The sequence below is a fragment of the Medicago truncatula genome, chromosome 7, assembly GCF_003473485.1.
Source record: "Medicago truncatula cultivar Jemalong A17 chromosome 7, MtrunA17r5.0-ANR, whole genome shotgun sequence".
Lineage (NCBI taxonomy): Eukaryota > Viridiplantae > Streptophyta > Magnoliopsida > Fabales > Fabaceae > Medicago > Medicago truncatula.
The window spans coordinates 18,119,640-18,263,818 of NC_053048.1; the positions used below are offsets into that span (position 1 = coordinate 18,119,640).

Sequence of the window (144,179 nt, forward strand, 5' to 3'; positions counted from 1 at the left end):
CAAGGTTCCAAAGTGAAGTGAATAATCTCATTCCACCTCCAAAGGACTTGGAGGTCTTTCTAACCGTTCATGAAGTCGAAGGGGATTCGCTTACCTGACGTAGCATCGAAGGCTCGAGTGAAGAGTTCGAAGATTCAAGGAGCACAAAATTCAAAGGATATTTGAAGTTTGGGGGAGTGTTTTCATAGGGGTTGAAGAATTAGGTTTAATTTCAAGGAACTCTTGTAAACACATTGTAATCAACATTTGTTACTTAGTGGATGACCTTGGTGAAGGCGTACTTCATCAAGAAGAGTAGACATAGCTCTAGCGAGGACAAGAAAGAGAGAACTACTATAAAAATATTGGAATTATTTCTCTTCTCTATCCTTTTTACCTTTTACTATTGCATATGATTAATTGAATAATTGTTAGAATAATTGCTAGTGTTGATCTAAGTTGTTCTTCATCAAAAGATAATCTAATTCATTGAATTAGGTTTCAAATAATTTTCTTAGATCAATTGATTGCAAAATCTATTCAATTCTTCAATTTCATATGCTTTGTGTAACACCCCGTTACCCAAAAGCAATTAAATAACATTTATACATCAGAGTAATCCACAAACGGCATGTTACACGTCAATTCAAAAATTCTTAAATAGAAAATGAAACTATTTAATTAAACCACTTGATAAAATATGAAAACATAGCAACGGAATAGTTTTCAATCCAACAACAGCCTACGACATTAAAGGCCTTAGCATAAGTCAACAATATTGTTCAAGAGACAATAAAAGGCTCCACACCACAATTCCAAAATTTGATACATGGAAGGAAATAAACAATAAAATAAATAATAGTTCCCATCCCACGTATCAGAGCCCTAGACACGACATTGAGCCACCACCAACTACTCAGGATCACCTGCAAGTTACCCATAGGAAGGGCAACATTTTCAAGCAGAAGGGGTGAGATTCACAACAATAATTATAGATATTAAATCTTCAATGGAATCTAACACCCTATAACATCAAATACATCATCTTGCAAATATATATAATTGATTCACAAGCAACACAACATCCTCATAACCCACTTAACAAGTATGTATACAATGTACATATTCACCAACAACATTATCTAATCAAGTAACAACCACAATTAACAATTAAGACTCATGCAAATGACATGACAACACTGCTAAGACAACACCTTAGACTTCTCAATGGATGCAAATATGCATGTGGTACCAAACAGGACCGAAGCCCTCACCGCTTTTGAATGGTTAAAGCATTCATCAGGACCGAAGCCCTCACCACTGTTGAGCAACTAGTACTCCAGGACCGAAGCCCTCACCGCTGTTTTATGCATATGCAATGGACCTACTTGTGTATATCTACATACAACTGACCATGCAATGCAACTCCATGTGACTCCACTTAAACAACATGTATGATCAAAAAGTATCATATATTTCAATCATCATCAATAATAATCAATTCAGCAATCCAATCAACCAAAATAATGCATAATTACATGAAACTATGCTCAACACATCAACATTAACTCACTACCATTCATGCACGAAATTCAACATTCATGTACTGCACAGCTCGCCTCGCGAGCACATCTGCTCGCCATGGCGAGTTCACAAAACCACTAGCTCGCCATGGCGAGTTCAAGGCGAACTCGAGGCGAGTGAATATTAGGTGCTCTCGGGAAAAAATGACATTTTCTCACTCAAATCCAAATTCTAAGTTCCCTATTTATCTTTTTAACCTAAAACTTTCACCATTCATCATTAATATCATCTAGGTACCTTAAACCATCCCCAAAACATCTTATAACAACTTTTCAAAAATCAAGTTTTGATATGGGTTACTCGCCATGGCGAGTTGGACTGCTCGTGAGGCGAGCTATGAAGTTGCTCACTCGCCATGGCGAGCACAGCTACTCGCGAGGCGAGCGATGAACTTCTGTACGGGCAGAAAACTGGTTTTACCCAAAAATCCCATTTTTCTTCCAATCACTCCCCAAATCAGTTTACAGATACATAATTAAGTGTTCTATGCAACCAGAAACCAATTCTAACATCAAAAACATGCTTACAACTTCAAAATCCTCATTCTATCATAAAACCCCAAATTCCCAATTCCTCACCAAAACCTGTTAAATACAAAATCAGAATTTAATAACTACATTCTTGAAGTAAACCTCACCCTTACCTTAATTCAGAATGAAAAATGCACAACAAAAAGGGTTCCTCTGGTTCTAAGTTGCTCTTCTCTCCTTCTTCTCCCAAAGTTGGTTTTTACGTGAAACTGGTTTTCTGACATCCATCCTTTTCTTAACTTCCCATTAATTGTAACTCCCTACTATTTTCATTTAACTCCCCATAATTTCTATTAACTCCTATTAATTCCCCCAAACACCAAAATAATTATTATTTCATACTTATTCTAATTATTATTAAATAAACCATATAATAAAATAATACACCACATAAATCATCCAAAATCACACACACACACACACACACATATATATATATATATATATATATATAAATATATGCATATACTCCACATAAATTAAAATAATTAACTATAACAACTAGGGCGTTACACTTTGTGTTTTCAATTGATAGTGTGATATTATTGTTTATATAGGTTTGGTTTGGAATTGTCTAAAAGTTTTTGTAAGTTTGATTGTATATAAGATTTGTATCGTGAATCTTTCAATTTTAGATTATATCTCATTGCACATAGATTTATCTTTTTGTATATTGTTGTGATTGATCGCGCATGATTTCAATAGTGATTGTTCACGTCAGTGGTATTATTTTAGAGGTATAAGACGAGAATTTCTATATCTTATTCAAAGAAATTTTTTCTTATTGTAATTTTAACGTACCCAATGCCAAGTTTAACACACCATGCTAGATATTCTAGGTAATTTCTAGTAGGGGTGTTTCATTTTACACCATCAGTGGCATACATCCTCATTTGCAAAAGCCTTAAGTAAATCACCTCAAAATGTACAAAGAGATAGCGTAGTCTAATCAATAGAAATTAAAATCTCAATAGAATTATTCAAATTTAATCAAATTCATTGACATTTATACGTAAATTATTTGAGTTTATTCTGATTCATTTTTAAAGGCATTCAAAACTATTTTGTTTAATTATGATTTATAATCCGCATACAAATGGAAAAGTCTTCGAAATTAGATTTTGTTGAATTTTTTCTTCAAATTTAATCTTATTAATTAGGATTTTTCTAATCAAGAAGTGAGTACTTTTTTCTTTTGGGTGAAAAAGTGCGTACCTTCATACGGTTAAACATAAACTTTTTTGAAAAGGAAGGTTAAACATAAACTTGTAACTCTTAAATTAAGAATAGCGAAATAGAATACCAATCATAATTAAATATAAGTTATGCTCTTGATGTAGTATAATATAGGAGAATGAGAATTGAGCTACATTAACTAATTTCATCAATATAATTTACGCCCTTTTGTTTCATTCGAATGCATATAGGCATAATCATAGCAAAAAAATTACACAATCCTCGTTAATATAATAGATATAATAGAGTGACTCATTGCAATAAAATATCTATAATAAAGTGGCTCATTGCAATAAAAGATTTATCTAGATTCTTATCTAAGAATGATTAAGTTAGCGACTCATCCGTTTTGGATATCTGAAAATCTGTTGGAAGAAAGTAGCATTAGCAATTAGATTCAAATGAAAAGGTGTATCAACCTCATAATCCATCAAGCCATTAAAATTCCATTCTTTTTAAAATCTAGAAAATGCTTTTTTATGTCTTTTTTAAGGGAGGAAGAGGTAGATGAAAATAATGAAAAACAAATTGTGTATATATAGGAAAAAAAACCATTTCATGATAAATTTTGATTGGCTAATGAAAAATAAATGAGTTATGATCCATTTTGATTTGCTAATAAAAAATAAATGAGTCATGATCCATTTTAATTGGTTGATAAAAAAACATTAGATCATGAGATGGAAAATTTGAGATGCCATGTATACTTTTGATTTTTATGAAGACATTTGTATTATATAAAAATAAAGATTAAAAAAAATGTACGAGAGAGAAATGTTTTAGTTTCCATATCAAATATTTGTGCATTCACGATTTTAATAAATGCAAAGTAAACTGAAATGATGCAATTATACTAATAAATAATACAATTAAAAAATATAATTAATATTAAATTGAAAAAGTGAAATAAATACATTTATTCACAAATGAAAAGAGAATAAAGACAGTTAATATATATTTTTTTAGAATCTTGTTAACGAATATCCTCAGACACTCTTTAAGCATTTCTAATGAAGAAATTATTCTTTAAAAAATGTAAAGATTTTAATTTCCAAAACAATAAATACACAAACTTTCATAAAATATTACTCCATCCGTTTCAAAATACATGTCTAAGTCAACCACTTCACATATGCCAATGCACAATTTTGACCGTTAATATCTTTAATTATCAAAGTAAAAATTTATAAAAATTCAATATTTTAAAAATATTTGTCGAGACAAATCAAACAACATCTTACATGTTAATATTTGTATTTATACATTAGTTAAAAAGTATGGTCAAAGTAAGTCAAATGAATAGTGCACATTTCAAAAATTGGACATGTATTTTGAAACGTAGGGAATACCACTTTAGATGCTTAAAGATTGTCGGAGACGGTCGTTAACATTCTTGTTTTCTTTTTTATTTTTATAAATGAGTTGCCCATTTTAGAATCGTGCGTCCCACTTGAAAAATGAAGACGGTGGGTGGGCGTGGATTGTAATTAAAGTAACAGAAAATCTAAAACCATTGGCGCCCAACCATTTTTTCCTTTCCTCCTCTTTTCCAAAAACCAACAAAACCTTTTTCATTCTCAAATCTCAATTCTCACACACAACACATCCATCTTCCCCCTAAATAAAAATGGCAAACGCATTTACTTCACACCCTAGAAACCAAATTCAATGGCCACCACAACAACAAGGTTTCACCAAAAACACACCTCCTCAACCAAAATCATCATCATCTTCTTCCTCTCTCTTTCAACATTCATTGCCATTGTTTTCATTGCCAACACCATCTTCCATTCTTATTCTTCTACTTCTCTTTCAATCGCTTCCAATTGGATCGTCGATAACCCCAACACCACCACTATAACACCACCACAACCTCCTCTTGAGGTGAAAAGGTTTCTTTCTGCTACCTTTGCAGATTTACCTGCTCCTCAATGGAATTGGGAACAGATGCCATCTGCTCCTGTGCCTCGTTTAGATGGTTACGCTATTCAGATTCTAAATTTGTTTTATGTCTTTTCCGGATATGCCAATCTTGATCATGTTAGTTGGTTCTTATTTCGTTGAATACAACAACAACCGTAATTGTGTGACGAAAGTGCTTAATTGATGATTTTGGTTTCTAACATTGCAGGTTCACTCTCATGTTGATGTGTATGATTTCACGAGTAATAAATGGGTAGAGAGGTTTGATACACCAAAAGAAATGGCAAATTCACATTTGGGAATTGCAACTGATGGGAAAAGGTACATATATATTGTCTCTGGACAATATGGTCCACAATGCAGAGGACCTACTGCTATTGTGTTTGTGTTAGACACCAAAACAACGACATGGAATAATTTGCCTCCATTGCCATTCCCCAGGTACATGTTTATGTTATGTGTTAAGTTAGAATAAGTTATCAGTTATGTTTATTATAGGAAGGAATGGGAACCCAGGAAATTATTAGTTAGTTTTTTTTCTGTTAGAACTTTTAAGGTGCGTTTGGATGGAGGGTTTCTTTTTTTTGAACCGAGCTAAGCTGACGAGGATGGATGGAGGGTTTAGAAGGGAAATGGAGGGGAGAGCTTATTTTTATATTTTAAAATACGAACATTATAAAATCTTTTTAAAAAGAATTGAAATAACAAGATGATAAATGATCATATAATACTTCTGTCACCCTTAATTTATTTTAAAAAAACATTTTATATAATTGTAAATAGGACTATCTTGGCGTAGGCACAATTAGGACATTATTTTCTGTTGAAGCTGTTAGAATATTTTTTTTATTAGTTAGTTTGGTGAAGTGATGACAATGGTATAGTTGGTAAAGAGAGATTAAAAATGGAATGGAGGAACTATAATTGAAATTCCTGTTAAAATGCTCTGTTCAGTACATTAATGATTGATCCTGTTTTATTTACCAGCAGCTGAACTTGAACTAGTTGGGCTATGTTTTAGGTCAAATGAATAGTTTTTTAATATTGGAATTGTTAGGTATGCTCCTGCAACTCAGCTGTGGAGGGGAAGACTCCATGTGATGGGTGGTAGCAAGGAGAATCGTCATACACCTGGGTTAGATCATTGGAGTCTGGCTGTGAAGGAAGGGAAAGCTTTGGAGAAACAATGGCGGACCGAAATTCCTATTCCACGCGGTGGACCGCATAGGTGAGCGCACTACCCACATTCTTGTAGTTAGACCTTTGGAAATTGATAGATGCAGCGAGAAAATTATCACGAAAAATATCCCGATGGTATAATTCCTCAACACCTTTCCTTACCTTTCCTTAATTACACCCCATTATCTCCCTTGATTTCCGGCCAATAACAAATTTAATTGGCTGAAACCTTTTCTTGATCAATTTTAGATAAAAACTCTCTAGATAAATAACATTGTTCTAGACCTTTATACCTATTAATGTTGTTTGATTAATGTAGATGTCTTCAAATCATGAATCAGAAGACCTACTTTCCGAATTGTGAATTAAATCTTGTTATGATTTGTAAGATGCATTACCAATACATATATTGGCTACTATATCATCTACTAATCTCAAAATAATTCAAGATTCAAATCATAAATAAAATTTCCAAGAGAAGTGCATGGTTAGCATGAATCTGGATTGATCATAGTGAATCAAGATTCATTATCGCGTATAGGAACCCAAGATGAAATTCATGTTCAAGATAGACACACACTAGATATTCATGTCGATATGATTGAGTTTTGTCTTTGAAAGGAATTGGTTGGCTTCATCTAACCTTACCTTGTTTTGTATAGAGCTTGCATTGTGGTCAATGATCGCCTTTATGTTATCGGTGGACAAGAAGGTGATTTCATGCCCAAACCTGGTTCACCTATATTCAAGTGTTCGCGCAGACTTGAGGTATAATCTTCTTTGGTTATTAGTTGTATAATAAGTTCTCTGATGCATTATATTTTCTTAACATTATATTTTCTTGCACATGGCCTTCAATTTTGTTACATTTCAGGTAGTCTATGGAGATGTTTACATGCTGGATGAAGAAATGAAATGGAAAGTACTGCCACCTATGCCAAAGCCAAACTCCCATATAGAGTGTGCATGGGTAATCGTCAACAATTCTATTATTATTACAGGAGGTACAACAGAAAAGCACCCGGTGACGAAAAGGATGATGCTGGTTGGAGAGGTCTTCCAGTTTAATTTAGATACTATGGTACTCTTTTGCTCTTCGCAAATTAGCTATATTATATGCATTTCTTTTTATACATTAATACCTCTTACTGTTAATAACTATTCTAATTCTAATTTTTGAAACTTTTTAATATAAATTCGTTGTTTATGTAATGCACGTACGTATCAACTTATTCTTTAACTGATTTAGGGATTAAATATACTTTTAGTTCCTACAAAATACATCTCATTTGTGTTTAGTCTCGACTAAACTTTTTTCTTCAAAGTTTGGTCCTCATTTATACCATGTTTTCAGAATTGGTTCATGTAGTTTTTTTTTTTTTTTTACACTAGAGACAAAATATAGGTTAGGCAGACTTCGGAAAAAGTCATTTGATGGACGCTATATGTAATGAGTTGATCTGCATTTCTGATTATTCGGTTAGCAAAAAAAAGCGGTAGATGCCATTTCTAAAAATGTGGAATAAGTGAAAAATGAAATCAGTAGGGACTAAACTGAAACAAAGGTTTTCTGTAAGGACTCGAGACTTATACAAGTACAATGAACTTCATAAAACCATTTTCTGATAATTAGGCCATTCTATCACAAATATTCTTGCGTGTGTGCTTGCTCTTGTACTTTATTATAACACTCTTGTACATGTGAGTTGTTTTTTTCATGGTTAAAAATGATAATGGTTGAGAATTTCAAGTCATATGAAATAGTTTTTATCGTTGATTTCAGAAATGGTCAGTGATTGGAAAGCTTCCTTATCGAGTTAAAACAACATTAGCTGGATTTTGGGATGGATGGCTATACTTTACATCAGGACAAAGGGATAGAGGACCAGATAATCCACAACCCAGAAAGGTTGTTGGTGAAACATGGAGAACAAACTTAAGTTTGTCATAGTTTGAAATCATCAAGGTGCTAATATCAATTTGCCTTGGCTCACCATACAAATTGTTTATTTGTTTTCCTTTTCTATTGCTTCAGTACTTTTTTATTTTTGAAGAAAATTGCTTCAGCACCCTAGTTGGGCAACTTTGTGTACAGAGTATAGGTATGATTTAATAGTTGGGAGATTAGTGACTTTAGTCCTGAGTAGGATAGGGGTCGTCACTTTAATCCCTGAATGCAGATAAATTGCAAAATAGTCCCTGAATATAGATAAATTGCAAAATAGTCAATTTAGTCCCTGAATGCAAACTTTGTTAGTCAATTTAGTCCCTGAAATTGACCATCAAAATCTACATTCAGGGACTGTTTTGCAATTTCTGCACATTCAGGGACTGTTTTGCAATTTCTGCACATTCAGGGACTAAAGTGACTACTTCTTTCCCATTCAGGGACTAAAGTGACTAATTCTCCTTTAATAGTTATTGGAATTTTGAAAGAATGTTACTATGATGAGTACATTAATATCTTATATGTATATATCTTTAATTTTCATAAGTCTTCAAGTTGGTATGTTGACAATTTACACATGTGAGGAAATTCATTAAGATTTTATTTTTAACAAGTAAATGAATCGTTAATTAGGTTCCTGAATTACCACTATTCAACTATGGAAACTAAACAGTCCTTAAACTATTCACTAATTCATCTCTTGAGTGATGTTAATTGCCACATTAACACTATTTATCGCCTATGTGTAACCAATATTTTAGATCTACAGGTTATATATGTTTGTTCTTTACATCAACCTTAAAAAATAGATTGATAAATACATCAATTTCATCCTTTGATCCTCAATCTCTTCTGTATTTAAAGTGCAAAACCAGATGTAAAGAAAAAACCAAAATCCGATGCCATTAGAAGTGCACGAACCTGAAGCATAAGTAGAGATGCAAATGACATGAAAAATAGATGTTAAATGAAGTAAAACATTAGTCAACTAGTAGCATAAGGAGATACAAAACCAATAGGAAACTAATAGCACACCAAAATCAAAACAAATGCAAATCAGTAGAACAGCCTGGAGCAAGTCAGTAGCCCCACCGGATACAAAACCAGTTGCAAACTAATAATAAGAAAATGGCAAAGGGCAACCTGGTGCACTAAAGCTCCCGCATACGCAGGTTCCGGGAAGGGGTACTACCATTTGGTGTATTGTAGGCAGCCTTACCGTGTTTTTTACACAAGAGACTTGTTTCTAGGACTTGAACCCGTGACACACATGACAACAACTTTACCAGTTGCGCCAAGGTCAACAACTTTATCAGTTGCAAACTAATAATAGCATGACAAAAATAAAACAAATGCAAATCAATAGCAAAACAATGGCTTAAATATGCTTTTCATCCCTGTAATTATGGGCCATTTGACTTTTCATCCCTGAGCTTACTAATCCTCCCATTTTGCCCCTGTAATTACTAATCATTTGAAAATTTGTCCTAATTACAAAAATTTGCTGAGGTGGAGGGTAATTAGCTACGTGGCACTTGGTGAATGGGATTTTGTCAGGACACATCAGCAGATGGCGAGGGAAATGACCATTTTGCCCTTAATGAGTCTGGTTTTGCACGCAATGACCGTTTTACCCCTGCCTCCATCTTTCCTTCTTCACGTCTTCTTCTTCTCTTCTCAATCGTACTTCTTGCTTTTTGAAACCCTAAAACATCAAATCTTCTTCTCCATTGAACCTTCACTCTCATTCCCTCATCTCAGATTTACTTTCTCCAGGTCGAAAATGTCAACTGGAAACAGCAGTACAGGGTACACGTATGGTTCTTTATTGTACGGTGAATTCGAAACTTCCCGTGGAATGCTTCCAATGTGTCGTTGTGAGTTGCCCATGGTCATCTACATTGCTAACACAAGAGCGAATCAAGGACGTCGATTTTGGAAGTGTCGCAATTGGATGAAAAAAATACATGTCAGTTGTTGATCTGGGATGATGAGCTTGCTGCAGGTACAAGGCCAATGGTTGAAGTGACATCTAGGATGGCAGTGACAGAAGAGAAGGTGAAGGTTGAGGAAGAAGTGGAGTCTAAAGAAAAAAAGTGTAATTGTGTTGAAGCTATGGAAGGAATTTATGACTTGAAGAAAGATAAGTGGAAGAAGAAGATGTTAGCTGAGAAAAAGAAAGTGGCATGGCTGAAGTGGAGTCTGGTGGCAAGTTGGGTTCTCTTTTGTGTGTTTTATGCAAGAAAGTAATGGCTGAAGTTGCATCTGGTGCCAAGTTGGATTCAGATTGCAGTGTTAGTTTGTTTAAGTTAGGGTTGTAGTTGGTTGTTATGTAATGAAGTGGATTCTGGTGGCAAGTTGGATCCATTGGTAGTGTGTTTATGTTTAGGCTTTATGTTTAGTTTGTTAAGTGTTTGTGTGTTAAGTGTTGTAATTCAATATAAATGAATGTGTGTTGTATTTCAATCTAAATGAATTGTAATGTGATTGCAAGAAAGTGTTTAAGTTTGTGTTTTTACAGAAGCATCAATCACTTTGTGCAACAAAGATGGTGTATCCTATGATTGTAATCAAATAGCATAACATTTAGTCAAATAACATAACATAACATTTAAATAGAAGCATTAAGGTCTAAGCCGTACATTGTCATCAAAAGAAGAAACATTTAAGGTCTAAGCCAATATGTACATTAACATCAAAAGATGGTTAAGCTAAACATTTAAGGTCTAAGCCAATAGGTACATTAACATCAAAAGATGGCTAAGCTAAATAATTAGCAGATAACTTGGTCCAAGCCACATATTACACCAAAAAAGACAACATCGAAACATTGCTAGCCCAATTAAACATATTTAATTGTGTCAATTTTTTTCAACAGGCCTAAACAGGATCCATCTTTAGCATCACCAGCAGCTTTTGAAGTATCACCAGCAGTTTTTGTAGCAGGTTGTGTCTCAGCATGGTTATCATCATCTGCCACTTCAATTGGATCATCTATTGCTTTTCCAGGCCCTTTGAAGTTAGCATTTTTTTCCAAGCAGTCCTACGACTTCTCCTTACCTTAGTTGCTGGATTTGGTGGACGTTTCTTTAAGACAGGTTGGATAATTGTTTTGACAATGGTGTATGGCTTGACAAATATTTTAGAAGTAAATGTTTGAGAAGTTGGTGTAGTGTTGACTGTTGTGTTGACAGTTGCAGATGGGTTAATGATGTTGTGTGTGTTTTGGGCAATCTTGACATTTGTGGAAACTATTGTAGTTGGTTTCACAATAGTTTTGGAGGTTGGAGCAGAATGAACATTGGTATGAACCTGTGCAGTGGGGTTGACAGCTGTGGATGAATTTGGTTTCATGTAGGTTGACATAAATGCAACTGTAGGTTTGGTGACTGGAGCTTTAACTGGTCTGGAAGGAAGAGAATGTGCAGGTGGCTTGAATTTACCTATGCACATAGCAGATTTCACCAGCTTCCTTTTCTTATTCCCATTTACCCCCACTTCAGTGTTTGTTGATCCAGTACCAACACTAAAACTGCCTTCAGTAACTTCTGTTTGATTTCCTTGAGTTGATGTTTTTCTCTGTCAAAGTGAACATACATCAGCATATAGTGCTCAAGCAATTTAGTTAGCATATAATAAACAAATTAGTAGCATATAATAAACAATTTACCTTCCTTTGATTAGTTCCTCCACTTTGACTTGTTTGAGTCTGAACTGGATTGACCCCCCCACTTTGACTTGCTTCAGTTTGAACTGGATTGGTCTCCCCACTTTGACTTGCTTGAGCACTTTGTGTTTCATGTTGAGCAGACTGTTCTTGAGAGACTTGAGCACTTTGTTGTTATGTTTGATTTTGCTTCTTTGGTTGTTTCTTCTGTTTGCAAATTATAAATCAATATAGTTAGAGATAAACTGACAAGAAATATGATCAATATTTTGACAGAAGTAAAATACCTTTCTCTTTTGTGCTTCAGGGTTCACTGTCTGACTTTTGCAACCTCTGGCATTGTGACCACAACTCCCACATGTTGTGCACTTGTACTTACTAGCACCTCTGCTAAATTTCCCACATGATTTTGCTGGCTCATCAGGCTCTCTCCTCCTTAGTTTCTTAGGTCTTCCTGGTCCTTTCTTGTACAAAGGAGGAAGCATCTCCTCACATTTAACTTCAGGCCACATATCTTGACCATTTATAGCACTCACATTAAAGTTATAACATGCTTCATACTTGCTCCTAGTATACCATTCAGAAACATACCTGTCTGACTTTTGCAACCTCTGCCATTGTGACCACAGCTCCCACATGTTGTGCACTTGTACTTACTAGCACCTCTGCTAAATTTCCCACATGATTTTGCTGGCTCATCAGGCTCTCTCCTCCTTAGTTTCTTAGGTCTTCCTGGTCCTTTCTTGTACAAAGGAGGAAGCATCTCCTCACATTTAACTTCAGGCCACATATCTTGACCATTTATAGCACTCACATTAAAGTTATAACATGCTTTATACTTGCTCCTAGTATACCATTCAGAAACATAGCCCTCTGGGTTTTGGTCTGTCTTAGACATTGCAACAATAGCATGTCTGCAAGGTATACCTACTAGCTCCCAAAAATTACAACTACAAGTTCTTTTCCCCATGTCCACAGTAAATCTCTACCCACCACCAAACATTTCAACCTCAAACTCCTCACCATTTCCCCAAGTTGCAATCCAATTACCAGCCTTTTGTATCTCAGTATTCAGTCTTTTCTTAGGCATAGGCATGATATTTTGTTCCCATTTACTAAGTTTCTCTCTAAGGCTTGATATCCTATTCATAATATAAGTTCTAATCCACTCAGCCGTTATTAGTATTGGTTTGTCCCTAGCTAACAAGATTGTTGCATTAAAAGACTCAGATATATTATTCATCAGCACATCACACTTGGGATAGTAGGAGAAGGCATGCTTACACCATAATTTTGGGTTGTGACCTCTCAGCCATTCCCATGCAGCATGATCAACCTTCTTGAGCTCATTCATCTTTGCATCCCAAGCTTTATTCAGGAATAGAAAAATACAAATTAAAACTCATCATCATTATGAATATTATGAATACCAATAAGAATATTATCAAGATACCTTGGAAATATGTTGCCTTTGCTGCTCCCATCATCAAGTCTCTAATCAAGCTCCCTCCTCCAAACTTCTTCTTGAAGTTAGCATATAAATGTCTCAAACATAGCCTATGTTCAAGCCTGTCAGACCATTTTTCTAAAACTGGAATCAATCCCTAGAGTACACATAGCAAAACAAAACATAAGTACAAATTAGTCTCAAAACATAAACTATTTACCTTTTGTTGGTCTGATATAAAGACCCATCTCCTGTCAGTGCCAATATCATTAAGTAGCAATGTCAAGAACCATCTCCAAGCATCATTAGTCTCATTCTCAACCACTCCAAAAGCCAATGGGTAATACTGATCATTTGCATCTCTTCCAACAGTAACCAGCAGTATTCCTCCATACATTGTTTTCAGATGGCATCCATCCACTCCAATGAAAGGCCTACATCCACTCAAAAATCCTTTTTTACAACCTTCAAAGCAGAAATAAAACTTGTTGAACCTTGGTTGATTTGTTAACAGTGTTCTCTCCACATTAATTTTGAGGGTATTTTCCAATGAAACTCTGTGCAACTCAGCAGCATACCTCCAAAGCAGAGTATATTGTTTCTTAGCATCACTGTTATCATGGTTTTTGGGTGCCAAGCCATTAATTGGACTTGAACCTTTCGACCGTTGATATCTCTCTTTTTCTTGGGAAGGGTAAAAGGAGAAAAACCCTTAAAAAGTTCTAGATTCGGGGGTCGTTTTCGCTACGGGAAGGTGTTAGGCACCCGGAGCGATTATGGTATTCCATAAGAACCGCTCTCCTAAGTTTATTTCTACGCTTTAATTTTATTGTTTATTTGTAAAAAAAGGGGAGGTGTGATTAGTCAAGAATGGGGGTGAGAAGAAATGGAATTTGATTTTTACTTCGGCTTGGATGAGTTTTGACTCATTGCCTACGTACCCTTTTAAGGGATCAAAACCGTTCGTAGTTCATTCTCAAAAAGGTTTTGTTTTTGTTGGTTGATTTTAAGTTTGAAAAGAGATTTTGAAGAATAGAGATGAGAGGCCTCAAGGGCATAAGGTTTGGAAAGTGTGAGGTGGAATTAGTCATTTTGCTAAATGAAGTCTAAGTATGGTTAAAGTTCATTAAAGGTTTTACTTAAGAAAAATAAAAGGGAAAAGTTATTGGAGTTTTGACTCCATTTTTTATGAAAATATTTGAAGTGAATTTATTTGCATATTTTTGGAAAAAATTGGATTTTCTCTAAGTGTTCGAAACTAAGCGTTCATCTAATCATGCAATCCTAGCCATACATCTATGCATACAATCCTAAGCATACATCTAGGGTGAGTGTGTGCGTGCCGGTGCGTCATAGTGTCCATAGTCCATATTACAAAAATTGCCTAAATACATTCTATGGCCCCTTTGCCAAGCTACAAACCAATGATAACAAATTACACCACCAAATGAATTAAAACTTGCAAAAGTAAATGCTAAGCTAAAGAAGGTGGAGGAGGTGGTGAAATGCTATGAAATGTATGGCACATGAGATGAAATAGTTAGTAAAACAAAGCATAGAGTAAAGGAAATGCACAAGACAAAATAATATTGAAAAGGGAGGAAATGAAAAGAAATTAATAAAGTGTCAAAAGTACGCATGAAAGTGGTTATAGAATTCTAGTACATACATGACCCCTAATTCCTTCATTATGACAAATTTTAGAGGTCTTGTTTGGTGTCGAAATGAGGGAAAATAGGACACGTTTTATGCTAGAATTTATAGCACACTTTCACAATATTTTAGCACTTCACTAACTAGTAAAAGTGCATGTTAATTGCAAAGCAAAGAGGGAAGTAAAAACACTATACACAAGCAGCAACTTGCACCCATAACCAGTGATAAATTCATCACAAAAATTGCATCTTAAGAACTCATATCACATGTCAACGTTTTCATGAGGAATATACTACTAAAATGCGCAAAATTATGCCTAAGCACTCTAATTAACCAAGAAATATCACATACTCTCTTTTATCATTTTAAAACCATTGAGAAGTATCAAAAAGGCATGAAAATTCATCAAGAAATATGTGATAATTTTTGGAGATTTTTTAGAGCAAATTTAAGCATGCAGAGGTCCAAACAGCAAAGAAACATGGTGCAAATAGCAAAAAAAACAGCAAAAATTGAAAATAATAGGCCCAAACCAAAATCAGAAAGCCTGGAAGCACAGGAAGCGTTAGATTGATCTGAAGGCTGAGAATGAGAGAGTAAAACCGAAAATAAAACCGGACCGGTTTAAATCTCTATATATATCTGTGAGATCCGGTTTTTTTCATTTGTTACTCCTCTTTCTCTTTCTTCTCTCTTTTAGAGAGAGAAGCTCCACCTTCTCTCTAACTTTCCGGTCATCTTCTCCGGTTGGCATGGCTTTTCCGGCGCGGCGGACGGCGGTGGCGCCTCCGCGCCGGAGTTCGAAACTGCTCCGATTCAAATTTTTTTTACGTTTTTAAACATCCTTTTTTACGTATTACTCGAATCCGAGTTTAGATTTTTCAAAAGAGCTTTGAATCGGAGTAGATCTAAACTTGAACCTTGATGAAAAAACTTAAGAAAACGGAAAGGAAAAGGGGGAGAACGACGGCGGTTACCTCGCGATTGCGGTGACTCTTGGCTTGGCGTTGTTGCTTCGTGTTCTTTGCGTTCTTCACGTTCTTCACGTTCTTGTGGCTCCGCGTGTTTGCTTGCTGGTTGCTTGCTTGCGTGCGTGCTGCTTGCTTGCGTGTTGCTTGCTTGCGTGCGCGATTGCTTGCTGTTTCTTTGGTTCTGTCTTCTTCTCCTTCCTCTGTGCAGATTCGGTTTGCCTTCTTCTTCTCCCACCGTGATCGGTGCTTGAGTTCTTCACTTCCGGTGAGGAATTCGCACCTTGTATTGCGGTGGAATCGATTCGATGATGAAGATTCGTACACGAATCTCTGAGAATTTCTGATGAATTTTCGGTTTTGGTTCTTGTGTTCTTGGTGGATCTGTTTTTTGATCTAACAGAATGGAGAGAGAAAGTTTGGATCTGTTTGTGATGTGGCACTGTGTGAATGGAATCCCTGAAAAAATCTGACACTGTTTCCCTTTTATATGCTGCCATGTGTACCTGAACCAATAAAAAAGTGACATCTGGACTGGACTAAAATTTGTGCGAAAATTTGGACCAAAATGCCCTTTGGGGCGTTTCTGCAAAAAAAATGATAATAAAAGGACTGAAATGCAATTTTTAGAAACTTTTGGACTTAAATGTAATTTTTAAAAATAAAATTGGACTAAAAAACAAATTTGATAAAACGTAAAGTGAAACAAAAATAAAATTGACAAAACGGACTAAAACGAACCAATGGCCTAAATGAGGTACTTCAAAGTAACCTCTCTATGCCAAAATTTTGTGTGAAATGACCAAAATGCCCCTAGGGCTAAAAATGACCTAAACAGATTCAAATTGGCTTGACACTGACTCAGATGCAAACTTGAGATGAAATGTTAAAAATGAATTTGAAACGACTCAGGGACAGTCACAAGGATGAAAATGGGTCCCACTGCAGGAAATGACCAAAATACCCTTCTGTATGACTTTTTTGCAAATTTTGAAATAAACTGAGGTAAAAACAATGTAATGATTCAGAGACACTTTTGAATGACTTACAAGACAAGTAAAGACATTTCAAAAGGTTTTATGCAAGAAAAACACAGGTAAAATTGTGATTGAAAATACTGCGAGGCAGAGACAATTTGAACTATGCAGTTGAAATTTGATAATTGACAAAGTTTGAAATGAAATTGGGCCCAGTATTTTTAGGTCCAAAAACAGGGTATAACAGCTGCCCCTATTTAAGTTTCTTTGTCTGGAGAGTCAAGAGACGGAGTCTTTGGCTTGACAGGACGAAGATACTTAAATATTAGCATTTGCACTGTGTTTGGACGTAAAAATACGCCTACCCATTTTCAAATAATATGCATGCCATGCATCATTTGGATTATGAATGCAAGACCTCATGGGGATTGGAATTAACAAAATATGTCGTATCCATTGCGGGATTGGTAGACATTGACAAAGATAGTGAATAGCAGAGTAACGGGAAACTGGAAACAAGTTGGACAGGTACAAGCTGCTCTTGGATTCGAACTAGCCACTTGACCGGGGATGAAACAAACAGACAACTGCGAGTTGTTCTTATGGATTCGAACTGGTCACTTCACAGGGGATAGAGGTTACTGGACAAACATGAGTTGTTCTTATGGATTCGAACTGGTAACTCACTTGGGGATATTGGAAAGTGCGAGTTGTTCTTATGGATTCGAACTGGTGACCCGACTGGAAAAAGAGAAAATTGGCAAGTACGAGTTGTTCTTATGGATTCGAACTGGTGACTCGACTGAAAGCAAGGCAAATAGACAGGTGCGAGCTTGCTCTTGGATGCGAACTAGTTACTCCACCGGAGAGAAACGGATAGACAGGTACAAGCTGCTCTTGGATTGAGCTAGTCACTTGACCAAACGGAAACATATTGACAGGTACAAGCTGCTCTTGGATTGAGCTGGGCACTCGACCGATAACATAAGCAAATTGATAGGTACAAGCTGTTCTTGGACTTGAACTAGCCACTCGACCAAACAGAAACATATTCACTGGGGATTAGTTTGTTTGACAAAATATAGATTGAGATTGACTTGACGTCGATTTGATTTGAAAGGTAGAAATTGACCGATATTATTGGCTCATAAGGTTTTGACAGAGAACCTGACATGAGTATTGAATTGAGACTGATGTTGATATTGGAAATGCGATATGCATGGATGATATAACAGTTTCATTAAATGCATGGGCACGTAATATGCATGATTATGCATGTATGAATGCTTGTAATGCATGACTGTTGGTATTTTGTAGGCACGACTTCACGGGGAAGACAAGACATTAGAGTATTGGGCACGTAGTGGCTCGTGCTATATTACACATTCTTGGAAATCCTCTTTGGAGATGACGTCGTTGGGAGACGTGTCGGAACCATAGCTGAGGGCAGGTAGATATGCAACTTGCTGGAGATAGAATCTTGGAAGACCTGACTGGGGAAAATGCCGTTGTGCTGGGCATTTCAGTGCTGGGTATGTTGTAGACATTGCATCTGTGGTCAATGCTTTTTGCATGTTATATTCTCAATTTCATTTATTCATTTTTTGCATCCCATTTTTGCCTGGATCGCCCTTTCGGGTTTTCGATCCACCGGGGAAATAAGTTCTTTTCAATGCCCCATTTTTGCCTGAACTGCCCTTTCGGGTTTTCAATCCAGCGGGGTGCTCATTCTTGCCTAAGCCGCCCTTCCGGGTTTTCAACTTAGCGAGCCTTTTCATTTTCATGCATTTTCATTCTGTTTTTTCATTCTTGCCATTGACCACAGACTATCCTGGAGGAGAACCTGCTTGTAACACACATTGAAATAGACATCAACATACTCTCACTCATGCATGTTTCATTTGAATGTACCCTGTTGCTCAGGTTTGCTTTTCAAAATAGACAAAAAGTTTTCAATTTTCAAAATGTTTGTTTCAAGCATTGTCATTATCAAAATAGAAAGAAAATGTTTTGTATATAACTTTGAAAGTAGAAGAAAATAGAGTTTTCAAACAAAAGCAAAGGCTCAAATTGATGTATAAGAGTGGTGGTCAACCAAAGGCATGACTCCACGGATTCACAAAGCTTGGAAAATGGTAATTTTATTGGTTGGTGGTACATTGAACACAGTAACCACTACAGTTCTTAGAAACTTTGAATTCACAAGTACAGAAGCTTCAGATGAAAATGGTCATTAACAGCTGCAGATACCCCAAGGGGGACGGTGGTTGGTCAGATATAGTTACTTGCCTTTTGTTTCAATCTCATTTTTGCATGAACCGCCCTTTCGGGTTTTCGGCTCATCGAGACGCTTATTCTTGCCTGATTTGCGTACAATCTCAGCGAGCTTTTCATATCTGTTTTTTTTTGTCCCTTATTTTTGCCTGGACCGCCCTTTCGGGTTTTCGATCCACCGGGAAGCGCATTTTTGCCTAGGCCGCCCTTTCGGGTTTTCGACCTACCACGCTGTTCTTTTCATATTTCTAGGCAAAGTATTTCTTGACTATATCGGCATTCACTGGATTTGGAAGTTCTACACCATCCATGTGTGTAAGGATTAAAGCACCACCGGAGAAGGCCTTCTTGACAACATAAGGACCTTCATAGTTAGGCGTCCACTTGCCCCTTGGGTCGGGTTGCTGGCTTATCCTCCTTTTCAATACAAGTTCCCCTACCTTGAATTCTCGAGGATGGACTTTCTTGTCAAAGGCAGTCTTCATTCTTGCTTGATATGACTGTCCACGAGCCATGGCATCCATACGTTTTTCCTCAATCAAATTCAACTGATCATACCGGCTTTGGCACCATTCAGCCTCGGATAACTTTGCTTCCATGATCACACGGAGAGATGGGATCTCCACTTCCAAAGGAAGAACTGCTTCCATACCATATACAAGAGAGAAAGGGGTTGCCCCTGTTGAACTGCGCACAGTAGTACGGTAGCCATGCAGAGCATAGGGTAACATCTCATGCCAGTCCTTGTAAGTGGTTACCATCTTCTGGACAATTCTCTTGATATTCTTGTTGGCGGCCTCAACTGCACCATTCATCTGAGGTCTATAGGGAGAAGAGTTATGATGCTCAATTTTGAATTCTTCACAAAGAGCTTGCACCACATTGTTGTTCAGGTTGGTACCATTGTCAGTAATAATCTTGCTGGGAACACCATATCGACAGATGATGTTATTCTTGATGAACTTAGCTACCACTTGCTTGGTCACATTGGTATAAGATGCTGCTTCAACCCACTTGGTGAAGTAGTCAATTGCCACTAAGATGAAATGATGACCATTCGAAGCCTTTGGTTCAATCCTTCCAATCATATCGATGCCCCACATTGAGAACGGCCATGGGGATGAAATAACATTGAGAGCGTGCGGAGGCACATGAATCTTATCAGCATAGATTTGACATTTGTGGCATTTTCTGGCGTATTGGTAGCAATCATGCTCCATGGCCATCCAGTAGTAACCTGCTCGTAACAACTTCCTTGACATAGTATGCCCTGTGGCATGGGTCCCGAAGGTACCGTCATGTACATCATGCATTAACTGCTCCGCTTCATGTTCATCAACACATCTTAACAGTACCATGTCATAATTTCTCTTGTATAGAACCTCTCCATCTAATAGGAATCTACTGGCCAATCTTCTCAGGGTCTTCTTGTCTTGTTTGGAAGCACCCGGCGGATACTCACGGCTTAGCAAGAACTGCTGGATGTCGTAGTACCAGGGTCTATAGTCAACCACGTTTTCACCAGCCTGATCGATCACATCTCCAATAGCAAACACATGTGACGGTCTTTCAAGGCGTTGCACTTTGATTAATGGCACATCATTCCAATGGTTCACTCGAAACATGGAAGATAGAGTAGCAAGAGCATCAGCCATTTGGTTCTCATCACGAGGGATATGGTGCAGCTCAACCTTTGTAAAATATGTCAGAAGACGTCTCGCATAATCACGATAAGGAATCAACTTAGCATGGTGGGTTTCCCATTCACCCTTTATCTGATTGATGACGAGCGCCGAATCTCCATAGATGTCGAGGTGTTTGATTCTCATGTCAATTGCTTCCTCGATCCCAAAGATGCATGCTTCATACTCAGCCATATTGTTGGTACATTCGAACAAAATTCGGGCGGTAAAAGGAATGTGATGCCCCTGTGGGGATACAATGACTGCCCCAATTCCTTTACCATAAGCATTGACAGCACCATCAAAGACTAAACCCCACTTGCTATTGGGATCTGGACCTTCCTCAATCAACGGTTCTTCGCAGTCTTTTGATTTCAAATACATGATCTCTTCATCGGGGAAATCGAACTCAATTGGTTGGTAATCATCAAGAGGTTGGTAAGCAAGATGATCGGCAAGAATGCTACCTTTGATTGCTTTTTGAGTTTTGAACACAATATCATATTCAGACAAAAGCATCTGCCAACGTGCAATCTTCCCAGTAACAGCAGCTTTCTCAAAGATATACTTTATCGGATCCATTCTGGATATCAACCAAGTTGTATGATTCACCAAATAATGACGCAGGCGTTTGGCAGCCCAAGCTAGAGCACAACAAGTCTTCTCAAGCATTGTATACCGAGTTTCACCATCGGTGAACTTCTTGCTTAGATAGTAGATAGCATGCTCTTTCTTTCCGGTTTCATCTTGTTGACCAAGTACGCATCCCATGGATTCATCAAATACTGCCAAATACATAATCAAAGGCCTTCCTTCCACGGGTGGGACAAGGATAGGTGGTTCCAGCAGGTAATTCTTGATGCTATCAAAAGCTTCTTGGCATTCATCATTCCATACAATAGGCTGATTCTTTCTGAGTAGCTTGAAGATCGGCCCGCAGGTTGCGGTCATGTGAGATATGAATCGGGAGATGTAATTCAAACGTCCGAGGAAACCTCTGACTTGCTTCTCTGTCCGTGGAGCTGGCATTTCTCGGATGGCCCGGACTTTATCAGGATCGACTTCAATGCCCTTTTGGCTGACAATGAAGCCTAATAACTTCCCGGACCTGACACCGAATGTACATTTGTTGGGATTCAATCGCAGCTTGTATTTTCTCAACCTTTCAAACATCTTTGTTAAATATTCAACATGCTGCTCCTCATGTGTTGACTTCACAATCATGTCGTCCACATATACTTCGACTTCTTTGTGAATCATGTCATGAAACAGAGTAGTCATTCCCCTTTGGTAGGTAGCACCAGCATTAATTAGACCGAATGGCATCACTTTGTAGCAGAAAGTACCCCATGGAGTGATAAAAGATGTCTTTTCTCTATCTTCAGGAGATATTTTGATCTGATTATAACCGGAGAAACCGTCCATGAAGGAGAACACCTTAGACTGAGCAGTATTATCAACAAGCACATCAATATGAGGTAACGGAAAGTTGTCTTTTGGACTGGCTTTGTTCAGGTCTCTGAAGTCAACACACATCCGGACTTTACCATCCTTTTTGGGCACAGGTACAATATTGGCAACCCATTCGGGGTACTCAACTGTCATGAGGAAACCCGCATCAATCTGCTTTTGAACCTCGCTCTTAATCTTGAGAGCCATATCAGGATGAGTCCTTCTCAATTTCTGCCTGACGGGAGGACATTCAGGCTTGGTAGGGATCCGATGCTCCACAATCATAGGGTCTAGACCTGGCATATCTTCATAGGACCATGCAAAAATATCCGGATATTCCCGGAGGAGCTGGATGATCTTCTGTTTAACCCCTTCCTCTAGAGTAGCACCAATCTTGATTTCTCGCTTGTTTTCCTCGGTACCTATGTTGATAAGCTCAATCTCTTCCTGGTGAGGCTGAATGGCTTTCTTTTCCTGCTCAAGTAGCCGAGTGATCTCATATGGTATGTCATCACCTTCCTCATCTTCGGCTTCATACACAGGGAATTCAAAATTTGGAGGAACCGTAGGATTACTGTGTTCAACGGGTTTATTATGGTTCAACCTGCATATAATGATTGGATGATTTTAGAAAGAGTTTTTTTTTTCATGCAGATTTTTGAAATTAATAAGAAAATACAGACGTTTTGGTTTTTTCTGGCATTACCATTGTTTCCAAGGGAAAAAAGCACTAAAAAAGGTAGTCGTGGAAGAAACGACAAAATTTTATTAATCAACGGCAATGCCGAAACAAACATGCCCTTACAGAAAATATCACTCTCGCTTTGGGCAGAGCGAGAGGATTATTATTTTGAAAACAAAGCACTAAAGCAACAAGACACATTACTCAGAAACATGCATGATTGAAGGAATGTCAATGGCATGCCAATCTGTCGCAATGCCTCCTGGTGTAACAAATACAGGCCTGAGACCAGATCCAGCGGCTTCTTCAGAGATAGCATTAACAAACCCTGCACTGTGGAAGACTCCCGAGGAAACCCTTGATGACGGGGAGAACCCGAGACCTTCTTTACGCTTGTTCTCACAGAGCTGTATCACCTTGCCCCAGCCGGCAGTCTGACCTTCTTGGATGGCTCTCTGAGCATCCTTCAATGAAGCCATAGCAGCCCCAGCTTTCTTAGGCTCTGCACCTTCAATGGTTAAACCTTGGAAAGCAGTCCCTTCAGCAGACCCTGCTTCAATACAAGAGAAAGAAGTCAGCTGGCTGACTAAGTATGCTTCTTCACCATGAACGGTAACAAGCTTTCCATTCCTTATGAACTTCAACTTCTGATGTAAGGTGGAGGTTACCGCACCCGCATCGTGTATCCACGGTCTTCCCAGCAGACAACTGTAGGATGCATTAATGTCCATCACTTGGAAGGTAATCAAGAAATTCTCAGGGCCAATGGTTATTGGCAAGTCTATCTCCCCCAGCACATTCTTTCGAGATCCATCAAAAGCTTTGACCAAGAAAGTACTTCTCCTCAAAGGGGTCCCACGGTAGCTCAACTGATCTAGAGTTGTCTTGGGCATTACATTGAGAGAGGAACCGGTATCCACCAACACATTTGATATCAAGTCTGATTTACAATTCACCGAGATGTGCAAAGCCAGATTGTGACTCTTTCCCACTTCCGGCAGCTCTTCTTCACTGAACCAGAGGTTGTTACAAGCCGTAATATTTCCCACTATGCCACCGAAACGATCTACCGTAACTTCGTGGTCAACATACGCCTGCTCCAGCACTTTCAACAAGGTATTCCTGTGAGCCTCAGAGCTCAAGAGTAATGACAAAACGGATATCTTCGAAGGAGTCTGCAGCAATTGATCAACGATCTTGTAGTCGCTCCTCTTTATTATTCTCAGAATCTCATCTAAGTTCGAATCCTCTATAGATTTGCCGGACTGGTTCACATCTGTAGCAATGGGCGAAACAACGGTTGGAGTTGCTTCTTCAACTGGTGGAGTGATTGGCGTAGCTACCTTCTTCTGAAATAACGGCGGACGAACCTTCCCGCTTCTTAGCGCTGCAGAAGTCCCTTCGGCAATATTGCTTACTGTGGCAAAGGAGGCTAGAGGCACCTCTACTCCATTTTCTACCATAGTAGCATTGTATTTGTATGGAACTGCCTTGTCCGAAACATACGGAATTGGTCCTGGCAACCTTATCACCAAAGGCTCAGCATTCTTCTTCAAAGGTACACTCTTGACAGGCGGATCGTGAAAAACTGGCACAATCACGCAAACATCGCTGACAGTCAGAAGATTATCATTCATCAAGCTTTGGATGTCGTCTTGAACAGTATGGCAACCCAAAGGATCACGGAGGCATCCTAGACACTTGGCATGATCATGGCTGAACAGGGAGGCTTTGCACAGCTTGATGTGTAGAGGTACCAGAGGAGTTGCGACGTTGCGGACATCAAGTCTAGGAACTTCCTCACACACTTCGATCATATTCACAGCGGCATGATTTGGAAGAGGATTGTCAAGGACATGTGGAACATTATTCTCAAAAGTCAGCTTTCCCTGATCAACGAGCTTCTTCACGATATACTTCAAAGCATAACACCCCTCGACATCATGACCTAAGGCACCTTGATGAAAATCACATTTGAGATCAGACCTGAACCTTGGAGGCAACGGATCAGGTGGGGGCTTACCCTGTCTAGTCGTACAATGCCCTCTCTGGAGTAGAGTTGGAAGAAGTTCTGCATACAACATTGGTATAGGAGGAAAAGTTGGTCTGGTATATTGCTGATTTTGTTGTTGTTGTTGAACCGGCATCTGTTGTTTCATCTGTTGGGCAATTGCATTGACGGGCACTTGAGGTTGACCCGGTGGCAGAGGGTACTGATGATAAAACGGTGGGAAGAAAGGATGCTGAGAATACGGCATGTATGGGTATGACGGAGGCATTTGAGTTGCATTGATAGGAGCAACAGTAGCCATTGATTGACCGGCTCCCGCTGACACCATCCCCACTTCCGTTTCTTTCTTCTTGTGGTGTCCATTACCATATCTCTTCGATGCATTCACAGAGGATTCAGCTTTCTCAAACACAATGATTCCATCCCTGACGGCTTCCTCAAGACGGGTTCCCATGGTGACCATCTTCGAAAAGTTGTTCGGGGCAGCGATGATCATCCTCTCAACATAATCTTTCTTCAAGGTCTTTAAGAATGTCTGGGTCATTTCTTCTTCGTCTAAAGCAGGAGTGATACGGGCAGCTGCCCCTCTCCACCTTTGCGCATATTCACGGAAACTTTCCTCCTTTTTCTGAGATAGGGACCTGAGAAACTCCCTATTCGGCTTCAATCGAGTGTTAAACCCGTAGTGGCTCTTGAAAGCAGTGGCTAGCTTATCAAAAGTATGGACATCGTCTTTGCTCAGACTAGTATACCACTCCGCGGCGTCTTCCATCAGACTGTCTTGGAAGTAATGGATCATAAGGGAATCATTGTCCTTGTAGTTGCCCATCTTCCGGACATATTTGACAATATGATTTTGAGGACAAGTCAGCCCATTATACTTGTCGAACTCCGGGACTTTGAACTTTTTAGGAACATCCACTTTCGATACTAAGCAGAGATCCTGGGTTTTAATGGAGTCTCCATTTCCCCTGTTGGCCTTTATTTCCCGTCGGAGCTCTTTGGCAAGTTCTGCCATTCTCTCTTCCATAGTTCCGGTTGTGGCAACACTCCCATGGTGTGCATTAGCATGGACAAATAGAGGCACCGTATTCACAATGGGCTCGGTAACAGTTGTTGCAGCTTGAGTCAAGGCGGTACTAACAGGAGTTAAGTTTGCCCCTGAGATTGGGCCACTGTTGGTAGTACCAGAGGTCCCTGCCCCTGTATTAGCAGTATAGTACAGCGGAAGTCCGTAAGGATACCCGGATGGCATGATGAAGCGGGGATCAGTTGTTACGGTAGGAGTCACATTTGCAGCTGTAGAAACTACAGGAACTGGTTGTTCCTGAGCAGCCAACAGAGCAGTCATAGCATCATGAGCTTTGGCCAATTCCTCCTTTAAAGATGCCAATTCGGTACGAAGCTGCGTGTTCTCTTCTTCCATAGCCCTTTTCTTTCTTCTGTATTCTCTGGTTCGATCAGTTCTATCAGGTTCGTAAATCCTCTGAGCACGAGCCACTTTTCACACTGAGGCAGAGAAACCAGGAGATAGTGAGCACTTGGAAGCCTTTGTGACCAATGCATGATGCATATGATGCATGATATGCAAATGCAAATGCAAAAGACTTATTTTTTTCATCGAAGGATTTTTAAACAAATTAGAAATCTTGCAAATAATCAAAACTACATAGCATTTTCAAAAGGAAGACTTTGAAATTTCAACAAGATAAACAAATGAAGCCCTCAAGCATAGGAAGTAGTCGGAGGATCATCGGACTCGGAATCTGAATCACAGTATCTGGCAAAGAAGTCTCGTCGTCCTCTGGCTCTCTTGGAATCCCTCATAAGCAGCTCGTCTTTCTCTTCCAATTCCCTCCGGGCTTTAGCTAGTTCTTTCTTCAACATCAGATTCTCATGAGTCTTCCGCTCATCTCTACCATCCAAAGTCATGATTAGATTCTCAGCTTGATTGTACCGAGCTTTCCACACTTGCTTCTCACGACTCTCCATAGCTAGATGCTCCTGATACATATCCTGAGTCGCGGGGAGTAGAGGTAGAGGCATAGATGGAGTGGATGAAGACACGTATCTCATAGCTGGATAAGGCATACCAATCTCCTCAGCTCGATCTATCACCCACTGAGTATAGGCCTCATGAGCAACACCGGATCTCACACCTAGATGCTTCACACTCTTCCTTCGAACCTTGGACCAAGCATCCATGAAAGCTTTCCTTTGTCCGGTAGGAGCATTCGTGTAGAAGAAGAACTCTGGAGATGTAGCAAGATTGATGGGTTTCGACTTCATAGGGAAACCAAACTGTCTCATAGCAAGCTCGGGATTGTAGTTGATTCCTCCACGGGTACCAAGAAGAGGTACATTGAGAAAGTCTCCATAACCCATAATGATTTCCTTCACTTGAGCGGCGGGAGTGAGCCAGACGACCTCATTAGGAGTGAGGGCCATAATCCGCTGCGAGTAGGACCAGTTCTCCGAGTTATCATGGAAGGAACTCGGAAGGTGCGAAATAAACCACCTATACAAAAGAGATATGCAGCAAAGAATATACCCTCGGCCCTTGAGAGTCCTGTCATGAATGGCGTGGTAGGTATCTGCTAGCAAAGTAGGAACCGGGTTCTTGGAATGGAAGACCTCGATAGCATTCATGTCCACGAAGTTGTCGAGGTTCGGAAAGAGAATGAGCCCGTAGATAAGCAAAGCAAGAATAGCCTCGAGTGTATCCTGACGAGTAGTACCGAGATTAGCCTGATCAAGAAGATACTTCGAAGTGAACCCCCGGATGTGAGACTTGGTAATAAGATGGTTGGAGACGTCAGAAGTCTTGAGGTAGAGATCCTTAGCAATAACCAGAGGAGTAAGAGAAGTCCCGGGACCGGCGAAAGGTGTCTTCTCGGCTATAGGTAAACCCACTAGATCGGAGTAAGCCTCGAGAGTAGGAACCAACTGGAAGTCCGGGAAAGTGAAGCAACGGAAGCTTGGATCATAAAATTGCACTAGAGTGTGCACTAGCTTCTCGTCCACATCGGTTCGGAGCAAAGTAAGCAATCCCCCATATCGGAGTCGGAACCCTGTTTGACTCTTGACCTTGAGTGCCAACTCTCTCAAACTAACCAAATCCACCTCCTTGAACTTGTAGCACTTAGTCTTCTTCATACCTGTGATTATTTACAAAAATTTCCATTTGTTTAAACCCTTCGATGAATGCATGAAAAATGTTTATGCATGAATGCATGTATGCATGATTGTGTTGTTAAAGAACAAAGTGGGTTGAGTTTCAAAGTAACGGGGTCACGGATGGACACGGCGTCCGGTGAACTAAGGCTTTGGATAGTAGTAACCAAGGTTCTAACACAGTTCCCAAACTGCAACCTCTCTCACATATATCATGGTAGTACAGGACGACACCCGTTCCATGATTATTTGTGAGAAGGTCTAGTTTGAGTGTAGTATCGCGTGACGACTAAAGTTTGAGACAACACTCAATTTAGCCACCGCACTACGTCCTAAAAAGGCTAGGATGGGTTTGGTAACTACGGTTCATAGCTTCGTCGAACAATTGAAAGTGAAGTGCCTAAGCATGACAACACACGCCGACAATATCACCTTCAAAATGCCTCAGCTATGTGAGATTGATCGCATAATCCAATACACGAGGCAACCCCCGGATCGAATTGTCGATTATATCTCTACCTAAACATAAGTTCACTCAGCCCGGGTATAGGACTTTTGATATTCTCACCCCACACGTCAAATGAAAATAAACAAGTATTCATATGCAAGTAATAAAACAAAGCGTAAGTATAAACTAAGGAAAACTAGGCGCGACCCGCTAAAAAGAATCCCCAGTGAAGTCGCCATTTCTGTTATCATGGTTTTTGGGTGCCAAGCCATTAATTGGACTTGAACCTTTCGACCGTTGATATCTCTCTTTTTCTTGGGAAGGGTAAAAGGAGAAAAACCCTTAAAAAGTTCTAGATTCGGGGGTCGTTTTCGCTACGGGAAGGTGTTAGGCACCCGGAGCGATTATGGTATTCCATAAGAACCGCTCTCCTAAGTTTATTTCTACGCTTTAATTTTATTGTTTATTTGTAAAAAAAGGGGAGGTGTGATTAGTCAAGAATGGGGGTGAGAAGAAATGGAATTTGATTTTTACTTCGGCTTGGATGAGTTTTGACTCATTGCCTACGTACCCTTTTAAGGGATCAAAACCGTTCGTAGTTCATTCTCAAAAAGGTTTTGTTTTTGTTGGTTGATTTTAAGTTTGAAAAGAGATTTTGAAGAATAGAGATGAGAGGCCTCAAGGGCATAAGGTTTGGAAAGTGTGAGGTGGAATTAGTCATTTTGCTAAATGAAGTCTAAGTATGGTTAAAGTTCATTAAAGGTTTTACTTAAGAAAAATAAAAGGGAAAAGTTATTGGAGTTTTGACTCCATTTTTTATGAAAATATTTGAAGTGAATTTATTTGCATATTTTTGGAAAAAATTGGATTTTCTCTAAGTGTTCGAAACTAAGCGTTCATCTAATCATGCAATCCTAGCCATACATCTATGCATACAATCCTAAGCATACATCTAGGGTGAGTGTGTGCGTGCCGGTGCGTCATAGTGTCCATAGTCCATATTACAAAAATTGCCTAAATACATTCTATGGCCCCTTTGCCAAGCTACAAACCAATGATAACAAATTACACCACCAAATGAATTAAAACTTGCAAAAGTAAATGCTAAGCTAAAGAAGGTGGAGGAGGTGGTGAAATGCTATGAAATGTATGGCACATGAGATGAAATAGTTAGTAAAACAAAGCATAGAGTAAAGGAAATGCACAAGACAAAATAATATTGAAAAGGGAGGAAATGAAAAGAAATTAATAAAGTGTCAAAAGTACGCATGAAAGTGAAGGTGAAAAACACAAGAAGGGGGGGTTGAATTGTGTTTTCTTTTTCTCTTAATAAATACTTCTTCTGATAAAACTTCAGAAGCAGTTTGTTTGCTTCTGATGAAATGATCAGAGTCAGATTGCAGCGGAAAAGAACAGAGCAGAGAAAAGAAAGACAAAGACACAAGCAGTTATCCTGGTTCCTTCCACAACACGGAAGTAGTCCAGTCCCCCTTGCACTTCCAAGGAGATTTCACTATAATCACAAAGATTACAACTGCTCAATACTTTCAAAGTATGAGACTTCACAAAACAATGCTCAAGCACACAAGCAAGAGTCTTCCAATGCTCAAGCACTAAGCAAGAGACTTCTAATGCTCAAGCACGCAGGCAAGAGACTTCTAATCAAACAAAAATACAGAGAATTGAGTTTGAATTGAACACTTGATATACAATCAGTGGTGTTCACAATACAATACAGAAAAGACTCTAGACTTTGAATTTCTAAGATGTATCAAATCAGTGCAGAAATTCAGTGTGCTTTGTAGAATCAAATTGACAGAGTTTTGGCGCTTTTAAACTTATGTATCTCTCTCTTATCTTCAAGTCTTCACTCCTTTTTATAGAGGCGTGAAAGAGACGTTGAGATAATCAGCACGTCTAAAGAGTCGTTTGAAATCCTTTGATTATCCACCAGTGATCCTTTGCCTGATTTGGGTGTAGTCCTTTGAAGAATAAACTTCAAATTCATTCCCATCTTGAGTGTACAAATTCTGCAGGCATGGCTGTTGTTTTGTCTTGTAGCGTAGACAGAAAACAGAGTAGTGGAGGTAGTGGTTGTACACTTGTACTTTGTCAACTCTATTAACGAGAGACAAGAGCTTAGTGCTATCCATATATCCGTTGATACCTCCCTTTCAATTCTTCGTTCTTCTTTGATAAGACTGAATTGAGAATCAGCAACTTTGAATCTTCAGTTTGATTAAAGGATCAAAAGTAGCTTCTGGTGAAGATATTGCTTCTGATGAAAACTTTTGCTTCTGATGACTTTCTGCTTCTGATGACGTCATCTCTTCAGGAGCAGTTTAGCTTCAGGAGCAGTTTTCTTCAGATGCTCAGAATTTCTTTTTCTTTCCATTGTTCTTCCAAGACCTATTGAAATAACTTGAGTAGCCTTTGGTCCTGTACACTTGAACAATTATTAGTAATAACCAATTGACAATTTTTAATACCTTGTTATCATCAAAACTTAATAAGGTTCATTGTGAAACACATTTTGTTCCAACAATCTCCCCCTTTTTGATGATGACAAACAATAGTATTTAAAATGTTCAATTGTTGTTGATCTAATTAATAAGTTGACTACTGGGACAGAGGTTTGTAAGCTCCCCCTGAGTCTAATAGTTCTTTAAGGTGAGGTTTGTAAGCTCCCCCTAAGTTCTATTCTTATTAATTAAATTTCAATAAAATACTTATAAAATCAAATCAGAAGTATTTAAAAGAAATTTAGAAGTGGTTATAGTAGGGCTCAGTGCCTTAACAAATACTATACATTTACTCCCCCTTTTGTCATCAACAAAAAGAATAGAAACAAAAGAAAGAGTATCAGAGCCAAAACAAAACAAAAGAATAAACATATAATCTTTCAGAGCAAGCAGCATTGAAAACAGTAAATATCATCAGAGTTAAAGCTTGTAAAACATATTGAAGGTGAAAAAGCACAAGATCCAGAAACAATGATAATATATATAATGAAAGATTAAGATACAAAGACACAGCTACTAAGAACAAAAGTAAAAAACAAGCTAGAGTTGGGTGTGCAACTAAGGTTGGGCTTGCTTATACAACTGTTCTAAGAGATACTTGATCTGATCATCCTTCTTCTGAAGTAGCTCATCCTTTTCCCTCATTCTTCGTTTAAATCCAGCCTGAATTCTAGCAGCCCTAGTGATGTACTCTTCTTCTGGATAGAAAGGAGTGATGTCCAGCAGAGGCACAAAATTCAGCTCTTTCTCCTTAGCTGCTTCATGCATATCTTCCAAAAGCTTCTTCAGCATAGCAGAGTGAGATGACACACATTTAGTTCTAAGCTGATCCAGCAGCTCATCAAAGCTCTTCTGTAGATCCATCCACTGATCATAATAGTGAATAGGAGGTGCAGGAACTGTTCTGCGAAGAATCAGTGCCTAAATCTCATCACTAAGTCTAATCAGCTGTTCCTCTATATACTCAGACTCCAGGATATGGTCAGGGATGGGTGAAGGTTCAGTTTGAGTTGTATGTGATGTGGAAGGTTTGTCAGAGGTTAAGTCTATTATAGTGGGTGAGTCTGGTTGTTGTTGTTGTTCTGTTGTTTGGTCAGAAGTTGTTTGGTCAGGAGCAACTTGTTCAGAAGCAGTTTGCTCCTGAACAGTTTGCTCAGGGATGGTTTGGGTTTCTGTTTGGGTTTCTGTTTGGGTTTCCAAGACAGTCTTCTCAGAAACTGTCTTAGAGGCCTTAGTGGGTGTTGGTTGCATTTCACCACCTAGATGTTTTTCTAAGTTGTGAAGGGTTGAGGATTCTTGGTGTTGGGGGGTTTCTGAAGTAGTTGCATCTGAAGCTACTTCAGAGGCTTTTTGTGTGGTTGAGTTATGTGGTGAGTTTGTTGTAGGTTCTGGGTTGGGTTGAGGTTGTTGTACACTAACAGGTTCAGGATTATCTGGATAGAGTGGATGAGTAGGAGGCAAATTGAATTTCTCACAAAGTTTAATTCTATTCTTAGAAAATTCTATTTGAGTTTGCTCCCAGTCAAGTGTTCCTAAATCTGTTAGTTTGGTAGGTTTGGTTTTTAGAAGCTTGTCTATGTGTTGGCTAAGGGGTTGGTCATCTGATTCTGTGGATGATGAAGAGGGTGAAGAGGGTAGAGATGGAATCTGAGTATTAGTTGGAGCGTTAGATGGATTACCTGAAGACTGAGCTTCTGGATGAACTGCTTCTGGAGCTTCTGAAGCTGGTTCTGATGAAGTTGCTCCTGAAGCTTGCTTATTCTTCAAGGCTTGAGAAAGCAGAGTTGCTCCATACTGAACTGTTTCTTGCTCTAACTCAGAAGCTAAAGCAGCAATGTCAGGAGTAGGCACATACCCTGCAGCCTTGAGACGCTCATCCCTTTCTTTTTCATACAAAATCTTCATCCTTTTCTTTTCTGCTATCTTGGATGCAGAAACCTCCCTAGTATACTGCCTCATTTCTTCAGTCATTTCAAAACTGGGCATGACTATGGGCTCAGAAGTTGCAGTCCTTTTTGCCTTCTTGGGGCTTGAGTCTTCATCCCAGTTCTCTTCCAGTTCTTTCAACATTTCTTCCCTTCTTCCTTCAGCTGTCTTCAGATTTCTTGTTAAATTAGACCTCTTCCTTTTGATGGTCTGAAGAGCAGCTTCTCTTTTATTTTTGGGACTTGAAGGCTTTTCAGAAGCAGCTTGATCAGAAGCAGCTTGTTCAGAACCAGCTTGTTCAGAAGCAGGCTGTTCTGCTGTTTCTTGAGTACTCATTGTCCTTTTTCTGATAAGAGGGACATCATCCAAATCCTCCACTTCCTCAAGAATGGTGGACATAGCAGATTTTTCCTTCTTAGCTTTCTTATGCTTCTGAGCACCCACCTCAGTAGCATCTTCAGCAAGGTATTCTTCCTTGGTGATCTGCTTCTTTTTAGATTTTCTGCCTTTGGCCACAGGCAGATCACCACCATACATTTCTTCTGGGATATCTTTCAGGCTGATTTTCTTGTTGTAGCTCTTGTAGTAGTCCAAGATGTAGGCCCTCTGCACATCCAGGGGATCTTTCTTGCAGATAGGGATGTGATGAGTGACTAGATCAGATATGACATCAGATTCATGCATATCTGTATCTAGTTTCTTGCAAGTTGAAATTAGCCTCATCTTGACTAGAGTTGCCCCATTGATTATTTTTCCTGTGACTGCTCCCAGCTTCTGATTATCATAAATACCCACGTCTTTCAGGGCACTTAGGAGTCCTCCTTCTTGAAAGATTATGGAGAGCAGCCTTCCATAGGGAACAAACTTCCTGTTCTCCATCTGGCTCTTCTTGAGTTCCTTGATCATGTATTTAAACATATACTTGGGAACGTTCATTGTTGTTTCCTGAGAGATGGTGTGATGCAGAAAGACTTTGTGACCAAGTGAAGGTTGATCATTTCCTCCACCTTTGGGAAAAATGTTTTCATTTTGGATCTTCAGCAGCATTTTCTTTTCCATGCTTAAGGTGCTGTAAGGCTTAGCATCCTTTGATCCGTAGATAGTGTTGTTTACTATCTCCTTCCATGGGCTTGTTCTGGGGTTAGGAATCTCTTCTCCATCGTATGTCCCAGAAGCATCCCTTCTCATGGCTTGAGCAATCACATGCTCATTGATTGTTACAGGAATCCCCATGACGTTTGATCTAATCTCAGTCCCAGTGAAGGCGAGTAGACCCATTTCTTCTCTGGTTTTTCCCTCCAAAGTAGGATCAACCAGAATCATCTGAGCTTCTTCCTGTTTAGCAGCAACTTTGTCAAACACTGAAGCTCTTACCCAGAATTGTCTGACAAGCACTTCATAAGTAGGACCGTTGAGAAGACTGAAGTAACTCATCAGCTTCTGCTTTTTGTAGAATCTTACCAAGTCGCATCCATGATGAGTTAGAGAAGTGAAATCCACTGGATTTTCCGCTTGAATGATTAGATCCCATTCCTCAATCGACATAGTTCTTCCTTTGATTTCATAAGCAGGAGTATCTATATCCATATTCGATGAAGAACCACCGGCAGAACTTGAAGATGCCATTGATATGAAGTGGTTTTAGGGTTCTAAAGAGTTTTTGAGAGGATGAGAGAATGCGTTTACTTTCGCAGAGGGTTAAGACGAAAAATAGAAAGTGTTTGTTGTGAAGTGAGTAGTGTGTGAATTGACTTAGTGTTTTTATTAAACCGTTTGCAATTCAATAGAGACAAACAAACATAGCATTAATGACAAATTGGGGGCGCGTGTAAGTATGTTAAAAAGCGAATAAAACATCATTGCCCTTTTTGTTATACTCCAATACAAATAGACCACGTCAGAGACTCTTCAGAAAACTACCTTTTGGGTAATGGGACAGCTGTTACATAAAGTAACTGCCAACGATCCCACTAGCCAAGCTATTCAGAAGCAAAGAATAACACTTCTGAAGTTTTAGTGCTGACGTCATATTCAGAAGCACATTTTCCTCAGAACCTCAGTTAAGAGCTTCTGATGAACCAAAATGCTTCTGAATAAACTTCAGAACCAAACTTCTTATTCAGAGGCAAGCAATTTTTCAATCAGACACAAAATGCATGTTCAAATTTTTCTTAATAAAATCAAATCTTTCAACAGACAAAGGTTTTGTAAATATATCAGCCCATTGATGTTCAGTATCAATGAATTGTATATCTAAAATCCCTTTTTGAACATAGTCTCTGATAAAATGGTGTTTGATTTCAATATGCTTGGCTCTTGAATGTAGAATTGGATTCTTTGACAAACAAATAGCAGCAGTATTATCACAGTAAATGGGAATACTGTTAGCATTGATCTGATAGTCTTCCAACTGATGTTTCATCCAAAGTAGTTGTGTGCAGCAACTTGCAGCTGAAATGTACTCTGCTTCTGCTGTAGACATAGCAATAGTTGCTTGTCTTTTGCTTGCCCAGGATATCAGATTCTCTCCCAGGAATTGACAATTTCCACTGGTTGATTTTCTTTCAATCCTATCACCAGCATAATCAGCATCACAGAATCCAATCAACTTATAATCTAGGGATTTCCTATACAGGAGTCCAAGATTAGTTGTTCCTTTCAGATACCTGAAGATTCTCTTAACTGCAGTTAAATGAGATTCTCTAGGATCTGATTGAAATCTTGCACACAAGCATACACTGAATAAAATATCAGGTCTAGATGCAGTGAGGTATAACAGAGAACCAATCATACCTCTGTATAGCTTCTGGTCTACTACTGTTCCAGTATCTTCTTTGCTTAAGGTGCAGGTTGGATGCATTGGAGTGTTCATCATTTTACAGTCTTCTAGCTTGAACTTCTTCAGAAGCTCCTTTGTATATTTTGTTTGATGAACATATACTCCTTCTTTACTTTGGTTGATTTGAATTCCCAGAAAGAATTTCAATTCTCCCATCATACTCATTTCAAATTCATCCTGCATTAACTTAGAAAATTCTTTGCAAAGAGATGCATTAGTAGAACCAAATATTATATCATCAACATATATTTGCACAATCAAAATATCTTTCTTAAGAGTCCTTCTGAAGAGTGTTGTGTCAACTTGTCCTCTTTCAAAATCATTTTTAATTAAGAAATTACTTAGTCTATCATACCAAGCTCTGGGAGCTTGTTTCAAGCCATATAGTGATTTCTTAAGTTTATAAACATGGTCAGGATGCTTAAGATCCTCAAACCCAGGAGGTTGTTTAATATACACTTCTTCTTCAATGACACCATTAAGAAAGGCACTTTTGACATCCATTTGATATAATATTATGCCATGATTAATTGCGTAGGATAGAAGTAACCTGATTGCTTCCAATCTTGCAACTGGAGCAAATGTTTCAGTGTAATCAATGCCTTCTTGTTGACTGTAGCCTTGAGCAACAAGTCTGGCTTTGTTTCTGGTTACTTCTCCTTGTTCATTCAGCTTGTTTCTGAATACCCATTTTGTTCCAATAATGTTCTTCTGAGAAGGTTTGGGTACCAGATCCCACACATCATTCCTTTGGAATTGATTTAGCTCTTCTTGCATAGCTAATATCCATCCATCATCTGAGAGAGCTTCTTCAACAGTTTTGGGCTCAATTATTGAAAGCAGTCCTATTAATGACTCTTCTTGTCTAAAATGTGATCTTGTTCTTCTAGGACTATCTTTGCTTCCAATGATTAGCTCCTCAGGATGTGAAGATTTGTGCTTGAATTTAGGTTGTATAACCTGCTGAGTGTTATCTTGAAAGTCCTCAGAAGCAATTTCATTCTGTACTTTTGAGCTAGGTTCTGCTTCTGAATTAGACTCAGCTTCTGGAGTGATTTCAGCTTCTGGACTAGATTCAACTTCTGTATACTTTTCAGAGTCAGAAGGTTGATCAGATTCTGACGCATCTTCAGAATCAGTTGTACCTGCATTACTTTCACTTTGCTCTGAAGTTTTACTTCCAGGCTCTCTATCATCAAATTTTACATGCATAGATTCTTCAACACATTGTGTTTCTGAATTATACACTCTGTATGCCTTTGACCTTTCAGAGTAACCTAAAAAGATTCCTCTTTGAGCCTTGGCATCAAATTTCTTCAGATAGTCTTTAGTGTTTAAGATGTAACAGGTACATCCAAACTGATGAAAGTAAGAGATATTGGGTCTTCTTCCTTTAAAGAGTTCATATGCTGTTTTCTCCAACATAGGTCTGATATAGATCCTATTTTGAATATAACATGAAGTATTGACTGCTTCTGCCCAAAAATGTTTAGCTAAGTTGTTTTCATGGATCATGGTTCTGGCCATTTCTTGTAAAGTTCTGTTCTTTCTCTCTACAACCCCATTTTGTTGTGGAGTTCTAGGAGAAGAAAACTCATGGAGAATCCCATGTTTTTCACAAAAAAGTTCAAATGGCTCATTTTCAAATTCTCCACCATGATCACTTCTGACTTTCAAAATTTTCAATTCTTTTTCAGATTGTATTTGAGTGCAGAAGCTGCTAAACACTTCACATGCATAGTCTTTACTTTTAATGAATTTTACCCAAGTCCATCTGCTGTAATCATCAACAATGACTAATCCGTATTTACTTCCATATAAAGATGCAGTGTTAACTGGACCAAAAAGATCAATATGGAGTAATTCTAAGGGTCTGGAGGTTGATACAATGTCTTTAGATTTGAAAGAACTTTTCACAATTTTCCCTTTCTGACATGCACCACAAAGTGCATCTGAATGATAATCAATGTTAGGCAATCCTTTGACCAGTTGTAACTTGCTAATTTTAGAAATTAATCTCCAATTAGCATGTCCCAACCTTTTATGCCATACCCATTTTTTATCATTCATTGACAGAAGGCAAACTACCTTCTGATCAGCCAGATCAGAGAAATTTATTTTATAGACATTCTCAACTCTCTTTCCCTTGAATGTAATGGATTTGTCATCCTTGTTAACTAGTGTGCAGTTGGTCTTACTGAACGTTACATCATACCCATTGTCACAAAATTGACTTATGCTCAATAGGTTATGCTTCAGACCATCTACTAGCCACACATTATTAATTGAGATGGAGGAATTACCAATAGTACCTGTACCAATGATCTTTCCAGTTTGGTTGCCACCAAACTTCACTTCTCCTCCATCTTTCATTGTAAGGGTAAGGAACAAAGCTTTCTCTCCAGTCATGTGCCTTGAACATCCGCTGTCTAGGTACCATGACCTTTGTTTCTCTCTTGCCCTTAAGCACACCTGCATTTTTGGCCAATTCAGATTTAGGTACCCATATCTTCATGGGTCCTTTTGGGTTAGCTTTGGAGGTTTTACTTTTCCTCCCTTGTACCTTAGGGTGAATGCTGAGTGGCTTCTGATCATTCAATACTTTAGGTTTGACACCTTTTGGTATTGTTTTCTCAGAAGCAGTAGCTGCTTTGTTCTTCTGATCCTTTTGTTTTGGAATTTTAGATTCTGGTTTAATCAGATTCTGATGAACAGGTTCTGATCTTTTCAGAATTTTAATCTTTTGACTCTTAGGATCAGATTTTGTCATTACCTTGATCTTAAGATTCTCTGGCTTTGATGTGATCTTAGCCTGTGAACCTGAAGCTTCAGGTTTTGACTGAACAGCAGTTATAGCATTTGTACCTTCAGGCACAAAGGTGGATTTCAATCCATCCTTGATACAATCACAGTAGCTCTTGAGACTGTATTCTTTGGATTTCTCCTCAGAATATCCAATCCCTTTGCCTTTGTTCTTGTATGTGCTGTAGATCATAGAAGCAACTTTGCTTCTGTCTATTCCAGCCATAATAAAATCATCCAAGGCAATCTCATGTTTATTGCCTGAACCTTTATCACATTTTTCTTGTAGCTTCTGACAAAGACTCTTGAGTCTATCTTCATATGTTGTTGATATGAGGTTAAACCCTTTGAGTTCTTCTTCAGAAGCTTTCAGTTCCAATAGAGTTGACTTTTGTTGTTTCATCAAATCAACATATTTTTCTTTTAAATCTGTCAACTCATTGGTTCTGTGTTCAAACAGTGATAAAAGTTCTTTTAGAGAATCAACAAGTTCTTGTCTAGGGATTTTGGAATATACCTCATTTTCATCTTCTGAATCTGATTCAGCTTCTGATACTGCTTCTGATGATACTGTTGCCACTAACCCAACGGCTGCCTTAGCATCATCATCAGCTTCTTCTTTATCAGAACCAGATTCACTATCCAAATCTTCCCAGGTCGCCATCAAGCTCCTTTTGATTTGCTTTCTGAATTTACTGGAGTTGAAGCTTGATTTCTTGGATTTGCCTTTAAACTTCTCCTTCTGAAGATCAGGGCAATCAGCAATGAAATGACCAGGCTTCTTACAATTGAAGCATCCCTTCTGATCTTCTTTCTTGAAGTTCTTGTAGCTACCTCTCTTGCTCAAAAATTTCTTCTGCTTCCTTGCCAGATACTCAAGTTTGTTGGACAGCATAGCCATCTTTACAGATTGATCTTCATCAGAATCTCCATCAGGTGATTCTTCTTCAGATTCACTGGCTTTGTAGGCTTTGGAAGACTTTGAGGTCTTTCCTTTAGATGGTAAAGCAATGGATTTACTCTTCTTAGAGGTTTCATGCTCATTTAAACTCATTTCATGCACTTTGAGTGAGCTAACAAGATCTTCAACACTTAAAGTATTTAGATCCTTAGCTTCCTCAATAGCAGTTACTTTGGGTCTCCATCTTGAAGGTAAGCTTCTCAAAATCTTACTAACATGATCAGAGGCAACATAGCTTTTCTTCAGTATTTGCAATCCAGAAACTAAAGTTTGAAATCTTGAGTACATTTCTTCTATACTCTCATCATCCTTCATTCTGAAAAGTTCATACTGATGAACTAGCATCAAAGCTTTAGCCTCTTTTACTTTCTTGCTGCCTTCAAAGTTTGCACATAGAGAAGCAAACATAGCCTTCGCAGTAGATTTGTCACTCATTTTCATGTATTCGGTGCGAGGTATAGAAGCCACAATGATTCCTCTTATCTTGTGATGTTTCTTATAAAGCTTCTTCTGAGCAGGAGTATGTATTCTTCTGTCTATAGCAGCTCCTTCTTCATCCAAATCCAGATCATCAACTCCATCTTCCAGTATATCCCATAGCTCTTCATCCAATCCCATGATAAAGCTGTACATATTAGTTTTCCACCATGAAAACTCTTCTGGATCTCCATTAAACTTTGGAGCTTTTCCAGAGTCTGTTTTCTTGTCAGCAGTATCATAGTCATGCTTGACACTTGTGTATTTTGTAGTAGTTGATTCCTCATCTCCAGACATGTTTTTCTAATAGATCTTGAACTGTAACACGGTTAAGTGCTGTGATAACAGAGCAAGCTCTGATACCAATTGAAGGTGAAAAACACAAGAAGGGGGGGTTGAATTGTGTTTTCTTTTTCTCTTAATAAATACTTCTTCTGATAAAACTTCAGAAGCAGTTTGATTGCTTCTGATGAAATGATCAGAGTCAGATTGCAGCGGAAAAGAACAGAGCAGAGAAAAGAAAGACAAAGACACAAGCAGTTATCCTGGTTCCTTCCACAACACGGAAGTAGTCCAGTCCCCCTTGCACTTCCAAGGAGATTTCACTATAATCACAAAGATTACAACTGCTCAATACTTTCAAAGTATGAGACTTCACAAAACAATGCTCAAGCACACAAGCAAGAGTCTTCCAATGCTCAAGCACTAAGCAAGAGACTTCTAATGCTCAAGCACGCAGGCAAGAGACTTCTAATCAAACAAAAATACAGAGAATTGAGTTTGAATTGAACACTTGATATACAATCAGTGGTGTTCACAATACAATACAGAAAAGACTCTAGACTTTGAATTTCTAAGATGTATCAAATCAGTGCAGAAATTCAGTGTGCTTTGTAGAATCAAATTGACAGAGTTTTGGCGCATTTAAACTTATGTATCTCTCTCTTATCTTCAAGTCTTCACTCCTTTTTATAGAGGCGTGAAAGAGACGTTGAGATAATCAGCACGTCTAAAGAGTCGTTTGAAATCCTTTGATTATCCACCAGTGATCCTTTGCCTGATTTGGGTGTAGTCCTTTGAAGAATAAACTTCAAATTCATTCCCATCTTGAGTGTACAAATTCTGCAGGCATGGCTGTTGTTTTGTCTTGTAGCGTAGACAGAAAACAGAGTAGTGGAGGTAGTGGTTGTACACTTGTACTTTGTCAACTCTATTAACGAGAGACAAGAGCTTAGTGCTATCCATATATCCGTTGATACCTCCCTTTCAATTCTTCGTTCTTCTTTGATAAGACTGAATTGAGAATCAGCAACTTTGAATCTTCAGTTTGATTAAAGGATCAAAAGTAGCTTCTGGTGAAGATATTGCTTCTGATGAAAACTTTTGCTTCTGATGACTTTCTGCTTCTGATGACGTCATCTCTTCAGGAGCAGTTTAGCTTCAGGAGCAGTTTTCTTCAGATGCTCAGAATTTCTTTTTCTTTCCATTGTTCTTCCAAGACCTATTGAAATAACTTGAGTAGCCTTTGGTCCTGTACACTTGAACAATTATTAGTAATAACCAATTGACAATTTTTAATACCTTGTTATCATCAAAACTTAATAAGGTTCATTGTGAAACACATTTTGTTCCAACAGAAAGTGGTTATAGAATTCTAGTACATACATGACCCCTAATTCCTTCATTATGACAAATTTTAGAGGTCTTGTTTGGTGTCGAAATGAGGGAAAATAGGACACGTTTTATGCTAGAATTTATAGCACACTTTCACAATATTTTAGCACTTCACTAACTAGTAAAAGTGCATGTTAATTGCAAAGCAAAGAGGGAAGTAAAAACACTATACACAAGCAGCAACTTGCACCCATAACCAGTGATAAATTCATCACAAAAATTGCATCTTAAGAACTCATATCACATGTCAACGTTTTCATGAGGAATATACTACTAAAATGCGCAAAATTATGCCTAAGCACTCTAATTAACCAAGAAATATCACATACTCTCTTTTATCATTTTAAAACCATTGAGAAGTATCAAAAAGGCATGAAAATTCATCAAGAAATATGTGATAATTTTTGGAGATTTTTTAGAGCAAATTTAAGCATGCAGAGGTCCAAACAGCAAAGAAACATGGTGCAAATAGCAAAAAAAACAGCAAAAATTGAAAATAATAGGCCCAAACCAAAATCAGAAAGCCTGGAAGCACAGGAAGCGTTAGATTGATCTGAAGGCTGAGAATGAGAGAGTAAAACCGAAAATAAAACCGGACCGGTTTAAATCTCTATATATATCTGTGAGATCCGGTTTTTTTCATTTGTTACTCCTCTTTCTCTTTCTTCTCTCTTTTAGAGAGAGAAGCTCCACCTTCTCTCTAACTTTCCGGTCATCTTCTCCAGTTGGCATGGCTTTTCCGGCGCGGCGGACGGCGGTGGCGCCTCCGCGCCGGAGTTCGAAACTGCTCCGATTCAAATTTTTTTTACGTTTTTAAACATCCTTTTTTACGTATTACTCGAATCCGAGTTTAGATTTTTCAAAAGAGCTTTGAATCGGAGTAGATCTAAACTTGAACCTTGATGAAAAAACTTAAGAAAACGGAAAGGAAAAGGGGGAGAACGACGGCGGTTACCTCGCGATTGCGGTGACTCTTGGCTTGGCGTTGTTGCTTCGTGTTCTTTGCGTTCTTCACGTTCTTCACGTTCTTGTGGCTCCGCGTGTTTGCTTGCTGGTTGCTTGCTTGCGTGCGTGCTGCTTGCTTGCGTGTTGCTTGCTTGCGTGCGCGATTGCTTGCTGTTTCTTTGGTTCTGTCTTCTTCTCCTTCCTCTGTGCAGATTCGGTTTGCCTTCTTCTTCTCCCACCGTGATCGGTGCTTGAGTTCTTCACTTCCGGTGAGGAATTCGCACCTTGTATTGCGGTGGAATCGATTCGATGATGAAGATTCGTACACGAATCTCTGAGAATTTCTGATGAATTTTCGGTTTTGGTTCTTGTGTTCTTGGTGGATCTGTTTTTTGATCTAACAGAATGGAGAGAGAAAGTTTGGATCTGTTTGTGATGTGGCACTGTGTGAATGGAATCCCTGAAAAAATCTGACACTGTTTCCCTTTTATATGCTGCCATGTGTACCTGAACCAATAAAAAAGTGACATCTGGACTGGACTAAAATTTGTGCGAAAATTTGGACCAAAATGCCCTTTGGGGCGTTTCTGCAAAAAAAAATGATAATAAAAGGACTGAAATGCAATTTTTAGAAACTTTTGGACTTAAATGTAATTTTTAAAAATAAAATTGGACTAAAAAACAAATTTGATAAAACGTAAAGCGAAACAAAAATAAAATTGACAAAACGGACTAAAACGAACCAATGGCCTAAATGAGGTACTTCAAAGTAACCTCTCTATGCCAAAATTTTGTGTGAAATGACCAAAATGCCCCTAGGGCTAAAAATGACCTAAACAGATTCAAATTGGCTTGACACTGACTCAGATGCAAACTTGAGATGAAATGTTAAAAATGAATTTGAAACGACTCAGGGACAGTCACAAGGATGAAAATGGGTCCCACTGCAGGAAATGACCAAAATACCCTTCTGTATGACTTTTTTGCAAATTTTGAAATAAACTGAGGTAAAAACAATGTAATGATTCAGAGACACTTTTGAATGACTTACAAGACAAGTAAAGACATTTCAAAAGGTTTTATGCAAGAAAAACACAGGTAAAATTGTGATTGAAAATACTGCGAGGCAGAGACAATTTGAACTATGCAGTTGAAATTTGATAATTGACAAAGTTTGAAATGAAATTGGGCCCAGTATTTTTAGGTCCAAAAACAGGGTATAACAATCACCTTCAATGATTTCTTTAGCCATTTTCTTTGCCTTCCAAGCTACATGGAAAGATACACCCACTGAATGTTTCCTCCTCAAGTCCTTCATTATATCTTTGACAGGCATATCACCAGTTGTCATTATCTTTGGAAGCACTTCCTTTGTCACCCACTTGGAAGTAGCAATTTTTTTTTTAATAGACTTGGCACATGTTTGGTTCCCACTTAATGTCTTTATTTTAAATGTGTGGCTGTCTGCCACTTTGCTATAATGAACCACATAATTGCATTTTATATCTTTACACACTGCCCTACATCTTTCCTTGTCCTGTTTCACAAACTTTATCTGTCTTAAGTTTAATACTGACCACTCACTAATTGCCTCCTTGAACTCTGCAATTGACTTAAAGTCCATACCAACTTTGAACTTATAGTCCTTTGTTAGTTCACCCATCTTAAATTCAGGGTATCTTGGCAATCCCTCATAATCAAAATCATCAAGGTCATCTGATAGTAATTCTTCACTAAGATAGTCCTTCTCCCATTCAGGGTCAGCATGTTGTTCTTGTTCAACAACCTTTGCTTTTTTCTTTGGTTTCCTAGGCTTATCAGGTTTATCATTTGAAGGTTTGTATGAATTATCAACAACACCATCCATATAATCATCACTGTATTCAAAACCTAGAGGGTTTTTATCATATGGCTCAAACCCATCCTCAAGACAAAGTGCCCTATCATCCTCACTGTCATCAAAGTGATCATATGCCTCATCCTCATCTTCATCACTACTACCTGAACCACCCTCATCCACATTGTCTTCATCAGGACATACCATAACTGCCTTTCCTTTCTCAATGTACCTATTGGCTTCTGAACTTTCAACTAATTCATTACCCTTGACACAGTTTGAGCTTTCACCTACTTGACTACTAATCACACAGTTTGGAATGTCTACTAACTGACTTGCTTCATCTACATCATGCTCAACAAATATGTTAGCAGCCCTGTTTTTTTTAACAGCATAATCCTTAATCTCAATTGCATCCTCATCTAATCTTATGATCCTAAAGTCAACATCCTCATCAGGCATCCACCACAACCTATATGGCTTTTTAACCTCCAAATCTCATTCTACAATACCACATATTTCAAAAAAACTCCACTTCTCAATATCTAAACCTTCAAATAGTTTTACATTCCCCCCACTGTAATTGATTAACCAATCCCTAACAAAACGTCCTCCATAGTGAACTGAAACGGATATAGACATTCTGAAACAAAAATACACTCACTCAGCAACACAACAATGGTACAAAAATACACCACACTAAGCATGCGAAAATAGAAACCCACATGTTTTTTATCATCTATTTCACGGAAAAAACAAACAAAAATTACATATTTATACCAACAAACGAAGGTACCTGGGTTTTTCTTCTTCACGATACCTTTCTACAACGAGTTCGATTTAGTGCTTTGCGTTCCAATAGAGATTCCAACACCAATTTTCGGACCCGATCGAGTTCCAATCGAAATCTTCTCACCAATTTTCCCCAATTCGCGTTTCAACCCTAAACCCTAGAACATTTTCCCCCCAATTTCGTGTTTCTGATTGAGAAGAGAAGAAGAAGTGAAGAAGGAAAGATGGAGGCAGGGGTAAAACGGTCATTGCGCGCGAAACCAGACTCATTAAGGGCAAAATGGTCATTTCCCTCGCCATCTGCTGATGTGTCCTGACAAAATCCCATTCACCAAGTGCCACGTAGCTAATTACCCTCCACCTCAGCAAATTTTTGTAATTAGGACAAATTTTCAAATGATTAGTAATTACAGGGGCAAAATGGGAGGATTAGTAAGCTCAGGGATGAAAAGTCAAATGGCCCATAATTACAGGGATGAAAAGCATATTTAAGCCCAAAACAATATACAAATTAAATAACATGCAAATCAGATACAACATAAGATGCAAACTAGAAGTAATCCAGTAGAAACCCAGAAGAACATCCTTACATAAAACAGTAGCAGATGAAAAGTCTAGGGGTGTTCAAATCCAAACCGATCCAAAATAAAACCGCAAACCAATCCAAAAAATCCGAAAACCGCAAAAAAACGAATATTTTTGGATGCGTTTAGATGTTGTTCTGCTAGAATCCATGTGTAGTTCTCTGATTTTTTTTTTTTTTCTGACCCTTTTGTCCAAAAAAATTTCAGGTCTGACCCCCTTTTTTTATTTTTTTAGTGAAAAAATTTCAATTTTGCTCCCAGGGGGAGTTGAACCAGGCACATATGGGACATTGTCATTCTATGTTGCCACTAAGCCAATGTACATTTAATGTTAATTTTTGCATCTAATAATATATATACCCTTTTTAAAACCAATTTCACACACCACAAACCATCCAGTTTTTCATTTTTGTTTTTTTTTATTGGATAATTTAGGATCTCCGACGAATATATATATATATATATATATATATTATTATCCGACAAAATATATATTTTTCACCGATAAATTATCCGACAAATGATATATATATTATTTCAAGATATATATATATATATATATATATATATATATATATATATATATATATATTCAAAATAAAATCTAGAATTTGTTCATATTGGAGTAATTTTTCAAAGTAAAATCTAGAATCCAATTAAAATTATAAAATCTCCTATATTTTTTTTTGTCAAATAGCCTAGTGGCTAGATAAATTCACCTTAAAATGAATAAGTGAGGTGTCCGTGCCCGGGGTTCGAACCCCGGTCCCTGCACATATTGTGCATTATCCCCTACCAAATGAGCTAAGCTCATGGGGACCCTATATTTTTTTTTTTTAAAAGACTTATATTAAAAAAACAAAAATGAATTTAAAAAATGGTATATATATTATTGGATGCGAAAATTAACATCAAATGTACATTGGCTTAGTGGTAACACAGAATGGCAATGACCCATATGCGCCTGATTCGATTCCCCATGGGAGCAAAATTGAAATTTTTTCACAAATAAATTAATATGTATTTTAATATGTATTTATAATGTACAATGTTGCCCAAAAAAGCAAAAAACGAAAAAAAAAAAAAATCGGTCCCGCCATTTCAAATGGCCCGAAATGGCGGGAATGACAAAAAAAAACTAAAAATAAAAAGCTGCCCAGTCACGATGTAACATGTGTCAGACCGGCGGTCAGTCCCGCCGTTTCAAAGGGGGTCAGACCTGAAATTTTTTTGGAGAAAAGGGTCAGAAAAAAGTTGCAAATCTCTACATTATTTCGACTTTTCAAAGAAAGTTGCAAATCTCTACCCGAAGTATACGACACTTCAATGCCAAGATTTTTAGTAAACTTCCAAAAATTAAACTTAAATTCAGTATCATGATGATACCACATATATTTAGGGAGAATGTAATGTAGATGAAATTAAAATAAAATAAAATTCTGTATTTTTTTAATTGATTTTGTGTACTTGTGCCACTTTATTCGAATTTATTTAATACACAAATATAAACAAAAATAAATAAAAGAACAAAATTGATGCAGATAAAATCTCATTTTATTATTATATCGATACATTTACAATAAGGTATGTTTCTTGTCTAGGGAAGGAGGACTGAGATAAAACTAAATCTACTTCAGAAAAATATGGAGGTGAAGGGGTAAAGCAAAATTTGTAAAGCTAACCCTCTTGGGGTAAAGCTAAATCTCTAGTGGTGCAAGGTGATGGGGGAGAAAGGGAAGGGGAAGGAGAAATAGATGGTGGGGGAGAAGGGGACTGGGGTAAAGTATGTTTCTTGTCTAATATAAAAAAGACCGTCAATGTCAACCTTGCACCAAACAAACTGCACTTTTTGTAGTGCGTTGCCATCTCCGTTAACCATTCATACAATCCTTGAAATTTTCAAAGAGGCCTCTTTATATGAAAGACCAAGGATGGAAAAACATTGTTGTTGTAGAAGGAAGAGGAGGGAGAGTGTGAGAAATGGTGAAGGTTGGAACATTATTTATAGGGGGAATGCAAGCCTAGGTTGTATCTAACCATTATGGTGAGTCAAAAATGTGTAAAAAAAGTGTTTTACCATCTGACCACCGTCCAAACCGTCTAAAAAACGTGTTTTATGTGGTGCAGAATGGTACTAGAGTTAACTCACGCCACCGGGCAAAGGTGCATGAGTTAACTCACGCAGCGTAAGTTAAGTCACGCATGAAGTACCCATCGTTAGTTAAGTCACACATGGATACTTTGATCATTTCAGTTGGGAGGGAGCATTTTTTTTATGGGAGAAGAGCATTTTTCTTATTTTTAGGACCCCTCAACATCTTTTAGGATTCCAATATTCAATGTTTACCTCCAATATATATGTCCAATTGATACGTCCTATGGAGTTTAAGAGTCATCTCTCGATCGCTCAGTTTCGGGAGTTATCTCCCGCAAGACTGTTTTATACTTCAAACACAACCACAACCACATTGAGTTGAATTTCTACTATATCAATTAAACTTTATGTTATGTTTATTATTTAATTAGTCAAATATATTATCTCTTCAATATTTTGCGAGCATTCACTACTACAAAAATGGGCTTATATAGCGCTTTTTTTGGCTTTAGCTAGCGCTTTACTGTAAATGGCGCTGATAAAGGTAATATAGCGTTTTTCTGTAAAAAGCGCTATCTAAAGTAGTGTTTAAATAGCGCTTTTGTCAAAAAAGTGCTAGCAAAGATTAACCTTAGATAGCGCTTTTAATAATAAACGCCATCTAAAAGGGGTTTAAAATAACGCATTCCCTTCAAACAATAGCGTTTATGTTTGAAAATGCTATGTAACATTAGGTTTAGATAGCGCATTTTGTCAAAAAGGGCCATCAAAGATAATCCTTAGATAGCGCTTACAATAATAAACGCCGTCTAAAATAACGTTATCACTAGTAAATAATAGCCTTTTTTGTTTTAAAAAGCTATGTAACACTAGGTTTATATAGCGCTTTAGGCATGAAAAAAGCACTAGGAAAAGCATTAAATATTTTTTTTTAGGACTTTTTTATTTTTACAGATAAGATAAAATAAAATATATATATATATATATATATAATTTTTCTAAGGGAAATATGTATATTTTTTGCACATTAAAATTGAGACTATTATTTATTAAATAAAACTTAAATATATCATAAAAAATGTATGTATATATAGCATAAATGTCATAAATGTATAGCCACTAATAAGGTAACATGGATATCTAAAAGTTACAACTAATTAATTAATATAAAGATCAAAATCTTCTGTGGTAGCATGTCTTCATCTATCTTCTTGGTTGTCTCAAAATTTTTATTCAAAAAAAGGAGGCAAATCAATATTCATTTCCAAATTTTGTTCACTTTCCACCACCTGCATATATATGGCAGAAATCCCCATTAAGCAATAAGCAACTATATTATATTAGAGACAAATTCAAAGTACTGCTGATCATAGTACAAATTAAAGCAAGATAATAACTAAAAACACTATCACTTCTAGCAAATATATTTTGAAACATGAAACTCACCCTTATCATAAAAATATCATATAAACAAAAGGCTCATCATGAACTGACACCATTCTTCTTGGATTTCTCTTAGTTTATCATTTGAGTATGTCACACACTTGAAACCCTCAATGTACTGCATATATTATAACAAAAAATAACCATGTTACTTAATAAACTTAAATAATATATACAAATATTATACTTTAATATAAAAAATAACATATACCAGCTTTGGAATCTCATTTAGTTTTGAAATGAGAATCTCTTTCATAAACCTCATCACAAAGTACCCGCAATCTATACCATTTTCTTGGCGAGGACACTACAAGAAATAAAATAAGTTTGTATAAATAAAATTATTTATATTATATTCATACACTAATTGTTTAAGGTTGTTATATGTTATATTATCAAACCTGTACACGGACCCATGATATGTTGTTAAATTATTCTTTGATACTTGAGCGTCCCTTGCAGAGCGAAATACCTTTAGAACTCTACAAAATATAATGTAAATTTAGATTACATACAACTGACCATATATATATATATATATATATATATATATATATACGTGTCAAACATACTCTTCATTTTTGGGTAATTCATATAGTCATTGAGTAATGGATCCATATAATATATGATATCCGATATGGGATTAATGACAAATAACACCCAATGTCCACTACACAAAATGTCAAAGTTAATTAGAAAATCTTCTATAAACGATGGTAAAAAGTGAGGAAAAAATATTCAAAAACAAAGTTTCAACGAAAATCTTACATAGGCTTATGTATATAAAATGGTAGAATAAATAACTAGCGCTCATCTTAACCATGTATTCTTTGACCAATTCTTGTTCTGCTTCAATTAACACCAAGGATATTCGATGGGGGATAAGAAGGAGAATTTCCTTGGGAAATCAGTGTCGCGCACAAACTTCTCATACAAGTACCTAGAATGAAAATGTAATATTAGATACTATATATTAAATGTTATACAAATAAAATAATTTGTTCGGTCAATTTAAAGTTATTCGGAGTACCTGATATATACGCAGACAACAGAGACACCTATTTCTGTATTTTCGAAAAACTCATAGTTACCTGACGCGTATCTGAGTTTTCCATTTGCACTTCCACCAATGATTTAAGAGCTGACACCCATGATGGACGACACTTTGTAGAGTTAGGCTTTTGATGTTTGGTTTTTGCAATATCTTGTTTTTGTTTTGTGATTGGAATATTGCTATGTCTACCCTTATTGGTGACTTCTTTCAACTTTTGTGCTTGAGACATATTTCTTGGTTTATCCTGGATGATTTTTGTGCCTTCATGCAATTTTTGTGTTTGAATCTAAAATATTAATTGTATAGTTAATTTAGTTAATTATTAACAAATGATTGAATAGCAAAATGAACATTTTTTGTGTATATCAATATACCTGTTTTTTTTAAGTGACCGACTCGTCACCCCTCCTAATCCCGTCATTACCATTGCCTTTATATGTTGCAGGAATCTATGTGAAATTGATGCAGTCAGTAATCAATTTATTTTTTACACATGAGTGGAGAAATAAAGGCTATCTTTGATTAGACACAGTATCACAACTTCCTAGAAGTACATATTCTGCCCTCATTTCAAAGAATCACAAACTATTGCTTCTCTTGAAAGATCAATCCTATACTTATCAGTACACACTATAAATGAGACTAGCTAGTTACTAACTAAAATTCTTTTTGAAACCTGCTAGGAGAAATAAGTTTGTTTCAAGTAGATAGCACTACACCTATAATTGCAACACACAGAGAAATAAATTGCAATCCGAATTGCACAATAATTCATGATATAGAAGTAAAATCATCGAACATAACTAATTCGAAAAGGAAAAATCATCACAACCATGTACAATGTACGACGTTGCTAAATGAAAGCAAGAGAAATTTACTTTACCTCAAGATTAAGGGAAATGAGGTTTCTTTGCCATGCCACATATGTTCCTATTGCATCTCTAACCAACCTTATATCAGCAACATCGTCAGGTATGGGCAACTCTGCATCCTGATCTAAAGCAACATCAATTGATACTTTCAAATAGCTATCAGGGAGTGGCTTATGGTGAAGTTTATCTCCCAAGATGTTGTGTACCATTCTCTTAGCGACTATGCGATAAGTAGGAGACAGCAAGTACAATGAACAAGGTGATATACCCTAAACCAATAGTCAACATAAAGCTATTAACAAATATAATTAGCAAATTACTAAATGAAATATATACAAGTAATTAATTAAATACCTCGTGAATATTCTTCAAAACATCAATGTTGGTACTATCTTTGTCATTAGGGATATGCATATCCTGTTGACTTCTTGAGATATCTTTTCCCCTTTCCTTTTTCAATTGATCAAGGTCAGATGATAGGTTTTGAATAATGGCCAATAATTCTCTAGTACTGGGATTTTTTTCACTTTTCTTTTGACTTTTATTAAGAACTGTTTGAGTGACCCCCAACCCCATACCCCTTACACGACCAGAATACTCACGGACATTTAATGTTTTGCTAAGTATGTCCCTACAGCTAGAAGTTTGAGAAGATTGAGATAGAGTCACCTGGAATAATATATGGTAGTACGAAAAAAAATAAGATTGTCATAAAAAAATTTCACAAGTTTTATATGAAGTAACAATAAATTTTCAGAATCAAATTAAATAAAAATAATACTTATACATTCTTCATATACTTTCTGGACAGTTTCATCAACTGTTTCATCCTTCTTCACACGCCCTTCCCTCCACCTTAAACAATCATCAATGTCCTCTTCTTTAGATTTAGTCTCTACTAGCTACAAAATGACAAAAAATGCTTACCAATTAGAAGTATTGTTACATCTAATACGTCATGCTATGGTTTTTGATTAGATATATATACTCAATATTTTTTGTGTTAAGCGAGCATATCCCATACGCCCCCTGAGGTATGGGTATTGCGGGTTTAACGCTCTCTTTCTATTTGTTTCACTCAATTCATGTACATACAAGTAACATTATCAAAATATGATATTCAATTATATATATAATATAATATAATATCATAAAAAACATAATATCATAAAAAACATTTTTCAATAAATTATTCTAACTTTAAATTCAGGAGTATTCGGTTTAGCTTTAAAAGTCTCCCATTCCTCCAGAGATATCAAGCTAAAATGAAAGGCTCATCTTCGTACCCCACTCTATTAAGATCCACCTTCAAAAAACCATTCTCATCATTCCGAACACCATTTTTATTATCAACCCACGTACACCCAAATACAGGAACTCGAAACATTGTGTAATCAAACTCCCGAATGCACTTGATAACCCCAAAATATGATAGATTTGTGTATGTTGGGTTTGTCTCCTCGGCACTTGAGATGTGCATCGATTCAGCTACTAGGGTGACACCACTATTTTGCATAGTGCTTTTATCATCTTGTTCTTTGGTATAAAATGTGTAGCCGTTAATTGCATATCCAGTGTAAGAATAGACATGTGAATTGGGACCACGTGATAAGAATGCCAATCGTTCTGAAACTGAAGCAGGATCTTCAGACAACTTCGAATAAATATGATTTTTAAACCATGTTACAAAATTTCGATTGTGTTCCCGTGCTATCCAATTTTCACTTCTATTTGGGTTCAAAGTATTCAGTACATCCTTGTATTTTTTAACATACGGCTCAACCTCATCATCATTGTGCAAAATATATAATTGTACTTGCTCCAATTCAGTCTTCGATATTGTCACTAGTTTTTTTCCACGTAACCCTTTTCCAGTTATTCTTTCTGACGTATGAGACGTATTAGGAAGTCCAATGGATTCAAAGTTGGACAAATATTCAGTGTGAAATTCAATAGCTTCTTCAACGATGTACCGTTCAACAATACAACCCTCTGGCCGGCTTCAATTTTTCACATAGCCTTTTAATATTTTCATATAACGCTCAGTAGGGTACATCCATCTCATATAAGCCGGTCCACACATTTGTGTCTCTTTCACTAGATGAATAGTTAGATTAACCATAATGTCAAAAATGAGGGTGGGAAGTACATCTCAAGCTCACACAAAGTAACACTAATTTCTCTTTGCAATGTTTGTAAGCTCTCTAGATTGATCACTTTACTACAAATTGCCCTGAAGAAGAAACAAAGTTTAGTGATTGCACTTCTAACGTTTTCAGGCAAAATGGAACGTATACCTATTGGTAACATGTGTTCCATCAAAACATGGCAATCATGAGACTTCAAACCCCTTATCTTGAGGTCTTTCATAGATACCAAATTACTAATGTTTGATGAGTACCCTTCTGGAACTTTAACTTCATGAAGAAACTGACACAATACTTTTTTCTCCTTTCTTGATAAAGTATGAGCCGCAGGTGGTAAAAATGTGCGCTTTCCGTCTTTCACGGGTGCCAATTCAGTTCTAATTCCCATATCGATTAAGTCCAACATCGCATTAATGTCATCCTTCGACTTTCCAAGTACATTTAGTAGCGTACCAATAATGCTATCAAATACGTTTTTTTTCAATATGCATCACATCAAGGAAATGTCTTACATATAATGACTTCCAATTTGGGAGTTCAAAGAAAATTGACTTCTTCTTCCACCCGCTTTTAACAAGATCTTTTGCAAAAGGTTTGCCAAATTTATTGCTCATGTCCTTCACCTTTTCAAATAGTTGATCACCCGTCAATGCAACTGGAGCTACAGCTTTTTCTGGTTTTCCATTGAATGCTTAGCTACGCCTTTTTCTGGTTTTCCATTGAATGCTTTTCTCCACCCACGGTAGCGATGATTAGAAGGCAAGAATTTACGATGACCGAGAAAGATATTCTTCTGACAATTTTCCAACCGTAGCGTTTCAGTTTCCTCTTCACAAATAGGACACGCTTTCTGACCTTTAACACTATATCCTGATAGATTTCCATATGCTGGAAAATCATTAATGGTGCCAAACAACATCGCCCTCAAATTGAAGTTTTCTTTCTTATATCCATCATAAACCTCCACTCCTATCTCCCACAAATGCTTCAAATCATCAATTAAAGGTGCCAAGTACACATCAATATCATTCCCTGGTTGATTGCGCCCAGAAATTAACATCGACAACATCATGAACTTACGCTTCATACATAACCATGGAGGCAAGTTATAAATCACCAAAATCACAGGCCATACGGTGTTTGGGATACTTTGAAAACCATGTGGGTTCATTCCATCAGTAGACAGTGCCAAGCGTAGATTTCTTGCTTCTTTCCCAAAATTAGGATAATCATGATCAATTTTAGCCCACTGTGGCGAATCTGCAGGGTGTCGAAACTTCTCATCTCTAATTCTATCATATTTGTGCCATGTCAAATGTTTTGCATCAACTTCACTACTAAACATGCGCCTGAATCTCGGTATTATAGGAAGATACCATACGACTTTTGCAAGAATAAATTCTTTCTTATATCGAGAAACATTACATTTAGGACACTCATTTAACGATGCGTATTCATTTCGAAACAAAATGCAATCGTTAGGACAAGCATGTATCTTTTCATAACTCATGCCAATCGAGCACAACATTTTTTTGGCTTCATAGTTTCTACTAGGAAGAACATTATCCTTTGGCAGCATATCTATCAGAAGGGTTAACAAGTCTGTGAAGCTTTTATCAGACCATCCATTTCTCGCTTTTATATTGTACAACTTCAATACTGCAGACATTCTTGTGAATTTGCTGCAACCATCATATAATGGTTTCTCTGAATCACTAACCAATCTCTCAAACATTTCAGGACAATCCTGAAGATCTTCTTCAACTACATCTAGCATTTCGTCAACTCGATCATGGTCAAATGTATTTGTGTCAAATTCATTTGATTCATATGTCTCATTATTCCCCAAATCAACGTTATTGTTACTCATCTCACCATGCATTGTCCAACATGTGTAGCTTCGATCAATTCCGTTCCCCAGTAAATGACTTCGCAACACATCCCCATTACCCCTTTTTCCATAACAACAACCTAAGCAAGGACAGATGATTCGATTGCGGTCTGTGGCATGTTTCACGGAAAACTTAACAAACTCTTCTACTCCACTTTCATATTCCCTTGAAAATCGGTTGGCAAATATCCATTTTTTATCCATTGTTTCTTAAAGTTAATTTAAGAAACAGTTGATTTTTCAATCTACAAAAGGGTTACAAAACTATTACGCCTACAATATCAACATCTCCGGCCATATATAACAACACATGAATATATTCTACACGTTGTCACAATTCATGTAATTAACTAAAATAATCAAAGCACAACACTAAAACCATATACAATTCAAACTTGTTAATTTTAATTTTTTATCAATCACAAAATAGAACAGAATACAGCGCAAATTCCTCTCAAATTCCATAACTTTCAAATAAGAATCTCAAGTCTAAGCAGCATGGCACATAACAACCAAGGTCGGATTAAACAAGTACTTCAGAAAAAGTAATTTCTAGCTAGCATTGTGACATGAAACAACATCTATTAAACAAGTAATTCTATAACATAAAAAATTATTACAAAAAGAGAGAGATACCTGGAGAAATTACTGGAGAAAGAGAGAAAGAGCCGTCAGGTAGAGAGCTGTGATGGAGAGTCGTGAGAGAGAGAGAGCTGTAAGGGAGAGAGCCGTGAGAGAGACCTACAGAGAGAGAGGTTGTTGTTAGAGGAGTGAGAGTCAACCAAGCAATTTATTTGTCAGGTTTGTGAAATAAACCTTTTTTTTTTCATAAAAAAGTATACATAATATCTACTAAATTTTTGAAGTTGATTATTTTTATGAATTATTAAATTTGAATTTTGTTTGCAGATTGTTATATTCTTAAGTTTTAGGGCAGCGTTAGATTATTAAGTTTTTACTTTATTTTTTTATTTTTATTTTTAGAGGAGTTCTTATTTTATTTTTAGATTTGGTTAAATTTTGCCTTACATTATTAGGATAAATTTCTAGTTTCAATTATTATTATGAGTTATTAATAGTAAAACCTTTCGCATATTCCAGCTCTGCCTTTTGAGTACTTCTCAACCTTTTGTTAACAAAATCATGTTATTATCTTCACTTAAGTCAGAACTACACTTGAATTATACAATGAACTGATGAAGTATATTTGTGAAACATTCTCTTGTTTTCAGACTCTGATTGTGATATAAACACACTAGGACTAATTATTTTCTTCTGTGTCTTTTTCTTCTTCTTTGTATACCCATGAAAACATATAGGACCAACAGAAGTAATGAAAACAAATTACCAAACAGGGACTATCAAACATGCACATATGTAGACTCCAAAATATGCACATAATTGGTAAGTAAAGAAAGAAATATACAAAATCTTTTGATGTACCGTTCTGTTTTTACATAAACAAGCTTAACTTATATCATTAATCCAATGAGTAGCAATGCAATTTGGTATCGAATGAAACCCTCGAGTTGGTGAAGCAAGGTTGGTGAGAGGAGTAGAACCTGCAGAGGCCTAAATTGAGGTAGGTAAAGTGAAAAATCCCGGTCAAAATTGAAGCAAGGTAAAGTTAAAGCTACAATTTAGAGCTTATAAAAATCCCAGTCAAAATTTACATAAAAAAGTGACAGGAAATGCGTAACCAAACACACACTTAGGCCATGTTAAGTTAAACAATTTAATCAAAAACTTATCATATAAGTGCTTATACATACTAGCTATATCATAATCTGTGTGATCTGTCTCAATAATGTGCCATTGCCCCTACCTTAAATTAGTATTGTCAAATAGAGGCTATGCCGCAACTATACCGCAGCAGAATTCGAACAAATGGCTTGTGTTCTCTGATACGCTATTTCGTATAAAAAGTACATAAATAACAGCTAAAAAAATAACAAGCTAAAAATCATGAAATTATGCTGAGATTTTTTCACTTAACCCTTTAACCTGAAGTAATAATAATGATAAATTGGTGTTTTCAATTGGCAGTTGTGATAGCTTTTTTAATCCAATGGCCTCTTCACTGCAGCAAACTCCAGCCATTGTTTTTTAGTTTTTCGTTCTGAAATTTTGTCACTAAGGTTAGTTCATGCTTTTTTTTAGAGGAGGGTTAGTTCATGCTATCATTTTCTCATATCACAACTTCAACTTCTTCGTTTAACAAGTCCGTCTCTAATCACTACTAGAAAAATCTGAGATTCCGACAGACAGAATTGACAAATTGAAAACACGAGAAAGAGAGATACCTGAAGAAGAAATTACAGGAAAAAGAGAGAGAGAAAGCTAACTCCGGTGGCCGATAACAAACTCTGGTGACTTTTTCCGTCCAGTTGAGTTCAACGCTTCAACCCACTTCTTACGTTTTACGGCCGGCGAGTTTTGTTTTGTTGTTTCAATGGCTGCTTACTACAGTTTCCCTTAGCGGTTAGGGAAGACGAGATCCATGGGCTTCTTATTGTATTGGTGCAGAAAAAAAATGTTCCAAAATTAGGCCCATTATGTTGGCAATAAAAAATCAAAGATTATTAAACAAATATTTTACTTTAGGCTTAAATGCTATTTTGATCTTTAAGTATTTAATTGATATCGATTTGGTCCCTTAACTAAAAAAAAGATTGTTTGAGTATTTAAGATTTTTTTTAGTCTCGTTTTGGACCCTTCTGTTAGGTTTCCGTTAGGGTTTAAAAAAAAGTTAACTCTTGGACACGTGTCACCTTGTCATTGGCTATGAGTTTTTTTTTACAAAAAAATATATATATATTTTTAAAAAAATATTATTTTTTTTGTAAAAAAAAAAAAAAAACTCAGAGCCAATGACAAGGTGACACGTGTCTACACTTAACGTTTTTTATTAAACCTAATGGAAACCTAATAGAAGGGACCAAAACGAGACTAAAAAAAAACTTAAAGTATTCAAACAATTTTTTTTTTTAGTTATGGAACCAAAGCGATACCAATTAAATACTTAAGGGACCAAAAGAACATTTAAACCTTTATTTTATATATTATATAGTGCTAGTTCGTATTTATAATTTTTACGTACTTTATATTAATTTTAATTCTTTATATATATTTATAATATAACATGCATATTTATTGGAAAAGTTTGGATTTAGTTTGATATAATATATATATATATATATATATATATATATATATATATATATATATATTAAAAAAGGGTGTGCTTTGCAGTAGCTATCCATTTTTCATAAAAATAAAAAAAAATCGAAATATGTTATGTAGGGGATCGAACAAAGGACCTGTTAGTTAATAGCGTTTCTTATAAAAAAAGAAGTAAAAAAACAATAAAATACAGTTTCAGGGAATCAAACAAGGGACTTTAAGGTGATGATGTTAATCCTTTACCACTCAGCTACATTAAAATAGCACTTTTTTTAACCAATAAGCACTATATTTCTCAAACATACAGTAGCGCTTTTTTTTTAACCCAAAAAGCGCTATTTAATACTGATTTATTTATAGCGCTTTTCATCAAAAGCGCCATATACCAATATAATTGTTTTTTATTTAAATATTTATTATTTTTATTGAACCAATAGTGACTCTTTTGAAATAAAGCGCTATATAAAGATAGAAGTATAGATAGCACTTTTTCAAAAAAGTGCCAGCAAAAGCCCTGTGTTTTGATTTATAGCGCTTTCATGTTAAAAGCGCTATTAATGGAGCGCTATATTTTCCTAATTTTGTAGTAGTGATTTAACATAACAACTATATATATTACAAACACGTGCGAAAGCACGGGTATTTGCCTGGTTTGATTTTAAAAAAGTAAGATATGACATGAGCTATGAAGTACAAAGATTTTTAGGATTAGACATGTCACATTGTCCGACACACGTTGGTGCCTAACACTCGTATGACACATGTTCGACACTCCATAAATGATTGTCTGATACTTATATGACACTTACACAACACGTGCCAGACAAATTAAAACAAGTGTCCAATTGTTTTTGTTTTTTTCTACTTTGCTTCCAGATACCTTATACTCTCCTTAGACACCTTATACTCTCCTTAGACACATCTCAAACACATCTATAAGAGTTAAAGATGTGTCAGAAAAATTGATCAACGAGGAGTTAAATGCATTGAATTTGATTGAAACATTTTTAGCTTGTCTAATAGTAAATGGATATATAAAGGTCAAATACTATTGTATTTTGTTTTAATTTTTTTAAAGAAATAACTTTTTCAATTATGAGGAACATATATATTTTAATTATCAATTTTGATTTTTTATAAATAATATTAATGTTTAATTTAATTGTAATAAACAAATTAATATGTGTAGTTGTGTTTGTGTCCTATATTTTTTTTTAACATTATTAGTATCGATGTGTTTGTGTCGTGTCATGTTTTCTTATCGGGGTTCTTGCTTCATAAGGTATGAGACAAACGTGGCCAGAAATTACACAACCATCCTTGCAAGCTGCTATCATAGGGTCAAATATCAGATGCCGGCAAATATATTGTATGCATATAAAGAAAATCTTTGTCCCCTTCAAAAAAGAAAGAAAAACTATGTCTTTATGCATGTTAATTAATATTTAATATAGTGCTATATTCTTTTAAATTTTTGGCAATCCATATCATGACCATTGCACCTTAATACGTAGTTTTTTTTTCTAATTAACTTAGAGATAGATTTTCTTTTTGTTTGTTGGACCATCAGTTTTATTTATTTATTTATTTTATTATGCATACATCATGAAGTGATTTTTTAAGCATTTGATCACTATAGAAATATAAATTAACTCCCAAATTTTCAGTCATACTCATACATTAGGTTATTTTGGTGGAAGTTTCAATCCGATGATGAGGCTGAGGTTCCATGCATATTCCAGTATATTGATTTCTACATTAACTTTGTATTATTCTGAGAATTAGAAGAGAATGGTTCTATACATGCCACGAAGATAAGGAAAGTATTGTCAACTATATATGAGCAATTGTCCAATATATGAATATCAAGAAATCGTTGAATATTATTCAGAACTTGGGAAAATATCTCAGTCTTACCTTGAAAAGATGTAAAACTTGAAAATAGTTTATAAAGATCAGAAACTCTACCCTTACCGACATACTCGCTCTGTTATAAGCAAAAAAATATCTCAGTCACTGTTATAAGCAAAAAAATATTTTTTATGTTTATTGCGTAATTAATGTATTTGATTTATATTATAGACTAAATACATAAGTTAATCAATGAGTCTAAAAAGTAATTGTTTGCTTATAATAGTAACCGGATGGAGTAATTTGGAAGGATGGTTAAATTCAATCTAAAATAATATCAAATTCTATCTACGGAGCCACTTACTATATTACTCCCTCCGTCTCACAATATTAGTCGTTTAAGATTTATGCACGATTATTAAATAAATGATTAATAATGTTGATTTCAATGGTAAAATTAATAGCATTTACTAAAACACCCTTATTAATTATAGTTAGTGAAGTAGTTAAGTTTGATGAAATTAAATAAATAATGGTATAATAGTAGAAAAGAAAAAAAAAATGTTGTATTGATATCGTAAAGTGACAATTATTTTGAAAAAAAGAAAAAATGCTAAAGGGACAATTGTGAGACAGAGGGAGTGTAATTATTTTTAGCATGGAGCTGCTTACTATATTATCCTCATACCAAGTAAAATAATGATGAATATGAGAGGGTGTTTTAAAAAACACTTCTCTAATAAATTTCCCAAAAAAGAAAAAAAAAACTTCTCTAATTGAAAAGGACACCTATCATTGTACAAGTCAATTATATAAGAATTAAGTTAGCTCAAATTGAAAACTTAAGATTTAGAAATATATTGTAAGAAAGAAAGAACAAATCAGCGAAGGAAGTAGCTTAGGAAGTTCCCTTTTAAGACCGACAAGAAACAAAGTATTTTTTTAAGCCGCAGTGATTACTCTATTTTGAAATAAGCATGGCATTACTCATGCATAATCTTCCATTGACTTTTCTCTAGTCAAACATCTAGGTTTTGTTTGTTGTATGACTAATCTAATTGGAGCCACTGGTCCATTGATCATGAAGATATTACTACATGAACTTTTTTTTTTTATTTTTTAAAAAATAAATTATATTCATTCATTCAAATTGATAGTGTACATTGATATAATGAAAATTCGTTAAAAACAAAAAGATAAATTTGTGAACACACTCACAACATCCATGTTAATAGCATAAAACAGCAAGGTACTGAAGCTTACGCATATGACTATATTTAAGTCTCCGGAATACCCATGTCTCTGGATCTGCAACGTTGACGACTCCAAAGTCGTTGATTTGATCTGCACTTGATCGAAGTTGATCTGACAATCTGAGCCAAAACAAGAAAAACAAACAACGTCGCACAAAGACGATGAACAAAACAACGTCGTACTAAGACGACGAAATCACAAAAGAAAAAACGAAATAGATGTTAAAATCACTTATTTCATTAAAAGGGAAATAGAAAAAATGAGTTAGAAGGGTTATTTTGGATATAAAAAAAAACCCAAATCACCCCTCTTTGGTGAATGAAAGTGAAGAAACTAGGTTTTGGTGACGGCTTTCAAGAGATGATGGGATTTCTAAATGAATTTTTTTATATGATTATATTACTACATAGATATATGTGATATATGGATTAGCTTCTTTATGAACTACATTTCTTCCAAAAATATTCAGGAGACTTTTGATAAAATACATTATTCTTTCTTCTAGTTTTTTTTATAAGCAAAAATTTATTAATATATTTGCAAAGTAGCACCAGACATGCAAAACCAATTTAGCACAAAATAAATAGGAAAGTAAGAATGATGGGGATTTTTAATACTCATGCACAAGGTCAATGAATCAATATTATGAGTTATGACACTATCTTTGTTGCAAAACATTTCTGGAATGGGAAGGAAATCTTCATCACAACTCATCAATATTCTGTGCTTCAATATTATCTTGCAATTGTTAGCATGTTCAAGGGTGCAAAGAAGCTATTCCTTAGAGCCACAAAGGACCAATAATATAAGTATAGGTGCTGTTCTTGATTTGGTTTCATTAATGGGAAAACACCAGAAGATAGCAATGGAAATTGCAGTGGAAGAGTTCAACAACCAATCTAGTTCTTCCAAGCTGAATTTGCAGATAAAAGATTCACATGGAAATTCTGCTCAAGTAATTGCAAGTGGTAATTTATCTTCTATCTTTTTTTTTCTTGTGACAAACTTCTATCTTCTTCTCTTTTGTTTTGTTTTCTTTTTAGTTGTTCATGAGTTTCCAAACCAAGTTCAAATATAGTTTCTTTCCTTTTCTTTGCCATTTTAAAAATGACTATAGTTTTCTTTTTGAGAAATGTTAACCCGTGCCCTGACCACTCTTTAAGGATCATAAATGATAAGTATATTTATTAAAATGTGTGTATTGAAAATTGAAATATTTGATTTTTTTGAATAATAATTGCTTATTTAGGAATACTTAAAAAGTGCTCCGGAAACACTTGTTAACAAGATCATGTATGTGGAACTTTTTAATCTGACCAGATCATCAGACGCCATACGACATACTATGTTTTTTGTGACCTTTTATCAACTTTTGAGTAATCTATAAATAATTTTGCGTTTTGAAATTGTAATAGGTACAATTCCTTAGGAGCTTTTCGTATGATTCTTAACTAAATTCATCATGATTTTCTTAAATCCATATTTTTTTTAAAGTTTATTATATCCAAAAAAGATGTATTTCTTATAGTTTGTTATATCCATTTTTTAGTTACGGGCTATACAAAAAACGCTTAGAGAATTGTATATAAGTTTTGTCCTTTGATATTTTTTTTTTAGCACATAAGTATAAGTCATATTTTATCCTCTAATATTTGGAAAATCTAGAGGGACAAAAATTAAATTTATAAAATTTTAGATAATATCTTAACGAAAACATGAAAAATTAAAATATCATTACAATCAACCGTTAGTAAGACACTTAGTCAAAAGAAAAAAAAACCATTAGTGAGACATGGTGTTTGGGTAGATTGAACGTGCCGGCTTGTTTGTTTTACGAGTGGAGTTGGAACCCAAGGGAGTGCTTGTTGTGATGACTTTTAGAGTTGCGGGTGGTGGCTAGCTGCGGGTTGGAGGGCTCTTTGTTTGTTTTGTTTCCTTCTGCGTTTCTGCTATTTGCGTCTGCAGCTGCTTTCATTTGTATGTGCGGTTTGGTCCATACCTATTGGGTGTTTATGTTTTTCTGTCGCTTAGAGTTGTTAGGTGCGTCTTGCACCGGCTTGGCGCTAATAAAATTTGCTGATTCAAAAAAAAAAAAAAAAAACATGTGTTACAATGGTATAAAAAATTTTGGTCAAATAAAGTTACAATGGTATAAAAACTTTTGGTCAAATAAAAATAGTGGTATAAAAACTATGTTAACTCTTTTCCTACATTAAAAGCTCTTCCTTTTCTTGTGAATCTAGCAAGAAGAGAGTTATTTACATGAACATATCTCATTAACGGCTGATTGTGAAGATTTCAGAAAAAATACATTCTAATAGAGTTGGGTATGATTCATATTTGTTTAAAAATGGACATACACTCGAGCATAAAGAAAAGAGCTGAAAGCGCAACGAGCACAGCGAAGCGAGAGTCCCTACCATTGGGCTTGGCCCAATTCGTTTGTTAAATTATGACTAGGAAGGTTGTGGTGCATGGTCGAAACCTCCTGTAATACGGTTCATGGGTAAACTTCTAATCTGGACCGTAGTATTTAAACAAAAATGTGTACTTTAAACCTCAATATTATTTAAAAGAAAACTATAATAGCTACTTTGTTGAAACGTAAGTACAATTGATCGAACTTGGTAATCAATCACTGTGTTCTGGTACATTTATTTATCTGCTTTCTTCAGAGTCATATTTGTTATTCTAACAAATATTTTCACTCTTTGATAAATATAGTTATGGATCTCTCACAAAGAAACCAAGTGCATGCCATCATAGGAACTATCACACACAATGAAGCAACACTGGCAAGTGAATTCAGTGACACAATAAAGAACATTCCAATCATGTCTCTAACTTCATTCGCAGCCAAACCAGAATTATTATCTCCAAGATTGCCACATTTCATTAAAGTAGGGGATGATATTAACCTTCACATGCAATGCATTGCAGCAATTGTAGGAAAATTCAAATGGAAAAAGGTGACAGTAATTTATGAACTTAATAATGACTTGGCCTCGGATCCGGGGATACTACTAAGCCTCTCTTATTCCCTTAGACTTGTTGGTTCTGAGATTGATAACCATTTAGCTTTTCCTTCGTTAGCAACTCTTTCAGATCCAAAATCTATGATTGAAAAAGAGCTTAATAGCTTGAAAAAGAAGAGTAATAGGGTATTCTTGATTGTTCATTCTTCTTTAGAGTTGGCTAACATTCTTTGTGAAAAAGCAAAAGAAATAGGTTTGATGGAAAAAGGTTCGGCGTGGATTATCCCGAATGAAGTTGCTGGCCTTCTTGATTCAGTTAACTCTTCTGTTATCTTCAACATGCAAGGTGTTGTTGGATTTAAAACACACTTTATGGAAATGAATGAGACCTTTAGAAAATTTAAATTCAAATTCCAAAGAAAGTTTGCACTAGAATACCCTGAAGAAGATAGCATTAACCCAAGTATCTTTGCATTTCAAGCATATGATGCAACTAAAGCTATTGTTGAAACTGCAAAAAAATCATCACAAGGAAAGTTAAGACTTGAAGAAATCTCCGAAACGATTTTGTCACCAACCTTCAACATAATTAATGTGATAGGGAAAAGTTATAGAGAAATGGCATTTTGGTCTCCATCACTTGGTTTTTCCAAGAACATTGCTGGCTATAATAAGGCAATGGAGATAAATACAAATAATGATGATTCGAATGAAGTTTTCAAAACAGTTTATTGGCCTGGAGAATTATTATCGGTTCCAAAGGGTCACAATAATGAGGAAAGGTTTTTGAGAATAGGAATACCTTCCAATGGTGCTTTTTCTCAGTTTGTGAATATGGAATATGACCAGAGCAAGAACGAAACTTTCTTCTCTGGTTTCTCAATCAATGTCTTTGAAGCAGCTGTCAAACGCTTACCTTATGATTTAAATTACAACTTTTCTCCCTTCGGAGGCTCCTATGATGAAATGGTTGATCAAGTCTACAATAAGGTACTGTAAGTTGTAACTATAAACTAGTTTATCGAGCTTGCTTTTTCGTGCCTCTAGTTTGCTTTAATCACAATTCTAGTCTCTCAGTTTTTAAACGACTTATGCATTTTGAGGCTGAATTTTGATGACGAAGAACACAAGACACTTATGTGGTGGCAACTTAGTTGGTTATATGACTCTCTAATGAATTCTCAGTAAATAATTAACTTCTATTTATTCGAAATATGCATCAATTTATGTCATAAAGAAACCAAATTCGATGCAAGACATTGTCGAAGTAGATTCTCACTTAATAATTATGCCGTCAATTAAGTTACCACATAAGTATCTTACTTGTCACATCATCAAAAGGCAATCCCAAATACTTAGGTGGAGAGAATATCCGGCATTTTTTAGTCAACAAAAAAAAATATCAGACATTTTAAAACTTAGTCGACCAAAATCGTGAAATTAAAATCCTTTTGTATTTCTTATTTTTGTTGTTGCTTCTGCATAATACAGACATAAAATTTTGTTTCTGATGCAGACATTAGATGCTGCTGTTGGTGATACATCAATAGTGGCATACCGATACCATTTAGTGGACTTCTCACAACCTTATGTTGAATCTGGCCTTCACATGGTGGTTACCGAACAACCGGAAAAATCGAAAGAAACATGGATGTTTTTGCATGCCTTTAAAAAAGAGATGTGGCTGATGATGATAGCTATGCATATTTTTCTTGGATTTGTTATTTGGCTGATTGAAAGAGAAGTAAATGAAGATCTAAAGGGATTAGGGTCTATGCTTTGGTTTTTAGTCACTGTACTATTTTATGCACACAGTAAGTCCTTTAACTTGATGCCTAAGCATGTTCATTTGAGTACTAGTTATAGCTTTTCACAAAATCACACTCATTTTTATTATTTTGAGACGAAGATTCTTAATTCTTGATACATATTCAATATGCAGGAGAACCAATAAGAAGACCCTTAGCACGAGTTGTGCTGACACCATGGTTCTTTGCTATTTTCATTGTGACAAATAGTTTCACGGCAAGTTTGACATCCATAACTATTTCACAAGTAAAGCCATCGGTGTTAAATATCGAGACCCTTAAAGAAAGAAATTCCCCGATTGGTTGTGATGGAAATTCTTTTATTGTCAAGTATTTGACTGAAGTACTACGTTTCAAGCATGAGAACATCAGAAATTTCAGTTCCATTAATGACTACCCTGCTGCCTTTGAGAACAAGGAAATAGAAGCCGCCTTTTTTGTCGCACCTCACGCTAAAGTATTTCTAGCAAAGTACGCATGTAAGGGCCTCATCAAAGCAGGGAACACTTTCAGGCTTGGTGGCTTTGGTTTTGTGGGTTTCTCTCCTCTCATTGTCACTGAATTTTTGACATGTTTGGTAGAAGTGAAATTGGGGTAATTTAGATTAAAATTTTAGACCTAATCGATGTTTCCATAAACTAAAACTAATATTTGAACACTCATTATGTGCGCAACCACGATTGTGACCTCATTAGGATTAGTTGTATTTAACCATATTTTTCTACAATATACGGACCGAGACTGTAGCTTTAATTTGAAACCTTAACTAAGCATTCTTTTCTTAATTTTTATGAAACTGATCCAAATTTTGTGTTAATGACTCCATAGGTATTTCCAAAAGGTTCGAGTCTTGCGGCAGACATATCAGAGGCAGTGTTGAATATGATAGAGAGTGGAGAAACAGAAGAACTAGAAAAAGATATGTTGAATGAGATTGAGAATGAAAGCAAAGCCAATTGTTCTTCTTTAGAGAGAAAGGGAAAAAATAATTCATCCATAGGCCTTTCGCCTTTCCTTGGTCTATTTTCGATCTGTTCGACTTTTGCTATTCTTGCTTTATCATATCACGTGATTTGTTTGTTGGTGAAAAATGTAGAGACCTTAAAGAATTACACAATATTAACATTAAAACAGTTATGGAGAATATGGAGATGGACAACCAATTTTTTTTCTCGGTGCTGTTCGAAACTCCAATCAAGGATCGTGACAAGAGTACGTAGTTGCACAGAAACAAGAAATGCAGAAGAGAATGTCACAAATAGCCAGCAAATCCCAGTGGTGATTGAGCTTGTTGATAGTGTACTGGCTGCTCATGCTTCATGAACATTTCATGTTTCATACTACTGTAAAAATTAGATTATTATGCTGCCAAATATTTAAAGATATTGTATAATTAATTTTAATTAGATACTATGACAGGTTTTGTTGATGGTTTGTAATGAGCTAGGTACAAAGATTAGTTATTTTGTGTTAGTTACATTATAACTAACTTCGGTAACTAGTTTTTCTTTTGTTGTTCATCAGCATGTATGCATATGTAAATACTAATTATTGTAAGAATTATAACCATGATCATGCATATGAATGCAGCACTATATCATATTTAATGCTATTTGCACATAAATACCTATAAAATTAATGTAACTTTAACCAAGTGATTAAGTTTAAATAGTTAATAAACTCCTTCTACTGACTAATCATTCACGAGAATGGTCAGACTTTACTTATATTTCAATGAAACTTCAAATTATTAGGAACCTTGCTCCTAAGAATAGCCGAGTTAACACCATATTAATAGCAATGTTACTTTTTATTTTCAATAAACTCTTGTATGTTTATAGAACAATTTTTCATGAAAGACAATTTAGAAAATACAACCTCTTTGTTTTTTTATTACTTTTAATTTAGAAGACCATTAAATGAAACTAATATTTATTTTTAGAAGGAGGAGATGTTACAGGAGTGTATCATATTACTTTGTGCTGTTTCTTTGCAGTTTGATGTTACAGATTTCTGGAGGTGGGAGCTTGATCCATCCGAAGGTTACACGGTTTGTGCTGCTTATAACTTTTTAGCTACACAGGTTAACTCCTATAGTAGATCAAAGGGCGGACCTGGCTCTTTATGGCAGGCGGTGCGGTCCTGGCTTAGGGTGTCGGGACCGAATACTGACATCATTTTCGATCACTTTTATTAGTTCAGTCATTCAGCTGGAGGTTTACACGCAAGGCGCTCTTTTTTGCAGCTAGTTTGGCTTCTTTGTGTTTGGACTATTTGGAGTGATTGCAATATTAGATTGTTTAATATTGTAGAGAACTTCATAGTTCAATTGTTAGATAAAGTAAAGCACACCTCGTTACGGTGACTACATACTAGTAATGTTAACTTTGTTTACGATTTTAGTTCGTGGTGGTCAAGCCCATTGCTTTGTTTCGGCATTGACTAAGTGTTACTGTACTTGTGATAGATTCTAATTATTAAGAGTCCCTTGAATACACCTTGTGCTTGGAAAATGTCCTAAATGTTAATATATTTCATTTTTTATTGTTTAAAAAAGATTTAGTTTTGTCAGAATTAATTTTATAAGTAAGATTTATAAGATTAGTCAATTGAGTTGGAAATATGTGGGAAGAAGAAAGAAGAAAAATTCAAAGGTAGGAGTAGATTGGAAAGTTCCCTTGTTAAGAGTTAAGAACGATTCAAACTAAAATCGGTTTTGAAGCCGCAATGATTGCTCGATCTGAATGAAGCATCGCTTCTCGTGCAATAGTCTTCGTTGACGAACATAGTTTGTTTCTTTTATAGTAGTAGTAACTGGTTCAAATTATTTAGATAATTAACTACCGGAGATAATACCTGGATTCTTTTCTTTAGGAAGAATAATTGCTACATTTTTAAATAAAATATTGAGGCGACTTTTGGAAGAAAAAGAATAATTAAGTATATATCATATCATTGTTGTATAAGTGGGAGATTTTGTAGAAGTAGGTTCCCTTTGGATAAACAGCTTATATAGATGTTTATAACATTAAGGCTTATAACATTAGAGTTTATATCATAAGCCCTTATATTTGATAAGCTATTTATGTTTGGATATGTACACTAAAAAATACTTACATAAATTGAAGTGTTTGGATGTGACATTACATAAGCAATTATCGAAATTTTAAATATTTTTAATTTAATAAAAAAATCAAAGAATCAAACCACAATTATCAAGATTTTTTTTGATAAAATTAATCAAGATGTAAAAAAAATATTATAATATATTAATTATAATTATATATATAATATAATCAATATTCGTCCTTAAAAAAAAATATCAATATTCATATAATAAAAAATTAACATTAGATAAGTATATAGTTACGTAACAAAAAAATATTCATATAAGAAAAAAATACTTATATTCAGTTTTATTGTGTTACGTAACAAAAAAAATAATAAAAATCTTCCTTCAAAAAAAAATAAAAATCTTAGTTACGTGTTTTAAATTAGTAAGATAAGTATATAGTAATTTTGTTACTTATGCACCACCAAAGATAACTAACATTATAATTAAAATATATGTTTTGAAAAAGTGGATCTAGAGAGAATCGAAGGAGGTTACATAAATTTATAAGCTCCTTGTTAAGCCGAAGGGTAAGCTGAAAATTTAGGCTTATTAAAATATGACATAAGCAGCTTATGAAACTATGATAAGCTATTTTTATTTATTTACCCAAACACCTTTAAAAAAGCTTATGGGAGTAGATAAGTCCACATAAACTCAAAATAAGTCAATCCAAACGGGACCGTAGTTGATCCAACTCCAATTTTACAAAAAATTGTTGACACTTTTTTTTTTTTTTTACTACAAAGCATTTGACAATAGTATATGCCATAATTATATAATTTTATATGTTAGTCTTTCTGCTAATAATAATCTCCCTCTCTCTTATTAGATGACGTATTTGATAATTTAGAAATATTTTAGTCATATTTTTCTACTAATATACAAAGATAAATAATATCATAAGATGTTGTTGGATTCGTCTCGATTAATATTTTCAAAATATTAAATTTTCATAATATTTTCAAATAGATAATTAAAGATAAAAAAATATGCATTGGTATGTGTGTCTGAGCCAACTAGATCATCTAACATGGGACGGAGGGAGTAATTTTTTAGTTAATAGAGTGAAAATTAAATATTTGCGTTTTTTTATTAAAAAAAGTTAAACTAACGCACCAAAATTAACCTATGAAATAATCAAAGATAAACACACTCGTGAATATTCCCAAAGAGTTGAAAGTAATTAAAGGAAATTAAACGAAAATGGGTTTATTAATACTCATGACACTCATGGTAGCTAAACATTTCGGTAATGGGAAGGAATACATCATTGAAACTCAATTTATGCTTCAATATTGTCCTGCACTTGCTAGCATGGTCAATGGTGCAAAGGGTCAACTCCTTAGTGCCACAAAGGACCAATAATATAAGCATAGGTGCTGTGCTTGATTTGGGTTCATTAATGGGAAAGCACCAGAAGATAGCAATAGAAATTGCAGTGCATGAGTTCAATAACCAAACGAGTTCTTCTTCTAAGCTGGATTTGCAGATAAAAGACTCTCATGGAGATTCTGCTCAAGTAATTGCAAATGGTATTGTTCCCTCCAACTTTTTTTCATTCTTTTTTGGGTTAATTAAGTAAATGGTCCCTGTAAATATTCAGAATTTTGTTTTTAGTCCCTTCAAAATAAAATCACATTTTTTAATCCCTATAAAATTTTTCATCAACATTTTTAGTCCCTAGAAAATTTCCCATCAGCATTTTTAGTCCCTATAAAATTTTGCCATCAACATTTTTAGTCCCTAAAATGCTTAAGAAAAATATCACGGGGACTAAAAAGTATGATTTTAGTTTGTAAGGACTAAAAACAAAACTGTAAATATTATTTATAGAGACTAAAAACTTATTTAACTTTTTTTTTTTGTGGTTGATGGATTCCAACTTCTCATTATTTAACAAACGTATTAATGCAGCGTATACAATTCCCCTCAAATAGTGAAAAAAATTAAGAGAAGAGAAGTTGAATTTATGAATTTTAGATATAGGAAAATCATATATCAACACAAAGTACCTAATTATTAGATATAGGAAAAAATTAATGCAGTATTTTTAATCATATATCAACACAAGTACCTAATTATTTTTAATTTACACATGTGTTTATATTTTTATTTGTATATTAATACGGGGACCTATTTTATTTTTTAAAATTTATACCAATGTCCGTATTTTTGCTCATATATAATTATGGGTAATTAATTATTTTAATTTATACATAGCCTATATTTTTACTCATATATCAATATCGGCACATAATTTCTTTTTGGTTTATATATGTTTCTATATGTATACTCATATATCAATAAAGATACTTAATTTTTTTAATTTATATATGGGTCTATATTTTTACTCATATATCAATACCCGTATATAGTTTCTTGTAAATTTATAAACGTGTCTATAATTTTATTCATATTTCAATACACGGATATATATATATTTTTTGTAATTTATATTCGTGTCTATATTTTTATTCATATATCAACACGAGTACCTAATTTTTTTTTAATTTATACCGGTGTCTACATTTTTACTCAAATATTCATACGGCCATGTGTTTTTACTCATATATCAATATATACCTGCATCTGACTTATTTTAATTTATGTACGTGTCTATACTTTTACTCATATCGAAATAGCAGTATAAATATATTTTTTTCTTTTGTAATTAATATGTGTCTATATATTTACTCATATATTAATACAGGTACCTGATTTTTTTATTTATACACATGTATATTTTTTTACTTATATATTAATACGGGTTCTTAATTTTTTATTTATTTATACATGTATCTATATTTTTACTTATATATCAATACGAGTATCTATATTTTTTTTATATTTATACACATGCCTATATCTTTACTTATATATTAAAATATGGACCAATTTTTTTTGTATTTTATACACATGTATATAAGAGCGACTTACTCTTGCTCAAAAAAAAAAAAAAAAGAGCGACTTACTCCTGAAAAAATATAAGAGCGCAACACGCTCACCGGTACGTATGCATGGATATCCTGCTGGCTGCTAGTATATTTATAACACATGTTTTCAGAATGCACAGAAACGTACTCGGCGCTTGCCCGGGCGCACAATATTGTTGCCTAGCGCTCAGCTCCATGCCCCAGTGTGAGGTAGTGTCGACATACATAGAGTCAGCGCCATAACTTCCTTCTCCAGCTCTCCAGCGCCATGTTTTTATTATTTCCTTATGGTTTTAGGTCTTCCAACAAGTCTAAAATGATTCAATTATTTTGAAAATCACACCCAAAATATTCTCTATTTTTAAGGTCCATATGAATCATGATAATGTTTAGACAGTCAGTATAATATTTATATTGATCACCTTTCTCATTAAGGGTTAATTGTGAGAACTTGAGTAAAAATGAAACATTATAACACAATTACCTTTTCATGAATGTAGTTGTTGATCTCTCCCAAAGCTATCAAATGCAGGCCATTATAGGAACTACTACACACAGCGAAGCAACACTGGCAAGTAAATTCAGTGACACCATAAAGAACATTCCTATCATATCTCTAACTTCACCTATGAACAAACCAGAATTATTATCTCCTAGATTGCCACATTTCATCCAAGTAGGGGATGATATTAACCTCCACATGAGATGTATTGCAGCAATTGTAGGAGAATTTAAATGGAAAAAAGTGATAGTAATTTATTAACTTAATAATGATTTTTCCTCTGATCCAGAAATACTACTTAGCCTCTCTTATTCTCTAAGACTTGTTGGTTCTGAGATTGATGACCATTTAGCTTTTCCTTCGTTATCAACACTTTCAGACCCAAAATCTACAATTGAAGAAGAGCTTAATAAGCTGAAAAGAAAGAGTAATAGGGTATTCTTGATTGTTCATTCTTCTTTAGAGTTGGCTAACATGCTTTGTGAAAAAGCAAAACAAATAGGTTTGATGGAAAAAGGTTCGGCGTGGATTATCCCAAATGAAGTTGCTGGCCTTCTTGATTCAGTTAACTCTTCTGTTATCTTCAACATGCAAGGTGTTGTTGGATTTAAAACACGCTTCATGGAAATGAATGAGACCTTTAGAAAATTGAAATTGAAATTCCAAAGAAAGTTTGCACTAGAATACCCTGAAGAAGATAACATTAACCCAAGTATCTTTGCACTTCAAGCATATGATGCAGCTAAAGCTATTGTTGAAGCTGCAAATAAATCATCACAAGGAAAGTTAAGACTTGAAGAAATCTCCGAAACGATTTTGTCACCAACCTTCAACATAATTAATGTGATAGGGAAAAGCTACAGAGAAATGGCATTTTGGTCTCAGACACTCGGTTTTTCTAAGAACTTTATTAGCCATCAAGTAATGGAGACGAGAAAAACAAATAATGATTCTAATGGAGTTTTCAGAACAGTTTATTGGCCTGGAGATCAGATGCAATTGGTTCCTAAGGGATGGACTCTAAGTAACAATGAAAGGTCATTGAAAATAGGAGTACCTTCCAATGGTGCCTTTAATCAGTTTGTGAACGTAACACACGACAAGCTCATGAATGAAACTTTTATCACCGGTTTCTCGATCGATGTCTTTAAAGCAGTTGTTGGACTTTTACCGTATGATTTACAATACAAATTTGTTCCCTTCAATGGATCATATGATGAAATGGTTGACCAGGTCTACAATAAGGTATGGTAAGAATTTACTAGTTTAAGATGACATGCTTTTTGTGGTTTTTTGTTGTTTCTGCCTTAATAGAAATCTTAAATTTTGTTTATGGTGAAGACATTAGATGGTGCAGTTGGTGATACAGATATAATGGCATATAGATATCATTTAGTTGACTTCTCACAACCTTATGTTGAATCTGGCCTCCACATGGTGGTTACCGAGCAACCCGAAAAATCAAAACAAACATGGATGTTTTTGGATGCCTTTACAAAAGAGATGTGGTTGATGATAACATCAATGCATATTTTTGTAGGAGTTGTTATTTGGTTGATTGAAAGGGAAGCTAATCCATATCTAAGGGGATTTAGGTCTATGCTTTGGTTTTTAGTCACTGTACTATTTTATGCACACAGTAAGTCATCTAACATGAAATTTGAGCATGTTTATTTAACTAAAACAAAGTTCTAATTCTTGATTCATCTTCAATTTTCAATATGTAGGAGAACCAATAAGAAGACCATTGGCTCAAGTTGTACTAACACCATGGTTATTTGCTATTTTCATTGTAACAAATAGTTTCACAGCAAGTTTAACATCCATAACAATTTCACAAGTAAAGTCATCTGTGTTAGATATCCAAACCCTTAAAGAAAGAAATTTACCAGTTGGATGTAATGGAAATTCATTTATTGTGAAGTATTTGTCTGAAGTACTGAAATTCAAGCCTGAGAACATTAGAAAATTCAATTCCATTAATGACTACCCTGCTGCCTTTGAGAACAAGAAAATAGAAGCCGCCTTTTTTGTCGCACCTCACGCTAAAGTATTTCTAGCAAAGTACTCATGTAAGGGTCTCATCAAAGCAGGAAACACTTTCAAGCTTGGTGGCTTTGGCTTTGTGAGTTTCTCTCCTTTCATTATCACTGATTTTTGACATATTGGTTATATTTTTCAAAAACCGAACCAACTTTTGTGTTATATTTTTGGGTTTAGGTATTTCCTAAAGGTTCGAGTCTGGCTACCGATATATCAGAGGCATTACTAAATATGATAGAGAGTGGAAAAACAGAAAAACTAGAAAAAGACATGTTGAATGGGATAGGGAGAGGAGGCAAAACCAATTGTTCTTCTTTAGAAAGAAACAAGGGGAAAAATAATTCCTCGATAGGTCTTCCGCCTTTCATTGGCTTGTTTTCGATCTGCTCTACTTTTTCTATTCTTGCATTGTCATATCACATTATCTGTTTGTTGGTGAAGAATATAGAGACCTTGGCAAGCCACATAATAGTAATATTGACACAATTATGGAGAATATGGAGATGGATAACCAACTATTTTTCTTGGTGTTGTTCAAGGATCATGAGAAGAGTTAGTAATTGCATAGAAATAAGAAATGCAGAGGAGAATGTCACTAATAGCCAGCAAAACCTTGTGGTGGTTGATCTTGTTGATAGTGTACTTGCTACTCATTCTTCATGAACTATTAATAATGTTTCAAACTACTGTAAAAATTAATCTATTACTGCCAAATATTTTAAGATTTTGAATAATTACTTTTACTTAGATTCTAGTTGTTATAAGATATAAAATACTTCAAAAATCCTTTAATGTAATTTCTATGTTAGCTAGAATAAATAAGGTTAACATGACACATAATGTGCCATATTAATTGCATGTTCCTTTCAACACTATTGATAGAGACCTTGAAATGTTAGACATCCATTCCATGTTACATAACTTTGGTAACAAGTTTCATATGTAAATGCTAACTTAATGTAAGAATTCATGCTTAATTTCTTTTGAGATTGCTGCACATACTTATGAAGATCAATGCAAATTAGTTAGTTTGATAATTTTAAAAGTTCAGACAACAAGATTTCTTTTGTGATTTCTTTATTAAGGCTAAATTATATTTTTAGTCCCTTAATTAATTTTTAAGTTTCACTTTGATCCCTAATTAATAAAAGTTTTATTTTGGTCCCTTAATTTCATCTCCGTCAACCAATTTGATCACACTTCGTTAATTTTAACTTAAAATGTTCAAGATGGACCAACATTGTAGGTAGTCAACCAAAGATCTGGTTCAATTTTTAATTCTTAACCAATTGATCTATTTAAGAAAAAAAAGACCTTTAGATCATGCAAGTCTATTACATCACCAAAATTTTGTAAGAAAAACTTAGGTGTTGTTGGTTCATTATTAGATACTCCCTCCGTCCCAAATTGTATGTCGCTTTAGGAGAAAATATTTGTCCCAAATTATATGTCGCTTTACAATATCAATGCAACATTAATGTTACTTTTCTTATTATAACCTTAAGCATTTATTACTCCATCTTCTTTCAATTATTTCATTTATCTTTCCCATATTATTTATTAAGGACAATTTTGTAAAACAACTCATAATATCTCTTTTCCACACAATATTAATTGTATTTCTTAATATGTGCGAAATGCCCAAAACGTCATACAATTTGGGACGGAGGGAGTATAATAGATTTGCATAATCTAAAGATCTCTTTTCTCTTAAAAAGATCAAACGGTTAAAAATTAAAAATCTGATGAGGTCTTTGGTGGACCACCTATAATGTTGGTCTATCTTAAATATTTTGGGTTAAAATTAACAGATTAGGACCAAATTGGTTGACGGAGATGAAATTAAGGGACAAAAGTAAAACTTTTATTAATTAGGGGAGCAAAATGAAATTTAAAAATTAATTAAGGGACCAGAAATGCAATTTAACCCTTTATTAATTTGTTATATGCTTGTTTCGTTTCATTCATGAAGTGTACTTTTAAGAAATGATTGCTACGTAAATATAAATCCACTATAAACTTTAGGAAACAAATCACTGCATATTTACGATTTTAATCTTATACCCAATATTTTTGGCATGTGTCCTATTTTTTTTTTTTACAACTTTATCTAACTTTTTTTGTTAATTTTTTTTTATACGCAAAAAAAACACTTTCACATTTTCTTTTATTATAAAAGGTGATGTCATTTGTCAACTTCGTCTCTTTTCCTTTGAAAAAACATCATCTTTTTTTTTTTATGAGTTATGATACATAAACAGTAAACACCCTTGGGTGGCAATACACCCCTTGACACCCACACAAAAATCTGACATGTGGTCATATGGATCCCGCACAAATACACTTTCTCTTTCTTCTTCTCTTCTCTCTTTCTAATACATGGGATGTACAAGGGTGTATGCAATTAAAAGGTGTCTATGTAACATTTTCTCTTTTTTATACGTCAAATCATTATTAGCACGTTATTTTCTACAAATAAGTCAATAAAGAGTGTCGTTAAAGAAACAGTTCATACATGGGCCGATTGTTTGTTACTATCAATTAACCAAATTTAGTTTTCATACAAGACAAATGCATGTCGCTAAATAATTACTAAAAAAAAAAGTTTTTCATCGGTCTGTCTTCGGATTCCTGGCTTCTGGATTTGTGGTTGCTCCGCATTTCAAAGAGAATGTTTCAGTTGTTTGGAATCCGCCTTTGGTGAAGGTAAACACGGATGGGTCGGTGGTGGGACAACATGCGGCATGTGGTGGTATTTTCAGGGATAACAGAGGATCTTTAATGACTTGTTTTGCAGGTAATCTTGAAGCATTCTCTGTTTTTGAGGTCAAAATCTTTGGTTTTATTATGGCTATGGAGAACGCTCTGCAACAAGGTTACATTTGGTTAGAAAGTGATTCTACTAGTGCATAGTTGGCTTTTAATAATGCCTCTTTGGTGCCGATCCGTTTGAGAAACAGGTGCCACAACTGCTTTTCAACAGGTTTTCAGGTGGTTTCTTCGCATATATTTCAGGAGGGGAATAGTTGTGCGGATGGTCTAGCTAATAATGGTCACAGTATTCAGGATGTGTTGGTGATCCACTGTTCTTCCATATTTTATTCAGGAGCCGTTCTTTTCAGACCATTTCGGTTAGCCTAAATATTGTTTTTCTTTATTTTATTTTATTTTAGTTATGTTTTCTCCTTTTTTGTTCCATGATTTATTTTGAGGGTCAGGTTTAGCCCCCCCCCCCCCCCCCCCCCCCCCCCCCCCCCCATCTTTTGTACAAATTTTGCTATTTTTTAATAATATTATTTTATGGGACCACCGGTAGAGGATGGAAATCGTGTAGGATGTCAACTTAGTTGGGATGTTCGTGAGTTTCCTTGATGTCTGCATCCATCGATTCAACTAAAAAAAAAAATGATAACATTGCTATCTTTCTTTATTGATTTGAAGGAGTATATATGCAGCTAATTTTCAATTTTTAAGTGTCAGGTCTCTTGATCCTTGTTTATATACTATCCATGCTCAATGAGAAGTACCGATATTTTTTCAAGAGCATGCCCTTTTTAAGGATGCAGTGGAGTGGTGCAACATCTAATTGGCCAAAATTGATTGTGCATCAATGGGTAATGGTAATGAATGATACTGCAAGTAACACAAGCTGATATGTTATAGGGACTATGACTATCACTTGCAAAAGTACTCATTTCAGTCTCAAATGTAAGAAATTTTTTACTTTTATATAGACCACATACATCATTTATTAAATGAATCTAAAAAGTGAAAAGTTTTTTATATTTGAGATTGGAGGGAGTAGGATTTAGAGTGATGATAGTTGAAGCATAAATGTTTTTACTTGTTGGTTTGGAAAACTATGGCATACTGACGGTTGCAGACTTGTTGATTAACGGTTAGTATAACCAATTTGGCATATTTACCGTAGAGTACCATTTTCATAATTTTATCTAAAATAAAAACCCATTTTTCTAATGCCAAAAACATTTTCTTTTATAAAACAAAAATAAAATAAACATTTTCATTTATTATTTTCTCCTAATCTATCTCTCTCTCTCTCCCCAGATCCACCGTCGAGTCTCTCCACAGATTTACCGTTGAGGCTTGTCGCACCACCGCTGCGGCTCTTGGACCGTCGGTTTTTCAGATATAGATCTCGATCTGCAACAGATTGTTCTCAATCTACGTTTGTTCTGCATTCTATCTGCAACCATTTTATTTTCAAACTATAGCTTTCTCGGTATCAATCTGCAACCATTTTATTTTTATTTTTGTAGTGCATTTTTTCTCATAGTTTTGATTCATATTTTGACGAATTTCTCTAATCCTAAACCCTAATTTTGAAATTATCATTTCTAATTTGATGCATTTATTTGATTCAACGTTTTTTTTCTTGTGTATTTTGGTTTTGGTTGTTGGTCATTGACACTAGAAGCATACAACAGAGTTGATCATTGATTTTCATATAGTAGTTTTTGCATTTGTGATTTAATTGTTATGTACTCCCTCCGTCCCATAATATAAGCAAAAAAAACATATTTTCTTTGTCTCAAAATATAAGTAAAAAAGATAAACTTTTATCTTTTTCAAGATTTTTTTTTTTTATTCTCATAAAATTAAATGCAAATTACATTAAATTTTCTCTATCTTTCATTTTTTCCATAACCAATAGCCAATGTAAATTGTTTTTACATCTTTCTATAAAACTTTTTTCAAAGAAAATACAAAAACTATATTTCAGATTCTTATGTTTTAGTTTTCTTAATAAATATATATATATATTTTTTTTTTCTTATAATTTGGTACAGAGGAAATTTTTTCAATTGTGCTCTAATTTTCATGCAATTCTGCTTTAGATAAATATGTAAAATAAATATTGATTGAATTTAAAGTCAATAAATAAAGGATTAACCATTTAATTGATGCAGCAGGGCGTATTGTGACCACGAGCCTCATACACCTCCAAAGAAACTCCCTAAAATTGAAAAACCAATAAAACGCAGCGTATAATCCACCACGTCAATCTCCCACTCCGCCACATCATCATATAAATTCCCAACACGAAAACAATAAATAAACCACAAACACTACCTCCACAATTCCCAAAGTACCCTCATAACATTTCCAAATTCCCAAAACAACCATCCCTTTAATTAACCCCTTTCATCTTCTTCCCCCCAACACATCGCGCACTCATAAACCATCTCTCCCATTTCCATCATTTCCACCACCACCGCCACGTCATCATCAACAACAATGGCTTCAACTATGCTCAAGAGAGCAATCAACAGCATCTCATCTTCCCCAACCTCCCGACTAACCCTCCTCCGAGCCCATGCCTCCGAAGCCCAAGCCCAACAAGTCTCCCCCAAAGCCCGCGACACCACCGTCCTAAAAAAATTCCAAATCTACCGTTGGAACCCCGACACACCTTCAAAGCCCGAACTCAAAGAATACGAAATCAACCTCAAAGAATGTGGGCCCATGGTTCTCGACGCTCTAATCAAAATAAAAAACGACATCGATCCAAGCTTAACCTTCCGTCGTTCCTGCCGCGAAGGAATCTGCGGCTCATGCGCAATGAACATCGACGGCTGTAACGGACTGGCTTGTTTAACGAAGATTCCGGATGCGGGGACGGATTCGACGATAACTCCATTGCCGCATATGTTTGTTATAAAGGATCTTGTGGTTGATATGACGAATTTTTATAATCAGTATAAGAGTATTGAGCCGTGGTTGAAGAGGAAGAGTCCGGCGGAGGAAGATGGAAAGGAGATTAGGCAGAGTAAGAAGGATAGGGCTAAGCTTGATGGGATGTATGAGTGTATTTTGTGTGCTTGTTGTAGTACTTCTTGTCCTAGTTATTGGTGGAATCCTGAGTCTTATCTTGGTCCTGCTGCTTTGCTTCATGCTAATAGGTATGACTTTGTTTTTCTATATTTTCACTTTAATTTGTGTGTTGTGTAGGAATTGATTTGGGACGGATACATGACACGACACTGACACATAGATTGAACAAAATCAGTTTATTTTAGTGTCTATGAAGAGATGAATTGATTTTTAGCTTTTGAGTTTAATTTGTTTGTTTGTGTATGAATTGATTTTTGTGGTAATTTATGAATATGAATCACAATAATGGATGCAGGACACGACACTGACACTCTGACCTGTAGACACGGATAATAACTTAGGATGTCTTACACCTGTTGGTATTAGACACCGACAGGTGTAAGCTATGAGGTGATGACAAAAACATGACACTGACACATAGACATGTGTAGGAATTGATTTTTGGTAATCTATGTAAGACATGCATGGACATAGGACATGACGTTGGCATTTTGACATTGATCATAATGTTGTGAATTGTGATGGTGTCTGAACACATGTAAGCTATGAAGCACTTAGATAGGAAATCACAAAACACTGACACTGCACCGGTAACAAGCTAAGTAAATAGAAGTGATTGAATATAGCAGTGTATCGGTGTCCTGTCTGACAACAACATGTCCAATAGCCAGACACCTCTTTAATCCAAATCTGAAGTGTCGGTGTTGCATAGCGTGTAAGACACTGGACACAACTTCAATTTGAATAGTTAGTGCTACATGGCGTACAAGACACTGTACAAACTTCAATTTGAAAAATCGGTGCTACATAACATTTAAGACATTGGACACGACTTCGATTTAAAAAGTTGGTGCTACGTAGCGTAAAAGACACAACTTCAATTTGATAAGTTGGTGCTTCATAGTGGCAACTAAAATGTATTTTTTTTTTGCTTGATTTTCTGTTTATGGTTGTTTTGTCTCTTTCTCTTTAGTCTGTTATCTATGTTAATGTCACCTGGATTTGAATTTGGAAGTTTGTTATTTTGTGCTGGTATTGCGATTCAGGCATGTATGTATTGTGTGTGACAGAATGACAAATAGGATTTTTTGCTCGTTATTTTAGATCGGTTGTAATAATCAAGGGTTACCGTTAAAATTTCATACCGTGTATAGATTTTCTTTTGTAAAATTATGTATATGTCTTTTGTTTTCATTTGGTTGCTCTGTATACTTTTAGGTTTTGATCGTAGAGGCACAAAACCAAATAAATTAATTAATCTGAGTCTATGAGTCACAATATCTGATCTATAGCTCTAAATTGTGGTCTTAGTTACACTGCAAAGCTTGATACAGCGGCATATTGTGGGAAATTGTGTGTTGCAATATCATTGCGATGCCCAACCTTTATATGGAGGCCACAATTGCTGCCAAGGACTACAATTTAGAGCTATTTTTCCGATCCATTTACCTTCTCTTGTAATTTCATTAAGAGGGCCTATGAACATAATCCCCTCTGTTTAGCACAATGTTGAATTGGATGTTTTCATTGTTCTTAAAGTAGAAAGCAAATTGCTTCCCCCCCATTTCTCTGGATTCAGTATTAGTTAAACAACTATGCAATTATCTTTCTTTTTGCCTAGTTACTTCTGTTATGTACTGTTACCTGCAATAGTTATATCATTCACTCCAGCCATATTTTCTGTGGTTCACTCTCTCCTGAGTTTCTTTTATCAAAACTCTGTAATTCTATGATAGAAGGTGTAATTTGATCTTCTCTTGAGTGGTTATGAAATTATGATATCTGAGTCCATATAAGTTGGCATGTCCTTCACAAAGTAGCTTGTGAAAATAACCTTTCATCTTTTTCTTCAGCTTGTGCATAAGGGCCTGTTTGGATAAACAGCTTATTTGCAGCTTATAGCACAAACACTTATGATGATAATTGCTTATGCATTAGCTTACATAAGCTATTTTTATAGAAAAACATAAATTAAAGTTAAATTCATGTCTGCCGTAATATGTGATTGATTTTCTTAGGTGGAATTGAGGGGATGGGTGAAATTGATGGAATTATGGCTCTTTATTTTTATTTGTAATCTTGTTATTGCAAAAAAGTGAGTTTGTCAGTTTTTGATTTTCAGAATAATCTTTAATTACAGAGACCATTTGGGAAGAGATAATGAATTGATGAGATTTCAATTGCTAAATTTTAGTTTGGAAGGAAATTAGGGAGGCTAATGAATTGCAGTGCCTCTTCTTTTAAGAAGAGTAGGGTGTTCAATGCGGAGCTTTTGTTTCAACTTTGTTCTGATAAATTTTCTACTTTTGTTAACCCCACTGGTTTTAAATGCTTTGAACAGAGTATTGTTATGATCTCAAGAATGGTCATGTCTTGCGTTAGTTGAGTAGTATCATTTTGGGTACTATACTTTTCAAAAGAATATAGAACTTGGTACTGGTTCCTAGTCTGTACTTGAACCTGCAATACCATGACGTTATTAGGGTTAAGTATTCCCTCATTGGTTGGTTGGGACCCTTTTGCTAATTTGGGGTCGAGTTAGTCCCACTCCATTCTTAATTCTAATTTGATTTCCGAGCCTATTATGTTTATTCATACAAGGTTTAGTTCCATATGTTGAGTCCTAGGTAAGAAAGGTTGGGGTTGTGTTAAGATCCTACTGAAAATATTACTAATAAAGACTTGATTAATTCCCCTCTCTTGAGCAAGCTTTCGGGATTTAGTTCTAGTTCGTTCTCAATTCTATAACTTAGCAAGTTAGCGTAGCTCTAAAATCAAAGAAGCACATTTATGTAGCATTTAATTGAATTAATCTGAACTCTTCCTTCATATTTACATTCACTTGCTTTTTGACAAGATTTTTTGGTCTTGGTTATCATACATGTCTGAGTTCTGCTGGCAACATCAATTAGTATTCCAAATTTACCTATCCTTTATTGTTTGTGTGAAACTTTTAAGGTGTTAACTAGACCAGATATTGAATCAGTGAGACCGATGGGTCATGGTTCAACCGGTTCAATCACAGTTGATCCAGATGACAATTGACAAACAAATAAATTAAAAAATGCAATGAAAACCGGTTGAACCAACTGCGATTGAAGTGTGATTCTACCGGTTCAATCTTCGTCAATTTGGTTCAACAAGACTGCAATGTAACCGGAAATCGAGCATACCGATGAATTGGCTGATTCAGTCTGGTTTTTACAACATTCCTAAATTATTCACCCTAGTGTTTACCAAATGCTTTTGTCCAACAGCAACTGTTTAAGACTCATGATGTGAGAGATACCGGCCCTTGGTTTTTGTAATGTTAACAGCTGATATATTGTCTGTGATGGAATTTGCAGGTGGATAAGTGACAGTCGTGACGAGTACACCAAGGAGAGATTGGAAGCTATTAATGATGAATTCAAGCTCTATCGTTGCCACACTATATTGAACTGTGCCCGTGCCTGTCCAAAGGGGTTAAATCCTGGAAAGCAAATTGCACATATCAAGTCACTTCAGCCAAAAGCTTGAAATCCAATATTAGAAGTGTGATTGTGTTTGCATTTGACAATTTACCAACAAATTTTACTCATTCAATTGTGGGGATTAATTTAGCTGTATTTCTTAATAATAAAACATGAGCCCCCTGTTGTATACTTTGCTTAAGTTTATATTGCCTTTTTGTTGAATAAATGTTAAATAGCCAATAGAGACCCATCTCCTAAATTGGCTGAAGCCATTTTGGACAAATTGACAGACAGTTTTAAAAGATTGAAAATAACAATCAGTATATTAAAAGTATAATTTTTCTGTGCATTTGCTATCTTCTTCTTGGATGTGTTTGTTTAAGATATGTGATTTATGATCCCAAATCAGATCAGGCTATCTGTCTTCATGTCTTCTAGATTAATCTGATTCATGTTAGGAGTATGGTAGTTGAGTATATATATATTTTTTGCCATTGAGGCCTATTGTAACCAAAATTATTGGCCAGAATATTATAGAATATGAAGCTCTTGCTCATATAGTTGATATGATGGGGGCTTGAGTTTATAATTAAGACAATAAAATAACAAGATCAGGTCTGTTTCCAAATAACACAACTTCAGAATGACCTTTATATCTAATCATAACGTACATAAAACTGTGGACATGTGAAAGGAATTTAATGATTAACATGACAAAAATAACAAAGGTTAAGTTCCCTTATTGCTTAAAAGCTTAGGACTAGAGACCCATGCTAAGGTATCACCATTCAATTCCATCATAGGTCATGAAGTTGTTGGTAGTAGCTTGGCTTATGATTTTCATGTTTTCTCTTGAACATGGGATCAATGTCCAAGGTAGCAACCGCCTTTCAATGCCTAAGATTTCTCATAGCATCCAATCATCTCAATATGTAACTATAACAGGTAATGCAGTAAAAACAATACAAACTTTGTCATTTATTTGTTACTTTGTCATTCCATTATATGGTAAGGTAGAAAAATATCTTATATAGTCACTAATGAAGATTGAGTCTAACGGAAGAGATTAGACTCTCGCAACGTAACGAATTAATGTTTGGATGTTGGTTTAAAGGGTACCCATATTCAGGGCAAAAAAAGCCTCAAATAGAATGGTTTCCTCTACCAGATGAAACCTAGAAAAAATGTGTCTTACATAGTCGACGATACTTGAAAATAATAAGAAACTGACGACAATCAGTGTTGCGCCTCATAAGTGGAAGTTCATAATATTACTTGTCGTCGTTACACTTAAGATAGTCAACCAATTGATGTCGGTTTATCAAAGAAATAAGAAAAAAAATATTAGAGCTTCAAAATTCAATTTTTGAGTTTGTTTTCTATCAAAGGCATGGTAGAAGTTTTGAACAGTTATAATGCTACACTGATTGGCAATATTTACAGTACAAAAACTGCATATTTTCTAAGTCCTAAGTATATAAACAAATGATGTTTCTACAGGATGCAACAATGAATGTGACACTGCATGCTGCAACTGTGACATCAGAAAACAGCCACCTCTCTGTGTTCTATGCTGCAAAGAAGACCCTTGAAAGTGAACCACAATGTTGTACACTAAATTACATCAAGCTCTTGCCTTTTTTTTTTTCTTTTTTCTTTTTCATTTCAACTTTCTCAACAAATGCAAATTCATTTCATTTAAACTTGTATATTGAAGTAATGAAAAGAAAATGTTTGCCTACATTTTGAATTTGATGGTAATTCAGTTCTGATTTTGCCTCAATCCTTGAATTGTAAGGTTTGTTTCTTCAGTATTAATAAGGCTAAATTATACATGGGGTCCTTTAAGTTTGAGGTTTGTAACAGATTGGTCCTTTAACTTATTTTGGTCACACATAAGTCCTTTAAGTTTGAGATTTGTAACAGATTGGTCCTTTAACTTATTTTTGTCACACATAAGTCCTTTAAGTTTGTACAAAATTTCAATGTAGTCCTTTTGCGACATCATCCTTTTGGCTAACAGAATGACTAAATTGAAAACTTTTACAAACTTAAAGGACTTATGTGTGACCAAAATAACCTAAAGGACCAATCTGTTACAAATATCAAATTTAAAGGACTTATGTGTGACCAAAATAACTTAAAGGATCAATCTATTACAAACATCAAACTTAAAGGACTCCAGATCTAATTTAACCTATTAATAAATATATCTTTTATGAAAAGAAAGTATTGGTAAAGAATGGTCTTTCACCAAATGGTAAGAACTGTATCATTCACATCTCTCAAGTATTGGGAGTATTTCTTGTCTCTTTGAACAAATCCCAGCTCCTAGGCCAATATGAAGAAACATATCTATGTATGTGAAGTTATAATAATTTTGTCATTTCGTCTATCTATTAAAAAATATTTTAATTCAATTCACATGCTAGATTTCTTTCCTTTTCTTTTGTCATAATTATCTTATTTCAAAAGAAGAATAAAAAAACCTCCATGGAATTTGTAAGCAAGATAATTTAAGCGTGAAAAAAAAAAAAAACTCAAGTGGAATTGGACCCTCTAATTTAAAATTTAAAATTTGACTGCTTTGATACCTACATCAAATATTTGGTCTAAAATTATGGTAATATGACATGTTTTAAACGAAGTTTTTAGAAGAATTTTCTTACAATTTTATTGATGTTGAACTTTTGTCATCATCATACCACATACCACATCATTTTAAACATACCAGTTCACACACTTTTCTAGTTGACAGAAGTTCCAAACCTATTAGGTTTTAAAATAAGGCGACCTAATTTATAAAATGGTGAAAATAGAAGACCAAATTTACAATTAGTTCACATCTTTGCTTTCATGACCCAATAAATTGCACCTAAAAGAAATGGCACCCTTCTGAATTTGAATTACCAAACAAAATATTATCCTACGATAATTATGACTAAACTGTTTTTTTCCCTCTTTTTTCTCCATGTCATAAACGGATTCTCTTTACTAAACAATATGTATTGATCCATGTAAATAAGTATATAAGCACGACAAATATTTGTTAAAGTTTTAATATTTTTTTTAAAAAAAGGGGATTATCTAATATGGACCGGTACACGGTTATAAATAAATACAACTAGACCTCTATCCGGGCAATGCCCGGGCAATATTTATACAATTATGTTTAATAGTAAATATACTCTAAACATAGAGTTTTTAATATATTGATACGAATGTCTATGATATTAGTTATGAGTTCAATTTATAAATAATAAACAATAAGTTACATGTAATATTCGTCATACTTTCAATTCAAAAACATGTGAAGTAGAAAAGAGGTGGAATCGTGAAATTAAAATAAAAGAAAAACAAAACAAAACAAAAACAACAGCATGAAATTAATATAAGGAAAACATGAAAGCTCCCAAAGTACATATTCAAAGGTATACAATTCTATTTTGCTGGTGAGTGACCATAAATATTATCCTCTTTTTATTGTCTCTTCACCACTTCCTTTGAAATGCCTCAAAGTTGCGCACAAAATTTAGTACATTTTCATTTTTTTACTATAACACATGTATCGTCCCTACAACAAAAGTATATAGGAAAATCATAATAAAAGAAAATAATAATTTGAGATAAGGAAGACTTAACAAAATTAATAAATAAGGATGGAAAAATTAGGTTAAGTTGCTGCAGACTTAACAAAATTAATAAAGAAGGATAAATAAGAATTTAGAGCCAAAATTTTAGGATTCAGTTGTTGCAAACCTAATAAGGGATTAGTGAAGGAAAAAATTAGGTTAAGTTGCTGCAGACTTAACAAACTTAACTAGATTTTTGACCCGTGCTCCACTCGGGTTTATTGTAAAGGGATTGACATACGAATAATAAAATGCAATATGTAATAGGTAACGATGAAAAAATAACCCGTGATAATACCATAGTAGACAAAATAAAACACTTCATAAAATGTATGAAATCTGAAAATATTATAAAAGAAAATTCGGTAATCATATCAATAATTGGGGCAAAAAAAAAAGTATAAAATAGAAGGCATCAAACGTGATCATTGATATGCTCATAGTTTCTAAAACAAAAAAGTATAAAACAGAAGGCATCAAACGTGATCAGTCATTGATATGCTCATAGTTTCTAGAACAAACGTGCAACATCAAATAAGTGTAGAAAATATCTTCTTCAAAAAACAAAATGGCAAGAGGATAGGAACGAAATTGGTGCGATGCATTTTTTCAGATGGAATTTATTAGGTTAAATAATTGCAAACCTAATAAAGCAAATGAGCGGAAAAAAAGTAGGTTAAATTGCTGCAGACCTAACAAAATTAATAAATAAGGATAAAATACATAACAATTACTAGATCGTCTACCCGTGCGGGTTACCGCACGGGTCATAAGCATTGAAAAATAAGTTTAAATACAATATCATACATAATATGCACATTGAATAATTTGACAAAAATGACCTTATCAAGTGTTTAACATAAATGACAATGTTCATATATTCTGAAAAAAAAATTATACACGACATCTTTATCTTTATTATATATATTTGTGCTATTTTTTTTAAAAGTACACATGGCAACTTAATAGTGAAAGGATCATTTAATGTTATTTCTTATGTACAAAAAATGTTGTGCAAAAAATCATAATTAGAAATTGTTATTTAATGCACCAATGATTTCTTTTAAAATGCAATAACTCATTTAATGTTTTTCTAACATCATATTCCTCTCATCTAAATCTATTATCCTTATCATTTTTGTAGTGATTAAAATAAAATTGTTGACTAAAATGAATTGTTTATGGTGTGTAAATGCTATTAACTAGCACTGCCTTTTTTATTTATGACAAATTTAAATATGACAAAGGAAAATAGTTTATATGCTTCTTCTATTTCATATGTTTCAATGTGATCATAAAACCAATCCAATAATAACAATTGTCACATGATATTTTTAAGCCAACCAAATTCTAACATGTGTAATTTTTCCATCATCATATTATTATGTATTATGATTATGATCAAAGGTTTAAAAGTAATTTGGTTGTCATTTACAAGTTCAATCAAACTTGTATCATTTTAATCTCATTACTCCTTTCATCATTAACTTTCATTTGATGACATCTCATAAATTAATTCATATGAAGAATCATGAAGCATAGTCGCGTGAATTATACGTGTCTGGTTTGTTCGTTGTGTAAAACAAGAACATCATGTAAATTGTTACTAACCATACTTATTGTTGTAAATCGACTATCAAAATAAAATAGAGTTTATGATCATGTTTTTTATATTCTTATTATTGAATAGTAATTTAATCAATTCTTATCACAATCTTCTATTTCATTTTTACTATGCTTATTATTATAAATCGACTATCAAAATAAAATACTTGATCAATTGGAGTTTGTGATTATTCTTTTTATTTTATAATTGAATAATAATTTAATCAATTCTTATCACATTCTTTTATTTCTTTTTTACTGTTCTATCATTATACAACTGCCTTGCTTTCAATTTTTTTTGGGACATTGCATTCTAAAGTTTGTTTTTTATTAATATTCAAAAATAAAAATAATGCTACTCCAAAAAGTTGGACACTTTTCATTTAGATGAAGTTTGGTAATTCTTCCGGCTTAGAACAATGAAATCTATATATAGGCAATATGTTTGTCATCATTTTCATCTTCATCGTAACACACATCTTTTCTATCTATTTTCATTGTGACGCACACATTCTCTCTCTCTCTCTCTCTCTCTCTCTCTCTATATATATATATATATATATATATATATATATATATATGATTATGATGGATGCGTAAGTATTGTTTTCACCCATATATGTTTATAATTTTATTTGTTTTCGTTTTCTTTATTCATGCAATGTGTTTTAATTTTATTTTCATTTTCTTGATGGCAGTATGGTGATTATGTGACCTCCTTAACTGAATCAATATCATCATTCGATTAAAATAAATCAATTGCTAAAATTTGGTATCAAATTAACTTTGACACATTAATGTCATTTAATCCTAACTCATTTTTATATATTGATTGAAGGATTTCTATGATAACAAAATTCATGTCACTATTCCCTATTTCAACTAAATAGAAAAAAAAATCATTTTTACATGTTAAACCACAACCAACAAAAAGTATTATTTCTTTTTGCAACTAAAATTTAATATCCTACGAGAATTTAAAAAATAATAATTTTTCAAAAATTTGTTTTAATTTTTAGAAAAATAAATCAAGCTAGGCAAATTTTCCAATCAAACTTATTAGGCCATATTTTGTTAAAAAAAATTGGACACGCGTGATTCATTTGGTTAAGAAATGTCCAATTTTTTTATTTGGTTACAAGAAAAAAATGTCCATTTAATCATACATTAATACTACAAAAATTATATTTTGAATGAAAATTATAAGCATTGATTTTAGTTGATTAGATAATATGCATGGTCAAAGATAATAACACATTTACCTTCAATTCCTTAATGGTGATCATCAATTACCTTCAATTTCTTTTTCCTCTAAAAAATAATTCATTCGATTCGTTCAACATAATAAATGGATGATTTGCGTTTTTAATACTATGTTTAATGTTCAATAATCTGCTAGCCTTTTTCCCTAAATATAGTTGGTCCATCTTACATCATTTTCACTTGCTTATTCAATATCCCTAATGTCGATCCAGTCATAGAATTATGAACCATATTTGTGCAAATTATACGTGTTTGGTGTTCATTCTTTAGGAAACATAGTCTTTAGGAATTATACGTGTTTGGTGTTCATATTCATATATAAATGTGAATCCCTACAAATAAAATGTAATGAAATTTATACCACCGTACATAAACATTTTTTTATTATTTATTTGTTATTGATTATTTCTTCTTTAAATTTGTATTTATTTATTTTTATATGCAAGCTAATAGAATTCAGTCGTCATGTATGACGTTGATATATAGAATTTGAGAAAAACTTTAAGGAGAGGAATAAATATTGACTACAACACACGCCGACAATATTACTTCCAAAATGCCTCAGCTATGTGAGATTGATCGCATAACCCAATACACGACGCAACCCTCGGATCGAATTGTCGATTATATCTCTACCTATTCATAAGTTCACTCAGCCCGGGTATAGGACTTTTGATATTCTCACCCCACACGTCAAATGAAAAATAAACAAGTATTCACATATGTAAGCAATAAAACAAAGCGTGAATATAAACTAAGGAAAACTAGGCGTGACCCGCTAAAAAAAAAAAAATCCCCAGTGAAGTCGCCATTTCTGTTATCGCGATTTTCGGGTGTCAAGTCATAAATTAGGCTTGAACCTTTCAATCTTTGATATTCTCTATTTTTTCTTGGGAAGGGCAAAATTGAGAAAAAACCCTTAGATTCGAAGTTCGGGGGTCGTTTTCACTACGGGAAGGTGTTAGGCACCCGCGGTGACTATAGTACTCTATAGGAGCTGTTTTCTTAGTTTATGTCTACGCTTTATTTTTAATGCTATTTGTGAAAAAGGAAATTTATTTATGTTAAGAACGGGGGGAAGAAAGTGTTTGAGGTTTTATTTTAGTGGACTTGGAGAGGTTTTGACCTCATGCCTACATACCCATTTAAGGGATCAAACTCCATGTAGTTCTCTCTCAAAAAATGTTTTTTTTGTGTGTTTGGTTGATTTTAGTTTTTGTTGGAAAATGGTTTTGAAGAAGAGGAAGAGGCCTTAAAGGCATAAGAGAGAAAAAAGGTGAATGGTTGGTTCAATTGTTATTAAAAAAGTCTAAGTAGGAATTAGGATTCATTTGGATTTGTTTAAGAAAATAAAAGAAGAAATTCAATGGAGTTTTGACTCCAAGGTTTGTTTGGAAAAATTTGAGTGATGGAATTGGTTTATTATTTTTGAAAATTGACATTTGTCTAAAAATCGCGTTTCCTAAGCATACATCTAAACGGTAATCATGCAACGTGTGTGTGTGTCGGTGCTTGTGTCGGTGTACATCACTTATAGTGTCCATAGTCCTTTACATTGAATCCTAAATACATGCTATGGCCTTGCAAGGAATTAAAAAAGGAACTAATCTATCTAAAATTATTACAAACCCAATTGATATAGAAATGAATAGAAAAATGATGCCAAAACTATGGGATGAATGAAATGTGAGATGAAATGGTTAGTATCATAAGGCATAAAAATAGTAGAAAGGTAAACAAAATTGAATAGAATAGCAAGAGAGAAAAAAGAAAAAAAGTAATGAAATAAAGTGGCAAAATATACCTAAAATTGGTTATGACACTTAGACATGCACATGACCTATAATCCCCTCATTATAGCAATGTTAAAGGGGTTTGATTTTGAGCTATAATGTGGGAATAAATAGGACATATTCGAGCCAAGAATCATGACACATTTTTTAAAGATATTTTGCACTTTATTTCTTGATAAAAACACACATTGCTTGCAAAACAAGAAAGACATGAAAATCTACATCCACAATCAGCAAGATATACACATGATCAGCAACACATTCACCATGAAATTACACACCAATCATCCACATCACATGCCAACATTTTATGAGAAAATATACCACAAAAATACACAAACTTAGATCAAACACAAAATTAATCAAGAAAAAATAACACACACATTTTTATCATTTTTTAAACCACTGGAAAATATCACAAAAGTGTTAAAATGTATTAAGAAACAATAACAATTTTTTTTAGGAATTTTTAGAGAAAAGATTGAGCATGCAGAGATTCAATTAGCAAAAAAGCAGGGTGCAGATAGCAGAAAAAAAGCAAAAACGGAAAAAAGCAAAGCCCAAACCAACCAAAAGATCTGGAGGCACAGGGAGCGTTGGATCAATCTAGAGGCTGAGAAAGAAAGGGAAGAACCGAAAATAAACCGGACCGGTTCAATGTTCTATATATATGCTTCAAATCCGGTTTTTTTTCATTTTTTCTTTTCCTTCTCTCTCTTCTCTCCTCTAGTGAGAGAAGCTCTCACTTCTCTCTAGAATTCCGGTTGTCTTCTCCGGCGTGGCTCCCCTTTCCGGCGCGGCGGACGGTGGTGGCGCCACCGCGCCGGAGCTCAAAACTTCTCCGATTCAATTTTTTTTTGCACTTTTAAACATCCTTTTTCGTCTACTTCTCGAATCCGAGTTTAGATTTTTCAGAAAAGGTTCGAATCGGAGTAGATCTGAGTTCGGATCTTGACAAAATTTGTTAAAAAGAAACGGTAGGAAAAGGAAGAGAAAAGCGAAGAGGATTACCTCTTCGTCGCTGAGGCTCTTGTTTCACGATCTGGACTCGCGACTTTCGCGATTCTGGTTCGGCCTTGTGCTTCGTCGCGTTCGAACTCTTTCTTTTTTGATTTCTTCTTCTTCTCTGGTTCGAGCCTTTCGCGCTTTTCCTCTTCTTCTCTGGTGCGAGCCTTTCGTGATCGTGCTTGAGTCCGTTGCTAACAGCGATGGATTCGCACTGGAATTGCGAAAGGAACGGTTCGATGATGACGAATCGCTGAGAACTGTAGAGAAATCTGAGAGATTTTTGTTGAATTCTGGTGAATTTGTGATGAATCTGTGTGTTAGGGTTTGGGATTTTTCTGTGTTCTTGATGATTTCTGTTTTTGATCTGTAACTGAAAGGAGAGAGACTGTTACTTCTGTTTGTGATGTGGCGTGTATTATGTGGCTTGACTCTGACACTTGGCTATTTATAACCTGCCACTTGTGATCTTGGGCCAGTGAAATGGTGACACCTGTTATTGGACCTGGTTGGCTCGGTCTTGTGCAAATTTGTGATTTAAGGACCTTTCTGCAAAAAAGTGAAATTGAGGACTAAACTGCAATATAAAAAAAGGACTAAAAAGTAATTTTAAGAATTTTTGGACTAAAATGCAATTTATAAACTGTTTGGGACTGAAATGCAATTAAAAAATAAAATTGGACTAAAATTGGTAATTTGAAAAAAACGTAAAGTGAGACCAAAAGTAAAATCAACAAAAGGACTAAAATGAACCAGCTACAAAAATGAGGTATTTTAAAATACCTCTCTGCCGAAATTTTGATAGGAAAGGACCAAAATGCCCCTAGGGACTAAACTGACTCAAATTGACTCAGATGCAATTTTGAAATGATTTTTAAACAAAGACTCAACAATTATTTGTACAGACAAATTGAAAAGATTCAGAGGCAAACACAGGGACTAAAATGGGTTCCACTGCAGGAAATGACCAAAATACCCTTTTGTATGATTTTGAAATAAAATGCAAAAAAAAAAAAAAAAAAAAAAGTAATGCGACGTTTCAGAGAGTTCTTAAATGACTTGTAATGTCAGAAAAGACAGAGGCAGTAAAATACGTTTAAAAGAGAATAAAGATTCAGAGTAAAATAACAGAGAATTGACAAATATCGGTGTTAAAAGAAATTTGAACGAGTATTTTTAGGTCCAAAATCAGGGTATAACAACATACAATTCCTTTTTGAACATTATGATAAGTAATAGAAAACAATACAATTCCTTTTTGAACATTATGAGATTTTGACATAGAAAAAAATTATTATGGAAAAAAATTTCCAAGAAAAAAACTTGTATAAATCTTCAATATATTATCACCAATGTAATTGCATATGGTCAAATGCAATTGAGATGAATTTTATCATACTTCGCTTAAGCTTCATATTTAAATGAAACAAATGTAATATGGTCGCTCGTAATTATACCATTCGGTTTGCTTTAGAACTGATACGATAGCTTGCAGCTCGTAATATCACAGACATCAACTCAAATATAAGAGGTACCATTGCTTGCATCACAATAATTTCAATGTAGTTTAGTAGCTAACATTAAGAAAAGAGATATATATTTTCTTTCTATTTATCTCATCTTTTATGTAACTGTCATGATTCTAGCCTTCTGATGCAAGTTTCATTGATATTCTAACTTTACGATGTCATGGTTTCATGATTGCTGATGAATATGTAAGATATTATGACCAAAGTTCATTCATAAGAACAAAATGGTGGCAGAGAAGGATGAAACTGGATCCATATAATAGAACTGAAAGGGTTGCAGAGAAACTAGCATACACTCTAATTGCTAACAAACTAACTGCAATCGCAAGTTATCACATAGCTATCCGATTCATTCTGCTTCAACGATACTAACATGAGAAGAAAAGGAGGCATATTGAAAACATATATAAGAGACCAAAACGAAACTTTTATTGATTAAAAACCAAAATAAAATTCATAAATAATTTAAGGGAACAAATATTTAATTTAGCCAAAAAATTTAGAACCCCTAGAGTAATTTCTTCTCAACAATGAAGGTTTGAAATTTTAAATTGGTTTAATTATATACAGTCATTATTGAGGAAGAAGTCGCTCATAACAATACAAGCATTTACATGAAAATGGAATCGCTTGTAATGAATAACATCAACCCCAACAATGACCGTTATAAAACAATCAAATCATGGGAATAACAACCGTATGAGATTGGGTCCCCAACTATGGGTTAATAAGTGATACACACTCTTATTTTATAGGTAAACCTTCTTCTATGTTTTAACATATACTCGATGTGGGACTTGTTATTATGCCCGAAGAGAAAAACCAAAGTCTCATGTGAAGGTTACAAGAGAAGAAGAAGCTTCAATATCTAAAGGAATTCCAAATCCAACAAGCTGCAGAAAGGTTTATCTCTCTCGCACATATTTATTTCATACACTTTGACCATTTGGGTGATGGAGTGAGTTGTGTGGGCATTTCGTAAAGTAATCATCACACTAAAAACTAGATACTTATATATTCCACGATGCAAATTTAAACAATTCCTATGAAGTCGCTGTTGGAACACTACGAGTGTTAATTTGTGAATTAAAAAAATTTAAGAGCTCATTTATGAGGAGAAATCATGTCATTGATTTTGTAGAGGTCAATTAATCCTAGCCATTGGATTTGTAACTCATTTTTGGCTCTTCACCTATAAATAGAGCTCCTCTCCTTCACTTCTACTCATCCCAAAAGTTATCTTGAGTTGTCAAAGAACTTTTCTCTCTTCTCCCTCCTTTAGCATATGTTGACGAGCTATTCTTTTCCTCTCCCTCTTTTTCTGTCCTTTCGGATTTAAAGAGTGTTCTTAAGGCTACAGTCCCTTCGGTTTAAATTGTCCCTTCGGAATTAAGAATGGTCTTAAGAACGTAGTCCCTTCGATAAATTTGTCCCTTCAGAAATAAGAGTATTTTTAAGATCATAGTCTCTTTAATTTCAAGATAAAGCGTCCCTTCGAAAAATAAGAATGATCTTAAGAATATAATTCATCTTTTTATGTTTTATGCCCTTGGAGGCATTAGAGGTTAGACTGGTGGAGACACATAAGACTGGTCCTAGTACCATATAAGAGTGATCTTAGTACCATAATAGAGTGGTATCAATACCATATTGGAGTGATCTTAGAACCATATTGGAAGGTGTATTTCTAGAACAGATCCTATAGTGCAATAGGATTCTTATACAGTTGTAGTTGGGCTGTTTTATCCTAGGACGTCGTGGTTGATAGTCTGCTTGCACAATTTTAGGCAGTGCCACGAAACGTCTTAAAGAGAGCGACCTAGTCTGCGACTCAGCCTAGTAATCTCTTCGATGAGAGAAAAAATATTTTTAACTAATTTTGACTATTGTTCGAGAGTCTCTTAAATAAAACAATTCCTATGAATTGTCAAAATATTCATATAAAAATTTAAGTGTGTCTCGGTCCTCTGTTGTAGGCCTTTGTCGGTAGAAACTCATATCTTTTGCGATAATTCTAAGAGTACAGATAGAAGTGTAGAGTTTAATTAAATGAATGTGTGTGACAATTGGATACGGATGAAATATGTACTAATAATTCAATGGAATTTCAGAGAAAGAGAGGATTATATGAACATGTTTGCATGAGATTGAATTTTGAACTTAATTTACATATACAAAATGTTTTTAATGTGAAGATGAAGACCTGTTATATATCTTCTAATCAAGCTTCGTTTGGTGTGGCTTTAAGAGAAGAGCAACATTTTCCTTCTAGAAACGTTTCCTTTACACACCCGTTTCATGTGATGATTCATGTCACACTTTGTTTATGGTCTTTATCTGAGCTATTTGCTTATAATTCATGTCAGTAATATTTATTTTGAGAGCAAAACGAGTAGGTTTCGTACTCTTACCTTAGGATTTGTAATATCATGAGTATTTTCTTAATTCATCCCGCATTCACGGTGATCTTGCTGAGATTTCATCCGCTTCTCCATTGTTGTTAACATGATTCATGTTTACCCATGCCTGTTCGTGCCGATTGAGCTTTTGATTTTTCCGAGGTATCGTTTCACTGAGGTATATTATATCTCAGCAATGTGAATCACCATTGTATTTCTTTTTCGCAGTAAGGATCTAAACTGAAGGCTTATAATACAATAAAAATGTTGCATAAACTGCAAAGAAAAATTGAAGACATGTTAGGGCTGCATAAACTTAAAAGAACAAAAATGATTTGTCAAGCTTACTTAAAGGTTTGTCCATGATATCAAGCATTTTTCGACATTTTAGCCTATGTCCATATAGATCATGAATGATTAAATATTCTTCATTCTTTTTAATTTTATTGACATTTTTGTTTCGATTTTTAAAGATAATGGATATTAAACAATTTCAGTTAGACCCTTTTTTTTATGGATTTTGGCATATTATGTGTTGGAGAGTCAAAAGGATTAACTAGATAACCTCATTGAAATTGAATTTGTACTTCTGTTTTTGTCTTGTTGCATCCGTATTGAATTTTGGCATCCGATTAAGAAGTTTGCCAAGCGTTTATATGGTCAAACAGATAGGTGAAGTATCATTTGAATTGGGACTACCTCCGGGCAGTAGAATCCATCATGTATTTCATGTGTCTCAGCTGAAGAAGGTTTTATACGGCTTCTGCCAAATTCTGCAGAAGCTAATTCACTTCTGATTCAGCCTTTAGAAGTTCTGGATCAGAACTTGATTAGTCTGCTCGGGTGTGTAGGAGAGCCTGATTCTGGTTTTGTTGTGGAGGGCCTGAGGAGGATTTATTGCACAATGTAGTGGGTGCAGAACTGAAATATTAAAGCACCACCTCTTTGCAAGAGGCAGCTTTGGTGAGAAATTCTTGTAGTGAGAGTATGAATTGAGGCATGTATTTATAACCATCTGAATTGAATTTGAACATTTCAAATAACTCGACAAGTTTGTTATCTGAATGTAACAATGATGTTAATATCAAGTGAAAAGAGGCCCGTGGTGAAATAGAAACATTTTTTTTTTTAAAAATAGACAATGTTCTATTTAAATTTTTTAAAAGATAAATACAAGGTACCGTATATATGCGATACACCCAAAGGTAAAAATCACTACCGTATACGTGAGGAACCTCAAACCATCCTCCCATAAAAACACCTACTTAACACCAAAAGCAAGAGGTCTCAATTCTAATAGGCCTAAAACTAGACAACAGAAGAGGAAAAGGAAATCAAATCAGGGAAGAAGAAAAGGAAAGTCTGATGGAATGATGGTGATGAAGCGCGTGGTATAGAGAAAAAGAGAATAAGATTTTTTTTTTTTGACTATTATGTTTCCCACCCTATAGCCTTCTCCCGCGCCCTGTAAAATTTTCAAAAATGCCATTGTGCATTTCAGATTTTAAAATCCGGATTCATGTTTACTATTTTGGATTTTATAATCCGGACAATTCTTATGTATAATCAGCCATCAGACTCTCTCACATTTCAGCAGTTTTGAGTTTTGCTTTTAAAAACAACGAAAAAACTAAGTAAAAAAAATACTAAAAACCATTCAAATAAAATCATAAAAATAGCACCAAAAAATTCTAAAAATCAAATAAAACTAATGCAAATTTTTTCTGATTTTTCTGAGAATATGAAAAATTTTAAAAATTGAAAAATGTGTCTAAACGATGGAATTTTGAATTTTGAGGGGCGGAGTCTCGTAAGAAGTCCCTTCTACAGGAGTCATGGTCCTTGAATTTTTTCTGATTTTCTAGGGAAGTTTCGGAGCAATCCGATTGTAGTCCAAAAACCCGATTGATCGGATTATTTGATCGGGTTTTCGACTAAATGTTATGAATAATGTAGCAAATGGACCAAATGAAAAGAATTTTGATAGCCATCTTATGTATACATATCCCAAATCGTACATAACATCATATTGTAAATATAATGTTATGAATAATGTAACAAAAATTGTCGAATAGAACTGATATATAATGTATACTTGGAATCATGTTGTAGAAAAAACTTGTTAAGATGGGTAAAAACCTTTTTTGTGCCATTTGTGGAAGCGTTTTAAAATAAAATGTACCAAACTTGTATAGTATGTGGGACACCTTTTTATACAGGTTGTAATCTAGATTTAAAAGTATGTTTTAAACTAGTTGATACATAATCGATTTGCATGATGTATTAAAAAGGAGTTTTTAGGCACAATTTACACCAATTCTTTTTCGAGAGGACGCCAATTTTTATTAAAAAAGTCCACGAGATGGGTTGATTCGACGTGACACTTAATGACTGTGCAGAACTAATATACGTGACATTTACATGGAAACGGAGGGTGAAAAACGAAATTATGTAACAAAAAAACTTATTAAAACCCTAACATGTTTTTAGTTCTTTAGTTGTGTCTTTAATCTTTTATTGATGGTGTTATATAGTTAGTTTTTGTTGTCAATAAATGCTGCCAGAGAACTTCAAAATATAATGTAAAACAACTACAAAATAAATTAGTATTATTCAAAGTGTCCAACACAAATTCGTGTTAAACACGCCTAAGATACAACATAATTACTCTTTGAAGTGTCTATGATTCCTCTAACCAGACTTCAATAAAGCCTAGTTTATATTATTGTTAACTAATTATGATAATTGTTTTATAGACCTCTTGCATTGTTGCTCAAAAATCTCTCGGATTTATCGAATTATATTTTCCGATCTCACAAAATCTATCCGGAGACTCAACTTGATCATTGTTCTTTGGATCATAACCTAACTCCCGATCGGCTTATTTCAGACGTTAAACAATCTGAGGGGCCTATAGAGCACAATAACTCGTCAACAAAGTAGTAACAAGAACAAAACCCATCTACAGAACAAGACCCCATGAATAAAAATATCTGGATATGACATGGACCATCTCATGCTGACAGCTATAAAATTTGGGATGATTAACAACAAAACAAAATCTACATATTTCTTGACAAACCAAGAAATACAACTGGTGATGAAATCTGTACCCTAATATCAGCTATGTCGATATCATGGCCACCTTCAACAAGGCCCCACCTGTCCACCTGAAAAAGAGAATGAAGACATTTTCAACTCAGATCATGTTAACTTATAGGAACCCAAATTAAGAGAGAAGAGAAAATAGTATTATTGATTGAACAAGTAACTATGACAGAAGAAGAACCCGTGTAATCCCAGAGCAAATGCTCCTCGGAAAAGAGAAGACTGTCTCTAAGGTTTCTAACAGAAAATATGTTGAAAGCCCCCACTTTCCTCTCTGCTCCTATATTCACTCGCATATTCTAACAATTTCCCACATCATACAATTCTTCTCTAACTACCATATTAAGCTTAGTTGTGGGGCTTTGGCCCAAACCAAGAGTCCTAGAATTCAGATTCATGTACTGTACTTCAATATTCAAGCAGAAGTGAACAAACACACAATGAAAAGATATATGTATATGAATCAGGTTATAGAGTTTAGAACATATTTGTGCCAAGTACCTGTAAATCTTCTTCAAGTCTAATAAGCTCTATTGCTTCCTCAATTTGCAATCTCCCATGCACCAATGCAATGGCAATTGTTAATGACTGTGCTGATGCTGCAATAGCATCAATTGCGGCCAATTCACAGTCGTCTGTTTTCTTTAGAAGTTTCTCTATAGCCATCACAAGACCATCTTCCTGCTTTCCACCAAAAAAGCTGGAGTATACAACAGGCTTAAAGCCAAATTCTGACTCCAACCAGTGTAGTAGAGGATCAATTTTGTCAACTTGGCGTTCTGCAAGGATAGAATTTCATATTAAATTCCACTCATCTTTCTGAAAATCATTGAATTGTCTCTTTTCCAGTTTCCTAAAAGTATTGGTCAACAAGAATATTGCACTGAAAATAATTCTATCACTCCAGCAGGTAAAGCTAAAATATTCTCTTAATAAGAGCTTCCACAGATGAGGTAAACATGAAGAAACGTTGTGAAAAATTTAATCAAAATAATACCATCAACCCAACATGAAAAAATGAATTAATATTTATGGTAAATCCTTCCGAGACATATAGACTTAAACAAACTAATAGAAAATCTCAACACCTGCAATTTAGCTGATTATTCACACGATTTAGAATTAGATGACCTTATTATTGTCATAGAGAGAAGATTAATATTAATCTTCCCTGTATAGTAATCACTGCACCAAGGTCAGAACTGTAGAACTTAAATAGTTTCCATTGCCATTGGCAAGCCTATGACCCCAAAACCATCAATATCACTTTTCTAAATGCATTGAAGTACAATGTCAAATCAGTTAGCCATTCTAAAATTGATCTGTTAAAATTATATGAAAAGAGCATTGAGAAAATGTTTTTTACATTAAATGATGACCCCAACACCCTTCAAGTTCAGTATACTGAGCATGTATTTTATCAGGCAATCACGGTGTTATTAATTGAGATCAGAGATCTGAAAGGAAATATCACAATAACTAACACCATACCATAGACCAAGCTTGCAAGTTCATTGTCATCAGGAGCACGGCAAAATACTAAATCTTGATTAAATTTCTTCACCAAATGCTCAATAATTTTGGGCCTTGTCACAGGAACTCTTTCCAAGGCAGTGCAAGCAAGTCTCATAAGAGGCATTGTAAAGGGTCTTATGCCATCTATTTGCTACAATAATAAATCAAATCAAATTCATTACATATTCAACACTAAATGATACTCCTACGCAACCATAACCATATAAAACAGAATATAAAGTTTCAAATCAAGACCTTTTAAATATTTCCAATGACAGTTAAGGGGCATATAATCATATGAATGGAGAAGTTGGCACAAGCTATTGCCCCACCAAATACATGTTTATTTGTATGCAGGGCAAGAGATGCGAAAAATGATTTTCATTCTAACGAACGTTATTTCAGTACGTTTCCATAAATAATAGTTTAGCTTACAATCCTCAATTCAGCAAGAGTAATTTAAATTCAAAAATTAAAAATTTGTCAAGGTTTTAACAAAAATGGTCCGCAACAGCAAATATGCCAAGACAACAATGTTTTTGATGTTTTGCAACCCCAACTGAAGCTGAACCAATTGTATTTGATCATAACTTTCCGTGGTAGTAAGGTTTCAATGCAAAGCAAGTGCAATTTAATACCTTGACTTTTCAATTAGGTTTAGAAATTCACAAATATTATGTCAAACTTCAGTTTTAGGAAGCAACCAAAAGAAGCTATTGTGCTAAAGTACATTACATCTTTGACAAACCAAAGTATCCCCACATGCAACTGCGATTTGTTAGTAATAGGACTCCTAAGGGCAGCAGTTATAGAATAATAGTAGTTTATTTAATAATATTATAAAATAAACTACTATTATTCTATAACTGCTGCCCTTAGGAGTCCTATTACTAATGGTAAGATTACAATATAATCCCAAGAAATTCGAGAGTCTTGGTTCTCTCCCCTCCAAGTATTCGAGAGCTTGGTCTCTCCCTACCAATCCTTTACCCCAATCCCTGAATACCTTTCTTTTCCTCTGCATCTTATTTATAATACTAAGTCCTATAGCTGTTACATAGAAATTTAGTAGACAGCAATTACTACACACAAGTAACAGTTACTTATTTATAATATTATTAAATAAACTACTATTATTCTATAACTGCTGCCCTTAGGAGTCCTATTACTAACACGATTCTAACCCTTCGAGGCAACTTAGATTTATTTAAGTAAGAAGTTGACCTCACTCAACATATATTTTCCCACATGATGAAGGAACTTTAGTACCTACCACTTAGGACCTCTTTTCATTAACTTATTTGAGCTTAACTACCATGATAAGAACTTGCCAGCATAACTCGTTTTCAGCTTATTTTCATAAGTTCTCAAAGATGGCTTGTGAAAACAGCTAATAGCTTATACGACAATAATTTAACTTTATTTTACTTTGTGTAATACAAAAACAACAACAAAGTCTTATCTCACTAATTAGGGTCAGTTCATGGATCAAATTACGCCATAACTCGGTCCAACTCATTAATCTCTATATCTTTCTTAATAGTTTCTCTTATAGTTTTTCTAGGTCTTACTCCGCCTCTAGTGATATGACTATCCGTCATCTAATCTATTGTCCTTACTACAATTTTATCTTGTGTAATAGAAATAGTTAATTCCTAACAGCTTATATAATAAGCACTTACGCTATAAGCAGTATATTAAGTTGTTTGTCCAACTCCAAACAGGCCTTAATGCAACACCATATCGGTAAATGAGCTATGCTTTACCAAAACTTGTTTGGCATCTATGAAGCAGAGACACTCCTCGAATTAGGCGACATGACACTGACACTTGTAATTACACTGAATTATGATGATTTTTTCAAATTATTAGTTGTGTCGGCGTGTCAGTGTCCGTGTCGTGTCCGGTGTCAATATCCGTGCTTCACAGTTTGGCATTCATAGTAAAACTATCCAAATTTCATTTACACTAACCCAATGAAAAAAAACTTGCAAAATCAATATCATTCAAAAACAATTAGAATTCAAGAAATAAACAACCATATGAAGCACAGACACAGACACAACATATGAATCAAAAAACACCATACTTGATAATCCCATTCAGCGGCAATAGCCTTAGCAAGAGCAACAGTAGGAAGCTTAAGCGGTCTCTTAGCAGGAGTCTTAAGCGTTCTGTAATCAAGCATCACGGTCCAACCATTACCATCATCCGCTTCTTTTGTCTTCACTTCTTTGTAAAACCTTTTCCCCACAATCGATCCCGTCATAAACGAAATCGGCATCGTCACCGACGACGACAGTTTACGCCTCGCCGCAGACGGTGATTTCAGCTGGATGCTGTCTCCCTCCGATGAGAATGTGAAAGATGAGGACTGCTCCTCGTCAGCTGCCGCCGCGGAGCCAAAACGCCGGACAATCCGGTGAGCTGAGAGGGTGGACAGAAATTTAGGGTTTATTGATTTGATTGAATTTTTTATTAATGAGTGAGCCATTTTTTTTCTCTCACTTGTTTAGAAGTTTTTGTTCTTCAAAAGAAAGAAGGGAGGATGATAAGAAAGAAGTAAAGAAATGATTTATGCTCTTTTCCCGGTAAGTTTTGCTCCTATCCAACCAAACTCACCAAAATACTAGTTAACTAATCCAAATATAAAATTCTGCATTAGTTAACTCACGCTACGTCAAGTGTAAAACACTGCGTGAGTTAACTCACACTCAGTCTGTGCAGCAAGCCAGAACTAACATAGACCTCTATTTTCTCTAAAATTTTCATTCCTTCATTCAGTCATTCACAATTGCATAAAATTTCCATTATTCATTCAAGCATTCATTCAATTAAGCATTCACTCATAATTAAATTACGAAAATTAAATGAATAAAGTAATGTAAAATATCATAAAAACGCCAAAAGCACAAATGTAATATGATTACATCCAAATCCGACAAATTGTCATAAAAAACTACAAAAGTCATAATGTTTCATCCCGTGGACTCCTACTCCTCCTCCGCGTAGCCGGCATCTGCTCTAGCATGCTCCATTCGGATTGTATGCCCGCGAAGAACCTCCTCTGGATTACGAAACACATCAGGATGACCCATTGCACTATCCACTCTGACTCTGATGTTGTTGATGATCTGGTATGGGTCGGGAGGATGTCTGACCCACTATTGCTCAACAATAACCACCTCGTAGGGAGGGACATGACGAGGATGGGCATCAGCTGTGTAAGGAATGGCCGTAGGGGGGGTCGCAATAGGATGTGATACACTACATAACCATGTCATATACCCCCTAGAATGACTCCACGTCTCGTTATCCAGAACCAGATCACCCCTCTCCTGCTGGCTGAGGACATGTAGAGCAAACTCCATGAAGGTCATAGCCATGTCCCCTGCCACAAGAGGCCCAATGTTTGTAGGAGGCCTGGGAACAGTCTAGACATACCCGTACTGCCTAAGAACCCGCTCTGGCAAGTGACAGACCCTCCTGTCTTTGGCGGCCATGATCCATCCGGAGTACCAACATATGTCCTGAAAGGGCATAATGTCTCGTCGTCTCTCGTACAGTCTCCATATGACATGAGAACTGTCCAATAAATCAATGACACCTATGTAGTGTCCAAGATCACTAAATCCCTTGGGATGTTTCCATTGACTCACAAGCGGGGCAAGAGCAGAGTTGTACTCATCATTACGAATCCTGGGAAGGAGATTCCTGAAGTGCGCAAAAACTCATCCCTGCAAACAGAAAGAAACAAATTTATATCAGCAGAAGTATTATACAAACAATTATACATTTACGATCCAATAAGTAAAAAATAAGAAAAACAATTATTATCACAAACAAGGTTATATAACCACCACAGGAGGCCACATATGAGTCGGAGATAAGAGATATATGCTCATATAGGAAAGCAAGACCCATCGCGCCCCATGCCCAGTCACCCAACTCGTCCATATCTTGTAGCGCACGCAGCCATAACAGAGTAATGCTCCTGCTGTTCTTGCTGGCAAAAATGGTCAGCCCAGCAAGAGCAACAAAAACGCCTTAATGCAGGCCAGCCTAACTTGAGCCTGCTCCTCCTTTGTGTCAGGCTCAATCAGCTGATTACACCTATGAAATAGCTCCTCGTAGCGCCTCTTCAGTTTACCAAAACTGACATGAGCAGCACCTTATCTTCCCACCTCCTTAGTAGCAACCTCCATTGTAAAAAGTAGGTCCTCCTACATCATTTGTATCCCCTCCTCACAAGTTAACTCTCTATCATGAAGGAGTCTATAACGCCCTATTTTATTATTTATTTATTTTATTGATTTTAGATGTCTTTTTATAATTTAAGGGTCGTTACACTCAATGCAACAAATCTTCACAAATTCCCCCTACGAATGCCCTTCAAACCTTCACCATTTCTCACACCATTATCTTACACTCTCTCCTCCTCTTCCTTCTACAATAATGTGTTTCCATCGTTGGCCTTTCATAAAAAAAGTTACTTTAGAAATTCAGAGATTGGATGAACGATCAATGAGGATGGTGACACGCTGCAAAGAAGCGCGATTTCTCTGGGTGTCATGTTGGTTTGGTTGGGTGCAAGATTGACCATCAAGGTCTCTTTCGCCCTAGAAAGGAAACAAACCTTACCCCAGCCCCCTTCCACCCACCATCCTTTTCTCCTTCCCCATCCCATCCTACTTTCCTCTCCATCAGCTTGCATTGCATGTTTAACTTTAGATTTTTAATATATTAGCATTAGGTTTGAATATTTTATGTAATAAGCTTAAAAAGCTTTAAGCTTCAGCTTTATTTTATCGTAAATGTATTGATATATTAATAAAATGAGATTTGATTTGTATCATTTTTTTTCCTTTAATTTTGTTTATATTTGCATTTATTTATAATTTTGTCATTTATATTTATGTCGTCGAAATAATATAAACCACAATCTTTTTAAAAATTTGGGCAAAAGTAATTCAAGATTATATAATTCGAAAAACCTAACAAGCTTTTTCAGATTATATAATCCAAACAAATAGTATTTTTTGTTTAAAAAAAAGGTTTGTTTAACATGTGCAATATTGCGTAACCAAAAGTAGTAATTTTTTATTGAAAACAAACAATTATTTATTAAAAGTTACATATTTAATATAAAAAACACAAGTTTCAAATCAACGTACTACTTTAAACTTCTTAACATGTACAAATTTACACATGATAGAAAAACCCTTAAAAAAAGGCGCGTAAGAAACTACTATGATGGAAAAAATAATAGCCTAATTTTGATGGTCTCTTTAGTAAATGGGCAGCTACACTCACCAATTTATGCTTGCTGACCCGCCAGGTCGAGGCTAATTTGGCCAAACCATCCCATTTACAACCATAATAATATGAAAATTGCTCTTCTCCAAATCAAAATTGCTTATTACCGCATAAACGGTCAAAAATAACCTCACTATTGAGTTAACCTCCACGTTCGATAAAACCAACGTTAGCTAAAAAGGAATAAACTTTTTTTTTTGACTGGTGATTTGTCTCCCTTTTTTAGGGGTTGAATATAGTGATGTCAATATTTTTATTTCTTAGTACTAGAGCAACTGTCTTTGACCTTAAAAATGTATATTGACTCAATTGTCTTTGACCTTGAAAATGTTTATTGACTCAATTTTGTGTCAATTCCAATCTCCATATTAATGAGTGACGCGTGATTATATCACAACTACAATTATAGTAAAGATGAATACGTATAAAATACATAATTTTACTCCTTTTGTCACAAATCCTGTCTACATACAATTTCACATTCATAACTCCCCACCCCGCAAAAATAGAAGAAAAAAAAGAAACAAACTTTTTTTTTTAATGACTGGCTATATATATTGGCAACATAAATGTATAGTATATGAAAAATCTACACCAAACCAAAATAGTTCATTATTTGGGAGAAAAAAAAGTTGAACAAAGAAATCATGTCTTCTTGGAATTCAGTTCCTCTGCATGTTTCTTATGAAGCTTTAGGGTGGTTTGCTTTTGTTTGTTGGTCAATTAGTTTTTGGCCTCAAGTGATCTTAAACTTTCGCAGGAAAAGGTATTAATCCAGAAAACAATACCTCATAATTTTTTTTATTATGTTAGATTATTATATCTATATTTTGATCAATCTTGTTATTGTGTTTGATTAGTGTGGTTGGCTTGAACTTTGATTTCGTGTTGCTGAATTTGACAAAGCATACATCATATCTTATATACAATACATCTTTGTACTTTAGCTCTACAATTCAACAACAATATAGAGATAAATACGGCAAGAAAGAGGTTTGTGAATTTTTCAATTACCATTCAATTCAATATATTTATTGTCCTTTATTATTGATGTTAAATTGATAATTTAGTTGCTCAAAAAAAATTGATAATTTAGTTGCTCAAAAAAAATTGATAATTTAGTTTTTATTATCTTGTGAAAAGAGACTAGTTTTTGTATACACTCTTAATCTGGCACCGTCGATGAAGCACAAACACTTATCTTATTGTATTAGACGTGTTCTGATATCGGATACTTATAACTATATCGACGTATTAGGGTCCGTATCGTACCTATGTTTCACATGGCACTGTTATATTATATGAACTAGGATCTGGTTCGTGCTTATCGAAAAGATGTGCGGATAGAAAGAGAAAGAGAAAGTGTAAAAACATTAAACTATCATATGGCCATTTACACTTTCATAAAAGTCAACGAGAAAAGAAAGAATGAGAAAATGACGTGTTACGGTTAGGAAGGAAGCATAATAAATGTGCGTTGAATGGGATCAATTAAAAGGAAAAAAAGTTAACTTTTAAATACATTGAATAATTTATGTATTTGGTCAAAAATCTAAACTTGATACATAAATTATTCAATATATTTAAAAAGTTAATTAATTTTTGTAAATAAAACGGGAGAGTTTATTTGTGAAAAACCTTAGTAACTTATATTTTATTTTAAAATTTAAAAGTCAAAAAGAAAAAAAGGAATTGTTTAGCGTAAATTTAATAGTGTGAGGAGTTGTTTTTCCTTTTTAAATGTCTTTTTATGGGAATTTTCTGCTCCTATCTAACTTTCTTTTTTGTATTTAAGTATTACCTCCTTTCTTTTTTAAGTGTCATTTTTTAACATTTTACACAAACCAAGACACTCAATAAATGTTACTTTTTCTTATACAATAATTTATACTTTTACTATAATAGCCTTAGTCATTTAATATCTTATTTCATATATTTATCTCTCCGCAATAAATAACTAAGGGTAATGTTGGTAAAACAATATTTATTGTTGCATTGAACTTTGAAAGCGACAGTTAAATAGGAATAAAAAATTTCTCCAAAAGTGACACTTAAAAAGGAACGGAGGGAGTATATAAGTGCAAAGTAAGAGAAAAGAGTTGTGAGAAGAAAAATAAAAGACTCGTGAGTGTTAAAAAATAAAAGATAATTATTTATTATGAGAGAACGCGTAAAAAAATATGAATTTGCTGCAGAAAAAAGATAATAACCAACAATTATTTGTTACTAAAAGAAAAAAGATAACATACACATGTGCAAAAAAATATGAATTTATTGGTAGATTAAAATGAGGGTATAATAGAAAAAAAATGTGCAAAAATACATATGTGGTGTTAATTTTCTAAAAAGACACTTGAAAAAAGAACAGATATATATTATTTTTGTCTACGATTTATGCAATATTGAGACTTTTTTGGTGTATCTGAGGACTGAGGTAGTCTTTAGTTCATGTTAAAGGGCTAAAGGAACTTGTGTGTGGCTTGGACAATCACTTCAACACCAATTTTTAGACCTCATCAAGTCATATTCAAAGACCTCTTTTTTATGTTTTTTTTTTTTTTTTAAAGTGTCCCAATAGGTCGAGAAAGTGCAAGTGTTTTGTTTATAAACTACTTTTAATCTCAATTCTCAAACAATGTAGGACTTTTTAGGTGCATCACAACATAACATTAATTTGTTTTTGTTACTTTAACATAAATAACGTAGAGCTCAATTTATGATTGATATACTTGTATGCTAATATTTGTAATTTGTTTTCTAATTTTCCTCCCTAAAATGTTTTAGATGTAAGATTTGTTGAATATGTGAATGATTACATTATATGGTAAACATGTCATTAGCTATGTTCCATCATGCATTTCAGAAATTGACCCCTTATTTTTGTTCTTAATTTTGATTTTTTTTTTTTTTTTGAACATCTAAGGGACTGAGCTAACTAGCTATTCTCCCACTGTTCTTGTTCATGTTTAAAAAAAATAAAAAATATTCATTTTTTTTTCTTTTTTCCAGATGATACCAGTGGCAGCAAATGATGTTGCATTCTCAGTCCATGCAGTACTACTAACAGCAGTTTCTTTGTTCCAGATTGCAATCTATGATGTTAGTACAATTTTCCTCTACCATTTAGCTTAATTTTTATTCTTGTCATGAATTTAAGATTATTCTAAATGTAACGATATTTCGATCATTTTTATGCAGCGTGGAAACCAGAAAGTATCTAAAATTGCTTGTGGAATAGTCACTGTTGCATGGACAACAGCAGTTGTGTGTTTCTTTATTGCATTGCACAATCATCATTGGCTCTGGCTTCTCTCAATCTTCACGTATGTTATCTGTTTTCATTTGTTACTACTTTTTAATTTTGATGTATTATGGTTTATGGAAGCTTTGTTTTGGAATTTTCTGACTTTTGTTGAAATTGATCAACTTGCAGTATCATTCAAGTTTCTATGACAGTCGTAAAATATATTCCTCAGGTTAGTATCGATTTTAATTTGTGTAATTTCATTTTAATTTCTATATACTTATGTTCATATTTCATACAAATGCTTGTTGAAATGATGCCTGACACGTATCATTGTTGGATTCTGAGACATGCAAGATCGATACATGTAGTTGCATCCAATCGATTCTTATTTTTTTGAATTATCATCAGTTGTTATGTGTCAGCGTTAGTGTCAATATGGTGTTTGGTGTCCGTATTTCATAGATTATCATCAATGAATCATGTATTAGAACGCAACGCATGTTTAGATTGACATTGAGTTTTGCAGAATTACGGTGAACATGTAAATTTTGCAAATACTACACTTTGAAGCTTCACAAAATCAGATGAACCACCGTGATTTTGTCGAACTCATTGTCGTTTAAAACATACAAAGAATGCTCCATTTTTTGTTCTGAAGTTAGCCATCCATCTTAATAATTTCTGTTGCGAAAATAGGCGGTGATGAACTTTATGAGAAAAAGTACTGATGGATGGAGCATTTGGAACATTCTGCTAGACTTTTCTGGAGGGGTAGCAAACTATGCACAAATGGCTATGCAATCCATTGATCAAGGTCACTAATATCATCTATAACTATAATCTATCTTCTTTAAATTTATACTTTGAAGAAACATGATTTTAAAATTCCATCTTTGTTTTTCAGGTTCTTGGATGAACTTCTATGGAAACATAGGGAAACTATTGCTATCCTTGGTATGTAACAGTGTATCATTATTTCACATTTATGAATTTTTTTTACTGTATGAAATATTATTGTTTTCTTACAATGATTTCACTGATTAAATCAATCATCACATTCTTTAACATTGCAGGTGTCTATATTCTTTGACATCCTCTTCATCATCCAACATTACGTGTTATATCCCGAAAGAAAGCGCAAATTAGAGACATCTCCTGACTTTGATAATGCTAAGTCTTCTGATCAGACATTGGCTGAGAATGTCTAAAAGATGTAAACTTGTTTTGTATTAATATATGTCGGAATGAACACACCATTTGTAGTTTATCCTTCTTATATAATGTTCGAAAAAATGTTTCAAGATGCTTCGACCCTCAATTCTCAAATATAGTTCTAACTTCTAAGGAATTCGAATTCACTCCGATCACTCAATTCCTGCATTTTATTGGCAGCAAATCGAAACTGTTGGATTAAGATCGAACGGTTCACATTTTGAGTTCGTAGTTTGAATTTAAATTACTAAAATGAATGTGTAGATTTTTAACCCTATCCGACAATCTCTTCACTGCTCTCCATCTACACCTCTCTTCCCTTTCAGTTTAATTCATCCAAAGGCTTACATAATTGTTGGAACACTACGTGTATGTTTGTGTGTAAATTGAAAAAATCTTAGAAGTCTCACATTGGTTAGTTTATACACAATACTAGTGTTTATATAATTGGACCTACAACTCTAAGGGTGTGCCCTTGAGGATAACCAATTTTGTAAACGGGTGATGACACACTCAATTTGACCACCTTGCGTGCAACTCCGGCTGGGCTTTTGATGTGTGGTATATAGTATATATTTTAATGACCTGAAACCTTCGATTAATTAATTGTTATTTTTTTGTTTCGGTACACAGTAATCACCACATAAGCATTTTCCACGCGTCAACATGCACCCTCCATCAACTCAATTCAATGTCAACCATTAGTGAGACAAGATCATGCCATTCATTACACAACATTCAAACGAAAAACAAGAAATATGATCCATGGATGATAAATTAATGGCTTGGTGAAGCATTCCCTAAGCTGGTTTGTATATTTATGCCTGTGTATTTTGCGGCAACTACTAATATACATGTGAGATGGTAATAATGATTTAGAATAAAATTCGGTACAAAAGAGAAATCATCTAAGAATAGTGTTGAATGAGAATTTTAGGGTTTTAGCGAGAATAAGATAATTGTTGAAATGTTTAATTGATTGCAAATGAGGCACAAGCCAAGTTTAAATACTACCCTCAAGACTAAAAAGTAAAATAACATAAGGTAAATATTATTTAAAATAACAAACAAGGTTAGAGTATTTTGTAAAGGAGCATCTGAAATAGTGGTTAAAATGTGTGAGAAAGTTGTTAATGCATAAGGCAAAGTTGTCGATTTTAATGAACAACAAAGAAATGGCACCATAGAAGTTATTAATGGCTTCCCTCAAAAAAAAAAAAAGTTATTAATGGCTATAGAGGGGCCAAATTTCACAGACAAGACCCAACAAGAAATGGATGAGAGAATACCTAAATAAAAAAAATTGCTCATTCCCTTAACTCAGCGGGAGTTAACTCCAGCTCGGCAGTTTTCAGCGGAAGTTAACTCACGCTGACACTTTTAAAATCCGTTGAACAGGTTTAAAAAATGATTGGACCGATCTTAAATAGTAGGGTCAGTGGCTTTTCAACAGATAGCTAATCAGTAAATAGAAATTTACTACTACATAAATTGACATAAAGATCAAGGCTTTAATTCTATAACTTCCAACAAAGTTTGCTGAAGCTCCAAGCCAAACAGTGATCATCGTAAATGGGATGAAAATAATCCTAGTTTTGTTTTGATATTGATATCAATCAATGGAAAGATTGATATTCTGTGGTGGTGATTGATTAGAAGGCCTGACAAAGCGGTCTTTGAACGATCTTCATGATCGGTTAAAACTTGATTTTAACAACCTTGAGAGGACTATTGTGTGAAATTTTCAAACAGCATTTCTTATAGCTTAATTAGGTGCATATTTATGTTGATTACAACTTGTACCTAGGTCCTAGGCCTGAGTGGGGATCAGTAGCTTGTCAATAGAAAGCTAGTCCGTAATTACAAATTTACTATGATATAAATTGGCATAAAGATCGATGCTATAAATCTATATCTTACAACAAAGTTTGGTGAATTGTGGTATAAGGATAAAAATAATCCTAGATTTTCTTTCATATTGATATCAATGATGGGAAGTTTGATATACATTACAAACTATAATATATCTTACACATTCTGTGGGGGTGTTCGATCAGAAGGCCTGGTAAGGTGCTCTTTGATTTAATCTTCATGATCGGTTGAATATGCATTCTGAACCAAAACATGTCACACATTCTCTGATGGAGATTCATCAGAAGGCCTGTTGAGGTGCTCTCTGATTTGATCTTCATCCTCGGTGGTGGTCACCAATTTGGAGGATTTTTTATCAGGATACAGGACATAATGTTGAATAATGAAAATTATGTCAAAGAATACAGATACCTGCAATTTTGTATACAGTTAAATGAAGTATCACAAAAGTCTCAAGCAGCCGTGGCTTCATTACCTAATAAGCACATGAACTATCCTACATCTATGCAAAATTTGATTCAGAATAAACGCACTCACACCTACTGTTTTTATTTAAGTAAAAATTATGACCTGTTTGGTTATTGTTTACTTTCTCTATTTTCATTTTCTGTTTAAGGAACCATAACATTATGTAAAATAAATGGAACCGAAAAGGAAGAAAGAACTGTAACTTAAGAATGAAGCAAAATTTTGTTTAAGGAGAAAGTTTTCTATACCAGAGAGAGCAACACTTTTCCTATATTCCCATAAAAGTTGACCCATGAATCTGGAAACACGAGATTTAAAATATGTCAGTTAAACTATAGAATCAAATGGCAAGACTTATCAATCGCAGAAATGAGTATATGACAAACGAACCTTGATCTACTGATTGCACAACCATCTGTCCATAGTTTGCTATTCCTCCAGAAAAGTCTAGTAGAATGTTCCCAATGCTCCATCCATCAGTACTTTTCCTTAGGAAGTTCATGCTTACCTATATGCATAACAAAACTTGTTACATTGACAGCTAGAAGCTGCGAAATAAACCTGTTCTTTAAAAATAATAATGTAGAGTTCTCTTCAATTAATTATTACCTGTTCTTTAAGCATAAAATGTTTAAAAATTATGAAGTGTATTATTACAGGTTCCGTACTACATCAGTTATGAACACAAGAGTGAAGAACTATGCTAGTGGTTTAGTTTGATTTTGAGAAATAGTCTTTTTGAGGACACGAATGTCAATAGTATAAAAATCTTGCATCAACTATAGGAAGAGGGTTTAAAATTTTACAGGATTCCATTACTAGAGAGAAAGAATCAAAGAATTAGGTTCCACTTTACCCATTCCATTCAATTTAAATTTCCATAATTAATAATTTGTTTTCTCTAAGAAAAAGGAAGGTATCACGCTGAATTTGCAGTTGACTACAAGAAGAACGTGAAAATAGTTTGATATGCATTTAGAAGCACAACCAATAAAAAAGGCCACTCAACAATCACCTGCATAGAAAAAGAAAACAAAATAAAGTTTTAAAGAAATCCTAACCTGGGGAATGTACTTTATCGTAGTCATAAGCACTTGAATTGAGCTGCAACATGATCAATTTAAACAAGTTAGAACAAAACTAAATCATAGTCAGAGGCTAAGGCAAATAGATATTTTTTATCATCTGGAATATAGACTGTCACACTATAACAAGTGCAGGTCGGAGCCTATGAAACAGTTCAAAATACATAAGATTCCAAGCTTTGCATTAAGATGAGACAATAATCAACAGTCCAGAGTCCATACAAAATAAAAATGCAACTGTCCACCTTACATGTCAAAAAACAGTAAATAGTGAAATTAAATGTTCTGAGATGTAAGGAAGCATATATCTTGGTGGCAATTGATCAATAAGATTTTAAGACACGGCATCAATTTCTTGTACCTTATAACTATGTGCTGACTACTACTACCTATAAGAAAATCACAGAAATAATTTCCCATGGCACATCATATCCAAAATTAGTGAAAAATTAGAAATAACTTCTCTTATGTTTAACAAACACCATGCCAGTTTGAGATGAATTAGGATGGTCACTAAAAAGCATTGACAAAATTACCATAAGGATACTTCAAGTCTAATTCACAAACACCATGCCGGAAACATATTGGGAAAGATTAAACTATTTCACATCTCCAGTTGAAAAATAGTTTACAAACTAAAAGTACATGCAAGGATATTATTCACAGGAGACAAGTTGAACTTCCGGAAGCATAATACTGATGTAATTAACAACACAAGCAGAGACAACATACTTGAAGACGTTGAGAAGCCAAAGCCATGAATGATTTGACAAAGCAACAAAGAAACAAACTGCAGCAGTAAGCCAAACAATGGAGACGATTCCAATACAAATTTTGGACAGTTTCTGACTTCCACGCTACAATGAAATCGTTACCAAGTTCAGTAAAATGGAGAATTCAGTCGTAGAACAACCCATAAAAAGCGAGAACAATATTCAGAACAAGAAGAAATATCATTTTTACTTCATAGATTGCAATCTGGAACAATGCAATGGCTGTCAGCAGAACAGCATGGATTGAGAAAGCAACATCATTTTTTGCCACAGGTATCATCTGAAAAAAAAGACGTAATCTGAAACAAATCAATATGATGAAAACAAGACAGAAATAGTTCCATGCAAGGATTTAAACTGCAGTAGTAGCCATCTCGAGATCCTTTATATTGCGGAGAATCTCAGGCAAATGAGGCTGATGCAAGTTTAATAACAGTCCTAGAGACACTAAAAAATTAGGACGTTGTAGCCCTGATCATTGATGCACTATCACCAACATTTTATAAAACTTTAAGATATGCTAGAATGGAGGTTTTTAAAAAATTTCATTTTAAAGAGTCTAGCGGCAAAACTCACACACACACACACACACACAAACACACACACACTAAGTACAGAGAAGTGGGGAGTCAGTCTCCATGAGCTGATGAACATAGCTCAGTTGGTAGGGACATTGCAGTCGGTGAAATTCTAGCCCTTAGGCTACTTGACCCAAAACAAGCAAGTGGAGAATTGGAGTTTGAACCCGCGGCCCAGCACACCCATTGTCGTCTTCTAGCATCTTAGTTGTACTTACAAAACGAAAGTGACTGTTTTAAAGGGCTGAAACAGTGTATTTTCATTGAATGTCAATGTAAAACTATTTTACACCAATAGTGCATGTCCCATTCTCTCTTCGAAAATTGAAAGAATAATATAATAGATGATCATAAGATTTGAATCACACATAATCCCTTTTTAGAAACATTATATTGCTTTATTAAATTAGAAAAGAAAAATTAATCATTCACTCCATCCAAAATACTTCATTCAAACAAACTCTTGGCGGAAATTAGTCATCAACAAAGCCGGTGGATACCTATGAAGAACAAACATGCATTGGACACTAACATGTCAACACTGATAATAATTTATGAAAATAACATAATTTGATTTAATCACAAGTGTCAGTATTGGACACGACTTCATTTGTACCATTGTGTTAACCAAAATACGTAAAAATATTGGGTTTCCTCTTTTAGCATGATGGTATGATGCATGGACACTCCTCGGGTTAGGCACAGACACTTGTAATTACACCGAATTATGTAATTTTCTCAAATTATTAACGGTGTCGGCGTGTCAGTGTCCGTATCGTGTCTGTGTCCGTATCCATGTTTCATATGACATAACTTGAAATGAAGAATCTAGCATAAACAACATAAATAACATATTAAAGTTACTATTAGTAAGAGAAGAAAGCTTACCTGATCATAACCGTATTTCTGAAAATATTGTTTCTGAATAGCAGAGCTAAAGTAAAGAGAAGAATTGTATATAAGATATGAACTGTGCTTGGTTAAATTTAACAGCACGAAATCAAAGTTGAGTCCAACAACGCTGAAAATTTCAAAATAAAAATTGAGGGTTAAATTAATCAAACGGATTAGACATAATGAAAACAATAGAAGAAGAAAGAATAGAAACCTTTTCCTGCGGAAATTTAAGATGACTTGAGGGTAGAAACTGATGGACCAAACAATAAAAGCGAACCAACCAAGAACTTCGTAGGTTACTTCTAATGAAACTGAATTCCATGAAGCCATTTTCTTCTATCTTCACCTTTGTTTCTATCGGCACAAAACTGTTTTTGTTGAGTTTGGGACCCCGGAACCTTTTCTTCTATTCGTTTGCAATGCTTACGCAACTAACACTTAATTATAAATTCCAGAATTTTTTTTTTTTTTTGCAAGGATAAATTATTGAGTGAATTGTGAATTTGATATCTAACTAAGCACCTAGCGGCCATAAAAGTCTCTGATTAAATATAAAGTAGTATGTGTTTGGCATCACTTTTTAGGTCAAAACGTGGGTTACTTTTGCCAAACGCCGTTTCCCAATTTTCTGTGTTGTTTGGATGAAGGAAAAGCAGATCTATGAAACCACGTTTTAGATCCAAAACGCAGGTTCTGCTAAAGCTGGAATCAAAGCTTCCGCGGCAGTGAAAAGCGATTCACAGTTTTAACTTTTTAATGACAAGTATAATTACCAATATACCCATGTTTTCTTCTCCAATTTCCCATGAATAAACAACATCTTTCTTCTTCTTCCATAAAAAAACATCTTTCTTCTTCTTTATTACTGCACATCACTTGAAGTAGTAAGACTCTTCTTCTTTCTTTTTTGCATATCTATCCTTTTTTTTCTTTAGATTTGTTCTTAATTGGTGAGTGATGGAGAAATGGTAGAATGAGAGACAAATAGTGAGATGAGGAAGGAGAAAGGCTACAAGAGTTGGTGCAGTGAGAGGTGGAGAAGAAGATGAAAATGGGTAGAAGAGTATTGAAGCTTCTGGAAAAATAGAAAGGGAGACGTGATGATCTCAAGAGTGACACAAATTGGACTTTTTTTATTTTTTGGCTTAAATATGTAAAACGTCTCTGTAATTTCGCGTGTTTTTGCAAATCGTCCCTGTATCTTTTTTTGTTTCAAAATCATCCTTGTAAGTTAATAGCCGTTTGCAATTCGTCCCTCCCGTTAACTCCCGTTACAAAAACGTTGTGGTGGCAGACGGAGACACACGCGGCGAAGTGTGAGTTGGCAAAAGCTTGCTTATGTGTCAAGAGCGATGATGAGTGGTTAGAAAGGAGGGACCAAAACCAAAAACGCAAAATTGCAGAGGGATGAAATTAAAAAAACGTACATTTTGTTCATTCCTCTCCCTATATTATTTCTTCTTCATCTCCAACCCCAATTAAAACTCTACCATCTTAAGCATTAACATATTTTAGTCTGCTTGTACCAAGCATCACTCACATGTTAAACCACAACAGGAACATAAATAAACCCATTTTTCCCATTTAGTGTTAAACCCAAACCCAAAAATTCATAAATCCTCAAAGAAGACAGATCCAAAAGCTCCCTTTTGTTCATGCAACAACTCATAAAACCAACACATACACGTTTTAATTCATCCAAAAGGGTACTCGATTCAACAAGGAAAAGCAAATTTTGGAGGAGAAACTTGAAAGGAGAAATTGTGAGTAAGCGAGTTAACTAGAGATGGGTGAAAAGGAACCGTTTACTTGCAAGATTCGAGAATGTCCCACAAATTATTGACCCCCATTGTTGTAATGGAGAATGAGTGATTGTTCTACAGGTTTGAGATGGATAATTTCAGAGTATCAAATCTCAAACGCTTGATCAAAAAATACACCTAGATGTGCAATGTTTCTTCTTCTCCTTTCCTTCCATGATTCTTTTTCTTGTTTCAATAAAAAAGTGGACCGTCATAATATTCCTAAGGACCTGAAGGACCTCTAAAAAGGGCTTAAAGACCCGTCAAGGAGGCTTTAGCACCCTTAAAAGAAGTTTTAGGGTCCCAGGCGAGTACTATACGTGGCGCCGCCTTACTAGCCTCTAGAATCTTCTAGAAACCGCCCTAAATACATAAATACCCCTATTACTTGGAGACTAAGCAACCAAAACCCAAGCCCATAGAGAGCTATAAATACCACCATTGAGAACACTCTCATCTATCCAATAATCAGTCTAAAACCCTAGTATACGATTCTTAACCCTAGAATCCTTATTGTACTTTTATGCGAGTACAGTTGGCGCCGTCTGTGGGAAAAGGTAAAACTAGCCTAGACCACGATTCTTTGTATCGAGATTCCGATCCAAAGAAACACTGAGTCGTAGTTTTCTCTACGATTCGGTATCCTAAACCTTACTCAAACCTAAATCGCACCTCACGTACGATTTAGAGAAAAACCGCTATAGCTACACCAGAAGAAGCAGAAACGATGAAGAGTCAAATCGCTCAGCTGCTCGAGCAAAACGAAGCTCTCCTAGCTTCAGTAGAAACTATCCAGCAGCAACAGCATAAGGAGAAAGCTGACTCCCATCACGGCGACCTTGACGAGCCAGAACCCCAACCTCTATCCGTCGAGATATGGAATGCTCCGGTCCCAGAGAATTTTAAGCCGCCCCACCTGACCTCTTTTGATGGAAAAGGCGATCCGGTGGAACACATAACTGTCTTCAACACTAGGATGTCAATATATTGTGTTGCTGACTCTCTCAAATGCAAATTGTTAGCCGGAACCTTCGCCGGAGCAGCACTACGATGGTATATGAGCCTTCCCCGCTTTTCTATCATCAGTTACCAGGACATGGTGAGGAAACTCACCCAGCAGTTTTCCGCCAGTCGCCACCGCAAGGTCTCGTCAACTAGCCTTTTTAACGTCCGGCAGGGGCAGAGCGAATCTTTAAGGGAATACCTCGCCCGCTTTAACGACTCCACGATTAAAGTATCTAACCGCAACCAAGAAGTATTTGTGGGCACGTTCCAGAACGGTTTATAGGCCCGACAGTTCAACGAGTCGCTTGCCCAGAAATCTGCTGATTCGATGGAGGAGATCATAGCTCGAGCTGAATGTTACGTGAAGGGAGAAGAAAGTAACGCCGAGAAGAGGGCAAGAGATGTTAAAGAGAGGGGAGGTTATGGATCAGAGCGCAAGAACCACTACCTTCCTCCAACAAGAGATAGGGGGTCATCCAAGAAGCCGCACGAAAGGGGTCCTCACCATTACCCGCAAGACCACTTTACCCCCCCTGAACGCCCATCCTGGAAAGATTCTTAGGGAGGTTCTTGAATCGAGAATAATCCCACCAGCTGCAGAACCTCGCGCCAAGTACATGGGCCTCAACGGAAACTCTTGGTGCAAGTATCATTTGGTGTTGGGCCATGACACGGATGAGTGCGTTCACTTAAAAAGGGATATTGAAAAGCTTATCCAGAGCGGGAAGTTAAGAGGTTATGCCAAGAACAACGAAGAAAGACATCGGCCTGAGGAAGCCCGTGATAAACCCACAGCCCCCAAGCACACCCTACACACCATCTCGGGAGGTTTTGCGGGGGGCGGGGAATCCAACCATTCTCGAAAGAGGTATGCCTGCCAAGTAATGCTTTTAGGAGACAATCACGCTTCAGAAAAAATCCCAACTATTTCTTTTTCTCCGGAGGATTTCGGACAGGTAATTCCTCATGATGATGATCCCTTGGTCATTTCCCTCCAACTTCTTAACTGGGAGATCAAGAGGGTACTCGTGGATACCGGTAGCTCTGCAGATGTTCTTTACTACGATGCTTTTAGCAAGATGATCTTGAGCGAAGAGCAACTTCAACCTTTCAAAGGAACCCTATCAGGTTTCACCGGAGAGAGGGTGCACGTTCGCGACTATGTCACCTTAAAAACCATTTTCGGCTCGGGAGATCAGCAGAAGTCCATCAAGATTAGGTACTTGGTGATTAACTCGCCCAGTTCATATAACGCAATCATTGGTCGCCCTTCTATCAAATTATTAGATGCTTTCGTTTCCACCAAACACTTGATGATGAAGTACCCGCTGGATGACGGACGCGTCGGGACGGTCAGGGGCGACCAGAAGGTAGCACGGGAATGCTATCATGCCAGCCTCAAACTTGGAGTAAAGAACACCGGAGCCCTTGACGTGAATCTAATTGACCTAGATCCCCGGGAAGAGTACTAGCAAGAACGGATAGAACCGATTGAAGATTTGAAAGATGTTGTGATCGGACCGGAACTCCATCAAACTACTAAGATCGAAACCTCGCTGGAGGTAGCTGAGGAGGAGAACTTGATCAGATTTTTACAAGAAAATTCTGACCTTTTTGCGTGGGCACCGTCTGATATGCCCGGGATCGATATTAAAGTGGCTTGTCATCACCTGGCGGTTAACCCTTCGGTAAAACCCGTTGTACAGAGGAAGCACAAAATGGGGGAAGAGAAGAGAAATGCAGTTGATGAAGAAGTAAAAAAATTGAAGGAAGCACGCTTCATCAGTGAAATCAAGTACCCTACATGGCTTGCAAACACGGTCCTCATGAAAAAGTCTTCGGGAAAGTGGAGAATGTGCCTGGATTACACAGATTTGAATATGGCATGTCCTAAAGATCTGTACCCTTTGCCAAACATAGAACACTTGATAGACATGAAGGTAAATCGACATAAAACAGAATAAGCAGCGGAATAAAATTTCGATTTACTTTCCTTGGATCATTACGAATTGGAACTTGAACCAGTGATTCGATTGTTACCTTAGAACGGTTGGTCTGAAAACGAACGGTGGAATCTGCGAACCGGAATCACGATCACAGCCAAGCAAATAGCAGAGCCTCTATCAAGTCCACACGAACAGTGCTCCTCCAAAACCTCGGTGCTAGCCAAGAAGACGGAAGTCAGAGAACTAAGGTTTCTGCAAAAGAACGTAACCGCAAACTATTGCACTAGGGTTCTATTTATAGAACTCCTTATGTGCTTTGCAAGTCAAACTCGTTTTTGACTTCACTAAGCCCAATACGAGTTTAGTAAATATTGCTAAATCATTAGCATTATTTACTAAGCGCACCCTTTATATAAGTCGTACTTATACATATCTCTTTTGACTGCTCTTTGTGTGTGACCCTTTAGGTTCTAGTCACGTTGACAAATATCAGTGGTAGAAAATAAATTTGAATGAGTATTTTTAGGTCCAAAATCAGGGTATAATAGATCTCAAGGCATAGATAGTGTCACCCTTGTATAGATCAATGTTCATTTATCTTGATTCCGAAATATACTATTTAACGAATAAGTCCAATATCTTATATTGACTTAGTTCAGCATGGCCATGCATATTTATAGTCATATTTCATCAAGAGGCCTAAAGATATATCTCCTGTTTATGAGGAGGGACAAATCCCATCTAGGACACTCATGGCCCTCAGCATGATTCATCAAGTGCCCATCAACCAACGTTATTGTTATCCTTTTACAGACAACGTTAGAATGGCAACAAAGCACTTGAGTCCACATCTAGAGATCATAGTGGTTTCAGGTCTAAGAGCGATATACATTATTATCATTGTGAGAATATCTTATGACAATTTCATAACTTACTATGTAGTATTCTCACAGTGGGTCAATCCAATATAAATATTACTCCTAATATTTATATCTATGTATAGACTTGATATCTCATATCTATGACCCATGAGATGCGGTCATCAGTCTACATACATAATAGTCTCGACGCTTTATTATTATCCTTTATTCATATTAAAGCTTTGACTACGGATACATTTAAGAATAGCGTTCTATAAGATAATGTAATCTCATGATTAAGTCACACTTAATATATTATTACACGAACTATCTATTCTAAGGACTTTATTAACATTATATAATAAAGAGTGCCATATATTATTCAATAATAAAAGTCATGATACATAAGATAGGTTTAACATAAACTATTGGCCTCTAGGGCTTACACCAACAATCTCCCACTAGCACTAGAGCCAATTAGGCATAAACCTAATACCCATAGATCTAGTATGACCATCATGCTTCTGTTGGGCAAGAGCTTTAGTAAGTGGATCAGCGACATTGTCCAATGTTGGTACTTTGCATATTTTAACATCTCCTCTTTCGATAATCTCTCGAATAAGATGATAACGCCTTTGTATGTGTTTGGATTTCTGGTGAGATCTAGGTTCTTTGGCTTGTGCGATTGCACCATTGTTATCACATAGTAATTCAATGGGATCCACAATACTCGGAACTATTCCAAGATCAGAAATGAATTTCTTAATCCAAACAGCTTCTTTTGCGGCATTGGATGCAGCAATATACTCGGCTTCAGTTGTAGAATCAGCGACTGTTTCTTGCTTTGAACTTTTCCAGCTCACAGCACCGCCATTTAAGCAAAACACATATCCAGATTGCGATCTAAAGTCATCATGATCGGTCTGAAAACTAGCATCAGTGTAACCAATTACAGAGAGCTCTTCTTGACCTCCATAGACCAAGAAGGTATCCTTAGTTCTTCTCAAGTACTTAAGGATATTCTTGACAGCAATCCAATGATCGTTGCCAGGATTAGACTGGTATCTGCTCGTAGCACTTAAAGCATACGAGACATCTGGTCGAGTACATATCATAGCATACATGATAGAACCAATTGCTGAAGCATATGGAATATCACGCATTCGATCCCTTTCGTCATTAGTCGAAGGGGATTGATTCTTTGATAGATTTAATCTTGACGACATAGGAATGAATCCTTTCTTGGAATCATGCATATTGAACCGTCTCAGGACTTTGTCTATATATGTACCCTGACTTAAGCCAAACAATCTTTGTGATCTATCTCTATAGATCCTGATTCCTAATATATAGGAGGCTTCACCTAAGTCTTTCATAGAAAAACATTTCCCTAACCAAGTTTTGATTTCTTGTAGTGTAGGGATGTCATTTCCGATTAATAATATGTCATCTACATATAAAATCAGAAATGAAACTATGCTCCCACTAACCTTCTTGTAAACACAAGGCTCATCTTCATTTTTAATGAATCCATACTGTTGTACAGTTTCATCAAAGCGAAGATTCCAACTTCTAGAAGCTTGCTTCAATCCATAGATTGATCGCTGCAACTTGCATACCTTTTTGGTTGCTTTAGGATCGCCAAAACCTTCAGGTTGTGTCATGTACACATCCTCAAGAAGATTTCCATTAAGGAAAGCAGTTTTGATATCCATTTGCCAGATTTCATAATCGTGATATGCAGCGATGGCAAGTAAGATCCGAATGGATTTAATCATTGCAACTGGTGAAAAGGTTTCATCATAGTCTACACCATGAATTTGTTTGAAGCCTTTAGCAACCAGTCGCGCTTTGTAGGTACTAACATTTCCATCCATGTCAATTTTCTTTTTGAAAACCCACTTGCATCCTATAGGATTAATTCCTTCAGGTGCATCAATCAAGTTCCAAACTTGATTTGTGTACATGGAATCCATTTCAGATTTCATGGCTTCAAGCCACTTCTTAGATTCGGGGCCAGTTATGGCCTCCGTGTAAGTCACAGGCTCATCTTGGTCCATGAGCAATACATCACCCTCTTGAGATATGAGATACCCATATCTTTCGGGTTCTTGACGTATCCTGCTAGACCTACGTGGTTCTTGTGTTACTGGGATAGGATTTTCTGTCATAACAGTTTGGGTATCCTGTCCTTGTTCCTCTACCGGTATTTCAGTACTCTGTGGGTCTTGAATTTCTTCAAGATCTACTTTGCTCCCACTGATTCTCCTGGAGACAAAATCCTTCTCAAGGAAGACTCCAGTTCTGGCAACAACAATTGTGCCTTCAGGTGGTTTGTAAAAGTAGTATCCCCTAGTTTCTTTAGGATATCCCACAAAGAAACATTTTTCAGATTTTTGTTCAAGCTTAGTAGACATAAGTCGTTTTATATAAGCTTCACAACCCCAAATCTTAAAATGTCCCACATTGGGTTTTCGACCATTCCATATCTCATATGGTGTCTTTTCTACCGCTTTAGATGGAACTCGGTTAAGTGTGTAAGCTGCAGTTAATAAGGCGTACCCCCATAAGAAGTTTGGAAGTTCAGCATGACTCATCATAGATCGGACCATGTCTAACAAGGTTCGATTTCTCCTTTCAGATACACCGTTCCATTGCGGTGTTCCAGGAGGTGTGAGTTGGGACAGTATCCCACATTCTTTAAGATGATTGTCAAACTCTAAGCTCAAATATTCTCCACCTCGATCAGATCGAAGCATTTTGATTTTCTTGCCTAGTTGGTTTTCTACTTCATTTTGAAATTCTTTGAAGAAAGTAAATGATTCAGATTTATGTTTCATTAGATACACATATCCAAATCTACTAAAGTCATCAGTGAATGTAATGAAGTAGTGAAAGCCTCCTCTAGCAGTTATGTTTAGGGGTCCACACACATCAGTATGTATGAGACCTAAAAGATCACTAGCCCTTTCACCTTGACCGGTAAATGGACCTTTTGTCATTTTTCCTAATAAACAAGATCGACATGTTTCATATGATTCGAAATCAAAAGAATCCAAAAATCCATCTTTATGGAGTTTGGAAATGCGATTCTCATTTATATGTCCTAAACGACAATGCCAAAGGTAAGTTGGATTCAACTCATTAGGTTTCAACCTTTTAGTATTAATGTTATAGATAGGCATATCGAGATCTAGGACATAAAGTCCATTACTCAAATTTGCGTTAGCATAAAGAATATCATCCAAATAAACGGAACAACATTTGTTCTTTATTGTAAAATAAAAACCAGCCTTGTCCAAACAAGAAATTGAAATGATATTCCTGCTAATGGCAGGTACATAATAGCAGTTTTCTAAATTAAGTAAAAGACCACTAGGTAAGGTCAATACATAAGTTCCAACAGCTAAAGCAGCAACCTTTGCTCCATTGCCAACTCTAAGATCGACCTCGCCTTTTGCCAATGCTCTACTCTTTCTCAGACCCTGCACATCAGTACAAATATGAGAACCACATCCAGTATCTAATACCCATGATGTAGAAGTAGACATATTAATTTCTATAACAAAAATACCTGCAGAAGTAGTAGGAACATTTCCATTCTTCTTATCTTCCAGATACTTTGGACAGTTTCGCTTCCAATGCCCAGCGTTGTTGCAATAGAAGCACTTACCATCCTTAGCCACGCCTCCAGTAGGCTTCAAAGCTTTGGTTGATGGCTTGGCAACAGCTTTGCCTTTGCCATTTCCCTTAGACTTATTAGGCTTCTTATGGTGCTTTTTGAACTTGCCATTATTAACCATTAAAATGGCAGCAGCCTTTCCTTTTCCCTTCATGTTTTTCTCAGCAGTTCTCAACATAGCTGCAAGCTGTGGAAGTGTCTTGTCCATATCATTCATTAGAAAGTTCTGGACAAAACCGTTGAAGCTTTCAGGCAACGATTGCAGCACAAGATCAACGACTAGCTCTTGTTCAAGGACAAATCCCAAACGAGCTAGGTTTTCAGAGTACCCAATCATTTTGAGCACATGAGGTCCTACGGGACCTCCCTCTGACAGCTTGGTGGAAAACAGGGCTTTAGAGACATCAAACCTCTCATGCCTGGCTTGCTCTTCATAAAGAGTCTTAAGATGTTCGATCATATCGAACGCTGTCATCCCTTCATGCTGTTTTTGCAGCTCGGGAGTCATTGAAGCCAGCATGATGTATGAAACTTCTACGGAATCATTGAGATGCTTGGCATGAGCATTTCTTAGAGCCGCAGAAGCTCCAGCAGGAGGTGTCTCAGGAATGGGTCCATCCAGCACATACAGCTTTTTTTCGTGGGTGAGGACAATCCTCATGTTACGGGACCAGTCTATAAAATTTGTTTCAGTCAATTTTTCCTTTTCGATGAGGGATCGCAAAATGTTTGTGGAAGCGTTATTGGCCATCTACAATTTAAAATGTGCAAAATAAGTATCATGAAAAAATATTTAATTTGGTCTTTAATTAAATACGCTCCCACTATTTTACTCAAATCAAATGACCTTCAAACATTTGACTCGGAAAATCCCGTTGGAAGATTTTCTAGTGGATTGAAATCCTTATTTCACCTTGTTTTAAGTCAACGGGGGCTGTACTTAAAACTTAGCTATTTAGGTAGGAACATTTCCAATTGTATCTTATACAACTTTCAAATCAATTGGCGGAATAACTCTTTATTCAATTCTATCATATAGAAGTCGTCCAATTATAGCTTCTAAATTTATTCTAATCTTATTAAAATTAATTTAGTTAAGTTTGACCCAAAAGAATAACACTTGGATAAATTGGATTACCACACCGCAACTTACTAGTATAGAATATGCGCTTTACGGAGGCAAAACCCACATATTCGATATTAGTCTTGAAGGGTGTTAAACTTTTGGAAAGCTTTAAACTTAATATTTAAATTGAAGGATTTTTATAAAATTTGATCTCACCTCACCACGGCTTATATATCACATATATTCGCACTCCAATCAAAACATGCATAACATTTATACAAAATAAAAGTGACATGATTATGGCCATCCTAACGCTATGACTCTCTCAAGCCAATGAGAGAATCTAAACTAATCCTAGAAACGACCTTGCTTCTCCAAGCTTGACTTCCAAGACTATTCCTACGTCTTGAGCCCTATTACCTCCTTTGTATTCTATTTACATTACATATGAAGAAAACTCGTTTTACATACGAGGGAGTGGATGAGAAGAGAATGTACAATAGAGATATAAGAGAAAGGCACGGCACGCAGGCCGTATTTTAATATCCAAAAGAAATAAAATAAAAGGACTAAGGCCATAATCATTCACATGACAATAATAATAACAAACACACTTTTATTATTATTAATTATTCCTTATAATTAAATAAATTAAATTAAAATTCGACATTTGATCATCCTACGCAAATTAAATAATTCATTATGAACGATTCACTTTGAATTAGCACCGTATTTCGCATCAACACTTGACACGTTTCTGATTACCCTAATCGTTTCGGCAAACCCTAATTCTGTTACAACAATCTGATCTTTATTAAACAAGTACTCTGATTTTATTCACGTATCATGACCGAGTCTAGGATGCTTCACTAGAGTTCACAGAATCGGTTACGAAGCTCCATACATCAGATCAATCAACATGAAAATATCATCTGACTTATTTAAACTATGATCAAATCCAGTATATCATATATACCGTTGTTATACAGAATTTACCAATCATGCTTCTGTCAATATGTATGATCGAAAGGTTTGATGTTTCACCAGAAACGGTTTATGAAACATCAAAACGGTTCGAAAAGCCATGCACATTCACGTGATTGATAGTAACATTAACTGCGTTTTATGATCGATCAACCATGTTTATGTCGATATGTATGATCGAAACGTCGATATTTCACCAGAAACGGTTTCTGAAACATTGAATCAAATCGAAAACACATGCACAGAAAACATAATATGATGCGATGCCAATTTTAATCTTTCTTTATTATTTATGTTCGTTCAATATGTTTAATCAAATTAAAACATAAAGCAGTAACAATACAATCCGATTCAAGGTTTCGTAATTGGCTCTGATACCACTGAAGGTAAATCGACATAAAACAGAATAAGCAGCGGAATAAAATTTCGATTTACTTTCCTTGGATCATTACGAATTGGAACTTGAACCAGTGATTCGATTGTTACCTTAGAACGGTTGGTCTGAAAACGAATGGTGGAATCTGCGAACCGGAATCACGATCACAACCAAGCAAATAGCAGAGCCTCTATCAAGTCCACACGAACAGTGCTCCTCCAAAACCTTGGTGCTAGCCAAGAAGACGGAAGTCAGAGAACTAAGGTTTCTGCAAAAGAACGTAACCGCAAACTATTGCACTAGGGTTCTATTTATAGAACTCCTTATGTGCTTTGCAAGTCAAACTCGTTTTTGACTTCACTAAGCCCAATACGAGTTTAGTAAATATTGCTAAATCATTAGCATTATTTACTAAGCGCGCCCTTTATATAAGTCTTACTTATACATATCTCTTTTGACTGCTCTTTGTGTGTGACCCTTTAGGTTCTAGTCACGTTGGCAATGATATTAAATCCATTATTTAATATCATAAACAATGAGCGGTGTCTAGCAACACATCATTGCTACCCAAGTGACAAGAATGTCAAGTGATCTGACGAAACCTTTCATGATAATACATATTTGTATAATTACTCCTTTGTCTCAATATCTTCATTGATCTTGTTATCGCGATTTTCGGGTGTCAAGTCATTAATTAGGCTTGAACCTTTCAATCTTTGATATTCTCTATTTTTTTTCTTGGGAAGGGCAAAATTGAGAAAACCCTTAGAAATTCTAAGTTCGGGGGTCGTTTTCACTACGGGAAGGTGTTAGGCACCTGCGGTGACTATAGTACTCTATAGGAGCCGTTCTCTTAGTTTATGTCTACGCTTTATTTTTAATGCTATTTATGAAAAAAGGAAATTTATTCATGTTAAGAATGGGGGGGAGAAAGTGTTTGAGGTTTTATTTTAGTGGACTTAGAGAGGTTTTGACCTCATGCCTACATACCCATTTAAGGGATCAAACTCCATGTAGTTCTCTCTCAAAAAATGCTTTTTGTGTGTTTGGTTGATTTTAATTTTTGTTGGAAAATGGTTTTGAAGAAAAGAAAGTGGCCTTAAAGGCATAAGAGAGAAAAATGGTGAATGGTTGGTTCAATTGTTATTAAAAAAGTCTAAGTAGGAATTAGGATTCATTTGGATTTGTTTAAGAAAATAAAAGAAGAAATTCAATGGAGTTTTGACTCCAAGGTTTGTTTGGAAAAATTTGAGTGATGGAATTGATTTATTATTTTTTGGAAAGTTGGCACTTGTCTAACAATCGCGTTTCCTAAGCATACATCTAAACGGTAATCATGCAACGTGTGTGCGTGTCGGTGCTTGTGTCGGTGTACATCACTTATAGTGTCCATAGTCCTTTACATTGAGTCCTAAATACATGCTATGGTCTTGCAAGGAATTAAAAAAAAACTAATCTATCTAAAATTATTACAAACCCATTTGATATAGAAATGAATAGAAAAATGATACCAAAACTATGGGATGAATGAAATGTGAGATGAAATGGTTAGTATCATAAGGCATAAAAATAGTAGGAAGGTAAACAAAATTGAATAGAATAGCAAGAGGAAAAAAAGTAATGAAATGAAATAAAATGGCAAAATATACCTAAAATTGGTTATGACACTTAGTGTAACACCCCGTTTTCCCAATATCAAAATTTCTTTAAAAACATAACATTTATCAGAGTAAGCATCAAGCAACGGGATATCACATATAACGTAATCCAACAGTTAAATAATAATTTAACCAATATCTTAACCATTTGCAGCAGAAAATCATAAACATAAATCATAAACGTTTTGGCACGCAGGCCCAACAAGTATCTCGAAAGAGTTTATCAAAGCATAAATTATCATGGCAGTTCACGTAAAAGAATGAAGCATGTTATAGCATTAACCCCATCCCGTTACGTATCAGAGCGACCTAGACGACACAGTGAGGCAAGGCCACTCACAGAAGCAACTGCACACTAAGCACGATCACCTGCAAGTTACCCATACGAAGGGCAACATTTTCAAGCAGAAGGGGTGAGATTTCATAATAAAATAACATTAATCAATGTAATTGCGAATCATAAATTAACATCATAATCATTCCATTATTAACTTTGCATAAAGGCTAAACAGTTATCACGTAATCATATATCCAATCATTATAAACAACATAACATAATCAATGAACACTTATCACGTAATCACATATTCATTCATCATCAACAAGGCATCTTAATCATGACAATGTGACAATGCTCCTAGACTCCTTATATGCATGTGGTACCAATCGTCATCATAAGTATTAATATACTTTAATCGTGCGGAGGACAAAGCTCCTATAAAACGTGCGGAGGACAAAGCTCCTAATATTCGTGGTGAGGACTAAGCTCAATGATATGCTATGCATGGACACATATGAACAAAACATCGTAATCACTTATCAACATGCATCCAATAATTTGGAGCTAAACTTCATCATATAATTATGCACTTAGTTAAATAACGGAAGCAGCATAAACAGGTCACATAACAAGATGATATCATTATATCAAAGCACATAATTTGTATCATTATCACATCTTCTTATCTTGCATGAATATACAATACAATAGTTCACATTCAATTAATATTAATATAACTTAAACAACTCTACAGTCTGCATTAAACGACATCACTAGGTCTCATTACCAGTTAGGGGTTCACTCTTGATCAACAAGTGCGACACAGATCGCATAAACACATAAACAAGTTCATCCTGGTTGTACTCGCGAGGCGAGAGTACTTACTCGCCATGGCGAGTACCACTCAACTCCCAAACTAAGGTTGTTCTGGGTTCCCTCTGATCCTACATTCATTCCTAATCAATACTAGGTATGTTCAGGTACTCAAAGGCATACAAGATTCAACTAAAAAGGTCGAAACACGAAATATGTCATACACTCTGCCTAAGCTCGCGAGGCGAGGAAAGGTTGCTCGCCATGGCGAGTTGCACCAAACAACTCGCGAGGCGAAGGAAAGGGGCTCGCGTGGCGAGCGATGAAGTTCATCACTCGCGAGGCGAGGATCATCACTCGCCGTGGCGAGCGATGAACAGAAGCACGGGCAGACTAGGGTTTTTCTCAAAAATCCATCACACAACATGGTTCAAAGCCTAATTTTGATTCCAGAATTCATCCTAAACATATTCTAAGGTTAAAGGACGGTTCTTTCATTAATCTAACAAGTTTTACCGTTTGATCATCAATTTTTAGGGTTTTGACCTAATTCCAAAACTTCTCTAAATTAATCCTAACTTTGTCAACTAATCATTAGAATTACAGTAATTAACATTATTGAATTATTAGTCTCACCCTTACCTGGTTATGAAGAAATCGCAGCCCTCTCTATGCTCTTCTCCCTTCTAAGCTTTTCTCCCTTTTCCAAAAGTTTTCACGTACAATGAGTTTCGAAAATATTAGGTCTTCTCCTATTTATATCTCTTCCAAATTACTTATCTTATCTCACTTTCACCCCCAAAACTATCTAAAATATCAAAACAGCCCTCAACTAAATATTTTATATTATTTTCAAATCTTTATTTTATTTAACAATAAAATAAATTCTCTAATCTTATCAAATCCTCCAAAACTCATAACTTATCACGTCATCAATCAAATCATCAAAATCACCACAAATCATCAAAACATATCAAAATCATGTATATATTATATAATTATAATATAATTGCCTAAACTCGATTAAATAACGATTACACGAAAGTGGGCGTTACAACTCTCCCCCACTTAAAAGATTTTCGTCCTCGAAAATTTACCTCAAGTAAACAACTCTGGATAAGACTCCAGCATCTTACTCTCAAGCTCCCACGTCAAGCTTTCACCAGTCGCTCCCGACCAAACGACTCTCACGAGAGGTATCTCCTTGCCTCTCAACGTCTTCACTTTACGATCATCAATCCTCAACGGTAAAGTTTCTACCGTAAGGTTGTCTCTAACTTGCACATCGTCACTCTGAATTACATGAGATGGATCCGGAACATACTTTCGAAGTTGCGACACATGGAAAACGTTGTGCAAATTCGCAAGATGCGGTGGTAAACCCACTCGGTAAGCCACCGTTCCAACTCTTTCCAATATCTGATACGGACCAATGAACTTCGGGGTCAACTTCTTTGACTTCAAAGCACGTCCTACACCAGTCATAGGAGTGACTCTCAAAAACACGTGGTCTCCTTCCTAAAATTCAAGATCTTTTCTACGCTTATCATGATAACTCTTTTGTCGACTCTGCGACGCCTTCATTTTCTCTTGGATCATCTGAACTTTCTCAGTAGTTTGCTGAACAATCTCTGGTCCTAAGACCACTCTTTCTCCTGATTCAAACCAACACAACGGAGTTCTGCATCTCCGACCATACAAAGCCTCGAACGGTGCCATTCCAATACTAGAATGATAACTATTATTATAAGTGAACTCGATCAACGGAAGATGACTGTCCCAAGTTCCTCCTTGCTCAAGAACACAAATTCTCAACAAATCGTCTAGCGACTGAATTGTCCTCTCCGACTGACCATCTGTCTGTGGATGATACGCCGAACTCAATCTCAACTTCGAACCCAAAGCCTCTTGCAAACTTTTCCAAAATCTAGAAGTAAATCTTGGATCTCTATCTGATACAATGCTCGAAGGAACACCATGCAGCTTCACAATCTCTTTGATGTAAATCTCTGCCAACTGGGCAACAGGGAAACTAATATTAATAGGTAGAAATTGAGCTGACTTCGTCAACCTATCAACAATAACCCAAATTGCGTCGCTCCCTCTCGGAGTATTCGGCAAACTCGTCACAAAATCCATCGATATACTATCCCATTTCCATTCTGGCACATCTAAAGGTACCATCATCCCAGCGGGTTTCTGATGCTCGACTTTCGACTTCTGACAAACTAAACAGGAATACACAAACTGTGCCACATCTCGTTTCAAACCAGACCACCAGAAAATCTTCTTTAAATCATGATACATCTTCGTAGCTCCCGGATGAATACTCAAGCTACTTCTATGACTCTCTTCAAGAATCATCTTCTTAATCTCTTCATTGTCTGGGATACAAATTCTTCCTCGGAATCTCAACACACCTTGATCATCGATTTTAAAATCACTGTCTTCAGTCTGATCTCTAGCAATCAACAAGTCCACAAACTTTACATCAACTTTCTGTGCTTCCTTGATACTTTTCAGAAATTCACTATCAATCTTCAGCATACCCAATTTCACACTCTGAGGTGACCATTCGCAAACCAAACTCATATCTCTAAACTGTTCAAGCAATTCGAACTCTCTGACCATCATGGCGGACATATGCAATGTCTTCCTACTCAAGGCATCTGCAACAACATTAGCTTTACCTGGATGATAATTCAAGCCAAAGTCATAATCTTTCAACAATTCGAGCCATCTTCGCTGTCTCATATTCAATTCCTTCTGATCGAACAAATACTTCAAACTCTTGTGATCACTAAACACCTCAAATCTCGAACCATACAAGTAATGTCTCCATATCTTCAATACAAATACTACGGCCGCCAACTCGAGATCATGCGTAGGATAATTCTTCTCATGAACTCTCAACTGTCTTGAAGCATAAGCTACCACTTTACCTTCTTGCATAAGCACACCTCCTAAACCCAACTTGGACGCATCACAATATACCACAAAAGGTTCATCCGACTTCGGCAAAATTAACACTGGAGCAGTCGTCAAACGCTTCTTCAATTCACCGAAACTTTTCTCACAATGGACGTCCCACACAAAAGTTTTACCTTTACAAGTCAACTGCGTTAGCGGAAGAGCTAACTTAGAAAATCCTTCAATAAACCTTCTATAGTAACCAGCTAAACCCAAGAAACTTCTAATTTCAGTAACGGACTTAGGAGTATCCCATTGCGATACAGCTTCGACTTTAGACGGATCCACAGCAATACCATCTCCGGAAATAACATGGCCAAGGAAACTCACCTCATTCAACCAGAATTCACACTTAGACAATTTAGCATAAAGTTTCTTCTCTTTCAACACTTGTAAGACAATCTTCAGATGCTCAGCATGTTCTTCTTCAGTCTTGGAGTAAATTAAAATATCGTCGATAAACACAACCACAAACCGATCCAAAAATGCATGGAAGATGCGATTCATATACTCCATAAACACTCCAGGTGCATTGGTCACACCGAAAGGCATAACTTTATATTCATAGTGACCATAACGCATTCTGAAAGCCGTCTTCTGCATATCTTCATCCTTTACTTTAATCTGGTGATAACCTGATCTCAAATCAATCTTGCTGAAAACTCGTGCACCCACTAGCTGATCCATCAAATCATCAATTCTCGGAAGTGGATACCTATTCTTGATAGTTACCTTGTTCAACTGTCGATAATCAATACACAACCGCATACTACCATCTTTCTTCTTTACTAGCAAAACCGGCGCTCCCCAAGGTGAAACACTTGGTCTAACAAACTTTCTCTCAAGCAAGTCTTCCAACTGTTTCTTCAACTCAGATAACTCGGAAGCAGACATACGATAAGGTGCCATCGCGACCGGCTTCGTTCTAGGAACAAGATCAATAGAAAACTCAACTTCTCTCTCTGGAGGCACATCAGGAATCTCAACTGGAAAAACTTCAGGAAATTCACACACCACCGGCAACCTATCAATCACTGCTTGATTCTCAATAGATAAGGTAGCCATTAACGAAAACATCAAGATACCGTCGCGTTCCAGTTGCTTCAACTGCTTAGTAGATAAAAACTCTGCACCACTTTCCTCTTCGACGGAAGAGAAATGCACTGACTTGCTAAAACAATTAATAAGAACATGGTTGTACTCTAACCAGTTCATACCTAGAATCACATCCATACCACTCAAAAGTAGACAAACTAAATCCATTTCAAAATCACGACCAAACATAGACAAAGGACATTTCAAACATACGAGAGAAGTAGTCACCGAACCCTTAGCCGGAGTTTCGACAACCATCTCTCCATTCATATCAGACAAATCAAGACCCAAAGCAGAAACACAACCGAAAGCAATAAAACAATGCGTAGCACCAGTATCAATAATAGCAACTAAAGGAGTATTATTAATATAGCAAGTACCTCTGATCAAACGATCCTCATTCTCTGTCTGAGTCCCAGTCAAAGCAAAGACCCTACCAGTAGTCGGCGCCCTCTTAGGCTGAGTACACTGTGAACTAATGTGACCCTCTCCATTGCAATTAAAGCACACAATGTCTGTACGATTGCAATCAGCCACCACATGACCCTTCTTACCACACCGGACACACTTCTTGATCTCCTCCGGACAGGCGTTGCTCTTGTGGCCTTTCTCACCACAATTGAAGCACACAATCTCTGCAGCATCCTTCTTCTTAGGCCGCCTAACATCGACCATCTTCTGTTTACCTTTGTCAGCGGGGGCACTGTACGGCTTAGGACGACTCTGCTGTCCCTTGCCCTTCCTTTCATTCACTACCTTGTAGTGAGCCTTGGTATCCTCCTCATAGATCCTGCAGCTGTTAACCAAATCCTGAAAAACTCTCAGCTGTTGGTATCCAATCGCCCGCTTGATGTCGGGCCTCAGACCATTCTCGAACTTGATGCATCTCGAGAACTCAGCATTCTCAGCAGTATAGTGCGGATAGAACTTAGACAGCTCCACGAACTTGGCAGCATACTCTGTCACGGACATATTTCCTTGCTTCAGCTCAAGGAATTCGATCTCTTTCTTCCCGCGAACATCTTCCGGAAAGTATCTTCTCAGGAACTCCCTCCTGAAAACAGCCCAAGTCACAACAGCTCCCTCCTGCCCAAGGGTAGGTAGAAGAGCAACCCACCAGTCATCAGCTTCCTCGGCTAGCTGATGAGTACCAAACTGCACTTTCTGATCCTCCGTACACTGCATAACCCGGAAAATCCTCTCGATCTCCTTAAGCCACGTCTGGGCTCCATCAGGGTCATAACGTCCTTTGAAAGTCGGAGGGTTCTTCTTCATGAACGTCTCCAACATCCTAGCTTCAGCATTCGCACCGGCATTCACGTTAGGTTGTTGTCCCACAGCTTGGGCAACAGCTTGTAGAGCAGCAGCTAACGCAACATCGTTTCTTCCAGCCATTTCCGAGATTCTACAAAAGTGGCAACAACAACGTAATATAAATATTACTAAGACTCGACACGACTCTCTAATTGACCGGACGGACCAACCAGGCTCTGATACCAATTGTAACACCCCGTTTTCCCAATATCAAAATTTCTTTAAAAACATAACATTTATCAGAGTAAGCATCAAGCAACGGGATATCACATATAACGTAATCCAACAGTTAAATAATAATTGAACCAATATCTTAACCATTTGCAGCGGAAAATCATAAACATAAATCATAAACGTTTTGGCACGCAGGCCCAACAAGTATCTCGAAAGAGTTTATCAAAGCATAAATTATCATGGCAGTTCACGTAAAAGAATGAAGCATGTTATAGCATTAACCCCATCCCGTTACGTATCAGAGCGACCTAGACGACACAGTGAGGCAAGGCCACTCACAGAAGCAACTGCACACTAAGCACGATCACCTGCAAGTTACCCATACGAAGGGCAACATTTTCAAGCAGAAGGGGTGAGATTTCATAATAAAATAACATTAATCAATGTAATTGCGAATCATAAATTAACATCATAATCATTCCATTATTAACTTTGCATAAAGGCTAAACAGTTATCACGTAATCATATATCCAATCATTATAAACAACATAACATAATCAATGAACACTTATCACGTAATCACATATTCATTCATCATCAACAAGGCATCTTAATCATGACAATGTGACAATGCTCCTAGACTCCTTATATGCATGTGGTACCAATCGTCATCATAAGTATTAATATACTTTAATCGTGCGGAGGACAAAGCTCCTATAAAACGTGCGGAGGACAAAGCTCCTAATATTCGTGGTGAGGACTAAGCTCAATGATATGCTATGCATGGACACATATGAACAAAACATCGTAATCACTTATCAACATGCATCCAATAATTTGGAGCTAAACTTCATCATATAATTATGCACTTAGTTAAATAACGGAAGCAGCATAAACAGGTCACATAACAAGATGATATCATTATATCAAAGCACATAATTTGTATCATTATCACATCTTCTTATCTTGCATGAATATACAATACAATAGTTCACATTCAATTAATATTAATATAACTTAAACAACTCTACAGTCTGCATTAAACGACATCACTAGGTCTCATTACCAGTTAGGGGTTCACTCTTGATCAACAAGTGCGACACAGATCGCATAAACACATAAACAAGTTCATCCTGGTTGTACTCGCGAGGCGAGAGTACTTACTCGCCATGGCGAGTACCACTCAACTCCCAAACTAAGGTTGTTCTGGGTTCCCTCTGATCCTACATTCATTCCTAATCAATACTAGGTATGTTCAGGTACTCAAAGGCATACAAGATTCAACTAAAAAGGTCGAAACACGAAATATGTCATACACTCTGCCTAAGCTCGCGAGGCGAGGAAAGGTTGCTCGCCATGGCGAGTTGCACCAAACAACTCGCGAGGCGAAGGAAAGGGGCTCGCGTGGCGAGCGATGAAGTTCATCACTCGCGAGGCGAGGATCATCACTCGCCGTGGCGAGCGATGAACAGAAGCACGGGCAGACTAGGGTTTTTCTCAAAAATCCATCACACAACATGGTTCAAAGCCTAATTTTGATTCCAGAATTCATCCTAAACATATTCTAAGGTTAAAGGACGGTTCTTTCATTAATCTAACAAGTTTTACCGTTTGATCATCAATTTTTAGGGTTTTGACCTAATTCCAAAACTTCTCTAAATTAATCCTAACTTTGTCAACTAATCATCAGAATTACAGTAATTAACATTATTGAATTATTAGTCTCACCCTTACCTGGTTATGAAGAAATCGCAGCCCTCTCTATGCTCTTCTCCCTTCTAAGCTTTTCTCCCTTTTCCAAAAGTTTTCACGTACAATGAGTTTCGAAAATATTAGGTCTTCTCCTATTTATATCTCTTCCAAATTACTTATCTTATCTCACTTTCACCCCCAAAACTATCTAAAATATCAAAACAGCCCTCAACTAAATATTTTATATTATTTTCAAATCTTTATTTTATTTAACAATAAAATAAATTCTCTAATCTTATCAAATCCTCCAAAACTCATAACTTATCACGTCATCAATCAAATCATCAAAATCACCACAAATCATCAAAACATATCAAAATCATGTATATATTATATAATTATAATATAATTGCCTAAACTCGATTAAATAACGATTACACGAAAGTGGGCGTTACACTTAGACATGCACATGACCTATAATCCCTTCATTATAGCAATGTTAAAGGGGTTTGATTTTGAGCTATAATGTGAGAATAAATAGGACATATTCAAGCCAAGAATCATGACACATTTTTTAAAGATATTTTGCACTTTATTTCTTGACAAAAACACACATTGCTTGCAAAACAAGAAAGACATGAAAATCTACATCCACAATCAGCAAGGCATACACATGATCAGCAACTCATTCACCATGAAATTTCACACCAATCATCCACATCACATGCCAACATTTTGTGAGAAAATATACCACAAAAATGCACAAACTTAGATCAAACACAAAATTAATCAAGAAAAATAACACACACATTTTTATCATTTTTTAAACCACTGGAAAATATCACAAAAGTGTTAAAATGTATTAAGAAACATATAACAATTTTTTTAGGAATTTTTAGAGAAAAAAAAATTAAGCACACAGAGGTTCAATCAGCAAGAAAATAGGGTGCAGATAGCAGGAAAATAGCAAAAAAACGAATAGGAACCTTAAGCCCAAACCCAAAGCCCAACGCAGACTGGACCTGGATCATCCAAAGGCCTCAGAGGCGTTGGATTGATCTAGATCTAGATCTGACGGTTCAAAAACACGCAGCGCATGGTAACACAGATCAAGCACATGGAAACAAAACATCACAGCCATTCAATCAACAAAACCCTAGATCTAAAGGTCCAGGATGAAAGAAAAATGAACCGGACCGGTTCAGGTGTCTATATAAACATATAGACACCGGTCCAATTCATTTCTTTTTCTTCTTTCTCTCTCTATGTCTCTCCTAGTGAGAGAAGCTCTCACTTCTCTCTTCTTCCCTCTCGCCGGATTCTGGAAAAAGGTGGAAGATCTTCATCTTCTCCGGTGAGGTTTGTTCCTCCGGCGTGGTGGCCGGCCGCCGGAGTTGAACGAACTTTTCCGTTTTCAAATTTTTTTTTATGTTTTCAGATATCCTTTTTTGTCCTGAACACGAATATGGCACTAGATTTTACATGCAAGGTTTGAATCGTTGTAGATCTGAAGTTTTGTGTTACGGTTTTGAAAATCACTTTTTAGGTTTTGAAACTTTCTTGACTCAAATCCTTTTTGTCTTTCTCGATCTGTAACGATTCACTTGCGTTGAGGCTTTTCGAGAAAAAAAAGATGAAGTTTACGTGTTTACCTCTGGTTTAGTTGGAGATTTCAAACTGGAATCTTTGAGAAACTCTTGAACTTGATTCTGTTTGTTGATTTTTGGATTTGAATCCGAAAATAGATCGGTTCTTCACTGGTTTGATATCTTCTTCTTCTTCACCGGTTCAATCTTTCGCGCTTTCCCTCTTCTTCTCTGGTGCGAGCCTTTCGTGATCGTGCTTGAGTCTGTTGCTAACAGCGATGGATTCGCACTAGAATTGCGAAATGGACAGTTCGATGATGACGATTCAAGGACGAATCGCTGAGAACTGTAGAGAAATCCAAGAAAAACGGTTGAATTTGGATGAATTTTTGATGAATTTGTGAATTAGGGTTTGTGATATTTCTCTGTGTTCTTGATGATTTTCTAGGTTCTGATCTAACTGAATGGAGAGAGAGAATCTGATTTTTGTTTGTTGAGGTGGCGTGTGATTAATGGATCTGTGTGGCACTGTGCACTATTTATAATCTGACAAGTGTGCTTGAGACCCACTGAAATGGTGACACCTGGACTTGTATGAAAATGGCTCGGCCTTGGACTGAAATTTTGACTTAGGGACCTTTCTGCAGAAAAGAAAAATTGAAGGACTAAACTGCAATAATAAAAAAAATAGACTGAAATGAAATTTTTAAATGTTTTGGACTAAAATGCAATTTTAGAAACTGTCTCAGGGACTAAAATGCAATAAAAAATAAAATTGGACTAAAACTGGTAAATTGGACAAAACGTAAAGTGAAACCAAAAATAAAATCAACAAAAGGACTAAAACGAACCAATTACTGACATGAGGTATTTTAAAATACCTCCCTGCCAAAATTTTGACAGGAAAAGACCAAAATGCCCCTAGGGACTAAACTGACTCAAACTGACTCAGATGCAATTTTTGAAATGACTTTTTAAACAAAGACTCAACAGTGATTTGTACAGACACGTTGAAAAGACTCAGAGGCAAACACAGGGACTAAAATGGGTTCCACTGCAGGAAATGACCAAAATACCCTTTTGTATGATTTTTGAAATAAAATGCAAGAAAAGTAATGCAATGATTCAGAGAGTTTTTCAAATGACTTGTAATGCAAGAAAAACACTTTGGATAGCTTTATGCAAGAAAATCATGATTGAACATACTTTGTGACAGAGACAGTAAAATATGCAGATGAAAAGAGAGTAAAGGTTCGGAGTAAAACAACAGCAAATTGACAAATATCAGTGGTAGAAAATAAATTTGAATGAGTATTTTTAGGTCCAAAATCAGGGTATAACAGCTGCCCCTATTTAAGTTTCTTTGTCCGGAGGGTCAAGAGACGGAGTCTTTGGCTTGACGGGACGAAGATACTTAAATATTAACATTTGCACTGTGTTTGGACGTAAAAATACGTTTGTACATTTTCAAATATCATGAATGCCATGCAACATTTGGATTATGAGTGCGAGACAAACGAAAGCTGGAATTAACAAAAGATGTTGTATCCATTGCGGGATTGGTAGACATTGACAAGATAACAGATAACAGGGTAGATAGGAGACTAGGAACAAATTGACGGGTACAAGCTGCTCTTGAATTGAGCTGGGCACTTGACCGGGAATAAAAGCAGACAAACAAGTGCGAGTTGTTCTTGGATTCGAACTGGTCACTCGACCGGGGACATAGAAAAGGCAGACAGGTACGAGTTGTTCTTGATTCGAACTGGTCACTCGACTGAAAGCAAAGGCAAATAGACAGGTGCGAGCTTGTTCTTGGATTCGAACTGGTCACTCGACCGGGGACATAGAAAAGGCAGACAGGTGCGAGTTGTTCTTGGATTCGAACTGGTCACTCGACCGGGGACATAGAAAAGGCAGACAGGTACGAGTTGTTCTTGATTCGAACTGGTCACTCGACTGAAAGCAAAGGCAAATAGACAGGTGCGAGCTTGTTCTTGGATGTGAACTAGTTACTCTACCGGAGTCAAAGACAAATAGACAGGTGCAAGCTGCTCTTGGATTGAGCTAGCCACTTGACCGAACAGAAACAGATAGACGAGTACAAGCTGTTCTTGGACTTGAACTAGCCACTTGACCAAAATCATAGACACATAGACAGGTACGAGCTGGTCTTGGATTCGAACTGGTAACTCGACCGATAACATTGAAAAGTAAACGGGTGCAAGTCGTTCTTGGAGGCGAACTGGTAACTCGACCGATAACATTGAAAAGTAAACGGGTACAAGTCGTTCTTGGATTCGAACTGGTAACTCGACCGATAACATAAGCAAATTGGTAGGTACAAGCTGTTCTTGGACTTGAACTAACCACTTGACCAAACAGAAACATATTCACTGGGGATTGTTTTTTTGACAAAATATAGATTGAGATTGACTTGACGTCGATTTGATTTGAAAGGTAGAAATTGACCGATATTATTGGCTCACAAGATTTTGATAGAGAACCTGACATGAGTATTGAATTGAGACTGATGTTGACATTGGAAATGCAATATGCATGGATGATATAATAGTTTCATTAAATGCATGGGCACGTAATATGCATGATTATGCATGTATGAATGCTTGTAATGCATGACTGTTGGCAGCTGGTAGACACAGTTTCGCAGAGACAGACAAGACATTGGAGTATTGGGCACGTAATGGCTCGTGCCATATTACACATTCCTGGAAATCCTCTTTGGAGATAACATCGTTGGGAGATGTATCGGAACCATGGCTGAGGGCAGGTAGCTATGCAACTTGCTGGGGATAGAATCTCGGAAGACTCTACTAGGGATAATGCCGTCGTTGCCGGGCATTTCAGTGCCGGGTGTACCGTGGATGTCGCATCTGTGGTCAATGCTTTTTGCATGTTATGTTTT

General features: G+C 35.6%; 10 protein-coding genes and 2 long non-coding RNA genes across 14 annotated transcripts; 6 read left to right on the plus strand and 6 right to left on the minus strand.

Annotated features, from left to right (window-relative positions):
- The first annotated feature begins 4,824 nt into the window (after window positions 1-4,824).
- LOC25479653 (kelch repeat-containing protein At3g27220) lies at window positions 4,825-8,946 on the plus strand. The gene is made up of 6 exons (XM_013587918.3): window positions 4,825-5,369; window positions 5,461-5,693; window positions 6,310-6,480; window positions 7,094-7,199; window positions 7,306-7,512; window positions 8,215-8,946. The coding sequence occupies exons 1-6, from the start codon at window positions 4,998-5,000 to the stop codon at window positions 8,380-8,382; spliced, it is 1,257 nt and encodes a 418-aa protein (XP_013443372.1). The 5' UTR covers window positions 4,825-4,997; the 3' UTR covers window positions 8,383-8,946.
- A 4,085-nt stretch (window positions 8,947-13,031) lies between these two features.
- On the minus strand, window positions 13,032-45,262 carry LOC120576999 (uncharacterized). The gene is made up of 4 exons (XM_039827884.1): window positions 44,178-45,262; window positions 13,714-14,104; window positions 13,500-13,650; window positions 13,032-13,414 (listed from the first exon to the last, which is right to left on the minus strand). The coding sequence occupies exons 1-4, from the start codon at window positions 45,260-45,262 to the stop codon at window positions 13,032-13,034; spliced, it is 2,010 nt and encodes a 669-aa protein (XP_039683818.1).
- A 4,469-nt stretch (window positions 45,263-49,731) lies between these two features.
- Window positions 49,732-50,033, minus strand: LOC120576838 (uncharacterized). The gene is made up of 2 exons (XR_005642909.1): window positions 49,926-50,033; window positions 49,732-49,832 (listed from the first exon to the last, which is right to left on the minus strand). It is a non-coding gene; the product is annotated as an uncharacterized lncRNA (long non-coding RNA).
- An 88-nt stretch (window positions 50,034-50,121) lies between these two features.
- Window positions 50,122-52,303, minus strand: LOC120577179 (uncharacterized). Its single transcript, XR_005643228.1, has 7 exons — window positions 51,995-52,303; window positions 51,652-51,909; window positions 51,143-51,217; window positions 50,745-51,054; window positions 50,483-50,654; window positions 50,274-50,384; window positions 50,122-50,196 (listed from the first exon to the last, which is right to left on the minus strand). It is a non-coding gene; the product is annotated as an uncharacterized lncRNA (long non-coding RNA).
- Window positions 52,304-54,448: 2,145 nt separating this feature from the next.
- Window positions 54,449-55,882, minus strand: LOC120577000 (uncharacterized). Its single transcript, XM_039827885.1, has one exon. The coding sequence runs from the start codon at window positions 55,880-55,882 to the stop codon at window positions 54,449-54,451; it is 1,434 nt and encodes a 477-aa protein (XP_039683819.1).
- Window positions 55,883-62,430: 6,548 nt separating this feature from the next.
- On the plus strand, window positions 62,431-68,348 carry LOC25479655 (glutamate receptor 2.8). 3 transcript variants are annotated; one of them, XM_013587921.3, is made up of 5 exons: window positions 62,431-62,934; window positions 64,691-65,931; window positions 66,458-66,755; window positions 66,884-67,343; window positions 67,578-68,348. In XM_013587921.3, the coding sequence occupies exons 1-5, from the start codon at window positions 62,619-62,621 to the stop codon at window positions 67,627-67,629; spliced, it is 2,367 nt and encodes a 788-aa protein (XP_013443375.3). In that variant the 5' UTR covers window positions 62,431-62,618; the 3' UTR covers window positions 67,630-68,348. The 3 variants fall into 3 exon arrangements, with proteins under 3 accessions (XP_013443375.3, XP_024630530.2, XP_013443374.3); XM_024774762.2 differs by having other exon boundaries at window positions 66,884-67,228; window positions 67,578-67,822; XM_013587920.3 differs by having other exon boundaries at window positions 62,432-62,934; window positions 66,884-67,281.
- A 2,837-nt stretch (window positions 68,349-71,185) lies between these two features.
- On the plus strand, window positions 71,186-75,460 carry LOC25479656 (glutamate receptor 2.5). The gene is made up of 5 exons (XM_039827886.1): window positions 71,186-71,396; window positions 73,298-73,372; window positions 73,589-74,544; window positions 74,641-74,938; window positions 75,027-75,460. Exons 1-5 carry the CDS (start codon window positions 71,186-71,188, stop codon window positions 75,458-75,460), a joined length of 1,974 nt encoding a protein of 657 aa, XP_039683820.1.
- A 5,056-nt stretch (window positions 75,461-80,516) lies between these two features.
- LOC25479657 (succinate dehydrogenase [ubiquinone] iron-sulfur subunit 2, mitochondrial) lies at window positions 80,517-85,002 on the plus strand. The gene is made up of 2 exons (XM_013587923.3): window positions 80,517-81,266; window positions 84,546-85,002. The coding sequence occupies exons 1-2, from the start codon at window positions 80,602-80,604 to the stop codon at window positions 84,715-84,717; spliced, it is 837 nt and encodes a 278-aa protein (XP_013443377.1). The 5' UTR covers window positions 80,517-80,601; the 3' UTR covers window positions 84,718-85,002.
- A 15,613-nt stretch (window positions 85,003-100,615) lies between these two features.
- LOC25479658 (ATP synthase mitochondrial F1 complex assembly factor 2) lies at window positions 100,616-105,090 on the minus strand. The gene is made up of 4 exons (XM_013587924.3): window positions 104,592-105,090; window positions 102,479-102,653; window positions 101,489-101,766; window positions 100,616-101,049 (listed from the first exon to the last, which is right to left on the minus strand). The coding sequence occupies exons 1-4, from the start codon at window positions 104,994-104,996 to the stop codon at window positions 100,942-100,944; spliced, it is 966 nt and encodes a 321-aa protein (XP_013443378.1). The 5' UTR covers window positions 104,997-105,090; the 3' UTR covers window positions 100,616-100,941.
- Window positions 105,091-108,304: 3,214 nt separating this feature from the next.
- LOC25479660 (cystinosin homolog) lies at window positions 108,305-112,423 on the plus strand. The gene is made up of 8 exons (XM_013587926.3): window positions 108,305-108,584; window positions 108,679-108,811; window positions 110,828-110,917; window positions 111,017-111,141; window positions 111,252-111,294; window positions 111,762-111,879; window positions 111,970-112,019; window positions 112,139-112,423. Exons 1-8 carry the CDS (start codon window positions 108,466-108,468, stop codon window positions 112,271-112,273), a joined length of 813 nt encoding a protein of 270 aa, XP_013443380.1. The 5' UTR covers window positions 108,305-108,465; the 3' UTR covers window positions 112,274-112,423.
- A 1,590-nt stretch (window positions 112,424-114,013) lies between these two features.
- On the minus strand, window positions 114,014-118,444 carry LOC25479661 (cystinosin homolog). Its single transcript, XM_013587927.3, has 8 exons — window positions 118,162-118,444; window positions 117,942-118,074; window positions 116,666-116,755; window positions 116,435-116,559; window positions 115,679-115,721; window positions 115,008-115,125; window positions 114,866-114,915; window positions 114,014-114,560 (listed from the first exon to the last, which is right to left on the minus strand). Exons 1-8 carry the CDS (start codon window positions 118,278-118,280, stop codon window positions 114,405-114,407), a joined length of 834 nt encoding a protein of 277 aa, XP_013443381.1. The 5' UTR covers window positions 118,281-118,444; the 3' UTR covers window positions 114,014-114,404.
- A 2,714-nt stretch (window positions 118,445-121,158) lies between these two features.
- LOC112418420 (uncharacterized) lies at window positions 121,159-122,229 on the plus strand. The gene has a single exon (XM_024774765.1). The coding sequence runs from the start codon at window positions 121,159-121,161 to the stop codon at window positions 122,227-122,229; it is 1,071 nt and encodes a 356-aa protein (XP_024630533.1).
- Window positions 122,230-144,179: the final 21,950 nt, after the last annotated feature.

What these genes read in the sequence shown, in the direction of transcription:
- LOC25479653 (XM_013587918.3), top strand. Translation starts at nt 4,998, where the DNA reads ATGGCCACCACAACAACAAGGTTTCACCAAAAACACACCTCCTCAACC. An exon ending in GATATGCCAATCTTGATCAT is followed by an intron (nt 5,370 to 5,460) that starts GTTAGTTGGTTC and finishes CTAACATTGCAG; the next exon opens with GTTCACTCTCATGTTGATGT. An exon ending in AGTTTAATTTAGATACTATG is followed by an intron (nt 7,513 to 8,214) that starts GTACTCTTTTGC and finishes CGTTGATTTCAG; the next exon opens with AAATGGTCAGTGATTGGAAA.
- LOC120576999 (XM_039827884.1), bottom strand. Translation starts at nt 45,262, where the DNA reads ATGCCTGATGAGGATGTTGACTTTAGGATCATAAGATTAGATGAGGAT. An exon ending in GAAGGTGATTGTTATACCCT is followed by an intron (nt 14,105 to 44,177) that starts GTTTTTGGACCT and finishes CCATGATAACAG; the next exon opens with TGATGCTAAGAAACAATATA. An exon ending in TTATATCAGACCAACAAAAG is followed by an intron (nt 13,651 to 13,713) that starts GTAAATAGTTTA and finishes TGTGTACTCTAG; the next exon opens with GGATTGATTCCAGTTTTAGA.
- LOC120577000 (XM_039827885.1), bottom strand. Translation starts at nt 55,882, where the DNA reads ATGGATAAAAAATGGATATTTGCCAACCGATTTTCAAGGGAATATGAA.
- LOC25479655 (XM_013587920.3), top strand. Translation starts at nt 62,619, where the DNA reads ATGACACTATCTTTGTTGCAAAACATTTCTGGAATGGGAAGGAAATCT. An exon ending in TTGATCAAGTCTACAATAAG is followed by an intron (nt 65,932 to 66,457) that starts GTACTGTAAGTT and finishes TTTCTGATGCAG; the next exon opens with ACATTAGATGCTGCTGTTGG. An exon ending in GGCTTGGTGGCTTTGGTTTT is followed by an intron (nt 67,282 to 67,577) that starts GTGGGTTTCTCT and finishes ATGACTCCATAG; the next exon opens with GTATTTCCAAAAGGTTCGAG.
- LOC25479656 (XM_039827886.1), top strand. Translation starts at nt 71,186, where the DNA reads ATGGTGCAAAGGGTCAACTCCTTAGTGCCACAAAGGACCAATAATATA. An exon ending in TGCTCAAGTAATTGCAAATG is followed by an intron (nt 71,397 to 73,297) that starts GTATTGTTCCCT and finishes TCATGAATGTAG; the next exon opens with TTGTTGATCTCTCCCAAAGC. An exon ending in CAGCGAAGCAACACTGGCAA is followed by an intron (nt 73,373 to 73,588) that starts GTAAATTCAGTG and finishes CCTCTGATCCAG; the next exon opens with AAATACTACTTAGCCTCTCT.
- LOC25479657 (XM_013587923.3), top strand. Translation starts at nt 80,602, where the DNA reads ATGGCTTCAACTATGCTCAAGAGAGCAATCAACAGCATCTCATCTTCC. An exon ending in GCTTTGCTTCATGCTAATAG is followed by an intron (nt 81,267 to 84,545) that starts GTATGACTTTGT and finishes TGGAATTTGCAG; the next exon opens with GTGGATAAGTGACAGTCGTG.
- LOC25479658 (XM_013587924.3), bottom strand. Translation starts at nt 104,996, where the DNA reads ATGGCTCACTCATTAATAAAAAATTCAATCAAATCAATAAACCCTAAA. An exon ending in ACTTGCAAGCTTGGTCTATG is followed by an intron (nt 101,767 to 102,478) that starts GTATGGTGTTAG and finishes CTATCCTTGCAG; the next exon opens with AACGCCAAGTTGACAAAATT. An exon ending in GACTTGAAGAAGATTTACAG is followed by an intron (nt 101,050 to 101,488) that starts GTACTTGGCACA and finishes TCTCTTTTTCAG; the next exon opens with GTGGACAGGTGGGGCCTTGT.
- LOC25479660 (XM_013587926.3), top strand. Translation starts at nt 108,466, where the DNA reads ATGTCTTCTTGGAATTCAGTTCCTCTGCATGTTTCTTATGAAGCTTTA. An exon ending in TTAAACTTTCGCAGGAAAAG is followed by an intron (nt 108,585 to 108,678) that starts GTATTAATCCAG and finishes GTGTTTGATTAG; the next exon opens with TGTGGTTGGCTTGAACTTTG. An exon ending in TATGCAATCCATTGATCAAG is followed by an intron (nt 111,880 to 111,969) that starts GTCACTAATATC and finishes TTTGTTTTTCAG; the next exon opens with GTTCTTGGATGAACTTCTAT.
- LOC25479661 (XM_013587927.3), bottom strand. Translation starts at nt 118,280, where the DNA reads ATGGCTTCATGGAATTCAGTTTCATTAGAAGTAACCTACGAAGTTCTT. An exon ending in TTAAATTTCCGCAGGAAAAG is followed by an intron (nt 118,075 to 118,161) that starts GTTTCTATTCTT and finishes TGAAATTTTCAG; the next exon opens with CGTTGTTGGACTCAACTTTG. An exon ending in CGATAAAGTACATTCCCCAG is followed by an intron (nt 115,126 to 115,678) that starts GTTAGGATTTCT and finishes TTATGCATATAG; the next exon opens with GTAAGCATGAACTTCCTAAG.
- LOC112418420 (XM_024774765.1), top strand. Translation starts at nt 121,159, where the DNA reads ATGTTAAAGAGAGGGGAGGTTATGGATCAGAGCGCAAGAACCACTACC.